Source organism: Sander lucioperca, chromosome 23 (genome assembly GCF_008315115.2).
Source record: "Sander lucioperca isolate FBNREF2018 chromosome 23, SLUC_FBN_1.2, whole genome shotgun sequence".
Lineage (NCBI taxonomy): Eukaryota > Metazoa > Chordata > Actinopteri > Perciformes > Percidae > Sander > Sander lucioperca.
Genome location: NC_050195.1, coordinates 8,226,819 through 8,370,997, shown reverse-complemented (window position 1 = coordinate 8,370,997; position 144,179 = coordinate 8,226,819). Strand labels below are relative to the sequence as shown.

General features: G+C 39.7%; 7 protein-coding genes and 2 long non-coding RNA genes across 16 annotated transcripts in view; 4 read left to right on the top strand and 5 right to left on the bottom strand.

Moving 5' to 3' along the window:
- Positions 1 to 3,335, bottom strand: part of mbtps2 (membrane-bound transcription factor peptidase, site 2) — a 20,645-nt gene extending 17,310 nt beyond the window's left edge. The window contains exon 1 of the mRNA XM_031297663.2: positions 3,030 to 3,335. Within this exon, the coding sequence (XP_031153523.1) occupies positions 3,030 to 3,104 (75 nt within the window). The 5' untranslated portion in view covers positions 3,105 to 3,335. The remainder of the gene's footprint in view (positions 1 to 3,029) is intronic.
- Positions 3,336 to 6,649: 3,314 nt separating this feature from the next.
- Positions 6,650 to 25,107, top strand: smpx (small muscle protein X-linked). Of its 4 annotated transcripts, XM_031297665.2 has the most exons (6): positions 7,547 to 7,673; positions 10,823 to 10,904; positions 11,607 to 11,666; positions 15,479 to 15,565; positions 16,793 to 16,945; positions 24,355 to 25,107. In XM_031297665.2, exons 2-5 carry the CDS (start codon positions 10,890 to 10,892, stop codon positions 16,940 to 16,942), a joined length of 312 nt encoding a protein of 103 aa, XP_031153525.1. In that variant the 5' UTR covers positions 7,547 to 7,673; positions 10,823 to 10,889; the 3' UTR covers positions 16,943 to 16,945; positions 24,355 to 25,107. The 4 variants fall into 4 exon arrangements, with proteins under 4 accessions (XP_031153527.1, XP_031153524.1, XP_031153526.1 ...); XM_031297667.2 differs by lacking the exons at positions 7,547 to 7,673; positions 10,823 to 10,904 and adding an exon at positions 6,650 to 6,737; XM_031297664.2 differs by lacking the exons at positions 7,547 to 7,673; positions 10,823 to 10,904 and adding an exon at positions 7,080 to 7,145.
- Positions 25,108 to 27,394: 2,287 nt separating this feature from the next.
- LOC116048540 (kelch-like protein 34) lies at positions 27,395 to 31,493 on the top strand. The gene has a single exon (XM_031297669.2). It carries the CDS (start codon positions 28,337 to 28,339, stop codon positions 30,134 to 30,136), a length of 1,800 nt encoding a protein of 599 aa, XP_031153529.1. The 5' UTR covers positions 27,395 to 28,336; the 3' UTR covers positions 30,137 to 31,493.
- Positions 31,494 to 37,246: 5,753 nt separating this feature from the next.
- cnksr2a (connector enhancer of kinase suppressor of Ras 2a) lies at positions 37,247 to 98,262 on the bottom strand. 2 transcript variants are annotated; one of them, XM_031297670.2, is made up of 24 exons: positions 97,715 to 98,262; positions 80,176 to 80,339; positions 78,256 to 78,458; positions 68,317 to 68,404; positions 67,864 to 67,905; positions 65,382 to 65,501; positions 63,563 to 63,622; positions 62,678 to 62,746; positions 60,936 to 61,082; positions 58,563 to 58,675; positions 58,305 to 58,459; positions 57,972 to 58,061; positions 54,551 to 54,765; positions 52,596 to 52,647; positions 49,408 to 49,583; positions 47,346 to 47,419; positions 46,589 to 46,660; positions 45,705 to 45,772; positions 45,301 to 45,398; positions 44,545 to 44,763; positions 43,584 to 43,725; positions 42,807 to 43,031; positions 40,976 to 41,163; positions 37,247 to 38,376 (listed from the first exon to the last, which is right to left on the bottom strand). In XM_031297670.2, the coding sequence occupies exons 1-24, from the start codon at positions 97,776 to 97,778 to the stop codon at positions 38,179 to 38,181; spliced, it is 3,042 nt and encodes a 1,013-aa protein (XP_031153530.1). In that variant the 5' UTR covers positions 97,779 to 98,262; the 3' UTR covers positions 37,247 to 38,178. The 2 variants fall into 2 exon arrangements, with proteins under 2 accessions (XP_031153530.1, XP_031153531.1); XM_031297671.2 differs by lacking the exon at positions 57,972 to 58,061.
- LOC116048543 lies at positions 63,292 to 80,805 on the top strand. Its single transcript, XR_004104677.2, has 4 exons — positions 63,292 to 63,429; positions 74,807 to 74,814; positions 75,305 to 75,307; positions 80,796 to 80,805. It is a non-coding gene; the product is annotated as an uncharacterized LOC116048543 (long non-coding RNA).
- Positions 98,263 to 102,600: 4,338 nt separating the features above from the next.
- Positions 102,601 to 103,331, bottom strand: LOC116048544. Its single transcript, XR_004104678.1, has 3 exons — positions 103,313 to 103,331; positions 103,007 to 103,075; positions 102,601 to 102,639 (listed from the first exon to the last, which is right to left on the bottom strand). It is a non-coding gene; the product is annotated as an uncharacterized LOC116048544 (long non-coding RNA).
- A 3,038-nt stretch (positions 103,332 to 106,369) lies between these two features.
- Positions 106,370 to 111,751, top strand: LOC116048542 (toll-like receptor 13). 2 transcript variants are annotated; one of them, XM_035998265.1, is made up of 4 exons: positions 106,370 to 106,603; positions 106,797 to 109,378; positions 110,143 to 110,260; positions 111,322 to 111,751. In XM_035998265.1, the coding sequence occupies exons 2-4, from the start codon at positions 106,849 to 106,851 to the stop codon at positions 111,554 to 111,556; spliced, it is 2,883 nt and encodes a 960-aa protein (XP_035854158.1). In that variant the 5' UTR covers positions 106,370 to 106,603; positions 106,797 to 106,848; the 3' UTR covers positions 111,557 to 111,751. The 2 variants fall into 2 exon arrangements, with proteins under 2 accessions (XP_035854158.1, XP_031153532.1); XM_031297672.2 differs by having other exon boundaries at positions 106,769 to 109,378.
- Positions 111,752 to 113,708: 1,957 nt separating this feature from the next.
- On the bottom strand, positions 113,709 to 116,148 carry ccl20b (chemokine (C-C motif) ligand 20b). The gene is made up of 4 exons (XM_031297673.2): positions 115,893 to 116,148; positions 115,461 to 115,563; positions 114,338 to 114,412; positions 113,709 to 114,219 (listed from the first exon to the last, which is right to left on the bottom strand). The coding sequence occupies exons 1-4, from the start codon at positions 115,963 to 115,965 to the stop codon at positions 114,156 to 114,158; spliced, it is 315 nt and encodes a 104-aa protein (XP_031153533.1). The 5' UTR covers positions 115,966 to 116,148; the 3' UTR covers positions 113,709 to 114,155.
- A 19,204-nt stretch (positions 116,149 to 135,352) lies between these two features.
- The window catches only part of map3k15 (mitogen-activated protein kinase kinase kinase 15), a 26,682-nt gene continuing 17,855 nt past the window's right edge, over positions 135,353 to 144,179 (bottom strand). For all 3 annotated transcript variants that reach the window (XM_031297675.2, XM_031297676.2, XM_031297674.2), the window contains 7 exons: positions 143,714 to 143,899; positions 143,142 to 143,247; positions 142,756 to 142,996; positions 138,551 to 138,663; positions 138,348 to 138,454; positions 138,161 to 138,237; positions 135,353 to 137,378 (listed from right to left, as the gene is read on the bottom strand). In XM_031297675.2, the coding sequence (XP_031153535.1) occupies positions 137,285 to 137,378; positions 138,161 to 138,237; positions 138,348 to 138,454; positions 138,551 to 138,663; positions 142,756 to 142,996; positions 143,142 to 143,247; positions 143,714 to 143,899 (924 nt within the window). In that variant the 3' untranslated portion in view covers positions 135,353 to 137,284. The remainder of the gene's footprint in view (positions 137,379 to 138,160; positions 138,238 to 138,347; positions 138,455 to 138,550; positions 138,664 to 142,755; positions 142,997 to 143,141; positions 143,248 to 143,713; positions 143,900 to 144,179) is intronic.

Below are 144,179 nucleotides of genomic sequence, written 5' to 3'. Positions count from 1 at the left end.
CAGGAGTCGATGGAAAAAGTTATCTAGAGTGCAATACCCAACTCAATGCATTCCTGGAATTGACAGTGTGTTAAGTTGTGTCGAGAGCCTGACTGATTTTTGACACCAATACCAATATTGATATTTGAGAGTGTAAAATATATGTTCATGATATACATTGGTCAATATACATTTTTTAATATAGACACACATTGTTGTTGAGGATGCCTTTAATTTGATTGTTAACAAATTGTGACCAAGATGTATACTGAATGGGACAACGTCAAAGCTGAAATTTTACAGTTCAAAAAATAAAATTGTTAGGTGTTTGTTTCACCACCAATACATCCAAAAACACAGATTTTCCGATTTGTTCCCCTGCCATGTCCTTTTAAAAAAAAAAAAAAAAAAAGATCTTGATAAATGGTCTTTGGTCTCCAAGCTATAGACCAGACCGGAATGCCGGCATTCTTTTGTGGAAAAGAATTGCACGGTCACATTATGCAGAGAAACAGGAAAATGCCGAAAACTGTTGCGTAGCGGATTAATCAAGACTTTCACACTGAGATTTGAGGCTCATGAGAAACGGGAATATTCAAAATCAGTGTGGTAAATCGCTAAATGATGCCGGTGACAGTTACTGATGGATTGCTAATGTTAGTTTAAGTAGGAGGCTGCTACATATACAGCATAACAGCATCAGACTGTCGTCTCCAACTAAATCTCAGCCTATAGATCAAACACTTGGCTTTTAATAAAAGGCTGACTATTTACAGACAATGCTTAGCCTAACGATAGTGATTCAATCAAATGTGTATGTCCAAATAAGCAATATCCAGCCACTATGTCGGGTCACTGATCCGCTTAGTCGGGGGAAGACAGAGAGGACATGACAGCGATCAACCTTGATTTATTAAGGTATGGCTAGTCTCGCATTGCCAGACCCTCCTCCACAGCGCTGCGGAGGAGGGTCTGGCTAGTCCACACAGCATTCCGGGATGGGAGAAAAGCATGCTATGTTTTATTGGCATTTCTTTAAACCAATCACAATTGTCTTGGGCAGCGCTATAGCGCCGGACGGAGCAACGGTGCCTCTGCAAAATGGCCTCAGGAAGGAACTTGTTTTGGTGGAACATGTGTACGTCGTGCAACAGAAAACTCAGATTGGACAGATAAGTCTAGCTAGCTGTCTGGATTTACCCTGCAGAGACGACACAAAGAAAGCGGAAGGTGACAGACATCCAGCCGAAAATTAGGGACATCCGGCGGGATTTCTGGCGGCGCCTGAACAATCCCAGAAATGACACGTCTTTGATGTAGACTAAAGCTGCTTACACACCAACCAGATGGCCAGCCGTCGGCAGAAAAGGCAGTTGGACTGATCAGTCTCCCCGAGTTGGTAAAAAAAAACGCCGTCCCCATAACAGCAGGCGGCGCTAATCTGTATTGTCGCCCCAAAAATGAAAACCGGCAGCTGATTGGACGAACGCGTCACGTGGGTCTGGTTTCTCCGGAAATTCAAAGACAGACTGTCATGGCGGCTTGTTCAGAATACGATCTCATATTGTACTAAAATAGTTCACCGAAACGTGTTTCTGAAAACATTTTAAGCAAGAAATAGGCCGTGCAGTTGCTGAATCTGTCTTCATTTCAGATCAACAAAGGTCAGTTTAAAAGATTTTCGGCAGATTTTGAGAGACTCTAGGCACGCTCATTCCGCTCCCCGTTTCCGGGTTATCACTCTACCAATCAGATGGGTCATTTGAGTCTGACTGCCGGCAGTGCCCACCCCGCCGATTATACATGTCAAATCGGCCAAAATGAAGGACGACGGCCCCTCGGACGGACGACGGCACGGAACACACCGAACAGACTCGAGTCACCGACCTCGCCAGACTGTCCAACGGCCGATTATCGGCTCTGTGTGTCCGGGCCTTAAGGTGTGGCCAAAGCTCAGGTTCAGGCAAGGTCACAAAATAAATTGTAGACTTGTCTATAAAACAAACTTTTGTTGAACAAGAAATAAACACATACACATTCTTTAAATGTTCCAAACATGTCAATTTGCATTGACATCTAATGGATCTTATGTTTTCTATCCCCTCAAAGGGGGCGCAGCCTTGACGTTTTGCGAAATGGTGGAACTTCATCACTCAGTGACAGAGGGACAGCATTTCGACGTTCTAGGGCTGCACCCTCTGGTCCAGCCAAAAAGTGGGAGTCACAGCCCTACATCAAAACGCAACATGTCATGGTGAGGCTGTAAACAACAGTACTGCTGGCTACTGAAACGACCTAATATCTTTGAATGAATGAAACCTTTATTGCTCCGAGGGGAATTTATTTTGCACTCAAGGGAGCCACACTTCAGTTAAGCACAGACAACAGTAAATAACAGTAACAGTAAAAACCACACCAAACATCCAACAACATTGAAGACGTAGAGGATACAGAAAACAGAACATAAACAACAACAACAAAGCAATGGTGGGGACATGCAATCATCAGTTCAATAGCTAAGATGAATCAATAAATAATTAAATAAATAATCAATAGTGTGTAATGCAATGGCACTAGGGCTGGGCGATATGGAGAAAATCAAATATCCTGATATTTTTGACCAAATACCTCGATATCGATACCGCAATGATATTGTAGTGTTTACTATTGGTGCTTTCACAAAATATTTACACAATGAGATTTTTTATAAATAATCATCAGTAATGTGGATATAATGACTAAGTGGGTAAAGGCAAATAATAGAACAGTCTGGTAAGTTCAGAAAATGACATAACTTTACTGCAACCAGGAAAGGACAACACTTATGCCATATTACGATATTACGATATCCAAAATCTAAGACGATATCTAGTCTCATATCACGATATTGATATAATATCGATATATTGCCCAGCTCTAAATGGCACGTTTGGTTTTTGTTAGCTGGGCATTCGAAATCTACGTCCAGAGGGGAGGGGGGGGGACTCTGAACTCTTTATATATGTTAGCTGACTGTTTATTTAACAGCAAAAACAAGAGAATATACTCACCCTGAGCAGTGTGTCGGCGAGATAGACAGCACACCAGACTCCCATCACACACACCAGCAGAGGCACAGGGATCATGGTGCATCAGAGGACTCTCCGCGGACACAGTGAAGCTTCACTCCATCACTCCGTCCGCCTGCTCTTTACCACGTAGTCACACATGTTTAACACTACATACACACGTTAACATTCCATATCAAGTATGAAGGAAAGAAGGGTTTGTTATGAGAGATGAAAAGCACCGTCAACAACATCAGCACGGTGCGACAAACTTCCGGGTGGCGCTTCTTCTTCTTTTTTTTAAAGATCAACCAAACGGAGCACTACCGCCACCACGTGTTAAACTAAAGAACTTCCCTTCTGGGAAAAAGGAACCTATTTTTTTAAGAATGACGTTTACTAGGATGATTTAATTATTATTTATTAATTTTCTTAAGGAGTTAGATAAAGTAAATACACGCTGTTACTCCACGCTCTCCATACATGCCGTGCATCACAGTTTGCATTTATGTTTTCCCATTTTATAAATACAAATATAAGTGTGTCGCAGTTTTATATTAAGTATGCTGCCTTCAATGCAGTGGGAAATGTAAACATTATGACTTGAATATATTAAATCGGCAGAATCGTATCATTTGGAAATTCTGAAATGGGAAAAGTTCTTTCTGTATTTTGTATTCTTCTGCATTATTCCCTCCATGATGAATTTGATGCAAAATATAATTGTCAAAGTGCATTTCCTAAATGAAAGAGGCTACAAGAAAGCTCAGTTGATTTAGCCGATATGTTTTTGTGGAGAGAGGAATCTTCTTTGGCTGTGCATTTAAAATTGCAAGTTTGCAAGTACATTTTATTGTATTTTATCATCATTTAATCTCATGTTAGGGTTTGCAATGTGTTTTATTTGACAGTTTTGTACGTCATACTCTCTGTTCATGTTTCTTTTGAATGCATTATTGATTTTTGTGGGTCACAAATGCCGATTTTCTACTTTTCATCCTCCTGCTGTCATGCTGTATTTTTTTTCTAAAATAAAAAAGCCCACACAAAAGATGACTTTGGCATTGATTTAAAAGAAAGAAAGAAGAGGATTAAACCTAAAGGCAGCACTAGCCCTTAACATGGAGCACAGAATAATTGATCAGAGTTTGCAGAGCTACTTTGGCTGAGGCAGAGCAAGAAAAAAAATTGGATTTCATCCTACCAAAAGGCGAGAAGGGTAAAAGGACACCAATGAATTGTGATGGTCTGACTCAGATTTGAAAAAAGGAAACAAGCTCCCAGTCTGACTCATTAAGCCATAAATGTGAGCAACGGAACATAAACCGCTTGTGGATAAGGCCAAAGCCTTGCGTGTTGATACATTTCACATCGATATTGCCACAATTCAGTGTGACACAGAGCCTCCAGCTTGTCAGTATTCATGTTTTATTCACACTACAAATGTTTAGAAGTCACTTTTTTTCTGATGCCATGTGGGGTTAAAGGTTAACTCTGCACACTAACAGTTTTGTTCCTCATATATGCTACAAAAGTGTTGACCAGTCATTTTTTGTCATCATCAGTAACTTAGGCAAATGCTCACCATGAGAGGGAATATTTGTGGCTTTTCACCGTGGTTGTGTAACAACATGAGCAGCTGGCACAGGCGAATAGGACAGATGCCCTCGTGTGCATATGGTCTCCAACTTCCTGTATACTGCCAACTAAACAGCTGCCTGCGGGCAAGAGGGACAAACTGTAGGCAGTGACAGACTATTATCTGATCGCTCATGAAAATAATCACACATCAGACAGTTGACTCTTCATTCAGATGGCTGCATTTATTCATTTAGCCTTGAGTATCATCACTGCATGCCTCGTTTTAAATTCTAATCTCGATTCTAGCTGCAAACCTCCAGCTCATCCACCCCTACATGAGCTGTCTCAAACTTACACTGAGTCGCAAATCAGCTCATTAAAGAAGTGACGGCGTCCTCCCTGCACTCCCTGAGGTCAAGTCTAACCTTAAAGCTGACTCTTACAAAAATACAAGAACACTCACATGTAGCAGATACTGGGAATACATCCAACTTGTATTATCTTCATCAGAATCCAAACTGTTGAAATGAATTATATGTTCTTTACGTGGATAAAAGCTTAATGTGCCTTATACATAAAAAAAAAGGAAAAGGAGAAACAGACGAGTCAAATACAATGAGTCAGTCTACACTGTACCTGTTGTTGTAGTAGGTATAAAATGTAAAAATAATAACACTGAATGTATGAAAATAAAGACAAACGAAAAAAAGGTACAAAGTAAAATAACAAACAAAGAAACCAAAGAAATGTTTGGATAATCTTGGGAGTATTCAATAAATCAAAGTATTGTTCTCGTTGGCATTTCTTCCAGGCATAATTGCATTAACCAGCTGTGGGGCCATAGGGCAAAAACAAGCTGTCCCCTCCCCTCACTGAACAGGTGGAGCACACTAAATAGCAAGTTTATTTTTCCTTAAGGCTTTCTGTTAAACAACACTTTGGTAAAAAATTCTATAATATTACATTGTAGTTTTTTTTTTTTTTTTTCGTTGAGTTGATCTGCATTATTTATTTTGGTTCTGTTATTAATATCTCTCTCTCTCTCTCTCTCTCTCTCTCTCTCTCTCTCTCTCTCTCTCTCTCTCTCTCTGTAAGGTCCACCTCCAGAATGGCAGACTCATCTCTCAATCAACATTATTGGACTGTACCAACTTGAACTGAGGAGAGGGGTGATCTAGTGTAGGTTTCAATACATTTTGCTGTTGCTTTCTGTTGTAAGTTCACTTGTAAATATATTGTAGATAAGTTTCACAGCTATTTTTGTAAGTAGAATGGTTGGACATTATATAAGAGTTGAGGGAATTGTTTTGTTGTTTTTGTTGTTGTTGTTGTTGTTGTTGTTGTTGTTGTTGTTGTGAACATGGAGCTCTTCATTTCACCAGCCTTTACACTTCAGTGCTGTTGGTCACCATCCTTTGTATCCAATACTTACTGACCCCTGACCCCCTGGCCCTGTTTGTCTATAGGCCCAAATATGTAAAAACACTGTCCACATCTGTACATTCAGAGAAAATGCACTAAAAAACATCAATTTTATATAATGCTACAGCCCACACACCCACCTGCAGAGCAGCTTCAGACCACAGCAAAGTTGTTAAATACAATAAACAGTGATGATAGTGTTTATCTCTAATAGGTGAGAGAGAGAGAGTTATCCTTGCCAACAGGTAGGACCAGTGTGTGTGTGTGTGTGTGTGTGTGTGTGTGTGTGTGTGTGTGTGTGGGGGTTGTATTTGCATAGTCTGAAATATATACAAAACAAGCCTACAGTTTGAGTGTGTTCATTTTACTACCTGGGCACACAATGGATTAATTTAATAGGATCACTGAGGTGTGATGCCATGAAGGTGGACAACTCCATTTGAGGAAAAGTTGAGAATAATCCTGAGAGAAAGACTTGACTAATGTAGAAACAGATGAGAAAACACATCTATATACAGAAACACACATACACAAACACACACACACATAGGCTAAAAACTCATTCTACTTTTATGATGGGTCAGATTCCTCTCAGGGAGGAGTTTCTTGCCTCTCTGAGCCAATCAGGACAAGCGGAAACAGGTCAGGTAGGCGAAGAGGACCTCAGAGAGAGCGCAGGCAGGGCAGAGCAGCCACGCACACCAGGAGGTAAGAGAGCACACACACATTCACACACTAACACACACACACACACACACACACCTTTAACTCTGTGTGATGACAGTTCCCCTCTAAGGATGTACATCAGTGTATACATGTAGATATACCAGCATACCACTTCTGTGTGTGTATGAGTGTGTGCGTGTGTGTTTAAGTGAGTGTCAGAGCAGAAATAGGGCAGTGCCATTTTAGTCACTAACATTAGGAGGAGTGTTTTGAGGACTCAAGTGACTCTGTTTGATGCAGCACAAAATGACTTATACGTATACATGCCACTATAAACAGTGTGGATATATAAGCAGTTTTGTTTTTGAGTACTTTATGCTTAAATGTTGCATTTTTTGAATGAAGTTTGGTCTAGCAGTTAAATTATTTCCCTCACTGGAACATCTTACTGTAATTTTAGCTTGAAAACCTTACAAAGGTGTTCAAATCAGGAATTATATTCATCATTTGTGAATATCATATACGCTTTGGTCTTGCAAGATAAACTATTTTAGTCATCGGAACGTTTAACTGTAACTCTAGTGTAAAAACCTTAAAAAGATGTTAAAAGTAAAGAGATTTCAGGCGCTCGGTGCTACTTTTTGACAATGTTTTGGTCCGTCACTCTGCGTGTCCATGTGTGTCTAAGAGTGTGTGTGGATAGAAAGCAGGTCCCTTCTGTGTATCACTCTTCTATTTATAGTTAGAACAAATCCCAGATATGAGAGGAATCCTTCCACCACTTACGAGGCAGGGAGAGAGAGAAAGAGGGAGGGGGGCGGAGAGAAGAAGAAAGGAGAAAGTAAAAGAGAGCGAGATGGAGAGCAGAGAGGAAACAAGTGTGTGAGAGATGGATAGAAAGTGTTATTGAACAAGTGAGAGAAGTCCTAGCGTGTTTAAAATCAAGCATTAGACCATAACGTTTTGTGTCACCAACAGGTAAGGTTGGCTTTGTTTATGTGTGTATGTGTGTGTGTGTGTGTGTGTGTGTGTGTGTGTGTGTGTGTTTGAATGTGGGTAGATTTCGGCCATTACTGTAATATCATTCATTCATTTTGTAGTTTTAAAAAGGAACAGTCTGTGTTTGGCAATTTAGAAATAGATTTGAACTCATATTTGGGTTTGTTTTGAACAAAGCATTGAGTTAGTCAAATTTGTGCAAAAAGTAACTTTTTTTCTTTTTCTGAAAGGCTAATGCTGGCAATATTCTATATTTTTCTTATTGTCATCAAATCCAATAAAAAGATTAAAACCAACATTGAATTAGTCCCTCTTTCAATATTTTCCAACATTGCCTTCCAGACCCAATTCCCATTAGTTCCAACTGAAGTGTGAATCTTCAAAGTAGTTTACCTTTTTGGGAAAGATGCTCATAGAATGACACCACTCTAATGTCGGTGCAATAAACAGGAAGCTAGAGCCAGGAGATGATCGGCTTAGTTTAGCCAACACTGACTATGCTTGGCTAGCTGTTTCCCCCTGCTTCCAGTCTGTATGCTAAGCTAAGCTAATCGCCTGCTGAAGCTGTACTTTGGCGCATGCAGAGTGAGAGATGCTGACTTTGGGGTGTTAACTTCAGGATGCTAAAAAGCTAACAATGGAAATGCTAACATGCTAATGTTAAAACAGATTATCTTTGGGCTCACCATCTTAGTTTAGCCTGCTAGCATGCTAATATTTGCAAATTAGCTAAGAGCTTTCACTCTGAACCAAAAATGTTAACCTCATGGTGGCTACTGTAAAAACAATATTGCCAGCCTTATCATTATTAATAAATCACAAACAAAATAAATCATATTTCTCTAGTCATTCATTTCATGCCACTGTGTGTGCAGCTGCAGCTTTCTAAACATGCCCTCTTGTTGATATTCTAGGAATATATTCATAAAGTCAGACATGCACACACACTCACAGACACACACAGTGTCCCTCAAAGAGCCTTTTTGTTAGGCGTCTGCACAGAGGTTTTAATGTTTGAAGATTTAAATACCTTAAAATATAAGGAATTATTACTGTACCTGTGATTATGAGTGTGTGCGTGTGTGTGTGTGTGTGTGTGTGTGAGTGAGAGAGAGAGAGAGAGAGAGAGAGAGAGAGAGAGAGAGAGAGAGAGAGAGAGAGAGAGAGAGAGAGAGAGATAGTGTGTGCACTTACACTATGTGTAAAAGTGAAAGGGTTTGTGAGGCTTTGCATTGTGTCGTCAGGGGGGAGCTGCTAATCATACTGTAAATATCATCCCGTTGTATAAGTGTGTAGGCTATGTCTGTGTCTGTGGTTGTGTATTTTGGGGTGCCCAGGCTTTTGCTCTCATGTCAAGGACTGTATGTTGTTGCACAAACAGCACCCTAGTAACAGTATCTAAGAGCTGCCTTCGAACAACGCAGCAGCAGCAGCAGGAGCAGCCAGAGGGCCTGGGACTTACTCTGTTTCTTTGGTGCTCTGCTCTGCTCTAAACCACTCGTAGATAACATAAACAGGCCATGGAAACTTCTACAATTAGGAAGTACTTGGGTTAGTGTTGATCTGTGGGACAGCAAAAAGAGAGGGAGCAAGTAGAAACTAACAGAAAACAAGCTGAGGTGAAATGAGGAAGAAAGGGACACAGTGTAGAACCATTTTGTTTATTTCTAATAGCTAGTTCTAGAAGATACTTTGTGCAGGATTGTTATATTTTATAATTTTGAAGATAATCTAGATTGTATTTGTCAGAGAGGAGTAACCTCAGCAGAATCCAGAATTTAGACCATTAGGGGACATCGAAAACATCATAGGTACTGTGTCGCCTGTCAAGCTTGTGTTTTTGCCCGGCACATACAGTATATACTTTACATGATGGCTGATTGAGATTGCACTTGAAATTCTTAGCAATTCTTGAAACAACAGGTCCTTGAATCCAGGCTGGCAGACAAGATCAGGCTTCTCATTTCTAGCTGGGAACCTACGGTGGCCGACAGGGGCAAACGCACTGCAACTTAATGAAACACACGCAAATAGACAAAACACAAGCAAATTAAGAAAATATCTTCATAAATTTGACAACACATGCGCAGCATTTAGCAAACGCGCTGCAAATACATGCAACACAACCAAATACACAAATGCGCTGCAAATACAGAAACGATGCAAAAAGAAAAGCACACAACCTAAAAAAAACAGAAACGATGCAAAAGAAAAGCACACAATCCCCGATAAACAAATGCAACAAAATAAAAAACACTGCATATTACACAACGGAAGTTCTCCAGGCCTCTAGGGGGAGCGCTAAGTGGAACAGCTTGATTTTCGACCCCCACGGGGAGAGAGCGCTCTGCCTTTTTATTACCACGAGTTTACAGACACGTCTCTGCTGATTGGGTATCACCTGTGACCTGAGCCAATAAACTAGAGACACACCCACCAAACGAGAGAAAACATATCTCAAACATAGACTTAAGTCTATGATCTCAAAGCAGTTGCACACCGCTCTGAGATTGAACGTGCCCCGGTCTCTCTCTCTCTCTCTCTCTCTCAGTGGGGTCGAAAATCAAGCTGTTCCACTTAGCGCTCCCTCTAGAGGTCTGGAGAACTTCTGTTGTGTAATCTGGATGCAGCGTTGTTTTTGTTGCATTTGTTTTCGGGGATTGTGTGCTTTTCTTTTTGCATCGTTTCTGTATTTGCAGCAAGTTTCTGTATTTGGTTGTGTTACGTGTATTTGCAGCGCGTGTGCTAAATGCTGCGCATGTGTTGTCAAATTAATGAAGGTGTTTTCTTAATTTGCTTGTGTTTTGTCTATTTGCGTGTGTTTCATTAAGTTGCAGTGCGTTTGCCCCTGTCTGCCACCGTAGGGAACCCTTGATTTTGCTGAAATGACAACTATTGCTGGCAATGTTAGCTCCATGAGTTGTCATTTTAACTTGCAGAACACCGGAGTTGCTGGTCTACCGCTGCCTCGATCAGTTAGTTAGTTTGTTGTGTGACTTTGGTGTTTTAATGGGTTAGTTCGGATTCCCCAAATGTCCCGCAATAACACAGACATACTAACCAATCGAGGCAGCGGCAGACCAGCAACTCCTGTGTTCTGAGAGGTAAAATTACTGTTTTTGTCAAAGGAGTCTAGCGGGTTTGAAGAGAGCATAGATGGATGGATAACGGCTTCAGTTCCCCAACGTAAAGGCGATGTTTGACGGCAAGGTAAAACAGTGATTTTTTTTCTGTTTCTCCAAACTGGGGGCCTGCCAGCCACCTTCTACTGTAGCTTATACACTTGCTAAGTGGAATAAGTACCTCATACAGCTCACTTCAAAATATCTTAACTATCCCTTTAAGCTAATATGCAGTAAACTTTAACAATATGTTATCCCAGAATTAGAGAGTTTGTGGTTTGTTGAAATTTAAATCAAAGCCAGTGTGATTAATAACCCCATTTAGAACCTGGCTGTCACTGTTGTTCCTGCTACGTAAAAGAAGGTGAAATCCATATAGACTGCCTACTTATCCTAACCATACATCACTATAATGAAAGTAATACATAGTAAATAATTACTAAATAAATACTAAAAAAGGTTCTTTCTCACACACTTGCTGAAATTGAGGCACTGTTGCACTTTTATTTTGATGTTTCCCACTGGCTCTCTCTCATGAATGATTCAGAGAACAGTTCCTCTACCTGCTTCTCTCTGTAAGAGTCGCTAAGCAACTGAAATGCTATCCCAGCCCTTTAAAACCACAGAAACAGTGTCCCATTGCCCCCGACATGCACACACACACACACACACACACGCACACGCACACACACACACACACACACACACACACACACACACACACACACACACACACACACACACACTGAAATACACACAGCTGAATGTCTGTGATCTGTGCTTCCTCCAGGTCAGTGGACTTACTGAGGAGATTATGTCCAAACCTTCGTCCAACGTTAAGGCCCTTCAGGTAAATGATTTTCATCTGTGTGCACAATAAGGTTTGGATGTGTATAAAACTTTATTTTCCTATTTTAAAAAAACATCATACATTTAGTTTACAACGAGAAAACAACACGAGCGAGGTATTGCAAGAATACAATTAGATAAAAGCTTCAACCGAATGGCATAATAACTTTTCATCCTGTTAAAAATAAAGATGACAGGAGTTTCCACATTAAAGTATTTATTGGTAAAGGCAAATACAGAGTTCAGACTGCATATACAGTATCAAGGCTTTGTTAGCGCAGACTTGTAGCGAGGCAAAGGATGAGGAGTTGACTGTATCACTGCGTGTTTGTAAATGTGTCTGTATTTGGGTTGTAATGGCTTTGTGCGTGCATGTCAGAGAGGGTTTCTTCCATCGTCTCTCTCTCTCTCGTTTCTCGTTGTGCTCATTTTCATGTCTAACCATGGGATAGGCATCTGGACAGGGGACGTTTTAAACACCAGTACAGTACAAACATGAGGTTTCCTCGTCTCAGCTTAAGTTCATCACAAACAAGAACAGCAGAACACATTTACATTATAAATAAGCAACGTTTCCATCTAAAAAACACTTTCTTAAAAGTTCCCATGTCTTATAGTTTTTATCTAATTTGTCTTTCAACATTTTCAAAAGTTTACCATATCTTCCTTACATACATTTTTAGACAGCTATTTGCTCCCATTTAATCAATACAGTATGAAAATCAATTATTATTGTTTTAGGTAATGCAGCTGCAAGCGGGAACTGGTTTTAAAACTCTCCCTGTTTGTTTAAGATATAATATTGAGATAGACTTTATTGTCCTAAATGGATGTCCTGGATATTGTTTAATGTGGCTGCCAAATATAAGATTAAAAGCCTTTCAAACACAAACATTATAAAGATTTTACATGATCCCATTTACGATGTCAATGTCTGCCACTTGTTTGCATTGTGGGTTGTATTTTCCGTTAATGTAGGTAGCACATGAAAAAAGCAACAAAACTAAAAGTATATATCTGCAATATGCTTTTCTTATTGTAAAAAAAAGGAATGGAAAACCAGCTGTCTGGAAGGCAGGAAATCAATTAAAACGCTAATCTTTTTTGTAAATTATTTTTTGGCTAAACTTAGGCACAAAAACCAGTATGGTCCTTTAACAAATGGCCTGTGCAGAACAATTTAACTTGGCTGATGGCTCTTATAGATCCCCCTTAAACTGGGCACTGTGTTTTATACCCAACAACTGTAAAAACAATAAAACAATCAACAGTGTTGGGTCGCTGCCATAACGGCTGTTAAGAGTCGACAAATGTACCCCACTAAACAGTTAAAGCAAAGTCTGTCTGAATTTTATTTTGCGCTGAATAAGAACTGATAGTAATAGATCGCTCTGATCAATGATGGCAAATTATCAGCTTGCTTTCATGTCTTGATCAAGGACACTGCAGCAGAGGGCTGTTTTTAAACGTAGAGGAGGTTTTGGTCTTCCATCCTTACTTATATAGACGTTGCCAATCCTCAGGAGGCTTCAAAATGAATAATCATTTAGTCAAACCCATGTCATTCAAAACTCCCGTAAAGTTTGTCGGATTGATCGTCACACAGCCAGTAACACTCTGTAGTAGGTCTGCAAAATGAATCGCAGGCAAGGCAAAATATGTGTCAAACCATTCTGAATTAAGTATTGTGGTGCCGCAGACACGTCCCAGCCTACAAATCCTATCCTACAGACTAAAGAAAACACTTTTTTTTTTTTTTTTCTTTTACATTTTTCAATGAAAATGAGAATAAGGACACAAACATTATCATTTCCTCCTATATCGTGAATCAGTCAAAATAATCGCAATAAGATATTTTCCTCATATCGTGCAGCCCTACTCTGTAGTTCCATCTCAGCCTCCTCCCAGATTAATAGCCACCGCCATCTTTTTATAGCTCCAAAAAGCAAGAGCAATAAAAGGTCCATTACATTTCCTCCAAACAGTCGTGCAGCACAAGTGAAGCATTTTGTGCCCAAATGTTTCCAGTGTAGATTCCAAAGTCCAGTATTTACTTCTCTGATACCTATCCTTCACTAACATTGCTCTGGCTGGATACTGTAGGCACCTTAAGTAGGGAGTTCAATCATTAGTGTGTGTAAACAGCATAAAAATGATAATTAAGAAGTGGTGGGAGTCCATTAACTGAAGTACTGTACTTATTTACTATTGCCACTTCATACTTTATACTCCATTACATTGATTTGACACTTATGGTTACTAGTTACTTTTCAGGTACAAAACACGTGATCAGCTTCTAAAATGTTTCATTGTTTTAAATGAAGTTACAGCATTAACAGAAAGTGTTAATCCATTGATCAATTATTTGAGCAGCTTGGACTCGAGATTTTCATCATCGTCATTTTATAGACTAAATGTTTAATCAGTTATTGTTTTTTTCGACAATGGAAACGATCATTTGTTGCAGCTGTACATTAAACTGCCAAATATTATATATAAAATACTTAAAATTAGCTCCATCACTTGCAATATGAGAATGTGTTGAACAGTAAACACTAATTTTGGAGTACTTTTACTTTTGATACTGTAATTGTGCTGCAGAGGCTGTTTGGAGAAGAAGGGGAGTAATCACATTTACTTTACATAACAGACATTTGAATGTATATTTTCTACTGATCCAGCCAGACATCCATTGGTTTACCATTCATGTCAGACTCTCGCGGGTTGCTAAAGTATGTTATTCATTACAGTGACCAACATCAAGTCTGCATACATTTTGACAAACTTCCATTATCGTTATGACTTTTCTTAACTTCTCAACTCTATGCTATCTAGTTTGCATTATGCAAATTGTAGGATCAAGTGTTTTTGGAGCTAAATAGAAACTAAAAGCATATCAGCATATCTCTGCCTCTGCTCCATCGATTTTGGACCATTCTTTCTTTAGATCCGTGTCCCCCAACTTTATGGTGCAATGCTGTATTGCTTGAGTGCCCCCTTTAAATAACTGAAACAAACACTGGTATGGCCCGTTAGTAATGCAGGGAGGTGTAGGTGGAATTACAGCACAGGGGCTGTTGTTTGAACAGAGTTAAAGGAAGAGTTCAAACTTTTAGGAATCCCCTTTCATGTTGAGGGTGACATAAAAAGATTGTCTTTCTCATCTCACTCTCAGCAAATAAGCATCTTTCCTAAAAGGTCAAACTATATTTCAAATATTCCTTTAATCTTTGGTTGAAATGTCAGAAAATGATTGCCGACAGCACGCTAAGCATAAGACAGTAAACGACCCCAGCCAAAGCAACATTACAGGGATACAAATCTGAGCAAACATGCTTCGAATGAGGCGATTTCTTCCAGAACTTTAAACCTTAATCTCTGAAAAAAATAAAACCCAGCGTCCTCTGTGACACACACCACACTCCCTCTCTGTACAGCTGTACAATATGATTATATATATATACATTACAGTACACTACAGTACAACGCAAAACTACACTACACATCAAATCCAAGTGACAGGACGTCGGGGGCAGGTAGCAGTTGGACATCAAGTTAGCAGACAGATCACTGAGCTGCATGTGTGTGTGTGTGTGTGTGTGTGTGTGTGTGTGTGTGTCCCAATTTCCATAAAGACACAACACCATTTTTAGGGACATGATGATAACAAGGAAATAGTGGTCATAATCAAAACAAGGGGTTTTGAGGAAACTGGTGTACATACACACATACACACACATGCAAAGACACAGAGACAGGAAATTTGTTGAATGTGTTGAAAGTATCTCATTGACTGTTCTTGCTGTCCATCAGGCTAATTTGAACATCCCGATGGGAGCTCTGCGTCCAGGGGCGGGACATCCTGTCAAGAGGAGAGAGGAGACAGTAGACACAGAAGAGGTAAGACAACACAGGAGACACAGACACACACACACACACACACACACACATACACACACAAACACAAAGAAAGTGAAAAAGTGAAAGCAAACATTTACCAGCAGGTTTCTGTAGCTTTATCAAATATAACAATGTCTTCGTGTGCAAACCAGAAGCACATTTCCATAACTTTAAGGTCTTTACTGTATATTCAAATTGTATTATGTTTTCCCTTCATATCACACATACAGTATGTGAAATAATATATATGTAATATAAGTAAGTGGAATATGTTAGGCTTGCAATGACCCACAAAACACACTTATGTGTACCGCCACACACTACTTTATTTCCATCACCATCCCCACCTTTACTCATAGCACTTCTGTGGTTCTACTGACCCCCGAGAGGGACAACACTGCCCTACAAACAGAGATAGCAGTAACTAAAAGAAAGGATGAATTTGACAAAAAAGGGTTTAAAGTTTCTTAAGGCTCAAAACCAGGTAGAAAAACTGTACATTTGATGCCCTTTTAGACACAAAAACCTGTAAACCTTCAGGTGGTCAGGGCCGAAAATTGTGGTTACAGCCATTCTGCTAAGCTAGGTTCATAATATTATCAACATGGTCCAACTGGAAAGGAAACTAGTTTGAAAGAGTTGATAAATGTAGCTTTAGCTTAGGCTAGCTGCAGCCATCTCACCAGCTAGCTTTAACTTAGCGGTTAGCGTTTTGTCTCTGCTGTCATGTTGCAAACTTTACATCATATTTTTTACTCAAATTGAATACTTCTATGGCATGATGAATATTTTTCAGGTAAACAACTGTCAAAAGGTCAGATTCTACTATCATAATAATGTATAGTTACTGCATTTTGGCTTTGCAGTGCAGAATAGCGCTGTGCTAACGCTTGCAGGTACTGTAGTTGTACAGGTAGGGAGAAGGGACATAAGACATTTGGAACATCTTGGTGGTAATGTAATACTAAGTGAACCTTAAAACGACAGTTTTGATGAAGTAACTGTAACTGAATAGATTTTTCAAATATTCAAAGAAGAATCACTGCAAACAAACACACATTAAATATAATATGGTATTTGATGTACAGAAAATGGTACAAGATTAGTGGATTTAAAGAACCATTAAACTATTTTCTACTTTTTCTACAATTATTTCCCACCTACCAAAATAATAATAATAATAATAATAATAATAATAATACTTCTGTTTGAATTGTTTTTCATCAGGCTCATTCACCAGACCAGCCCAGCGCTTCTGCCCAGACACCAGAGGAGAAGAAGGCGTTGCCGGGCGCGGTGAAACTGCCCGGTCCTGCTGTTAACCTATCAGAGCTGCAGAACGTCAAGAGTGAACTACGATGGGTCACTAAGGATTAACATGTAGGTGGTCATAGTCTTATGAACACCCCTGAATGTCCTCTTCCTCACGGTTTTATGTGTAAAAACGAAGAATAATTGGAAAATCAACCATTTTATTCTACACTTTCCTTATAACCTTTATTAAAAACAGGTATGATGTTATTTCATGGAATAAGAAAATATTTTTTCATTTTATATTGATTTGGTTTCAATACCTTCCACTTTCTTTGTGTTGGAATTCTAAACTCCGAAGTGTAAAATTTTGTGTTGTGGGAGCGCCAGATGTCACTTTTTTCGGATGTCCGTCACCTTCCACTTCCTTTGTGTAGGCATTCTAAACTCCGGTAAATCCAGACAGCTAGCCATCTATCTGCTATCTGTCCAATCTGAGTTTTCTGTCGCACGACTAAAACAACTTTTGAACGTACACATGTTCCACCAAAACAAGTTCCTTCCCGAGGCTATTTTGCAGAGGTACCGTTGCTCTGTCCGGCGCTTAGCACCGCCCAAGACGATTGTGATTGGTTTAAAGAAATGCCAATAAACCAGAGCACATTTTTCTCCCATCCCGGAATGCTGAGTAGACTAGCCAGACCAGCCTCGGCAGCGCTGTGGAGGAGGGTCTGGCAATGAGAGACTAGGGTCAGAGAGGTTAAAGAACTCCAATAACAAAAATCTAATTCTATATCTAATTAATAATAAATAGGCTACAACACATTAAAAAATAATTTACAATTTCCATTGTAATTTTTTGTAAATATACCATACTTTTAAAATAGATTGTAATATAAATCATTACCCCATTGTTCCTGCCTTGTTAATAAAAATACTACTGTATGCAATTATTAAATAGGTATTCAGTTAAAAAAATTTTTTTATTTAAAATGTATTAAGTCCCTCTTAAAAACAAAGTTATTACCCCCTTTTTCCAGAGTATTCTTACCTCGAGCTTTCATTAAAGTACCCGATGAGTATGACCCCAAACAAAAGTAATGTGTAGTGTTTTAATCATATTTTAAAGCAATGCTCATAAAATTATGAAAATGTATTAAGTATTAAAGTGATCAAACAATGTTAAGTATGTTTCTGAGCTGTTTAAGAGTATCTAGGACCCCAAACTGAACATTAGGGTTCAAATATGAAGACTTTTAGTCCAAAATAGGAATAAAGTATGCATTTTAATGATCCTTTGCTTCTTTTTAAAGGTTGAAAGTGTCAAAAACCTGAACATTTGTATACCTTGACAAAAGTAGGATTTTTTGAGAGGCTGTTGTATTTCATTAGATTTTACAGGTATATCTAACAGCTAATTTTTGTATCTGTTGTAATTATTTGGATACACCAAAATTCCCACTGATCTCTTGTGATGACCGCTTACTTGGAAATTTTTGATGTAGCTCTTTTGAGAGTTTTGCCGTGCTCACATGGCCGACTTTAAAGGGTCCAAAGAGAAAAATGCAAATCTGAACCAAACGACAGCAAGGGGTGAGAAAGAAAGCACAAAGATGAGTTCACAAACATAGTCACCGGTTCTTTGTGAATGATGCAAATCCAGAGTGTGAAAACAGAAAATAACTCTCATATGACAGATGACTGAATATATTTGGGGTTTGGACTGTTGGTGTAATGAAACAAGCTATGAAAATAGATCACCTTCTGCTGTGGGAAACAGGTGTTTGTAACTGTTCTTCTGACATTTTACAGACAAAACGACTGATTGATTTATAGAGAAAATTAATAATGAAAATAATCATTAGGGTTCATCAATAAGGGTTGCCCGATGGCACGGGGCAAGCAAAACGCCACGTCGGGCAAGTAAATATAACAACCCCCTTGCCCGTTCGGACATCATCGTATCGTAATCGTTTGATTTGAATGCTTTTTCAACATTTTTTGTCACATTTCTGATGTTTTTTCACAGGATTTTTTTTTCCCGTAGTTTGACAGTTTATTCTATTTTTTTAATGTTTTTTTCCCCCAACGCTTTTTTTGACGGCTTTTTAATGTTTTTTTTTTTTTTTTCCGACTTTTTTCCTCAAGAAAAAAAAAATTGTATAGGGGCCAGTACAAATTGACTTTGGGCAAGTAGAATTTTTTTTTTTTACTTGCCCGACCGGACAAGTGAAAAAAACCTTAGCGTTGAACCCTGATTAGTTACATACCTATAGATTAATCTGCTGATTGTTTCCTTGATTCATCCATCAATTGTTTGGTATGAGTAACGTCAGAAAGTAGAGAGAAATACTGTCAAAGTTAACCAAAGCCCATAATTCACTATTACTGTCATTTAAGACAAAGAAAAGCTGCAAATCCTGACATTTAGAGAAGCTGAAACCAGGAAACAATGATGAAAATGACTGAAAACTACTCATTCTGATTGTTTATTTCGACCGATTTAAAAATAATTAAAAAGAATAACAAAAAGGACGAAAATAAAGAAGAATAAAAAGAAATTCAACATAGCACACACTAGACCCATTCGAAAAGGGATAGGAAGGGGCCTGCAGGCTTGTCAAGTCCTACTAAGACAATGAATCATTATCAAAAGATAGTAGATTAATTTTCTGATTATGAACTACTGAACTAATCAATTAATCGACTATTCGTTTCAGCTGTAACTTCATACAAGGCTGGGTAGTTTTATCCTTTATAATCCTTCATATTCTAAAAGCTCTTCATCTGTTTTGTATGTTAAAATCTTCATTTGTAAAGTAACCGGAAAGTAAAGCTGTCATATTAATGTAGTGGAGTAACATAATCCCTCTGAAATGTAGTAGAAGTATAAAGTAGGAGAAAATGTAAATACTGAAGTAAAGTGCAAGTATTTAAAATATCTCCAACAGACACACACAATGTAAACACTAGATTACCAGTCTGCACGTCTACAATTTGATACAGTCACCTAAAACAGGCGACAGAGTTTTAAACTTACCTAACCTGCATGTTATTGTAATACTGGAGGAAACGACTTAGACACCGGGAGGATATGCAAACTGGATAATCCCTGGCTGGCCAGGTAGGGTTACACTTAGGATATATTTGCTGTAAAAGTGACAAAACTAACCTAGCCAGAGTCAGATTAAATCCTTCTTTGCATTTATATGTAAAACATTTTGCCTTAAATTTGCAGGAATATACTATACAGTATTACAGTATTATTTGAATTTACAGTAATATACTGGCTGCAGTGTAGTTCCCACCTTTTCCTTTTTTTCCCCCAAGATGCATTGGTATTAACAGTAAATAATGTACTTGTAATCTGTAACATTCACAGAGAGTAATGTAATATTATTATTTTCTCCCAGAATGCATTGCCATTTACAGTATGATCCTCTATAACAATAAAATAGTAAGGTACTGTGAGATTTTAGGTGTAAATTTACATCAAAGATATATCAAATATATATATATATATATATATATATATATATATATATATATATATATATATATATATATATAATATACACACACACACACACACACACACACTCTCTACTGGTCAAAAGTTTGGGGTCACTTAGAAATTTCCATTCCACTCCATTATAGACAGAATACCAGCTGAGATCAGTTGCATTGTTTTTTTTAATCAGGGCAGCAGTTTTCAGATTACATTATGTGCTTACATAATTGCAAAAGGGTTTTCGACTGTTGTAGAAAGAAGTGGCTGATCTTTAATGCAATATCTACATTCCCATTATCAGCAACCATTCATCCAATGTTCCAAAGGCATATTCTGTTTACTAATCTGATATCATTTTAAAAGGCTAACTGAGAAAACATTGGAGAACCCTATATATATATATATATATATATATATATATATAAAAGACATAATAACATAATGTCTAATAGTTTAGTGTCTCGCTATGTAAGTATGTAAAAAAATGAACTGCTAACAGTTTCTGTTTTGAATAACTTTAATGTGCTTAGGTTTGTAGAGATACCTATAAAGTCTCTCTACAAACGTAGTAACTGTGCAAAAAAAATCATTTTCTGTTCTATTCTAAATTCTATTAGACATTATGGTATTATGTCTTTGTGACAGAAAGATAAATGCTAAAATTCAGATCCTGGATGGTATCAATGAGACTCGTCTCCACAATAATGACTTGCAGTGGTCGGAGCTCGCCACAGGGGGTCACTGTGGGCTGTGCAGACTGTTTGGGTGAAACTGCGTGTGTGTGTGTGTTGATGCCACTGTGTGTGGGCAGGAGGGGTTGAGTCAGGCTCTATATTTATATTTTATAGAAGTGTGTGTTTGAAAAAAAAATGTGTGTGAGCACTGAGGGGTAGTCTTTGCTGTGACTTTCTCAGCAGGACACAGAAACCACAATATCCAAACACTGTGGCTGTTCTGCCCTGCCCAAACCATGTGGGTGTGCTGTGCAGAAGTCTTACTTACAAACCCGTTTCTCTGAGGCAGAAAAAATAATACTACATGCTTTTTATAAACAGGTTCACAGTGTGCATTTACACTGGGAAAATGATAAAATTACTTCAAAAGTCAGCAGTAGCAGCATACTTATTTCTGAGTGTGCTTTGGATAGACGCTATTTGTCCCACAATGCAATGCACAAAAAAAACTAGAGGAGCTACTCACAGCTTCAAAACAAAAAAATAAAGTGTTACATATCTAAGAAAACCATTTTGCTTACTCTTCAGAAAGTTTGACTGTTATTTCAAGGTTGCAGTTTGATTGATTTGTGTATTGTATACTACATGGTCAAAAGTATGTGGACACCTTAAAGTTTCACCCACTTTGTAGTCTATATCTACGACGTTCCACTTCCCAGATTGCTCCGGTGCCGCCGGATGTCCGTTACCTTCCGCTTTCTTTGTGTTGTAATTTTAAACCATGTGGATTTAGGATGACTATGGTTAACTCAGATCTCTGCAGGGTAAATCCAGACAGCTAGCTAGACTAATCTGAGTTTTTTTAATCAGGGCAGCAGTTTTCAGATTACATTATGTGCTTACATAATTGCAAAAGGGTTTTCGACTGTTGTAGAAAGAAGTGGCTGATCTTTAATGCAATATCTACATTCCCATTATCAGCAACCATTCATCCAATGTTCCAAAGGCATATTCTGTTTACTAATCTGATATCATTTTAAAAGGCTAACTGAGAAAACATTGGAGAACCCTATATATATATATATATATATATATATATATATATATATATATATATATATATATATATATATATATATATATATATATATATATATATATATAAAAGACATAATAACATAATGTCTAATAGTTTAGTGTCTCGCTATGTAAGGATGTAAAAAAATGAACTGCTAACAGTTTCTGTTTTGAATAACTTTAATGTGCTTAGGTTTGTAGAGATACCTATAAAGTCTCTCTACAAACGTAGTAACTGTGCAAAAAAAATCATTTTCTGTTCTATTCTAAATTCTATTAGACATTATGGTATTATGTCTTTGTGACAGAAAGATAAATGCTAAAATTCAGATCCTGGATGGTATCAATGAGACTCGTCTCCACAATAATGACTTGCAGTGGTCGGAGCTCGCCACAGGGGGTCACCTTAAAGTTTCACCCACTTTGTAGTCTATATCTACGACGTTCCACTTCCCAGATTGCTCCGGTGCCGCCGGATGTCCGTTACCTTCCGCTTTCTTTGTGTTGTAATTTTAAACCATGTGGATTTAGGATGACTATGGTTAACTCAGATCTCTGCAGGGTAAATCCAGACAGCTAGCTAGACTAATCTAATCTGAGTTTTTTTAATCAGGGCAGCAGTTTTCAGATTACATTATGTGCTTACATAATTGCAAAAGGGTTTTCGAAGGGTTTCCTAAATCCACAGAGTTTTCTGTTGCACGACTGAAACAACCTTTGAACGTACACGTTCCAACAAAACAAGTTCCTTCCCGAAGTTATTTAGCTGTGGCACCATGGCCCCGTCTGGCACTTAGCGCCGCCCAAGACGATTGTGATTGGTTTAAAGAAATGCCAATAAACCAGAGCACGTTTTTCCTTCCATCCCAGAATGCTGTGTTGACTAGCCAGACCCTTGTCTGCAGCGCTGTGGAGGAAGGTCTAGCAAAGCGAGACTACCCACTTTGTGACTTATCCCAAAACCTTGAGGGCATAAATGTGCTGCTACAACATTCTCCACTCTTCTAGTTTCAGGCTTTCTACCAGATTTTGGACCCTGGCTGTAGATGTACTCCCATTCAGCCACAAGAGCATTAGTGAGGTCCAACTTGTTGGACAGAGGTCTGGCTGAAGGTCTATGTCTGACTTACAGACAGTGGATGTTCCAGTTTAACCCAAAGGTGTAGGATGAGGTTGAGGGCAGGGCTCCCTGCAGGCCAGTCAAGTTCTTTATGGATCCGGCCTTGTGCACGGGGGCATTGCCATGTTGAAACAGGAAAGGGCCAAACACAAACTGTGGCCACAAAGTTGGAAGCCCACTATCGCCTCAAATACCTTAATGCTTCAATATCATTAAGATTTTTCCTTCATTGGAACGAGGGACTGTGAACTGGGCTGTCCACTTACTTTTGGCCACCTAATATATATATATATATATATATATATATATATATATATATACACTTTATGTGAGTATAAAATGAAAAAGTACAGTGTATCGATTTCTTGTACTGCAACTGCAATAACAGTGTGTGTATATATATATATATATATATATATATATATATATATATATATATACATACCTTACAATACAAGTACAATACAAGTACATACCTTTTACTGTCTTTTACAACCAAATTTTGAGCTAAAAATCTGATTTGGGAACCCACGTTGGGAAACTAAAAATAAAACAAAAACGTATAAAAGAGCAAGTATTTCCTTGTTTATTAATTCAAGAGTATAGAATGTCTTTCTAACATAGATGCAGGCTAGCCCATTTCAACTTTAAGGGTCAGTGAAGTTAACTAACACATAATGTAATATGGGACAGCATCATTTTGAATCTAGCAAAGGATTTATATTATTAGCTTCCCTCTCAATCCGTTGTACTTTTCACTGAGCTTTAGTGTAACATTACTTAACCAGCAGAACAGTTGCTCCTTGGTTCCATCCACTGATGTTTAACTTGAAGCCTGAAGACCTGCACTACCTTCTGAGAAGTGTTTGTATGACTAAAACTTGAGTGTTTGAGATGGAAATGAACAGAAAATGTGTCAGACAGTGAGGGGAGATCACGCCATAGAGAAACAGAAATGGAAAAAGGTCAAGAGTGAGATAAGTACAGAGAAAAACCAGGTGATAGATCAACCAGATCTTATATATAAGGCTGCCTCAGTGAATACAGTGACCTGGCCTTCTTCCTGCTGTCTCTCAAGGGGTGAGCCGCTCTGAGACCCGCTGATACCAGACAGTGAAAATCCCTCACAGCGTCTTTATCTTTCTCTTTCCTCCAGGATCCCCAGCCAGGCGGAGAGGAAGGCGAATAATCTTCATAGACACAGACTTCAGTCCACTGCCACCGAAGACTAAGCAAACCACAAACTAATCCTAACATGTTTGGAAACAATAACAGCTTTCTGTGAAGCCAACGTCTGCAGAAAATGTTCAGCACTTAACCAAAACCACCAAGAAGCAGGCATCCATAAACTCTCTCTTTCTATCAGTACGCTAATAGGTCAAAGCACCACGAAAAATCCGTGGAGATTGTTTTATCACTAAATCTAAATTATGATTAGTACAAAAAGTGAAGTACTGTTTAGATATTCTGGCTTGTTTCTGCTGCAGATAAGACTCCACTTTACTTTTTTAGTTTTAGAAGTAAGTGAGTTGTGTTGCAATAACGGCATATTCTTTGCTTTTTTTTTTAGTTATTTGGAGTATTATTAAGTCTGAAGTAGCTGGTTTAGAAGGATATTTGTTGACAATTGACATACATTTCACAACAAAACTGTGATGCCCCTTCTGATTCTGTGAAGACGCGTCTTTTTCCATACTGTCCAAACTGTTCAGCACTGATTTATACTAATACTTTCTATTAAATGATTAAATCACAACAATTTGCAATGTTGCGATGGCATCTAAGTTCAACTGTTTTACTTTTTTTGGTTTGGGGATTATAATGTTTTACGTGTTTTAATGTTAGGATTCCCAGAAACTGGTAGCTTCAGGAAAATGTTGCAATAAATCAAGATGGTTCTAAAAAAATCGCACACTGTTCTACTCATTACTGGCTACACGTGCTATTATGGAATAGTATTTAAATGTTATATATGTTTTATTTTTATTTTTAGCCATTCTAGCAGCATGGCACTATGGCCTGGCATAGCCAGACTAATTTCGCAAATGCTTATTTGTCAGAGCAAATGAAACACAAGCTTGCAGATTTGTCTGGTTTCCAGGCCAGCGTGGCGCCATGGAGGGACACGTTGGTCCACCACTTTGGTCCAGAATGGAATATCTCAACAACTGTTGGATGTATTGCCATGGAATTTAGGACAGATATTGAAGGTTACCAAAGGATGAATTGTACCAACTTTGGTGATTCCCTGACTTTTCCTCTAGCACCACCAACAGGTCAAATTATTCACTTAGGCTATCTAGTGAAGATTTTCACTTGAAATCTCTACTCTAACTTTTCCTGCAGCGCCACCATCGTTTTAATTTGTCCTACACATTTTAATTTGTCCTATACTTTGGTTTAATGACCTTTGTTTTTGGTGCTACTGAGCAAGTTTTAGCATGCAAACATGCTAAACTAACTTGGTGAATACTGTAAACATTCTACCTGCTGTTAGCATTGTCATTGTGAGCATGCTAGCATGCTGACGTTAGCATTTACGGCTAAGTCCAGAGCCGCTATTGTGGCTGTAGGCTCTTAAACGTGGGGTATACTAGCCACAGCCGACCTGTCGAGCGTCAGTGTGACGTCATGGGAGCGCTGTAACTGTTTATACTGGTGGTGGTCGCGACACTATAGTTGCAGTCTTCTCCTGAACAGAGGTGGCGCTAATGAGGAAAGGCTACCGGCTTTGCTATTTCTACGGACTAGAAGATGAAGAAAAAGGTAAACAACGGCAGAACCGGCAGCAGCATTGCCGTCAATGCTTCGAATTGATTCGATGACCTACTTCGTCGGATCAAGCCTTTCATTCACCATAAAATAACTCATCTTAACCCAATAAGTTTACAAGAGAGACTTGCAGTCACTCTGAGAGTCCTGGCATCCGGTTACCCTCGAGCTCTTTAAGGCTTCCTAGTGGTGCACGACCGCCGGTCACACACTCAAAATCCTGGCACGCCAGCGAGATCTACGTCATTTTGACGTCACATTGGCGCGTGCAAGCTTGGATGCTACTGTAAAAAGGCCATTAGTCTTATTTCCTTGTCATTTTCAAAGAACATGACAGCGGTATCAGCAAACAAAGACACCCCAAATAAGGTGACAGGACGTGTCAGTAAAGTTTTAAGGTGACATGTTTATGGTGGAAACGGCCTTTTTTCCTGTGGGTGTCAGGAGATTGACAGTAAACAGATTGTGACATAATGCATGCACTGATTAAAAAAAAAAAAAAAAAAAAATGAAAAAAATACATTCAGGAAAAATTAAATACCCTAAAAACCTGACAAAAACAAATTAAAACTTCATCTTTACTGTGATGGAAGATGTGGCCTGGAGAGTCTTTCAGAGTAAGTTTTCACATTTAAAAAAAATGAGCCCTGATTTTACAACTGTAATATTTTTATATTGTGTGCATATGTAATGGGTATTACTGGGTTTTAGTTGGGAGTCAGGGGCGTCTTTGTGCATGGAGTCACTTTGATCCTCCAAATCCAACTGTTTCAAGAAGGAATGTTACATTAATAGAGGACACACATGCCATCAAACACACCACCAGCCCCCAATACAGCAGATATCCATCCTCACATCACATGTCCACACAGAGCAGCTGTAGCTAAGTTTAGCCTCCATCAGGTCACAGAGGAGACACACACACTGTTGGTGTTTTAACAACCATACGAGAAGATCTGACATTGTGTGGGAAAGATTAAAAAACATTCTGCAGTTTCAAAAGGCGCGAGTCTGTTTTTTTTTCCCTCTGCGAATAGCCTGTGTTGAATTTTGAACTGGTGTAACATTTCCATAAAACAAACGCACAAATGCACACCGTGAGTGTAAGCCAGCATCTACTCAGAGATCATAACTCACGACGAAATGCACGATGCAGATAAGGCTTGGAAGTGTGCATTAAAGCGATGTTGTTTGCATGTATCAGACAGACAGGTGGCTTGACATCAATCACACAATCGTAAACATGCTGGACAACTTGTAGTCTGATATTGAAAACAAATCATTATCACTCTCACTACCACCACCGCGTCGGATCTCTGCATAAAAATAATAGCATGACATCAACCTGTGATTTTAAAGCTGCACAGGTCACCATAAGGTTGAATGCCTCCCAGAAGGGCACAGCTTATTCTAATACCAGAAGCTAAGCGCTCCTTTGGACACTTGTAAAATCTTTTGACGGCTTGGCAAAATTTCCCCGGGTTTTGATATGGACCTCCGCCGAGCTGTGTCTGTGTTTCTATTCCTGTCGCCATGGCGATGAAGGCACAGATAGGTGTCGTGGCAACCGTGCCCCTGGAATCTTGGTCTGCAGACTAGCAGCTGTATTTACCCATGAGTTCATCTGCCGGGATAGACACTAAAACCCGGCCAGGCTCCCTCTGTGTATGTGTGTGTTCGGCGTGTTTATCCATGCATCTGCTCGCTTGCCCGGTTGGTGTGTATGCTGGATGCATGTATTTGGGTGATACTCCCTCCCGGACACAGAGGAAAGGGCAGCGGACAGACACAAAGCCAACAGAGCTGGGACATCACAAAAAGAGACAGGAGGCTTTGGGACGGACTAAGTTTAAGGGCCAAAAGAGTGGAGGGGAGGGGAGGGGGGGGGGGGGGGGGGAGACAGGATTGTGTTTGTGGTTGTAGGGGGCAGTTGTTAGCCTTCCTATCATGGTGTGACATGCGACAGAGCAGAACAACAAACACAGATGGAGGGATTTTGACTAAGGACACGCACTTTCCTCTCTCCTGTCTTTTCCCATCATTTCCTGCTCTTTGCTTTCAACAACTTATTATCCATTTCTCCTACTAATGTCTGATTCTCTTTCTGTCAAATGTTCTTTAGTGCAGCTTGTCGGCTACATCTTTTTTGACAAGACTCACTGCTGCTTTGCCTGTGCTTTCTGCTTTTAATGTTTCTTCCTCTTAACTTCCCTCTCACTTCTGTTTCATCGCACCTTCCTAACTAAGCTTTTTCTTAGCAACTAGTCCTCTTTTTGACTGTTTCTCAGTAGGTTTCTTTCTCTCTCTCTCTCTCTCTCTCTCTCTCTCTCTCTCAATCTCTTATCCTCTCACCTACTCTCTTTTGGATGGATAGCTACTCCCTCCTCTACAGTTCCTCCCACAGAACCAGGCTTCTCTCCGGCTTCCAGCGTCTGCGCTCTCAGAGAAACATGTGTGATGTCGTCCTAGAGGCTGGCGGTGTATCTTTTCCTTGTCATCGCGCCCTTTTGGCCAGCTCCAGCGAGTATTTTTGGGCTCTGTTTGGAGAGACTACCGTGGAGAGATTAGCTGGATCCATTAGCCTCCCTGCGCTAACACCTGAGGGTTTAAACGTCATTCTGGACTTCCTGTATTCCGGCTGGCTCAAGGTATCACCGCCTACACTTCCTGTTGTCTTGGAGGCAGCCAGGTACTTGCAGGTGGAGACGGCTGTGTCAATATGCGAGCGCTTTCTGACTGATGGTTTAAACGCTGAGAATTGCTGTTGCTATGCTAACCTGGCTGAGCATCACACCCTCTTAGATGCACTTAAAGCTGCCAATCAAACCATCGCTATGGAGATGGGGACATTGTTGCAAGAAAGCAGGGATGACCTTCTTGGGCTGAATATCGAATCAATGATGGCGGTGCTCGATGCTGACGAAATACCTGGTGTCAAAGAGGTGGAGCTTATAAAGCTGGCTCTGGATTGGCTTGATGAGAATGGACCCCTCCCTCTGCTGAAATCAAATCTTCTGCTGAGTCGTCTGCGCTTCGGATTGGTCGCCTCCTCTGACCTGACCAATATAAACCACGCCCACAGAGCCATGGCCACACCTCTCATCAGAAGTCAGCTTACCCGGGCGTTGGAGTACCACAGGCTGGGTTCTGCTCAGCCAATCAGACAGAGCAAACAGTCTACACTCAGAGCGTCGCCGAATCGCGTGCTACTTGTGGGTGGAGGATCCAGCCCTGATTGGCCAGAACAGCAGATTTTGGTGTTTGATCCTACAAGTAGGAAGTTTTCATCTCTGAGCTCCAGCATCCCGCTGCGACTGAGAAATCACTGTGTGTGCTCAGTGGGTGGTTTCCTCTTCGTGGTCGGAGGAGAAGAAGTGAAAGAGGGAGACGAGGATGGGAAAAAGTCAGTCTCCGTGGCGACATCCAACCAGGTGTGGCGCTACGATCCTCGCTTCGTCTGCTGGGAGACGGTGGAGTCAATGCTGGAGAGGCGGGCGCAGTTCACCTGCTGCATCGTGGAGGATGCCATTTACGCCATCGGGGGACGACGCACAGGACCAGACGGCAACACACACACCTCTGTAGCTTCTGTTGAGTTTTACGACATGGCCACTGGAGCGTGGAGGAGAGGAGCAACGATGCCTCGCCCCCTTTATGGCCATGCTTCTGCTGTGCTTGACAACAGCATCTACGTGTCAGGTGGTGTCCCGGGCAACCAGGGCGGCAGTAACCCTGTTGATAACCAGGATGACCACAGAGCGAGTAGCAGAGAAGTCTTGTTCTGGGACCTCAAAGGCAGAGTCTGGGAGAAGCGAGCGTCCATGTCCATCGCCAGGTTCAGCCATCGCCTGGCAACCGCCCACGGCCACATCTACGCCCTGTTGGGAATGTACGAGCCTTTCTGCGATATCGAACAATACGATACGCAGTCAGACCACTGGACCCGCCTTCGACCGCTTCTCATTGGCTCCTTCAACTACGGGATGGTGTCAACGCCGTCTGGGAATCTGCTGGTGTTTGGAGGGAGGAGATGGAGCGACGGACAGGAGGTGATAGTGAAGAGTGTGTTGGAGTACGATACAAAGAAAGATCGCTGGAGAGAGATCTGCCAGCTCCCCAGACCTCTCACTGGGACTGAGTGCACACTGCTGCCTCTACCAGACTGAAGTTCACTTAGTGTGAGAAAACGTTAACATGAAAGTGAGTGATGCAACATAGTCTCAGAATAATGACAACAGAGCACACATGAATAACATTTTAGGGAACTGAAACTATTACCGTAATTTCCCATTTTGGGATCAATAAAAAAAAAGAATCTATCTATCTATCTATCGAGTTTCGGGCATGAAACTGTTCCATCTCATTTGAGAAGAACAGATGTGCATTATTCCAAAAAAAAAAAAAATATTTTAAACAAGTAGACTTAAAGAATACTTAAAGAATTAGATGAAAAGATTGATACCACATGAAGCTAATACCAGGAGCTGGTAGATTAAAATCATTAGCTTGGAATCATTTTTACACTTTGGTTTTTGTATGGATTACACAAATCACATATAAGCTTTACAGATGCTTGTAGACAGATTTGTTGCCTCTGGTCAGAGCTAGCTAGGCCAGCTGTTCCCCGCTTCATACCTGTCCTTATGCTAAGCTACTCTTCTACTTCTTATAGGAGTAGTTAGACATTTTGGGAAATATACTTCTTTGCATTTTTGCCGAGTGTTTGATGATAAGATTGATATCATTGTCATATCTGTTAAATATAAAGCAACAACCAGGAGATAGTTAGCTTACTTTAACACAAAGCACAACCTTATGTAAGATATTTCGATTAAACAAACAAGATTGAATTCATTTGTGAGTTTTTGAGTTGTTTGTAGGCTGATTTTGTTACCTTTGGACAGAGCTAGGCTAGCTGTTTCTCCCTGCTTAAAGTCGATATGCTAAGCTACTCTACTACTACTTGTAGAAGTATATTGACATTTAGGTATGTACACTTATTCTCTTTTTTTGTTGAGAGTTAGATGAGAAGATTGATACCAGTGTCTTGTTTGTGCGCTAAATACGAAGCTTAAGCCAGGAGGAGGTTAGCGCTTAGCAGGAAGCACAAGACCTCCCGCAACTTATCATTTTTACAATTCAGTTTTTGTACAGATTTAATAAACAAGATATACCATGTTAATATGTGAGGTTAAGAGGTCTTTCTAAGCCTTTTTCCCCCTCCAGACAAAGCCAAGCTAGCTGTTTCCCCTGTTTCCAGTCTTTATGCTAAGCTAAGCGAAACGTCTTTTGGAAAAACATGTCATGAAAATGACACAGGATAAAAAGTCTACTCAATGATCTGACAGATTGTTGGAAAGTACTGACAGAGGAAAATATGCAATTAAACTCTTTAGTTATGTGTTTGTATCATCTATAGGCATACTTTTAAGTAACCTTTATTTATACTCGAGAAGTCATTGAGGGATGGCCCTCATTTACAATGACATCAAGACAAATTACAAAGACAAAAACAAAACAACAACACAGAAAAGATGTGACACCATCATGAGAAAAATAGAAAGACACTTAAACTTTCTGAATTGGAAAAATTATTTGATAAATAAAGGATGCAAAAGAAAGTACAATTATGTAAAGCAATTACAGTACAAGTAGAAGTTTGCAAGTTTAAAACCAGATTTCTAAATAGTCAAAAAGGTACAAGTGAGTTGATTTTAAGGAAGTGCTGTAATTTGTTCCAGGAGTCTAGATTCTCTTGAGTCTAGTCAGAATTACAAGCAACCACTAGTGATAAGTGATATACATGGTGTTTTGTCAACGATACTCCTGTGACCGAATGTGACAATGTTCTAAGAGGAGAAATAAAACGAGCTAAGGAGGGATATAAAAGGGGATTTTGACAACAAGCAGATGAGGAAGTGGGACGAAGGTAATTCCTGAACAAATGAGTTTTCAAGAGGAGGTTGAGCCAGGCTGCGGAGGATGCTATCACCACGTAAGATGGAATAGAGAAGAAGTCAAAACAGGAGATAAGGGGATGAAGGTGGAGGAGGACATCTTCGAAATAAAAACAACAGCAAAGCTAAGCTGAATGTTATTGAAGATAAAAGTCCGATGCATGTGACATTCCTGTTTATTTACTAGTGATGAATAATTTAGGTTTTCTATTAGATAGATATAGAAATAGAAACAAACCAAGGATATCAAGTGAACTTTTTTCTGTCTTGTTTTCTATCTGCACTGACAACCTAATGGACGAAGTAGGTTTAAGCTGCAGATTTAAAAAAAACATTAGCGGGAAATCATATGCATGATTTGTGGATAATAGCTTGGTAACTTGCTGGAGTTTATTATGGACGTTTGTGCTTACTTCCATTTAATCCTGAATACTGTCTGCATACATGTTAGAACCTGTCAATACTGTCTCTGTTAATATTTAAACTGTTTGCATAGAATGCCATATTATAATGATTGCTCTCACAAGATAACATGGAACCATTGGCTATCTTGTCTGAGCACAGTATGATGCTGAGGAAAGAACATGCACTCCCTGACCAGATAAGGGAGACGTCATCGACTCTGACCAGATAACAACTGACAACATCAACTCTGTGTTATGATTGTATTTCACTTATAAATAAGTCGATGTAGAGGGCGTCCAGTTAGTCATTTCTGTACTTTGATGAGTGCTGAGAATGGCTCCTTGCTATGTTCGCAAGTAAAAATGAATTTTGATATAACTTCAGTGGTTCTGTCTGTCCTTTGATAATGAAATTATTCTAACAATACACATTATTTATTTAACATGTTTTATTATTAGTGAAGGTAAAACTGGATTAAAAATTAATGTGGTGTCTCATTATATCCCATAGTGATGATTTTCAAGGAAAATATGCATAAAATAATCTTTTTTGCATGGGTACGTACTTCAAAACTTATACAGGCAACTTCAAATATTTTCTATACAAATCATAGTGTGTGGACTTTTCAGTTGCCTGTTATTGTCAAAACCTTGTTGAATTTAATGTAGATGTTGCAGTATCGTACAATTAAACATTGCAATTGGTCATTATAATTTAAAATAATGATTATGTATTATGAACTCTGATCTCCAAAAAAAATCATGAACCACTAAATAAATCTGAAAACAATCATACATATATTCAATTAGCATCAAAAACCAATAAAACTTAGTTATAGTTAGGTCCAGTGTGTTTGTTTACTTTATCTCCATTTGAATCCTGAGTCCTGATTTGAGGTCTTAGTCTCTAGAACAAAGTAGCATCTCCAGCTAAAACAAAATCTGATCTTTGACAACCTGGTTTATCATAGAAAACCAGTTGTAGGGCCTGGCTCACAGTCTGCATTCAAGTTTCTTCCCAATGGTGTTGGATGTAAACTAATTTACAACTGAAATGCAAGAAATAGGAGGAAGGTTACAGTCTCCTCATCGCTCCACACAGATGTGATGCTTTCTCTTCAGCGGATGTTTAAGTCAGATTCTTTATGTACGTCATGATTTATCCACTAAGACACTTTGTCCCATTTAGTTTTTGATCAAAATATCAACTATTCCACCTCAAACAAGCTTTTTCAAATGGGATGGGAGAAAAATGTACTCTGGTTTATTGGCATTTCTTTAAACAATCGATCACAATCATCTTGGGCGGTGCTAAGCCCCGGACACAATGACGGTGCCTCTACAAAATAGCCTCGGGAAGGAACTTGTTTTGGTGGAACATGTACGTTCAAAAGTTGTTTTAGTCGTGCAACAGAAAACTCAGATTGGACAGATAATCTGGCTAGCTGTCTGGATTTACCCTGCAGAGATCTGAGGAGCAGTTAACCACAGTCTGATTTAAATCGACCATAGTTTAGAATGCCAACACAAAGAAAGCGGAAGGTGACGGATATCCGGCCAAAAAAGAGGGATAGCCGGCGGAATTTCTTGCAGCACCAGAGCAATCCCGAAAATGAAATGTTGTCAATATAGACTAGTTAAACTGTAACTGTTCTACAACTGTCAGTAGTGGTTGCTATAGCAATAGAATGTCCAACTGTAACCAACAGCTGGTTTCTAAATCGTAGCAGTCGTACTGCAGGAGAGCATTGGATTTCTCGCTCAGCTGTGATAGAGTAGCATTGAGGGATATGTGGCAAGGATTAGGATTGGTCAATTGGGAGAAGGAGCACATTTGAGTTTCTAAACCTTAAAGCGTAACTCTCGCCAAAATGCAACCTAGGGTGTTTTTGTGAATGTACCTGAGTCAAACTTTAGTTTAAAAGCATAATTAGGATGGAAACGCCACTTTAAAGATTTACCGTATTCTCGTTTTTCGGTCAAATGGCCTTTTGAATGGGAGTGCTAGGGGCACTTTTATGATAGCATCAAAATCAACATTTTTAAAACACTAAGAAGGCTCGACACAACATGAAACTTTGCTCTAAGTATCACCAGAGGCTCTACACATGAACTCGAGCATTGAGAACATTGTTTGTGTACACAGAGTTTACTAAAAAGAAAGGTTTTGAACAACTTACTTTAGCAGTTGTTGTTTCCGGGCGCTACCATCTCCGAATGCAACGTAACAGGGAGGAGAGTAAAGATGGAAAGCTCCTAAAGCTTAGTTCCATATAAATGCACAGATAATTTGTTGTTTTGTCGTTAGTGACAATATTGTCCTTGTAGTTGAAAAAGGAGCCTCATATAAGAATTATATTTCCTCCTATGCATTCGCATTTGGAGATCGACACTTTTTAACTGGCGAGATGGTAGCACCCGGAAACAACAACTGCTAAAGTAAGTTGTTCAAAACCTTTCTTTTTAGTAAACTCTGTGTACACAAACAATGTTCTCAATGCTGGAGTTCATGTGTAGAGCCTCTGGTGATACTTAAAGCAAAGTTTCATGTTGTGTCGAGCCTTCTTAGTGTTTTAAAAATGTTGATTGTTGATGCTATCATAGTAGTGCCCCTAGCACTCCCATTCAAAAGGCCATTTGACCGAAAAACGAAGATACGGTAAATCTTAAAAGTGGCGCTTCCGTCCTAATTATGCTTTTAAACGAAAGTTTGACTCGGGTACATTCACAAAAAGACCCTAGGTTGCATTTTGGCGAGAGTTACGCTTTAAGGATCTTTGTTGGTTTATCATGCACTCTCTCTCTTTTACTCCCTTGTTGACAGTGACGGTGCAGCAGCTGTTATCAGTGCTCATCATCCTGTCAGCCTCCTCTCCTTCTCACCACCCACCGAAGCGATAACAAACCACAAATACACCTTCATCCAAATGACCACACTTTATTGATCCACTCTTCTTCTTCCGACAGAACACATAGAATGATAAATAAATACTGTTATTTTACCATAATTTATAGATTGAACATTAAACAATCTTTACTCAACTGTCCAAAAAAACCTGATAGAATTAGAGAACATTATCCAAGACACTTAGTTTGCACTCTATAAAGAGAGATCTACTGTATCTACAGATTTTCAAACACAAAAACAGAAGAGGAATATTGTGTTTATCTACAACAAAGACATGCTACTACAACCAACCACGGGCAGCAGCATAGAAAGAGCATTCAAACTGTGTTGTGTAATGTGTGTTTATTGGCTTGTGTGCATGTCTTTGTGTATTTGTGTGTACGATTGCTTTCATAGTTTTGTGCAGTGTCTCTGAGTATTAAGTCATTTGGCGGCAGCGTACAAATAAAGTAATATATTTTTATTAGATCCATATTTCATTTCTTACGCAAATATTTCCTCATATTCTCTATGTGGCATGCAGGATACAGAGAGCCAAATGCTCTCTGAGGAAAAATCCACCCTGAGAAACTTTTACACCGTGATATAATATATAATAAAACCGGGACGTTCGGAAAGTTTCAGGGGTTATTTTGTGATTTTCCTTTGTTTTTGAGATTTTTCTCCCCTGTTTTTTAGGATGCTTTTCTATGGCGACCTAAAGAAACCTTCCACTTGTTGAATCATTTACTTGTAGTTGTCATGGTAACTGTATTTTCAAGTATTAAAGTGTCTGTTAAAGCCACAGAGAATCAAAGGAAAAATGAAAACAGGCCAATAGCCAATAGCAAGAATCTTTTTCTCTTTGAAGGTATTTCTTATGTCTGCACTCCAGAAGTTATAATAAACTGCCTTTCAAAATCAAATAACTTAATTCTTATGACAATCAAAGGCGGGGGGAGGGGGGGTCCTGAATTCTTAGAGTTGCATTATGCAATATAAGGCTTCTGCACTCTAAGTTAAGCCAAATATGTTGTTTTTTATAACCAAAGTTGCAGTCTGTTTAGTTCAAAATCACATTTTTGCATTTTAGTATTTTGACTGTGGATTGTGTTCTTATCTTACACTGAAATTACTTTAAGAAAGGATCTCTTTGCGGCCATTATGGACTTGACTTTCAATGTCCATGTGGGCACATACAGTATATCACTATTGGTATAAGAAATTTTTTTTTGACCCTATCTTTTATGTGATATCATGGGATTGGGGAATGTAATCAAAGATATTACAGGATCTTTATGCATTTATTACAATATTATATGTATTAAGAGGCACTACAGAGGCCTTGTTTGAACATGAGCTGTTTTTCATGGGAATGTAAACAATAATAAAAAATATGATGAAGTGGCATGCATTATAATATCTAACTGAAGATCATCATGTTTCTGTCAATGGGATGTGATTTAAAGAAAATATTTAGGCCAAGAAATGAATTAATGAGCTCTACACGAGGCAGCTGATGTCAAATTAAATGAAGGGTATCAAAGATTATATTTTAAGACAAGACTCGCTGGAGGTAAAATCACACTGAAAGTGAAAATAAAGTGACAGCATGACAGGGAAACTTGTATCACATCAGTTTTGTGCAAGAATTAAAGTGCTCCTGTTATGCTCATTTTCAGGTTCATAATTGTATTTAGAGGTTATATCAGAATAGGTTTATGTGGTTTAATTTTCAAAAAACACCATATTTTTGTCATACTGTACATTGCTGCAGCTCCTCTTTTCACCCTGTGTGTTGAGCTCTCTGTTTTAGCTACAGAGTGAGGCATCTCACTTCTGTTCCATCTTTGTTGGGAGTCGCACATGCGCAGTACCTAGGTAAGGAATACTAGCCAGTCAGAAGCAGAGTATGAGGGCGTGCCATGCTAGCAGCTAGGCGAGCATTATAACTTGTGTTACAAAGTGACGCACATTCGCTGGACTACAGTAGAGCTGTTTGGAGCAGTTTGTGAACAGTGTTTTCTGTTGGAGATGGTAAGTCCCTTTGGGGTGGACTTTGGGCTTTTTCACTTTGTAAACCTATAACGTGCACAAAAAAAGATATATAACACAATAAAGGGAAGGGAAAAAGCCAAAAAGCATAATATGAGCACTTTAAACAAAATACCCCAACATGGGCTCCTAAATGCAAAATACAGTAGCAGTCTGAAAACAGTGTTAAAAGTGTTTTTAGGGTGGACTTTTCCTTTAAATGGGTCTTATTCCAGGAAGCTTCTGAGTGTGCATGCTTCAGGTCCAGCCCAGCACAGTACAGTACGTAATTCTACCAAACCAGCACAAACAAAAGTCTCTAAAACTAGAAACTGAGACTAGTTGATTTAAAAAAGACCTGTGCTTATTGTTCTCTGCTGTTAACATTCACTGTACAGAAAAATATCATCATATACGTCAAGTGTAAGGCTTGATATAATACAATGTATGGCATTCAATGGCTATTAGATGGTCTATGAGACACTGTGCAGGCGGTATAAACATGGCACAACAAGCAGGATGAAATACTGTTACTCATGAAGAAACTATTCTGAGGCCTCGGTCCATGTCAGAAGGAACAAACTGATGAAAGTCGTCCAACGTAAGTATTTATAGAGCACAAAAGCTAACATGTAATACTTAAGAATCAGTTTATCATCCGCCCCCGAGCCAGCTGGAGTGGCATAACCAATCAGCTCGTAGATTGATGTGACATGAGGGCCACACAGGCATCTCCTCAGAAAAAGTGTCATGCTGCACTTGTACACTGCGGCTGTCAAGTTGTTCCTACTCTCCCCTCTTGACAACGTCCATCACTGATCGCAACCCTGATGCATCAAAACGTCCGCTGCTGCTTGTTCAACTCTTTTTTTTCCAGAATCAGGAGAAACTCAAACATGTGTGAGTGTGTGAGTGTGTTTCACTCGTCAGACGTGGGTTTCGATGTAGGAGTGTGTGTGAGAGAGCGAGGGCGTGAGGGGCGGGCCAGGGTCTGATTCAGCGGTCGAGTCTGGCTCCTGAGAGAACAGCTCCTGATAGGCTCTTTTCCACTCCTGGAACTCTGCCGACGACAGCTGGGGATTGGCCAACAGCCTGTCAATCAGCGCTAGCTCCCCCTCCCTGTCCTAGGGGGTGGGGGTGCAAAAACAAAGGAGGGGGGGAAGGGAGGGGGGATCACTTTTTTTTAAATTTTATAATTTTAAACCACTAAACTTAAAAACGCAGACACACGTGAAGCAAGACACACATTTAGCGGGATACAGTTAGTTTTGGGGAGAATTCTCATTTGTTACACTAAGACCACTCATTTATTCTTTTGTTCTGGAGAGTTTGGCTACTGCAACTACTCTAATGCTACACTGTAAGCAAGGAAGCCTTCATAAGGGGTTAACAGGGTGCAACAAATTATATTAATATAGATATCATTTATCAATGCTTTTTTTTATAGATATAAACTATTAATAAGAACAATATTTGGGTTTGGGATTATCAAAATAGTTGCCAGTTAATTTTCTGTCAATCGACTAACTTAAGTAATTATTTTAGCTGTACTTAAACATGCTGTTGGGTAATTTATCATTTGTTATAAAGGGACAGTTCGTATATCTTGAAGTGGGGTTGTATAGGGTACTTATCCATAGTCAGTGTATTAGCCACAGTAGATGGCGGTTGGCAGGCCCCCAGTTTGGAGAAGCAGGCACGAATACTGACACAGAAGCTAGTCAATGTACTGCTGTGGATGGGGGCAGCAGCTAAACGTTGTTTTTTTTTTTTAAAGGACCACCTCAAAAAGTGTCAGTTTAAGCTATATTAAGAATATTTTCACTACTTTACCTTGCCGTCAGACAGCCCTTTACTGACGGGGAACTGAAGCTGTTATATCCATCGATGCTCTCTTCAAAGCCACCAGACCTCTTTTACAAAAACATTTCATTCATTCATTTCATTCATTTCATTCATTTCAGTCATTTTACCTCGCAGAACACGGGGGTTGCTGGTCTACCTCAGCCTCAATCGGTTATCGTGATATTTTGGTTTAAAAAAAGGGTTAATAACTAACAAAACTAACAAACTAACTAACTGATCGAGGCAGCAGTAGACTAGCATATCCCGTATTCTGCACCGTAGAATTCACTGTTTTCGTCAAAGCAGTCTGGTGGCTTTGAAGCAACCATAGATACAGTATATACAACGGCTTCAGTTCAAAGGGATGTCTGACGGCAAGGTGAAGCGGTGAAAATATTCTAAATATAACGTACACTTAAAACTGATATTGATGTTTTTAGGTGGTCAAAATATATATTTGCTGTGTGGCCCCGTCCACAGCAGTACATTGCTTAGCTTCCGTGTTGGTACTCCTGTCTGCTTCTCCAAACTGGGAGAGCGTCGACGGACATCTACTGTAGGTAGGCAATACACTGACGAAGGATAAGCACTTCATACCCTCCCACATTCAAACTATTTCTTTAAGTAAAGCTGTAAATGTAGTGAATCAAAAAGTACAATATGTCCTTCTGAAATGTAGTGAAGCAGAAGTAAAAACAAAGTCCAAGTATCCCAAATCTGTACTTGACTACAGTACTTGAGTAAATTCAGTTAAACCACTAGATTGTAGCTGGTTGATTTGGTTTTGACACATGAAAGATATAGAAGAAAAAAAAATGCCTTTGTTGTTTCCACAGCAGCCACTGCGGATAAGTCGCTGCTGCCTGAGCACAACCTGATGCCTCGTAAACAGCAGTTAATGATCTTCGTTTTAATCCAAACTCCCCCGACAAAACTTGGTGTATTCCTTTAAGGGACGCCAGGCAGGGAACAAACATGTAAGCTCCTCCACCCAACCTGCACCAGCAGACATGTGCAGCCAAAGCCACAGACCCTCGCAAAAAGCTACTGTAGCGACTAAGACCCCCACGCCCTTGTCAACCATCCCCTCCCACGTACACGGAGGAAGCAACAAAGATACACACAGTCTATAGAGACAAAAAGAAGGGAAAAAAAACAGCCACAACAAAAGAGCCATTCACAGGCACCCAGCCCAGACACATAACCACTGCTCATATAGCATAAAGCCACAGATGGCTGCTTGACAAAGCTCTCAAACCAAACCGAGGAGACAGACAACAGATGACGGCACTGAAGCTAACAAGACAGAGACAGTGTGTATATAGATGGGTGCATATGTGTACATCAGGGTCAGATCATGGTGTATAACAGCTAAAAATGTATGTGAAAGTATCCCTCTACAAAATAAAAGGAGTAGCGTTTCATCCATTTCACCCAGCTCACATGTAATGTTGTTAAGTGGATTTGTTTGTGAATGTGGGCCAAGAATCAGTTCACACTGGAAAAAAAGCAACTACTAAACTAAACTAAAGCATTGTTAAAAAAAAAAAAAATTGCCTCATCTTCTTTTGCAAGAATTGCAACAGAACATGGGATATCAGATATGAGTGAGATATGAGGTATACTGCAAATTAAAGGTAGAATTGTCGCCTAATTAACCACATGGAAATCTTAAGTATTCTAACTTTAATACAAAACAAATCTTACTAGAATTTATTTTTTATTTGCAATAAAAGAAATTCAATAAAGTCGTCTCAAGAAAGGACTGAAATGTCATTTAATTCTTTCCTTGGTGTGTGCAAGATATCCATGTATATGTGCTTATGTGTATTTGCACATGTATGCCTCCTGCACATGTGTCTGTGTGTGTTAACCAACCTTCAGCGTGGAGGTGAGTATACGGAGGCGGTGCAGACGGTCGTTGAGCTGAGGGTCGGCGGCCCGTCGCAGGAAGGACTGCCTGCAATCTGATTGGCCTTTGCCGTCTGATCCGCGACCCAGAGGACACACGCCGCCCTGCTCGCACGCACGAAACAGGTCGCCCAGGGATGCACCCTCGCTGCCACCTTCACACAGTCAGAGAGAAAGACAGCGTCACACACTTTATCAATCAAACTTTATTTAAAGTGTAAAAATCACCCTTCAACATGGTCTCAGTGCGCTTGACAATTAAAGGAACTTACAAATAACAGACAGCAACAAAACAATTGAACACCATTAAAGCAGTAATAATACACAACACAAAACCAGCAACATAAGAGAATGAGTGAAAAAGCTTTGTTGTGAAGGACGCAGAAAGGATGGTGTGTTATGGTTGGCTATGGTAAAGTTTATATCCACGACGTTCCACTTCCGGGATTGCTCCATTGCCATTGGAAATTTGGTCTTTTTTCGGTTGGAAATCCGTTACCTTCCGCTTTCTTTGTGTTGTAATTCTAAACTCTGGTGGATTTATGAGGACTATGGTTAATTGCTCCTCTCTGCAGGGTAAATCCAGACAGCTAGCTAGACTATCTGTCCAATCTGAGTTTTCTGTTGCACGACTAAAACAACTTTTGAACGTACACGTTCCACCAAAACAAGTTCCTTCCCGAGGCTATTTTGCAGCGGCACCGTGGCTCTGTCCGGCGCTTAGCAACCCCAAGACAATTGGGATTGGTTTAAAGAAATGCCAATAAACCAGAGCATGTTTTTCTCCCATCCCGGAATGCTGTGTGGACTAGCCAGATCCTCCTCAGCAGCGCTGTGGAGGAAGGTCTGGTAAAGCGAGACTAGCTATAGTATAATGAGTAGAGGTGGCTTTTCAATCTAGATTTAAAAATGTCAACTGAGTGAGCTTCTTTATCATGTAGTGGGAGGCCATTCCAAAGACGAGGGGCACGGTAGGAGAATGCTCTATATAACCAACTGATTTTTTTCTTTACTAGGGGAATGACCAGGAGACCAGCATCAAGGGAGCGGAGAGTGCGTGCCGGTGTATATGGTGTAATAAGCTCAGATAAATAAGTCCATATGTTAAAAGAAGAACCTTAAAATCAGCTCTAGCTTGCTCTGGGAGCCAGTGAAGAGAGGCCATGATGATGATTTAAACCTTCCTTCGCCTTTCCATTATGGTGTCAAATGATTCGAAGCTAAAGGCTAAAGAGCTGTCATAATCTGATTAGATTGAGTTATGTCTCAGAGCAACCACTGGAGGACAGCCGCACACTGACTTGCGTTAATGATAATAAAGTCCTGTTCTCTCTTTCCCTTCAGCCTCAGGGATGTCCTCTCCATTTTGGCGGTTTTATTCCCTCTGCTTGGCTGATTAAATTGGAATGCACATGGTTATTATATTTCATTGTTTACTATTTTAGTTTGGCACTTTTCTTTCCGTACGCCGCTGGGCTCACCTTGGCAACCAGTGCACCATTGTCTCATTAGCCTCATTAGATGTGAGTGTGTGTTACCATACTCGATACTGATGACGACTTAAATGGAAATATGTCTGCCTGAGAGCGATTTTATTTCTGGCACATGTACTGACGTCAAGTCTTCACCTCAAAAAAATGTCTCTGGTGGCTGTCATTCAATGTGAGACACAATTTTCCTTTTCTGCTCTTACCTGACACCCACCCACCCACACAATACAAGGCTACAATTATTTTCTTTCTCCTCTGGTATGATTCCATGTGTTTCACAATACATGCATGTCCCTGACTAAACTCACCATTGTGCGTTTTCTGTTCTTCTTTCGCTGGGGGCGTGAGGAGTGTGTGTAGGTTGCTGTCTCGTGGCAGTGTGAAGCTGCGGGGTTTCCCTCCCTGGGTTGCCATAGGAATCAGCCTCTGCCTCGCCATGGGCAACGGGACATTCCTCTGTGCCGGAAGAGTGTAAACGGCTCCGGCCATCATAGTCCCGCCGCTCGGACTGGGCTCAGCAAAGACGGCGTCCTCTGTAACGTCGAGAATAACAAGGAATAAGGCAGAGCAGTTTGCATTTTCTGTGTTCTGTTCAATCAAAATAAGCAACTATTGACCGCATCACACATTTTTCAGTATTGTACACAAAAGATGTATGCACAAATACAATTCACCAAACATGTATTAAAGAATATAACAATAAAAAAGTAAAGAAACAACTAAAAATATTCGAAATCCAACAAACACCTCTCCAGCAACTATTGTATTGATACATTTGGTGCACCATTTAATAATATCTTGTGTCAGCTAAATTCTCTATGGAGCAATGCCCTACTTGGAGGAAGACCACCAATCACACAAACTGTAAAAGTACTGCAGCAAGCATGACAACAAACCCACACAATGCATTTTTCAGTGTCAAATATGTGGATCAGATGCTTGACTCTGACCTGAATATAATGGTAACACATTAGAGGCTAAAACTCCCTATAAATAGTATCATTTAAAGCATTTTATCTAAAAAAAAAGTAAGATAGTCATCAGCTGGTTGGATCCATAAAGCATGTGGTGTATGAGTGTGTTACCTAGTGGTCCAGTTTGTAGGTAGTGCAGTCCAGCCTCAGTCAACGGTGTCTCAATCAGGTCCTGCCAGGAACGTCTCTGAGACGAGGAAGAGCGGCCCGGAGAGCCCGTCTCACTGCTGCCCCCTGCCGGACTGGAACGGTACTACAGGAACCAAATAGACAACTAGAACGTAGAAGTATTTTTCAGCAATATTACTCTTAACGTTACATGTGCAATATGTTTTTTTTCGGAGAGTTTTCTGACCAGAGGTGAGACTTTAAGAAGAAAAATCATCCATGTGTCCCCAGTGGATCATAGTAACTTTATTTTGATGTATATGCAAACATTGTTGCCTATGTCTTTTATTTGAATATGGATGCCAGGAAAAGTAACTACTGGGGATCCAAATAAACAACAAACAATCCAGAGGAAGAGGGCTCATTTCTCATTCATAACAGCACTATAGCAACAATAGTATTAGTCTTCGAAACTTGTGGATTTGGTAAATTTAAAGAATCATGAATAAATGAATAAATAAGACCCTCCAGTGGCTCCTCAAGTTTGAAATATTAATTATACCCAACACTACTGAAGGGTTGCAGGAACAAACATACTGAGACTTTACCTTCAGAGCCTTGCTCGCAATGGGGCTAAAAATGTACATTTTGTCTGGAACAAAAGCCATTTTAATAATTTCTAAGGTAATTAAAATCAAGAGTCCCTACGGGTAGGATGGATGTAATCAGCTAATTGTGTGCCACTTACATTACGACGTGACACTGTATGCTAATTTGTCATTTTAGCCTGAAACTCACAGAAATAAAGAAATCAAAATAAAGAGTGTTCATTCTCTGAATGTGGCAATAAGCAGCTGAATTGAATTGAAAAGGCAGTCATTCAAAAAACAAGTGTTAATTGGCATGAATATTCACAGCAAAATGAATGCAAATCAGGCCTAAGTTGTTAATATATAACGCGCACCTCTACAGCATCACATCTGTACTGCACGTCGCTGCTGCTGCTGCCCCCTGGTTTCCTCCCGCTGTGTGTGGTGCTTCCCCCTAGAGGACCAGGGTGGTACTGCGGCTCTGCAGCCACCGCGGGAGGCTCGCCGCAGAGAAAGTCCTCCTGGGAAGAGCGAGAACGAGATGTCTCGGTGGAAGACAGTCGAGTGGTCCGGCCTTCCAAAAAGGCACTCATCTAACATACAGAGAGGGAAGATGGAAAATGTGGCAGCCTTCAATTGACCGCCTAGTCTCATTCAATTGTATATATTACACTTAAAAAAAGAATTTCATCCGGCGAGAAGGCAGGGTGATGATTATATTAGTGTATGAGGGAGAAAGTAAGACACAGGAAGAGTAAGAATAAGTAATGAGTGTTTGTAGAATAGGCAAACTATTTATTACAAGCATTTTCAGATCATAATTCCTGTGTGTTTCTGATTATTTAAAATAAAACAGTGCTGTAATAGCAGTTGTTTTAGCTTTTCATTTTATCTTAGGCTAAAAAAATACAAGACATTTAATGTGGAGCAAAGCAGCGTGAAGGCCAATTATAGCATCAATTATACCAAATTTAGCCGCACCACTCCCTGCAGGCTAAATTAGCAAAAACTTTAACCGTTAAAATGAATTGCGGCGGAGCACTGAGCGTGATTGTTGCCTTCAAGTACAGCATGTACTTTATATGAGTGTGTAATATAGCTGTGTGTGTGTGTGTGTGTATGTGACTCACTGATGGAGGCCGTGGGTAGGTATCATATGGAGGTGGGGGACTGTCCTGTTTGGGGCTGGAGGTGGTGTCCTCCTCATGTTCACTCTCACTCCAGTAATCTGCAGGAAACCCACACAAAGACAGTCAGAAACACCATCCATTCACCCATCCATCCACCCATCCATGAATACTATATAAGTATAAGTGCAATAGGAATAGCAGTATTAGAGCCTAATGTTCAATCAGAATTACAACACAGCTATCAATGTGCAGCGTATTGAAGTTAAACATAACATACGGATCCATCCATCCATCCATGAATACTATAAGTGCAATAGGAATTGCAGTTTGGTACATAAAGACAATATCCTTGGCAACCATCAGCTGAAGTGCCCGTCAGCAAGTCACTGAATGAACCCCCTCACCCTGCTCCTGGCGTATCCTCTCTCGCTCGGCGTAGCCCACAGCGGCCATGTTGAGACGACTCAGCCATCTAACAGAAAGGAGGAACACCCAGCAACAGAGAATCACGATTATATTACAGTATCTCAAAAACAATCACTTTCAAATAGTTTGGATTTCGCTTATTTGCTTTCTTGCCGAGAGTTAACTGAGAAGACTAATACCACTCATATCTGTCAAGCCTGGAGCCAGTTAGCTTAGCATAGCTTAGCATAAAGACTGGAAACAGGGCGATACAGCTAGCCTGGTATTGTCCAACTACTGTATAACAAATCTGTCTACCAATGATGAACATGTTATATCTTGTTTGTTTAAATCTGTATAAAAACCAAACTACAAATTGGGGTTTTAAAGCCAGGCTAGTTGTTGCCCCTGCTTCCAGTCTATATGCTCTGATAATCGGCTGTTGCTTCTTCTCATCTAACTACTTTCTAAATGTCTAATAGACTTATTTCTCTTTAAAAAAAAAAACAGTAAAAACATTCTTATTGTTTCCGCTGTGATTCAACCTATTAGAGGAATTTTGTAAAATACCCAATTGAAACGCAATGAAAACATCTATTTCTGATGTTTTAACAAAATCCTTTGTGCAGTAACAAAATGATTATGTAAATGACAGCACAGTTTGGGAGAGCCTATGCACAGGTCAAAGTTTGAGCCTCTATGGAAATATATCTTGCAAATTATGTTTTTCATACACATCACTGCCCGAATAAAAACAGGCCTTTATTTTTTATCATCAAATAAAACACAGTTGCTTTGTGCTTTGGGGATCGTAAACAGGAAGCTGCACTCCTGCCACCCAGCAGGGAGTTTGCTCTTCTGCGTAACCTTCCTCCGTGTTTACCTGTTCATGTCATCCACTCCATCTGCTGCAAAGTAGAAACTCTTGACCTTGGGGTGGCATGCTTTGAAAGCACTAGAGAGAAATGGGGGGAATAGTGGGAGTTATTTTTGCAGAAAAAAAGCATTTATACATCATTGCATATAAACTGCACATGGAATAAACATTAAACACAGAAATATGCACTAAACAGCAAAGTAAAGTTTTTAAAGGTCCCATGACAGGCTGCTTTTTGGATGCTTTTATATAGGCCTTAGTGGTCCCCTAATACTGTATCTGAAGTCTCTTTCCTGAAATTCAGCTTTGGTGCAGAATTACAGCCACTAGAGCCAGTCCCACAATGAGCTTTCCTTAGGATGTGCCATTTCTGTGTCTGTAGCTTTAAATGCTATTGAGGAGGAGAGAGGGGGGCAAGGTGGAGGGTGGGGGTGTAGCCTTGACCAACTGCCACTTTGCTTGTTTGCAAGCCATGATGTCTCTCTCTTTCTCATGGGCGGGCCAAATTCTCTGGGCGGGCAAAGCAGAGAAAGGGGAGGTAACCTTGCTCTTTATGACCTCATAAGGAGGAGATTCCAGATTGGCCCATCTGAGCTTTCATTTTCTCAAAGGCAGAGCAGGATAACAAGGGCTCGGTTTACACCTATCACAATTTCTAGCCACTGGGGGACTGGCTGGGGGAACTCATATTAATGTTAAAAAACCTCATAGTACTGTGAGTAAGTGAAATTTTCATGCCATGGGACCTTTAACGTGCACTTACTACTTCTTGCGACATTCACTAGCCCGGTCGATCTTAAACTCTGGAAGACTGACGAAACCCTCTGCCTTCTCATCCTGAAAGAAAAATTAAAGATATCAAGAGAAATACTAAGTTAATGGGACGTGTGAATTAAGGAAAATTCCAGTTTATTTCAATGTGATTTATTTCCCATACATGTGACTATTGTGACTCTATGGGTCATGCCACCTTTGCACTCGTAGTGGAGAATCAGGGAAACGAGGACTCGATCAGAACAATGTACTCATACCGCTGTCCAAACAAACATGATTTTTAGATGAATAATTTCACTTGTCTCAGAGCTTGATCGAAAAGTCACCGCCTGGAACGGCCATGATGACTTACTACAGATCGGGGTACATCCGGGTCAGTTTGTTTACATGTGTGAAGCAGTAGTTAATAGAAAGCATTTATTATGTAACCTAAAACCATGCTAGCCGAGTCTCTGGACTGGACTGGAATCTAACAACTCCAGTATGTATTTTCGGAGCAATGAGCCTTCGGAACAGTGGGATTTTGTTTTCGGGATGACGGGTCGTCGGACTAATGGGCTTTCGGTCCAGTGGGACATTTTTCGGACTATTGGGGTTTCGGAATAATTGGCCGTCGGACCAGTGTGAAGTCCCCCTTAGTTTAGTGTTAGCATGCTAACATTTGCTAATTGGCACTAAACACAAAGTACAGCTGAGTCATTCGTTTTTCAGGTATTTGGTTATAAATTGAAGTACTGAAAAGAAGTGAAAATTTTGACCTAAAGTCACTATTTTGAAGAAACAACTCACACATCCAAAAATTCTTCTGTGCAGGTGCGTTGGAAGATAACAAACTTGGAAACAAAGGAACAAATCCTGCACTCTGCTCTTGCTATAGCGCCATCGTTTATTTACAAAAAAAAACGTTTCAGTCCCTCCATACCTTCATCACTCTTGATGAAGGTCCGGAGAGACCGATACGTTAGTTTTTTGTAAATAAACGTTGATGCTATAGCAAGAGCAGAGTGCGGGATTTGTTCCTTTGTTTCCAAGTTGTGTTTGACCTAAACTCACAAAAAATCACAAATGTCAACCTCATGGTGGCGATAGCTAAAAGGTCAGGGGACAGCCACATTTACTAGGATTCATCCTCTAGGATCTGTGGATTTTTGTAACAGATTTCATGCCAATTCATTTAATAGTTTCTGAGATATTTCAGTCTGGACCAAAGTGATCCTAGACCCTAAACCCTGGCCGCTAGCATCGCTAAAGACCATGAGGTTTGACTTTGAAACATTTTAAAGACTTGAGAGAACTTAAACTTGACACAAATCTAAGCTAAAGTCAGGCTGAAATCTCCTTTGCCTACTTCTACTCCAGTCAAAGTCTTCCTGTAGCAGTAATATTCTAGCGTTAAAGGTGCTCTAAGTGATGTCATGCGTTTTTTAGGCTACAACATTTTTTGTCACATACAGCAAACATCTCCTTGCTATCCACGAGCTGCCTGTCCCCTGAACACACTGTAAAAAAAGTGGTCTCTGTAGACAGTCCAGGCTCCACAAACAGCAACAAAACAAACTGTGCCAACCTGCACCACCAAACATAACAAAAAGTATTTCAGCATTCCAGCCAATAACCGACAAGATGGATTTGGGGGTGGGGGTTGAGGGGGTTAGTGCACGGAAGCACGGAATGGAGGGGGAGGGGACGGGATGAGGAGGAGGGAGGGGCGAGCTAGCCTTGTTTTGTTTGAATACTTCGAACGTCAACAAGAAGTGATGTCACCCAACATCGCTTAGAGCACCTTTAAGCTCGACTTCAGGGTAACTTGACACATTGTCTTTTTTACAGAACCAACATAACTATCACAAAAACTTGCTCCTTAAGTGCTTGCTTAAATTACAGCAAGTACAGATTATGACAAATGTCATCATTGGCTCTTTGTCCCAGATACTGTTTTAAACACAATGAAATATGTTAAACTTTTTGGGATGCTGAAATATTTTTTTAGTGACAATAAAGATTCAGATAAGAGGCTGAAAAAGGCGTAAAAAAGGCGTACAAAAACGCACCTCCTCATTGATGTACCAGTACAGGCAGTTGTCCTTCAGAACAAACCAGTACTTCTTCCATTTCTGAGAAAAGTAACCCTTTGCATCTCTCTTTCTCCACAGCCAGCCCTCGCAGTCTCCTCTGCCCAGCGCCTTGCAGGAAACACGCCTCCGACTCAGGGAGGCCAAACTTCGTCCTGGAACAACACGGAGGAAACGTGACAGACAGTGAGTTATAAAATCAGAAAACTGAAAGAAAGCATGAGTTGAAAGCAAGAAACATTGTCATTCAAAAGGTGCTTGTAAGTGCACGCTCACAAAATGCCACATCCTAATGTTGCAATAAATCTTGACAGCAGTTCATTCCCTGGATTTGACAGAACGCTGCTGCACTGCGGTAAGGTAAGAGGTGTTTAAAGAAAATTGGCTGTTCCTTCTGGCATAAAAGCCCTGTAATATTTTTTTTCACAACGGGCTTCTCATTAGAGATTACCGGGGAAACTTGGCTCCCAGTCGAGGGCCGCCAAGAAACTTTTATTATGCTGTATCAAAAGTCTTACGACTTTAAAGGGGGTGCAATTCAATATTCCATTTATTTCTGCAGCAATGGAAAGTGCAGCGTACAGTATATCTCTAAAGGAAACAACTCTATACTCTCTACACAAGGAAACTTGTCTAAAGAGAATCTGCAGACCATTTACAAGTTATATTCTCTGATATAGAGAAAACGTTACATCCTGAAAATGTACAAAAGTGCTTTTCTATTTTCACTTCATTCTCTGTGCAGCAGCTGCAAACTGATGCCTGATGATACCATCACCAATTTAATTTCTGCTTTTAGGAGAGAAAATGGCGATAGCCTCAGCCATGGACCAAAAGGAGTAACTAATATTTCATTACTTGTTTGATAAGGGCGCTACTAAAACGATCATTAAATCATCATCATTACATTCATTTTCAAACTTTGGTTTAACTGCTGTAAACAAACAAAGCTGTCGCCCGAAAAAAGTGCAGATGGAGCTAAAGCTTTCGGAGCTTCATGCGATGGCAGATGGTGAAATAAGTAAAAGAAAATCCATTCCAACATGTTGATCCTCGTTAGTGTGGTGAAAGAAAGAAAGGAAAAAGCTTTGGTCAAAGAGGCAAAGACACTGATGCCAGGGAGTTGGAGAAAAGACAAATAGGAAGTGAAATCACCTCAACAAGAAGAAGCAGAAGCATTTAATGGATTTGACATTATAATAAACACTTTCTCTGATTAAAATGAGAGAAAAAATACCAATCGTCTGAACTATGGTCTCATTTGTTTAAAGAAATAAAACAAAACGTCTAGGTATGCATGTGTTAACAAATACTGCATATTACAATTGTAATGCTCTACAAAGGAAATGTGACCAACACATAGTAGTTTTCATCTTTCCAGTAACACAAAGCGATGCTATATGACCGGATTTTCATCCGTACAGTATAGAGTGAACAGAAGGAGCCAGGACAGAGGAAAGCTGCTTCGCCTGCAGTCCTGTCTGGACTCGTGAAAATCGGAGAAATTAGCATGATGTGTTAAAATGCAAATACAGCGGCCTCTGCACCAAAATGTGTGAAAAATGTCATTTTTTTCCCCCCGACACTGAAATGATTCTGTTGCAGAGACTTAGTAAGTAAGAAGTTAATAACCTGACAAGTCCAGAAGTAAAAAAAAAAATCCCTACTCGTGGGATATAGAGCGCTGCGGTCAGTGAAGATAGTTTTTATTCATATCTCACCACAGTCATTAAACACAACATTGTGACTGATTAGGTTACCAACCTGCATCTTTTCACCTGTGCATAAACCTTAAAAATGACCAAAACAAAATGCGCTAAAGGCACTAATATGACTGAAACACTGCTGTGCTGAAACGATCAGTCAATTAAACAATTAGTCATTATAAGGAAAATAAATCAATAACAATTTTGATACATAACTAAACATTTACAGCGTTTATTAAGCGAAACTTTCAACTATTAGCAAATTCCAGCATTCAAATGGGAAGATTCACTATGTTCCTCTGTTTTACATCAATGTAAATTGATTTGTTTGTTTTTTTAGGTTTCAGGCAGTTGGTTGATCATCGAGTTTTGGGAAATTGTCAGGGCCATTTGTCACTTTGGCGGGCCTTTTGATAGATTAAAAAAAATGACTACTGATCAACACAAATAATAGATAATAGTCATTAGTTGCAGGCCTAGTCCAGAAAACACATCTCTAACTAAATACAAAACACAAATAATAAGTCATTATTGTCTATTGTCAGCCCTATGTACCATGTTATTGACTGATACTGAATAAAGGGTTGTATAATAGGACCGTGTGTAATGAAAGAATCATGATGGTCAACCAAAAATTAAATATTAGCAAAATACGAACCTGCACTGACAGAAAACCCATCTCTGTCTAGAAGAATAGTCACTAGTTTTCTAAAGAAAAGGCAATATTATTTAACTGTGAATTCAAAGGGATATTCCTGGAAGGAAATATGTATTTTGGTGCTTAATATGAGGGAAAATGCAGAAGCTGTGTTCAATGGAGCATTTCTAAATGTTAATGTTTAATAAGTTGCTACCATGAGAGTCTTTTAGTAAATGCACAGCAGGTCTAGCTGCACATGCAAAATATTACAGTTGTTAAAAATTGACTTTTCATTGAAGTAGGAGACTTCTTGCATTCTGCATTGATAAAATGAGCAATATTTGCATATAATATTTGCATATTATTCTAGACTAAGCGTATCTGGCTCAAATTAATATGCAAAGCAGAATATTGTAATGTCTTAAAATCGTGTCTGGATGGGAAATGTGTCTACGGGCAAGAACACAATGAAGAATTAAGTTTCCAATAATAAAAGAATAATGAATGGATTTATTTGGGTTAATATGGAGCCTGTTAGTTAATGGAAATTCTTCTGGTTCTGCCTATGAACACAAAATAACCAATTCAAAGTCTATAATTTGTACCGAAAAACATGTTTTTTTCCTTGAAACTTTCTAGCAAATTACAGACCCATAAAATGAAGTGCTACTGAGATAATTGGTTCAACTGAAGCAGCAGCTGCTCTCGCATTTTTTGTACAATGTCCATTAGCACAGCGTAACTGAGAGAAGTGTGTTGGACTGTAACGGCAACTCGTAAAAAAAGAAAAAGGAAACCAAACAGGTGGCTTCTCTGCTTACCTTTATTCTTCTTCCTGTTCTTTGACTGCAGAGAGGAGGCCTGCTGGTATGTCTGAGAGCGGGTTGGAAAGAAGAGAAGAAGAGGGAGGGTGAGATGAGGACAGAGCAAGCTGTCAGGATGAATCAGTGGCCTTTGTTTTGCTGCAAAGAATCTTGGGATATAAAAGATGACAGAGGAGAGGAGGCAGAAGACACTTGAATACAAAGGGAAACACTCTTTCCCTCATTATCTCTTTCGTACACAGACGTGCACTTATGCTGGGGTGGAAACATGGACCTCATGGAGGACTTTGGTGACTGTCACACCTCTAAACATAGAATAAAGGGACAGGAAGGGAGGGGTGGCACAACAGGGCATCCAGGTGATGGAGGAAAAGAGAGAAAATAGAACGAGCTCAGGGGCCTCAGGGATTAAAACAGAACATTTCAGTGAGCAAAATGTGAAGGACAAACATCTAAAAGAGGGGTTTTTAAGATCTGTATGGGCTACAACTTGAGCCTCATTTTTTGTTTACATTTTGGTAAACTGGCACCATTAATGCCATACATAATGCATTGAAAGTAATTAGCCTCAGGAGTGCCTGTTTGCAGTGCACCCATGGATGTACAGACAAGTATCACTGGATTACTTTGATACTGAAGAAAACTTAAAAATGTGATGTTTCTCAGGCAAGTTCTGGAGTCTTTTTTTCTATGATTTTATGGACATTTATTTGTGACGGACATTGGAGATAACGTAAATGCCATTTGAGATGTGACCTCTCTCGACAGGTCATATGGGGCACCAGATCAGCTCTGATGTCACGATATGACACGCCAGAGCCTGGAGCTCGGCTATTCACAGCCCCACGCTCAGCCAAGACAGATGACATGGGCCCGCCCACACCCACTGATACGCCATCTGCCATCGCAGCACCCGTGCACACTGTAAACACTCACGCACATGGAAACACATTTAATTTCCAAAGAGATGCTGTCAAAATGTATAAGGTCACTGTCTGGACCTGAGAGCTCAGACGGACAGGCAGGGCAGACAGATGTCATGGAAGTTACAGGGGGTAATAACGAGTCAGCATTCGCTCGGATTACACTTCACTACTTTTTCATCATGGCTAAAAGCTCAAATGTTGTTGCTCAAATGAGTCCTGGTTGCATCAGAACAAATCAGAGAGGAAGCAGAGTGTTACCTCATTTAACTAGTGGAAGTTGACGGGGAAGTCAGAGGGGTTTCGTAACCTTGATTGATCCACATTTTGCAGCTATAGAATGCAATCTATCTGCAACTTAAGGAAGAATGAGCTGTATTTTTCACCCTTCAAGTGCTGGTAGTACCTTTCTTTATCAAGAGAAGATCAATGCCACTCTTACGTCTGTACATTAAATATGTAGCTGCAGCTAGTTAGCTTAGCTTAGCATAAAGACTGGAAACAGGGGGAAACAGCTAGTCTGGCTCTGTCCAGGGGTAACAAAATCTGCCTACGAGCACCTCTAAAGTAACCTGACGAGCCAGATGGTTTGTTACTTAGAACCCTCTAAGAAGCCGTCATTGGAAACTGTTTGGAAAAGGGCAGGCACTTTCAAAAAAATACCTGGCAGGTGACTGGATGAACCACCTGTCTATCACATCCACCATTGTTGTTTAGAACGAACAGTTGTGACCATCACGCACACCTAAACCACGCCCGTAGCTGCTTACTGGACGCTGATTGATTCGGTTGCTGCTGTTCGGACACACATTTTTAGCCTAACAGGTGGATTTTTCGCGTGATGTGTGATCCGGCGATTATCACACGATCTCGTGATAAGAGGTGAGAATCCATCTGCCGTGCGAGGAAACCTCTGAAGCTCACTAATAAATATGCTAAATATTGTTTGTTTGATCCGTACAAAAAGTTCTTGGCCTAGCTGATGTAAATAAAACATATGTTGAGGAAGAGACAAAATGAGTGACTTACGTGATAAATGGAGGCCGGGTCTCTCGGTGGAGAATTTCTTTGATTTGTCTGGAGGACGTAGTGGGAGGGGCTTTGGCTGTGGTGGCTCCGCCTTTTGGCACGTTTGGCCGTGTCATTGGTCCGTTTGCCCGGGCGAGCTGTGTGGGAGGAGTAGTCATCAGAGCCGGTCCTCTCGTCCACGCCGGACAGTCCCACGTAACGCATCAGTGACGCTTCTGTGAAATCATCCAATCAAATACATACAAACATCAAGGGTGAGTTAAAACCTTTACCTGTAGCTTAAGTGCCCACATTAGACTTATAATAATTGTGTCTACAGTATCTTGTGGTATTGATCTTCTCTGTTATATGTTCTGCATCAGCTAGTCTATCAGGAGTCTTAGTGGGTTAATTAGAGACTACATTAAAGACTAAGACTAAATAAAAACAAAGTGCTAAAAGATCACATCGCTCAAAGATTCATTAATATTAAATCATAGTGTTAAAGAGAAAAAAAAAAAGACTTTGACCTTTAATCACGGAATCATTATTGAGCTAATCAGTTATTCTTAAAATAACAGTACGAATATCTGTAAAGCCTTCGGATGTGATCAACTGGAAAATGCACAATGGTAATTACAGTTGTTTCATGCCCTTTAGTTTTAGCACCAATATCAGGCTGATTATGGAAAATGTGCAAAAAGTCTGCCCATTGTTTCTATCTGAACAACAACTGGCTTCCAAAACAACGTGTATGCAACATCAAATGAGCATTCTTTCATCTGCCTCCTCTATGGTGTTTTGGTTTGGGTTAAGGTAACCAAAAGATCACGGTCATGCACCCCCCCACCCCCCACCTCGGACAAGTAGACACAAATGTCCTTCTTGGCAATTGACGGACTTTATTAAAAAGGTACCTAGTGGAGTTTTTGACAACTAGCGAGCACTATGCAGCAATGCTTTTTACTGTTTGTATTACACACGAGTTTCACGCTATTCCACTTATTATTTTTTTATTTAACTGTTCTGGGACCGTAAACCATGAGTACTCTGTGTAAAAGAAAGAAATTCGGATATGTTACATGGGAGCCTGCCTATAATCCCCTTTATATATGAAGATATAAAGGTGAGTGAGCCGGCGATTTGACAGAGAGGGCAAATTCACCGTGGAGTAAAGTGTACAGTGATGAGTGAGGGGTCTGCAATTTGAAGTAAACCTTAAAGCTCCATGATACACAGCATCCAAAATCTGAAGACACTTTGATGGGGCATTCATATACAACAGATCACCATAATCAATAATAGAGAGAAATGTGGCATCGACTAGCCTTTTTCTGGCAGACACTAGGTTCTGTATATGAAGCTTAAAAGAAAGGTGATCATCAATTAAAAATCCTAAATATTTATAAGATGAAACGACCTCATTGTTTTACCCTGATCAGTAACAATATTCAGGTCTAACTCATTCTTCCTTGAATTTGAAAAGACCATTACTTTGGTTTGTAAGCATTCATATGCCTTCCTAATGGTAGCTGCACAACAATAAATATTATACAGTGTGTGTATATATATATATATATATATATATATATTTAATTATTGCCAGTTGCTGGTGGTATCAGGGCAACAAACGTAGCAATGTGCCAACAAAGGCATTGAAGAAGAAGAAGAAGATTGCAAGCAAGCAAACATCGATGTAAACAATGCACAATTTAAAATATTTAAAAAAAATTTGTTTGATGGAGGAAGGAAATGCACACATTTGTCTGGCCTCAGGATTCCACATGCTTAAATTCCGCAGCCTTCTTTTTTTTACTCTCCCAAGTTGCAACACTGAAAGCTAACCGTTTTTTGGAACATATCCAGTTAATTATCCGAATGTATAGTAATAAATGAAAGGCACAAACTGGGACTAGTTGATAGCTATCTTACAGCTAATGTCTGTATAGTTGGTACACTGGCTCTTTGGGGGGTTAATAAACATGTGTGGGACGTCACCCATTGGATTGATTGGATGTTTTATTCATAAAATAGTGATGCCGTGGCGGCAAGAAAAATGAGGATGATAGCAGCTAGCAGCTGACCTGATGACAGCAAGGGCCACAGGTTAAGAGGTCCCAGAGGTTTGGCCTACTAAGTAGCCTGCCTACAATTTTAAGCGAGAACAAAAATACAGTTTTTATACAGACTTTTGTATACATTATATATTCTAGTGTATTATCATAATTTGTTTAACATGTGCAAATATTTTTTTTTTTTACCTCAACCTCAAACCAGATAAAGACTTCTGCACCCCCTGTGATCTTTGCCGCCCCCCTGAGGGGTCCCCGGACCCCAGGTTGGGAACCACTGCCCTAAAGCATACCCTGCTATATCGTCTAGTTTACTCTAAATGGGAATATAATTTACAAAACGAACAACAGTCTGTATTGAATAAGACTTGAAAATAGGGATTGAGACCATAAAGTTATTAGGAAAATGTTTACGGAGGTAATAAATCAAGTGAGAAGTAGGGTCATTTTCTCATACACCTCTATACAATCGGACTTCTCTTTTGTAACTTCACTTTTCAGGTTGCCGCTTGTGCTTCCCAGAAAATCATTGGTTGCTTGGAACAACCAGTGTAAACATGTAGTATTGTACCAAGTTTTATCAAAATGAAAACATTATTTTTTGAGATATGTTTGGTGGACTGATGGATCCCCAGCATGTGTTGTCATGTCAGGGACAATAATTATGCTGTGAGAGAACATGTCCAAGCATGTGTGTGTGAGTAAATCTGTATGACTTGAGTGTTTATTACATTTGTTCTGGTTCACTGTTTTTAAGTCTCTTCCATTTTATTTATTTTTTATTTTTATTTTTTATTATTATTTTCTTCCTCTTCATCGCTCCCCCGGGTGGAGGAAACTCAGGTTTCACCAGCTTTCTCTCCTCACAGTTCCCACCCTGTCCTCCCCTGGTTGCTAGGCAGCGGCCAGAGGAAAGTGAGACACTGAGAAGAGCTGCTGTCAGCGTCGCCATGGCAACTGCGTGAGTGATTCAGGTGCAGGTCAGGGAGAATAGTCTTTTTTTTCCTGTTTCTGCCTCCTCTCATACCTCATTTTCTCCCTCCTCCTCCTCCTCCCATCTCTCTCTCTTTTATTCTTTCTCCCTTCATGCCTGCCTTTCATTTTCTCTCCCTTTGTACTAACTGTCTACCTTACCCTTTTTCCTCTCCTTCTCTTCTCATCCCCTCTTATTTCATTTCTCTGTGATGCTAATCACAGGGAGAATTAGAGGAAAGGGATGGAGGCGCATTGACACACACACACACACACACACACACACACACACACACTGATCTCTTCGTAATACAGAGAGACGGGGAACATTTAACTGAATCTAACAGGCTCTTCGGGAGGTGCACACACACATACGCACTCCACACGCCAGCACTCACCTCTGCGGCTTTCTCTGTTAAGCTTGGCTGGATCTTCATAGTCGCCCACCCAGTTACACTCCACAGGCATGGAGATGGGCCTCAGCCTGCCTACAAGTACACACAATTACAAAACCTAATATTCTCCCTAGAGTTTTTATATTCTGATATGTAGGATTCTTGCAAAGTTTTTATTTATTTGATCCCCGTTGTAAAGAGCTGTATCGCTTTCTGAAACTTTTTATTGACCGCCTCGGGCTGGCAGGTGGATTCCCAGCCTCATGATTGTTTTTTGAAGTGGTTCAACACAGCAGAATGAGATTGAAGTCTCTTTCTCTCATCACAAGAGCGTACCATATGTAGGCGTGGTGCAGTACACGGGCTCCTCCTCTTCTCGCCGGCGAGACTCTTGATCCAGGAAGGAGTTTGGTGACTCAGAGCGCTTAGCAACGCTGACGCCAACGTGGTTACGAGATGCCTCATCTCCAGGCAAGGCTCCTGTCTCATCTCTATGGCAACAGCAGAGGCAGATGGTACAATTGTACATCAAAGTCGAAGCACCTCTTCGCTGTCACCAGTTTCTACTTTCTGAGAAAAAAGAAAAGACTGTACCTGGGCATGTATGGCTCAGCGGGGGGAGGGGGGATGTAAAGGTCCTGGATGGCGGAGCTCTTGGTGGGTGTGCCTGAGGGTGTGGCCGAACTGCTGCCTGGGCTTCTAGTTGGCTGCAGAAAGCAAAAGAGGATATATGGTTAAGGCAATTAATCTTTTCTTTATTTATTTTTTTTTACAGTTTTTTTGAGATCTTTAATGACTTGAATGGATTAGTTATTTTTATGGTTGATTTGGATATTTATTGTCCCATGAGGGAGATTTGTTTTCACAGTCTGTTTCATGCGCATGGCAATATACACGGACAAATACATCAACAGATAACATAAAGACAGGTATACAGACACATTAAAACAACCACATTTACAATGACACCGGATCTATACAAAGTCAGCAAGATAGTTTGTTCAGCAGTGCTATGGCAGAAGCGGCAAAACTTGTCATTGACAATGGTGAGGGCAAGGCGTGGGATGGCTCATTTGTTCAAAGGTAAAATCTTATTTTATGATCGCTTACAATAACTGTTTTCATTTTGTGGTGAAGTCTGGGCAGTTGCCTCCAGACCATGGGGCAACAGAATGTTTAGGTGGTCCATAAATAAGGTGGTGGATCTCATTAATATATTTAGGGCCCTATCTTGCACCCGGCGCAGCGTGGCGCAAAGCCCGACTCAAGTGTCTTTGCTAGTCGCCGATGCAGTTGTCAGTTTCCCGTCCAGCACCCACGTTGTTTAAATAGCAAATGCACCTGTGCCCATCTTTGCGCCCATGGGCGTGCTGGTCTTACAGATGTGTTCAGGTGAATTCTTGCCGTATTGCTATCTTGAGGCGGCGGAAAGGGATCGCGCCATTGACCAACAAAAACCTGGTCTAAAGTCAATAACGCAGCATTTCATTGTTTTTTTTAACAGCAAATTAGTAAAATGCGACTGGGCTCGTGCAGAGCGCGCGCACACTATGCTTGTTACACACACACACACACACACACACACACACAGGGAAGCACAGCAGCACACAAACATGCAAAAGATAACATATACAAATATTACGGTGCAAATTTGTCATCATAATAGCAATGTGCCAAGGTACAAACACGCCTGGCTTTTAAAGGGAATGGGAGATGACACTCTGATTGGTTTACTGCATCTTACGCTCAAAATACACCTATGAATGAAAATGAAGACACTAAGTACAACCCTTTTGAACCATGCGCCCGGCGCACGGACCCTTTTTTGCGCCGTCAAACTAGCAAAAGTGGATTTTGCTAAACGCACTTGCGCCAGGCACTTAACGCTGTGCACTTAGATCGTTAAATAAACTGTTTGTATGCAAGATAAAGATAACAATACGATATACAATATAACTACAAGTCATTTGCTTCAATGTCACGTAAATAACAAACTCTAGCCGTTAATTTACCATAGTGGCAGTTGGCGTGTTGTGAGTGTTTACTGCAAATTAGCTACAGCAATTATATTGCTAGGATTGTGGCAACATCATTAAAAAGAAAGGCTAAAAAGATGGAGGTAAGAAACACCAGCAGTCAGACAGTCATACAGGTTTTAAACTAATCCCCTGAGTTAGCTGAAATGGATTACACACATTGTCCCTTGTAAACATTCGTCACAGTTTGGTGAGTACAACAAGAAGCAACCCAGTCTCCCAAAAGTTACCTTTATATACAAATTTGCAACAGCAAGATGAAAGATACATATCAACATACCAAAACTTTTGAAACCAAGTCGTAAAAATATCTGTAAAATGTTGATTCACGACGTGTTTCATTTGTTTTCCCTACATTATCTGCTACATTAACATCTTTATTGTGATGTTAAGGCGGAGACAGGATGCGTTTACAGTGAGTGTTTTTGTTGTCAGGATCTTGCACATGCGTCCTAATGAAAATCTGTGCGTTACAAGAAAGTGACGGAAAAACATATTTGCAGGCAGGTTTTCAAAGTGCATTAAAATCAAATGGTAAAATCAAAAAGTATGGACCTAATTCTAAGAAGACAGGGTTAACAAAAAAGTTGTAATAAGCAAAACATTATCTTTGGTCACACATAACAAAACTGTGATGGAGGGCACGAAAAACTGTTTTCCTCCTGATTGTGTAGATAGTCAGTGTTAATTAGGGAGATACATTTCATAATTGGGGGGTGCACTGGGAATGTGGTTGGAGAGTGCCATCAATTTTCCCTTCACATCCATTCCAGTGTGTTTCAGCTGGCAAACAACACCACGCTGAGCCACAGAATCCTGACCTAATTACATGCTGTGGCTGCAGTCGTACAGGGAGTGTGAATGCTGTGGGGAGTTATGTGGGCCAGCGCAGTGCTTTAATAAAGTCTATAAAAGGTAAAGCCGGTCCCACCTGCAGAGCGAGGGGTTTCCAGCGCATGTTCTTCAGCAGAGCAGGGGCCGAGCTGAGCGTGCTCTGTGGACGCTTCTTCAGGGTCAGGGACACCACGCCTTTATCGGCCCTCAGCGAGCCGACCAGGTTACGTAACTGCCAGCCCACCTGTGGACGGGAGAGAATCGAAGCATCCAGTTATCATCATCTGGATAATGAACAACACAATCGCAGCATTATATTTATATTCAGCCTGTAGTTTGAATTCTGTCCACGTCGTGATTGGATCTCGCTTGTTGAGCCTTCTGTGCAAGGCAAGTGGGTGTGGAGGTGGTAAGTCTATCTATAGAGCTTTTATGTGATGTAACCTGCCCTCAATTTGAAAACAAATGTATCTTATCATATATATATATATATATATATATATATATATATGCTTTTTTAGCCATAGTTTTCACAGAACCATGCCAACACAAAAAAAATAAAAATGGCTACCATAAAGGTCACCAGAACTTTATTTTTCTTGTTGTTCATGGCTCTCACTTTGACCTTTTAGTCATTTGTGCTTTGTGAACAGAGGAACTTTTTAATTAAGGCAAACACACTAGCTTAATTGCATTTACTGGATTGACCTGAGATCTGATCATAATGCAAGAGGAGGTGCAGAGGAGGATCTGATTACAATTATTGTGATGCATGCTGCGTGCATTTTCACCTTGTAAAAGTAAGGGCACAATCTGCAGTATAGATAGTATAGATGTAAACAGACGGGTCGCCCTACCACAACAAGGCCTAGATCAGAGATCTTCAACAGGGGGCCGGGACCCTCAAAGTTACTGCAGGGGGGCCCCAAGTTATTGTTTAAAAAGTTAATAAATCTGAAAATATACATAAACATGAGTCCAACATATTATTAGCAAAGATAAATCTGCCTATTTGTGATTTGTTTTTAAATTTACACAACACTGATGACAGGCATATCGGCGTGGGTAAGGTAGCCATTAAGGTAGCCATCCAGAGATACTGTTACTGTAAGCTTAAGGATTCACTGTGCTACATGTATGTTTACCAATAAAACATTATGCATAATATATGAATGTCAATAATTATTTTAATAGCTTAGTATTGTATGCACCACAAAAAGTTATGTGTAAAGGCTTTAGGCCACCCTACATGTTATTGTAGGCCCAGGTTAATATGCAACTCAATTTCATACAATATGTAGTGGGTGGGTCCCTGCTCTGTCTCTCTTTCAGATAAGGGGTCCTGGGCCTAGCAACTAAATCTCACTGTTAAAAGCTACTGTTTAAATTAATCTATTCTGACGATAAACTTGCAATAACTTTTTTTTCAGCAGAAACAAGCTGTGAACACACCACCGTCATATTATCCTTTTTCCCTCAAGTTGATGTGTCGAACTTGTTAGCCACCTAACGAATTTAAGTCCAATATTTACTCTCTTTTAGCTCCACCAACTCCTGAGGGAAATATCTGGCTCTTTAGCCACTAAATGTTCCACTATGTTTACCAGATAGTCCAAGTCTTTGTCTGCTGTTGTGCTGAGCAGGTAGTTGGTGTTTAGCTGAAAACGGCTTTAAAAAATGTTGCTAAAGTATGAGAGCATTGAGAGTGAACCAGCACAGTAGAGTTGCAGGCCAGAAAAACCAAAACAATGAGCTGAAAGACACTAAAAGGCTGAGTGGAACTTTGGATTCGTCATTATGACATACAGTATACACAGACATTGACATTAAGAAACCCACCACAGTCTGATGATTGACTTGAATGACTTCATCTCCAGCATGGATCTTCTTACAGCGGTCAGCTGGAGACTACAGAAGGCAGACGGAAGAGAAACAGACGACTATGAATTGATCCGAGTTTATTGATCGCCACATACCAGTGCAGGCGGGCAAGTTGTCCCACAAACTGTACTTCAACACGGTGTAATATAACAGAAGGTATGCCTTGCAGAGTCATCCCTATGGAATCTGATGCGCTGTTATGGATCCAAACGTTGTAGGTATTCTGGGTAAGAATCGGTTTTCTATACACTTCAACCCCATGGGCGTTGGGGAAATCCACCTTATTAGTGTTTGTGGGAAATAGTTTGTTTATATCACAGATCAAACTAACTGCTTGGCTGAAGTTTAGTATGTGAATTAGGGCTGGGCGATATGAAGAAAATCAGATATCACGATATTCTTGACCAAATACATCGATATCGATATTGCGACATTATTGTAGGGTTGACAGTTGGTACTTTCACAAAACATTTTTCACAGTGAGATTTTAGATAAATAATCATCAATAATGTGGTAAACCGTTTCAAGTGAAATTATAGAGAAAAAATAAATATTTGATTTGCAGCTATATACTGACTATGTTTACATGCATGCACAAAAATAGTGCAATGTTAAAAAAAATCTGCAATTCTTCAAATGATATTCCCTCAAAATGTTTCACAACAGATTTTCTGAGAAAATTGAGTTAGTATGTGCTTGTTCTTATCAACGTAATTGTATATCACGATATCTCGATATATGATTTCATCACGATATGATTCCATTGAAAGACGATAAATTATCATATTGAATTATTGCCCAGCCCTAATGTAAATGTATGAAAATAGGAGTGTAGCCTCTTACCCCTTCAGTAGTTCCTGTGATTACATGGAGGCCGTCGTAGGTTGACTTGATGTACATTCCCTGTTGGCCAGAGGGAAGAAGGAGGCTTTTGTTTAGCTCAGTAGGTAAAGTACTTAGCTTATAATTATGACTAGGGATGGGGTTCAATAGCATTTACTCAAATTCAAATCCAGTATCGAATCCACTTATCAAATCTGAGTCCTTTCAAATCCCTTACTGAATCTTATTAGCTTTGCCTTTCGACAATAGCAAGAAACTGAAGGCTAAAGTAGCTACAACTCAAATGTGTCTTGTCACCTTTTGCTGGCCGAGAAGCCAGATACACTTCAGGTTTTTAGTGGCAGGCTAATTAATGTTCCCCCAGTTTCATTTCCATTTCAACCTGAAAATGAGATGAGCAGCAGGATATACTGAAATTGTTAATTAAGTGTATGTGACACATTCATTTAACAGCTATCTGAACTTGAAATACTTTAAATACTTCAGCGACTAGTTACTCAGTTACAAATGTTCATATGAGTTAAAATGAACTTTGGCTGAATCCATGCAGCAGCTGCAGAGAGCACATTAACCAGAGAGCAGGCAAACTTTACTGAATTAGCCACTGGTGATGTTTGTCATTTTAACCTGCCACAGTTGACTAAAAATAAGAAGCTGCTACCTAGATGTTTCCCAGTGCTTTTTGCTAATAAAAAGAGTGAGGAGACATAAAGGTTTGATATGAGATTTGTTAGCAGCAGAGCTTAACCAATCTACATATTTTGCCAACTGGGAACTGGATCTAATTTGGAACCGGATATATGACACTGAATCTGTGTTGGAAATTGTTAGTTTATGCAACGCGCTAAAATTCAGTCCACACCCATACAAATTTGTTTTTTTATTAACTATATATTACAAATACAAAACTCTTGTTAGTTTTTTTGTTTTGTTTGTTGATTCTTTGTTAACAAAAGGATATGTTGTCCACCCTGTTTTTTTGTTCATTTAGTATTTAATCACTTGGAGATGAGATTCTGTCATAACTGCATAACAGATTTGTATTTGTTTCCTGTATTTCAGAGCCAAGTACACAGGGTTTGACCTCCGTATTACTTTTGGAAAAGGGAGAGTCATCTTATTATCTGGCTAATGTGGTTTTTCATTCCCTGCTAATAATGTAATCACATTTTCAACATGTCTGCAGAAAAAGGCTGGAGAGAGTAGGAAAGGGTTGCGGCATTGAACTCCTAAGAAGAATTCATTTCTAAAGTTATAGGTTCCTTATCATACAATAAGCACACAAAATCATGCCATTTTACACATTGACAAATAAACCTGAAATACCCCCATGCACACAAACAAAAGGGAGGATGACAGTTTATAAGATACTAGTCTCGCTTTGACAAACCCTCCTCCAAAGCGCGCTGAAGGAGGATCTGGCAACTCCACATAGCATTCGGGGATGGGACGAAAACGTGCTCCGGTTTAATGGCATTTCTTTAAACCAATCACAATCGTCATGGGCAGTGCTAAGCTCCGCACTGAGCTGCTGCAAAATAGTTGTGCGAGAGAAAACTCAGATTGGACAGATAATCTAGCTAGCTGTCTGGATTTACCCTGCAGAGATCTGAGGAGCAGTCAACAAAAGTCCTCATACCGAATTTAAAATTCCAACATAAAGAAAGCGGAAGGAAACGGAAAATTCATGCATTCAGCGAAATTTCCTGCAGCACCGGAGCAATCCCTGAAGTGGAACACTAAGAATATAGACTAATAAGATACTAAAGCCCAGTACACACACATACAGAACACAAACACACACACACAGAGTCATTACCAGGCCTTCAGAGGATTTGATGTTGGTGAGGTGAACCAGCTCGAGGTGGGCTGACTGAGAGACCAGCGGGTCGGATGACACACACACAATGTGTTCACACACCTCCGACAGAGTCTTGCACTGGAGAGAAGAAGAAGAAAATGGTTCAGCAGCGGTGCTTTATTAAGAAAACAGAGCTGGAAACAAAAGAATAACATGAACAACCTGTATCTTGTATTTGCCAAAATTAGACCACATAGACTACAGCTTTTGTTTCTTTGTTAGAGGATATGTTAGAAGAAACAACTTTTCTCTCCTAATCTAAATACAATGGCTCAGAATTAGAGGGCGCCACTATTAACACAGCTATAGTTTATTACTAGTGCTTCCTGCAGCACTTCAAAGGGTCAGTTCACCTTAATTACCAAAAAGCCTCAAGTTGTATTTAGCTATGCAGATAGTTTTGGTTTTACTTGTCCAGTGTTTTCAGATATCTGACTCTAAAATGTCTGCGCCCACACCAATATAATGCAGGTGAATTTTATGTGTGGAGTCCACAGCACTGAAATTCAAACAAGCCGAAAGTAGAATCCACACAACATGCTGTCGACAGTTTCAGGCACCATCCCCGGTAGAAAGCATTGAGTATAAAAAAACAGCTGACAGCGTATTTTCAGCAGTGGCTCCCAAACTTTTTAAAGAAACAACATTTACAAAAGATAATGGCAGTGAACTCAATACTTTTCATGACATTTTGCTGAATATATTTGACCTAACCTGAACCTGGACAGCCTTTCTAGAACACAGAACATTCTGGCTTCTGCCATTTCCAGAGGAATTAGAGCCATAGACCTTTTTCACAGCAGACATTTTGACTTGCCGTAGCAGGAGAAGCACAGCTACGACTAAAACATTAAGTATGAGCTCCATTCTAGCAAGTACTGCAATGCAGTAATTAGTGATTGTATTAGTAACACCTGTGTTTGACGAGTCAAAATGACTGCTGTGAACAGGGGCGGTTTTAGGATCAGAGCTTTAGGGGTGCCTGGCACCCTTTTAACGTCATTCTTTTTTAAACGTTATTCTACTGTGCATTTTAACATCATTTTGGACCATCATGGTAATGGAAACACTGAATTATGTAACTAGAAAGACACCAACAATTCGGAGACATTAATGCAGAGCCACAGGGCCATTACTACAAAGGGGAGGTGGTATTACAAATGAAATTGGATATTTATTTATGGAAAAGCAGATATTTCCAAAATGCAAAATGCATCAATAACTTTTGAGAATTAGAGATGCATGTGACTTTGACTAATAGCTGTCAAGCACTATTTTCTGAAAATGGCTCAGAGATTTTTTCTGAATGATCTAGGCGTCTAGATTCTGGGTTTAGTTTCACGATGTTGTGATATTCCCAGAGCAGAACTCCTTAGCTCACGATAGATTAACACTAACACTTTAATTTTTTTTATAGCAATGATTTTTTGGGGGTGCCGGGATCAAGTTTAGGGATGCTTCAGCACCCTTAAAAAAAGGGCTAAAATCGACCCTGGCTGTGAAAATAGTCAATTCAACTTGAGATGCTCCACATTTTGGGAAATGTGCTAATTCGCAGTTCAATGAGAAGTTCGATACCACTCTCATGTCTGTCCCTTATACATCAATTATAATGTTTAAACCATAATTATGAGCAACCAACTACGCATTTATTTTTTATTTAGTATTTGACAGCGACAATGTGACCTAAAGGAAGTGTCAACAAACTGTTGGCAAAGTGGCCACAAAGCCACCATTGCTGGTACTGTAGTTACATCGAAATACAATCAGCACTAATACATTCGATTCAGCTAATTTAAATGTACACTAAAACGTAAATTAACAATGGAAGCTAATGTAGGCTATTTTAATTGGGTGACTACAGTGCTAGCAGTGTGTTAATATTCCCAAGTCGGAATAACTGGATTTGGCTTTTCTTCCCATTCTGCCAATATCGTGTGAATGCAGCACTAAGTATGGAGCTTGAGCCAGGAGGTGGTTGGCCTAGCTTAGCATAAGGACTTGAAGCAGGGGGAAACAGCTAACGTAGCACTTTCCAAAGTTCAAAAATATGACCATGAGCAGCTCTAAAGCTTACAAATGAACACATATTTTGTTTTCTTTAATAAGTACACAAACGAAAAAGTAAAAACAATAGTTTTTGTTTTTAGGAGCGTCCTCAACGATTGACTAGCAAGCTTTGGTTGGCGACAAGACGCCAGGAAGTGACTGTGTCTTGCTGTTATCGTCATGTTTTCTTTTTTTAACTTTTGGTTTTTTTTCTTTAAAAAACTTCAAGATGTGCCTTTGAGATTTACTAAAATACTAGATCCAGCTGGAGCTTCTGTGTTTGTGGAGTATTGTATGAGTGAGGGAATGTGAGATTTTAAAGATAAAAACTGGACACTACCCATCAACACGAAACAAATAAGCAACAGCTGGCTGACGAAGCAGGACTTACCACATGAAGGATTTTGTTCTCTGTCTCAAACACCGTACAGTCCTGGAGGAAAAGCAGAATTTAATGTAGCGCGAGAAGAACATCCTGTCTTGCTCAAAAACACACACACCATCTAACCGCTCTGTATACTGTCTGGGCCTCATGTTACTGAACCCTACACTTGCACACTCTATACCCTCTCAGATACAAAAAAACACGCCCACGCAAACAGACACATTTATCTTTTATTTACACACACATCAGTCACAGAGAAGACAGACTGTAAGGACATAAATAGCAAAGAATTGAGTCTCGCTCGAGGATGCAGAGTCTGAGGTTGCTGCATCATACCCACACACACCGTTCTTAGGGTGATATGACAACCATGGCAGAATAAAAGCTATCAGTCTTTACACACACACACACACACACACACACACACACACACACATAAACACAAACAATTACACACACCTGCTGTACAATGGTGGTGAGCTCCAGGCAGAGCTGAATGACATTATTTCGGGTTACTGAGTAGTCTGCCACTGTAGCAAAGGGAGACCTGGAAGGAACAGATAACACAGCAGCATGTCTTATAATGTTCCTACTGCATTCAATAATGTACAGAGATGGGACAGGAGCATTGTTAGAGAGACAGACACTGTGCGCACACATACACAGGCACACAAATCTATAGAAAGTGTTTTACGACTCGTACATGAGCGAATCTGCGACGTCACGTGTGTTATAAATTAGGGAAGTGGCATTTGTAGGATAACAAACGAAAACGTGGAGTAAAGTGACAGAAAGAAAGTTATGTTTGTGTCATTTCACTTTAAATGTCTGTCTGTTTGCATTGTTTTTGCTATAACCTTTAATACAATATAAGAGGTTATCATAAGCAGACGTTATGTAAATGATCAGAACTCATTTCCTATCAATATTTTTATGTTTGATAAAAAGTTTGATGTTGTGGTTCTCCTTTGACATACTTTACTGTTATACAGGGCTGCAATTTATGATTATCTGTATTTTCATTATCAATTAATCGACCAATTAGTAGGGGAGGGAATCACCAGAGGCCTCACGATACGATATCATCACGATCCTTATGTCACAATACCATATTATTGCAATTTTAAACATATTGCAATATTCTGCGATATATTGCAATTTATAACCGTATTTCCAACTTCACATTTTTCCCAATTTCAAATTATGTCCCCAAAAGAAAACTTTGTCAACATCTGTTTTATCTAAAAATATTCTTGTCTCTGTTTGTTCATCTCACTTCAATTTAATTGCTGCAAAATGGGATTGTCAAGCAGACAAACTGACCAACATAATAATAGATTGATACTTGGAGCCAGATGTACGTACATTTGCGAATGTAGCGTTATCAGCTCCATGGCAACCCGCAGAAAGTGCACGCTGTGATACTTCAGCTCACGTCGTATTTACTAAACCTGCAGTTCAGCGGGTAATCAGCGCCTTTCTCCGCCCACTATAACGTAAATTGCGCACATCTTTCTATCATGGCTCAGCCACCAAGTCAGTCAAAACAGCGAAAACAAAGATTTAGCGATAACAAAGTTGATCTGCTTGTTCATGAGGTAACAGCTTGATGCGTGTTATTTCAGCATTAGTGGTGGGGAAATGTATGTATTGACTAGTGCGCTGTAGCAAAGCGTTAAGTACTTGTGCTATGATACAGCTGAGTGCAGACTGCGATATTCCCACTGCTGATGCTATGACTGTTTGAAATGATCATGATGCCAATATTTGTAATGTAACGAGGAGTTTGACAACTGGAATGGAATGTCAATTGTCACTCAACTGAAAAAGTGTGATTCTTGTGGCAAAAATCTTTTTAGCTCATCTCCTTGGCATATGACTTCGCCTTGCTCGGATTACTGCTGCCATTTCACCAGGAGGCATATGCGAGGAAACCCGTTTACAACTGTTTTTAAGAGGCAAAGAATTTTCACCGCAAAATAGAGACGCGCTTTCACAGGCGGTTTTTGTACATACCGCGGAATACATAATTAGGCGCACTTTACGCTTCTCCTCCCATCTCTTTATGGGAAACTCCCACTTTCCCCTTCACCCTCCCATGAATGCATATGCATGACACTTACATAATTCACTTACACACCCCCTCACGGTCTCTAAGGTCTGTCAATCAAAATTTGCTATCCACGCCACGCACTCGTCTGAAGGCATGTGGGGATAGAGCCTTTGAGGCTATGGCACCCAGACTCTGGAATGCTCTGCCAACCAGCATTAGGTTTGCTGAGAATGTGGACTGTTTTAAGGGACAAGTGAAGACTCACTTGTTCAGGCTAGCTTTTGGGTAGCCTGTGTCTTTTATTTATTCATGTTGTATCTGTTGTATTTGTATTTTATTCTATTTGACTATTTTTACCATGTTTTTATTGTCTATGCATGTTGTAAAGCACTTTGTGACCTTGTCTGTGAAAAGCGCTGTATAAATAAAATGTACTTATTTACTTACACAGAAAAGCGCAATTTGCCATTTTCAGTCCCCGCGACAGGCAGTCTGCGCTTTTACTTCAGTGCGGCCTGTTTGTACATACCTCGCCATGCTTTTACGTGCACGTTGCGAAACAAATACGCCCGAAGTAGGCGCAAAAGCGTTAGCACATCTGGTCCTTGGTGTCTGTGTATCGATACAGTATTGCCACGGAAAATATCGCAATACTATGCTGTATCAATTTTTTCCCCCACCCCTACCAGTTATACTCTTGTAGCGTGTTGAAATTGCTCATTTGTGTCCGAACTAACCATTGTCACGGTCAAAGGTTATCATTTAGCATTGATTGTTTTATAAACGTCAAGTAGGCGGGTCTTATCTAAAGTATTTTGGTTAAGTTTCCATCTATTTGTTTAAATACATCAACTGAAACCAATGCTGATCCTCTTGTGTTGTTGGCAACCAAGGCACTCAGGATTTGTTGTGACTTTAACTAGAAGGTGGTCATTAAAGACCCAACACCTACTAATTTTACCAGTACTACCAGTACTGTGCTGTGAAACTAAAATGTTTAGATTACAATAATGTTAAACAGATAAAAGCAGCAAATCATCACATTTAAGAAGCTGGAAGGGAGAGTTGTATGTCATTTTTGCTTGAAAAATCACTCACTTGAATGATTAACTGATCAAAATTGTCAGTGATGGATTTTCTGTGGATCAACTAATCGATAATATCGATCAACTAGGTCTAATTGTTGTAATAGAAAAGAATATAAACACCTCTCAAATCAAGTCATGAATGCAACATGTACTTAACTTTAAAGCTATAGTGCGTAGTTTCTGTCTCCCCCATGAGGAATTCTAAGTAATGACAACAAAACTGTCGGCGTGTCCACATGATACAAGCCTTCCGTGATCGTCCACCACCCCCACCCCTCCCCAACGCAGTTGCTTGTAGCCAAGGAGACACGGAGGATTAAAAAAACATGATGGACTCTTCAGAAGAGGTAATTATCTTCACTTTATTTTCTGTGCACGAAAGTCACCAGACGACACCAATCTTCTGAACACACCATACTGAGAAATACAGAGAGAGTTGTGTGGAGCTGATAGTCTTAATAAGCTCTGTATCAACTCATTTGGCAATGGCTTGAATGTAACGGACGTTCATTAATATAAAAATGTACGCACTAAAGCCAAGTCTAAGCTAGAGTCAAGATGATGGACTTCAGATGGATCTTTAGTGACGCTGCCAGTGGAACCATAACAGGAGGGGCTTCAACAAAAAATGGGTGATGCTGTCAAAATCGACAACCATGAGAAAGAATGGGCCTCTGCAACCTCATTCAGAAGACTGGGATTGATGCCACACTTAGATGAAGAAAAGAGTTCACACTCAATCAAAATGCTCATCTACATGCTGAAAGTGTTGCACACATGCACAGGCCCTGATATGCAACCCCATTAACTGCAACAATTACTCTGATATGATTAATGAAATGTCCATTGTGGCCCTTTAATAATATGCAAAAATGTGAAACGTCAAGCTACTAATGCAAAATGTTAAACATTACAGTTTAATGCTGGTCTGATAGCTCTATTGTGACCAATTACAAAAGACATCCAACTTCAAGAATAAGCTTACATGCTCAAAAAAGGCTTCTTTACAGTGGAGATTCAACTCCCACAGAGGAAAGGGGACACCGCATTTGGAGGGATGAATAAAGCTGCATTAGAGAACCAGGTAGGCCATTCTGTTCTGAGTGCACCAATTTACACACCTCATACTACTTTTATTTTAATCCAGGTTTTGGAAACAACAAACCAAAAAGGCATAGTTTGGCTGTTGACTGAAATAAACAGTGTGAGGAGGGTTATTAGACCACTGGGGATTTATCACACTTTGCCATTGGCACCATCAATTCCCAAAGTCGCCCACATGTTTGTATGTGTGTGCTCATTTTTTTCATGAGTGTGCTCATTTTTTTCATGAGAGAAGAAGGTCTTTAAAGCCCTTTTTGTTTTTGTGCCAATACAATGTTTATAAATGAGGCGCGTATGGTAACATAATAGGCTTTTCAGGTGTGAAGGTGTTAACGACAAGGAACACTCTGCGGCTAATGCGGTGCTTATGACTGCATACAGACACAAAGAGACATCAACACTAATGCATACAGTATGACTGGAAGTCATTATCATTCAGGCTTCATGACATACATGTATGTTTTCAACCAGTGGAGGAGGAAGTATTCAGATCAGAGCCTTTACTTAGCCTATGTAAAAAATATGTATACCACACTGTAAAAATATTTTTTAATTATATGTACTTAAAGTATTAAAACTAAAAGTACTCAATGCAGAGGAATGTTGGTTTGTAAAAATTCTGAAAATAGTGAGAAATGCTGTTACACTTACCCAGAGCCCAAAAGGACACCTTCACAGTAGTTAAAACATTATTTAAAGGTCCTATGACATGGTGCTCTTTGGATGCTTTTATATAGACCTTAGTGGTCCGCTAATACTCTATCTGAAGTTTCTTTCCCGAAATTCAGCCTTGGTGCAGAATTACAGCCACTAGAGCCAGTCCCACAATGAGCTTTCCTCAGTACGTGCCATTTCTGTGTCTGTAGCTATTGAGGAGGAGAGAGGGGGGGCAAGGTGGAGGGTGGGGGTGTGGCCTTGACCAACTGCTACTTTGCTCGTTTGAAAGCCATGATGTCTCTCTCTCTCTCATGGGTGGGCCAAATTCTCTGGGCGGGCAAAGCAGAGAAAGGGGAGGTAGCCTTCCTCCTTATGACCTCATAAGGAGCAAGATTCCATATTGGCCCATCTGAGCTTTCATTTTCTCAAAGGCAGAGCAGGATACCCAGGGCTCGGTTTACATCTATCACTATTTCTAGCCACTGGGGGACCATAGGCAGGCTGGGGGAACGCATATTAATGTTAAAAAACCTCATAAAGTGAAATTTTCATGCCATGGGACCTTTAAAATAATTAAAAAGGAAAAGCAGCAAATCCTCACATTTGACCCATGAAATGTTACTGCATGAAAAATGACTAATCAAAATAGTTGCAGATTAATTTTCCTGTCCATCGACTAACCGATTAATCATCAGCTGTACTTGTACATACTGTTGGGTAGTTTTTAATGTATAATACAGCATCACATTTTATAAGATCTGCAAATAATTTCAGATCAGATAATTGTAGTGGAGTAAAAAGTGCAATTTTCTTTAATGAAATGTAATGCAGCAAAGAAGTAGGAAGTAAAATGAAATGAAAAGTACAAGTAGGCTACCTCAACTTTGTACTTAGGTAAGTAGGCCTACAGTACTTGAGTAAATTGACTTCCACCACTGGTTGCACCAGAGTGATGAAATGAACAACAAAAGCACAAATATACCCCAAAACACACACACACACACACACACACACACACACACACACCATTATTTTACTTAATTGTTCTAAAGACCCAGATTAAAATTCGACCACAGTCTCAAGTGTATGCTGTATCTGTGTTGTGTGTGTGTGTGTGTGTGTGTGTGTGTGTGTGTGTGTGTGTGTGTGTGTGTGTGTGATATTTGGGTCATCAGTATTGAGGCTGTGTTCTATATATATATATATATATATATGCAGGACCTAAGGCTACACAGACTGTTTGCTAACCGTCAGGCTCCAACACTCAAACAACCCTCAGAAAACAGATGATGCTAATTGCATGAGGTGAAAGGCAAGTAAGGAACGAAATAGACAGACATGATACACATACTTTAAGAATCAGTGTGACTTACACTATCCATGCATTTCATTATATCCAATGTCCATAGCGTATAAATGTCCATAAATGCTAGAAATCATAAAAAAAAAAGACATCCTCCTTACTCCCGAACTTGCCTTAGAATCATCAAGTCTTTCAGTTTTCTTCAGTATAAAAGTAATTCAGTGATAGTTGTCTGCACTTCCATGGGTCCATTGCAAACAGGAACTGTTAATAGCTCGTTCGGCATACTTTTAATGTTGTTAATTTGCCAAAATTTAAACAAATATAAGCTTTAAAAAACGGGGCTCTAGTTGTAGGTCATAGTATAGCTAGCTAACTAACTGACTCCATGGCAACATTATACTTCCTGTTTACATCTCCCAAAACAATATGGGAACGGTAGTTCCGAATATTAGAGCTTGATTATCTATCAAATTTAAGTACAAAGTAAGACAAAAATAATAATAATAATGATAATAATAAGAGTAAGTGACAAAACCCATAAATATGATCTTCAGGAACCACTGGTTAAATCTTTAACGATACTTTGTATTTCATGTGTTTTATGTATTCTGAAAATTAACTAGCTGTTAAATAAATTCAATGGAATAGAAACTCAAGTAAAGTAGATGTACCTCAAAATTGTACTTTAAAGGAACACACCGACTTATTGGGACTTCAGCTTATTCACTGTAACCCCCAGAGTTAGATAAGTCCATACATACCTTTCTCATCTCCGTGCGTGTTGTAACTCTGTCAGACGGCTCCACCGGTAGCTTAGCCTAGCACAGATCCTGAAGGTAATTGGTTCCAACTAGCCTACTGCTCCGAATAAGTGACAAAATAACGCCAACATGTTCCTATTTACATGTTGTGAACTGCCTAAGCACTGCTTTGCCTTTCTGAGAATATAGTTCCCAGTTTGTATACGGTTAGAAGACGGCTGTGTCTCATGTGACCTTGTTATTTGTACACGCTGTGACTATACAAATCACAACATGTAAAAAACATGTTGGCGTTATTTTGTCACTTATTCAGAGTAGTAGGCTAGATAGAGCCGATTACTTTCAGGATCCGTGCTAGGCTAAGCTACCGGTGGAGCCGTCTGACAGAGTTACAACACGCACGGAGATGAGAAGGGTATGTATGTAATTATCTAACTCTGGGGGTTACGGTGAATAAGCTGAAGTCCCAATAAGTCAGCGTGTTCCTTTAAAGGGATAGGTCTTATACTGTATTTTCAAGCATAGAAAACGGCTTCAGTTCCCGGTCGGAAAGGGCTGTCTGACAGCAAGGTAAAGCAGTGAAAATATTCTAAAAATAGTGTACACTTAAACCAATATAGATTTTTTATTTAGGTGGCTAAATTAGGTTTAGCTGCTGCCCCCGTCCACAGCAATACATTGCTTAGCTTCCATGTCGAGACTTCTGTTTGCTTCTCCAAACTGGGGGAGTGCTGACCACCATCTACAGTAGGTATAATACGGTGACTATGGATTCAACCTCAATTCCAAACATCCAAACTATCCCTTTAAGTACAGTAATTGAGTAAATGTACATATATAAATATCATCACATAATCCATCGCTGGGTAGTTTTGATTTAAAATCTGCTTCACTACATTGGTTAAAAACACAGAAAAAAAAAGAACCAATTTTTACACTACCAGCAAAATACATCACACATAATATCTAGTTGTATGTGGCCATGTTATTAATTTATATGTAGGCGCTTTCAAATGTGCATATAAAGAGGAAATGAAGAGTTCAAAGAAACAAGAAATGCGGCAAATTTCAGTCATTGTGCATTCCTGATAACATCACTTTTCTCCCTGACAGATTTAAAGCATTTTGCAGTGTATCATTTGATGTCAGCACGGAGATGAAAATGGTGTTTGTCACCCAGAGACGGAGAAAAGTAGATATATAAGGACACATCAGGGTATCAGAGGCAGGGAAAAGGTGCTCTTTGCTGTACCCACGCTGTTATTTCATACATGAAAAGGTTGCTTAAATGTCTTCTCAAGTCATTAGAGAAAAACTACATTATGCTGCCTGAGCGCTGAACTGATGTCTGACTTTTCCATTATCCCTGAGAGGTCTAATAACTAACAATCAGGGGGGAGATGAAAGTTCAGTTTTAACATGCCTTATGCTAATTTGCTGCTGGTGTAAACCTTCTAGGAAAGAGTCATCTGCGTATTAATACAAGACAGTTTGTAGCCCAACATCCTCGGAAATCATACCCTTTTTCCACATCTTCAGGGTACATTAGTGAATTCAACATATTATCCACCATGCAGCTTAAATTCAGCTTGTTTTACTCGCTCATTTGCTATTCCTAGGCAGTAGAAATCAATTTTAGAAGATGAGATTTCATTGAAATGAAAGCCCTGGTGGGATCATATGCATGTTAAATTTACACAGCTGGAAAATGCTCTTTTCTTCCTGGTTGGCATGTGTAATAGGCAGGATAAAACCTTAAAAAAAGTCGTATTTGACACTGTCCGAATACAGATACTGTATGTCTCAGAATGAAGAATAGAGAGCATGAAGTGTCGGCTCTGCTGAGTCTATCACTTTCTCAATGTCGCTTTGCCATTTACAGTTGCATCACCGTGTGTGGGCGAACGCGTGTGCGCTTGCATAAGTGTGTGTCAGTGCGTGCAGATGTGGGCGTGTGTCTGCAAATGTGTGTGTTTTGTACAAAGTGTGTGGGTGTTTCGATGGGTCTGAGTGTGCTTGTGGCTCTCCTTTGTGTGTCTAGATGGCCTAAGGACAGATGCGGGTGCACGGCATTTCAAGAAGCCGATGTCAAAGACCTTTAGTTCTGTATCTGACGTGTGTGTCGTGTGCAGGAGATCGTGTCGAGTCATGGATAAATGAAGTGACAGAGAGGAGAAGAGAGCAGAGGGAGAGACAGAGAAACATGGTTGGAAAAAACACTGACATTATTCCTTTGGGAAAAAAACATATTTCTGTCAACAGCCAACAGCTGCAGGAGAGTTTGTGTTCAGATTGAAAAAAACTGAAAACTTTTGCATGCGCTAGATCAACAGACTTCAACAGAGGGGAGCTTCATAACTCTAGTTGCCATTTGAAATCTTAAATACATTAGTGTTATTAATAATAGTGTCATTTTAATGATAATCGTATCTAATAGTTTGATTAATGATTGATTTAGACTATGAAATGTTAGAATGCGTTTTGTTCAACCAACTCAATTTACTAGAAGACTAAAAAAATTGAAAAATATTCACATTTAAGAACCTGGAACAAGTTAATTTAGCCTTGTTTGCACAAAAAAATGACTTACTTACTAACGTATTGCACTTTTAGTTTAAGTGCATCATTGTGCACTGTTTGCTTGTAATTTTTAGTTTAATTGGATCTTGTTTAGTTTCTATTTATATTCTTATTTTATTTTATATAATTTGTACTTCTACTTTTTAGTTTTTTACCTTTCTCTATTTATCTGTACTAATTGCTGCCTTTGTGCTGCTGCAACGCCTGATTTCCCCTTTTGAAGATAAATAAAGGCTTTTCTTAACATATAGCAAATGATAAGTCAATAATAACAATAGTTGCCTAAGATAATTGTTTCAGCTCTAATATCTATTTTTTTGGTTTATAATTATTCTAAAGCTAAACTTAAAACATAAAAAATACGCACCTACCTCGCTACCAAAATAAACTAGAACTGCGTAATTCTACCTTTAATCCAAAGTCAGACACATCAGGAATTTCTGACAGTGAAAATTTCTCCCACTTCAGTGAAATGAACCACAGGTTACAACAAACTGCAGTCACATCTACAAAAAATCCAATATTAACACTAATACAGTGAATTCAGCTCATTTCAAAGGAGCTACGCTGTTTGTTTGTATCTTCACTTAATGAACTCAATGAACCACTACAACTGAAAACACCTGTGTGGGTGTGTAGGGCCTTTTTCTTGGAAGACATACTGACATGTCACAGCAGGGAAACCACATCCAATTGTCATTGTTAATTGTTATTCCTTCTATGAAAAGTAGCTATCCTGCTGACATAGGAAAAGTAAAATAATAAAAATGGCAACTCATCACATCTGTGTAGAAGAGAAACAGAGTATATATCTCTGAAACAGCGACAGAGAGCCTGTAAACACATTACCTGTCCAGCCAGGCCAGCAGGCTCTTGGCGGCGGTGATGAGGTCGACAACAGAGGTCAGCAGATCATTGGGGAGACGGCGTGAGGACCTGCTCTCTGATTGGCTGCTGCGGCGGCGGCCGGAAATGAAGTTCTGCAGGTTTTTGGCCGAGGCGCCGAGCTTGTGAGCCAGAGTCCTGACGCTCTCCGTCTCCAGACCTGAGTTCTACACACACACACACACACATACATAAACAAAGATTAGCTGAACCTCCAGACACTGAACCACCATGAATACTGATTAGGATCGGATTTGTCAACATGTTTACAAGCTTTGGTGCATATTAATGACTTATATTACATATCTAAGTCAGTGAGAGGTCGTCACACTGACTGACTGACGTTATTTTAAAACACCTTAACTCTTTGTTAGTTATTCATGTTTCCATCACCTTGTATCCAGGGATTTTCAGAATTTTGTCAGATTATTGAGCAACACAACATAAAGACTTAACAATGGAACACAGGAGGAAGACACTGCAATGAAATCACTTGTTTACATGTCACTTTTGGCTTGTCTGAGTGTAATAAACACTATACTATTCTTTATTTGTTTAAAATAGTCCTTAGGGAAGTATTATTTTCTATTTGTCAAGTTGCATTCTTACATTCAAACACAATATGATACTTATTTTTACCTATCCATGCCTCTTTATCTTTCAGCTAGGGATTCTGGTGTTGATAATTCAAATGATGACACACTGGAGCTTGTTAAATGACTTTTGAACAAATGCATCTTTCAACCTACTAAATGTTTTTGTGTGAGCCAGAAGGAAAGGAAACCAAAATGAACACATACATGATTGACTTGTAGAAGCCATAATCACACTTAAATTCAGAAATATGAAAAATGAAACTCGTTATGACACGTTTGTTTATTATGTGATACCCACCCTCAGTAGCCAACCATTCTCTTCCAATCTCTCTGTAGACCATATTATTATTACAGGTTGTCATTTGAACTTATAAGTTGTACTAAACAGTGATGGAAAGCAACTAAGTATATTTACTCAAGTGCTTAAGTACAATTATGAGGTACTTGTCAACCTGTAAACTTGTCTACTTTAGTATTTCCATTTTCTGTTCCTTTATACTTCCACTCCGCTATATCTCAGAGGGAAATATTGCACTTAATTGTTTAATACAAAATGTAATCAACAAAAAAAGTCTTGTATATTATTATATGTTGAGATAAGATTTTATTGAACCTCGGGGGTAAACGTACAAGCTACCAATCAGTATATAAAATAATTAAAATAACTCCACCTTTACCAGCTGAAACATTAAAGTGATGTACACAATAATGCATCAATTATTATAATACACCTATATATTATATATTCTGAAATGGGCCATTATGTATAATGAATACTTTTACTTTTGGCACTTTAATATTTTGATGCTAATACATTTGTACTTTTAGTAGTAAGATTTCAAATGCAGGATTTTTACTTGTAAGACAGTATTTCTACACTGTGGTAGCCTATTACTACTTTAATTTAAGTGTAAGATCTGAGTACTTCTTCCACCACTGGTACTCAAGAATTTTCAGTTGTATCTTTTATAATACTTCTATTTTGGCAAACCCCAACACCTTACATGTCTTACAATGTAGTTTGAAGAAGCTTTCAAGTGCCATTTCAAAACTTTTTTCTTAGTTTGTGATTGTGACAATTGGGAAATGCAAGAATTTGATGCAGCACAACTGAGTTTACTTTGTGCAATCTATCACATTGTGCATTCAAGCAGAACAAGAATTCTTTCTTACAGCTGTGGCTGTAAAGAGGGCTAATGAGAGTTAAGCAGTGCATTGAAACTACAAAACACACACACACACACACACACACACACACACACACATACACACACACACACACACTCACCAAAGCACACAGCAAGTCGACAGCCTCCAGAATGAGCTCCTGGTGTCCGATGCGAGAAACTCCCAGGTCCTCCAGTTCGGCGTGGCTAATCCTCAGCAGCCTCTCCCCGCACACACCTCCGCGCTCAAACACACACACATACTGCTGCAAGCAGTCGTCCAGACCTGAAGAAAACACACACATATTATTAGAGGCACTCACAATAAATACACTCAGATTTGTTCCCAAATAAGATCACGACCGCAACAAAGATTAACACATCTTTTTCTTCTTAGGACTGAGAACAAAACATGGTGTTTGTTGTTTGTTGTAGATAGTACACAGTTAACCTGAAATATCCGGGGTTGACACCACATTTTCTTCATATCGCCAAGATGATTTATGCTATATTAAATCTACACTGCAAAAGAAAACATTTAACAAGTCATTCTGTCTATAATTTACCCCTAAAATCCTTAACAGTTGAAAAAATAAACAATGCTTTCAAAAGACAATTAACCTGTCTCAAGAAATTTCGAGGAATATATAGGAAAAAGTCAGGCTGCTGTTTTAGAATCAAGAAAATGCTTGAAACAAGCTTTTTTGCATTGGTAAAGACTTAACATAATCTTAACAGGCAGAATTGTGCATGTGTTTTAAGAAAATAAGACTTTAAACCTGCATGAACATGTTTTTGGCCTATCTGGGGGCAGGATTATATAGGATTTGTTGGGCTTTTTTATTTATTTTCATTATATAATGAAGATAGACAGGAAAGGAGAGAGAGAGTGATTGACACACAGCAAAGGGCCACGCGTCGAATTCAACCCCGGGCCGCTGCCAAGGACTCAGCACTAACATGTTAGCAAGCAGTTGCTTATTCCCACATCCAGGAAAGACTGAGCAACATTATCATTATTTGGAGTAATGATTCTGGCATATTATTATTTGTCATTCAAATTATTCATTATATGTCACACAATGTACACAAGTCAAATTGGTAGTTTAATCCCTTTTTGTACACACAGCACACACACATGCATTTTAAGGGAGTAGCGCAGGTCCGTACCAATGACGAAGTCCAATATTCACTCTCTGTTAAAGGTGCAGTAGGTAAGACTTATAAAACTAACTTTCTGTCATATTTGCTGAAACTGACCCTATGTTCGAGTAGAAGCAGATAATTTAAAAAAAATCAGGCTCCTCTGGCATCACCTACAGCCTGTAGTGCGATTTGCAAAAATCCACAGCTCCCTATTCAGATGCACCAATCAGGGCCAGGGGGGGTGTCTAACTGCGTGTCAATCACTGGTCATGCTCACGCATTCATTCTCCCTTGTGGGGGGAGGGGCTTAGGAGAACTTTTTGGGCTATAGCAGAAAAGGGGGGAGGGACTGAGAAGTTGTCGATGTTCAAATTTTTTGGCTAAGTCCTGGATCTTCCCAATCCTACCTACAGCACCTTTAACTCTAATGGAAATATGTGACTCTTTAGCTGCAAAATACTCCACTGAAGTCTCCACCAGCTAGTCTCCAAAAGTTGCCTGCTGTTTGGTGCTGGTCAGGTAGTGTACAATGGGTTTATCAGAGTGATAAGACTGAACCAATAAGTAAACGTTCAGTAGTTATAGAACTTAAACAATGAGCTAAAATATGCTGAAAAGCTCCATAGAGCTGGGCTGTACTGCAGACTAGTAATAATAGAGACTAGTATAATTCTCTGTGTGTTCATCACTACAAGCAACCCCTTTTACATTACACGTATAGTCAATTGAGCCATTGCTAATTAAAAAATGTAAACAGAGAATCAAATTGTGCAGTAAAACGGGAATTGGCAGCAAAGAGGAAGAGTTGACAAGCAAGTCAGGTCAAATAAGGTTGATAACTTTATTTTGAAAGTATCTTTTATGGACTAGTCTTCTGAGAAACTATTATACTGTTACATCGTGGCGGCACTGTTGGTTGAAGGTGTTTATATCTACTATACTGCCTGTAATCATATTTGTGTTTATGGCATTTATGAGAATACACATAAGGTAGATAGAAAGTATGGGTCCTAAGCACAGGAGGGGAATAATCCCAACAACATCGTCACTCTTCATGACCCATCCACAGCTGAGACTTTCTTCAACACTCTCTGATCGATAATCAAACACATGCCTACTTTTAAATTATAGATTTCGGGCTGCACTCCAGAATAATCAGCTTTTGTTGCCATACTTTTTACCTGCGGTTTCCCTCTTCAAAGTCAGCCTATAGGGAGGACAGATTTCTTCTACTCAGGAAAATGCCAGACATTTTTTCTGCTGTTCTGTTTGTTTCAGATAACACAACAGCTGCTGTGTCGTGTTTTTGAGACATTTCAGCTTGTTTGCAGTTTTGTAGATTTCAGCCCAACCCTGTTTCAAACCACAATAGGATTAGATAAAAAAAATAAAAAGCATTTGGTTTTTGAGAGACACCTGAGGGCCACAAAAGGCATTTAGGTCTTCTTTTGTTTTTCTTTTTTATGTAAGGCAGAAAACGTGTGACTTTGAGACCTGTTTCACAATGTAATGGGGGGATAGAGGGGAAGATAGAGAGAGAGAAGGAAGAGACAGAAGCTGAAGGGACTGATAAAGATGATCAACAATAATTGTACTTGTATCATCGCCAAACAGCTTTTACAACCCATAATATGACAAAGCTATCAACATCCCTTTAGAGGACCATGCTAGTGAGTTTGTCATGTTTTTGCTGACCATTTTTAAATGGATGGTGAACAGATTTAGATTGGACAGTAGATTTGCAGACATCAATTGGTATTAATTAAATTATCTACACCATGAAAATCCACTTGTTGACTCTTGAAACTAGCTTGAGTTGTGTAATCCATCACAGTGAACATCTAGTCTGTATTAAAGGTTGTCAATCTTACATTGTCATTGCATGGTAATTGAAAACTGTCCTCATTAAAACAATGTAACAAAAACAAACTTGATGTACGGCACACTGTGATGGATTACATAACTTTAGCAAGCTTCAAGAGTCTGCTATTTAATTTCCATCCTTAATGGCAACCAATGAATGCAACAAGTTCTCCAAACTAATGTAAACAACTCAACTTGTTGTTTGTCAGATAAGTTAAAAATGATCCATGTTAGCATTTTCTGATCTGGTTCCCAAGGACAACATTGGAAGGACAACATTGTTTGACAGTTTGACATGGCTGGTATCTGATCTGCCACCGTCTGAGCAACTGAAGTTAGCAGCTGAATCTTTAATCTGGTGATGAAGTGACGGTCACATCACATTCGTTTGTCCATGCAGAAAAAGATGCTGTATGGAAGCTTGGGGAAATACTACTCACAGGACTAGTTGGCGAACCGCTGTAGTTGGCGAGCTAACTGCTAACTTCCTAGCTGGCTCGGTTAGGTTAGCAATAGCTCCTGGAGCTCCCGTGACATTTTGTTCACCGCTGCAAACTATTTTGTTCAATAAAAAGTTATTCAAGAGGGAGTTATTCAAGAGGGAAAATAAAGGGCTCTGAGCTAACAAGCTTGCTAACAGTTAGTTAATCTAAGTTGGCAAACTCATTAGCTTGTTAACTTATCTTGGTTGCTAACAGGACAATAACTTCACATAGCTTGTACCATTGACTCTTGTCTCAAGCCATTTCCTTTTTTTGTGGAACAGTTATTAATACTCTGACAGAGGAGGGTTAAATAAAAGTGAAGGGTGCAACACAGCTAATAAGCTACCATAGCTTCCTCCATTTTGGGGTCTCTGTCCCCTCAGAGGTCAGCACTGTCAACACGGCTTGCTATTGGTCAACGGAAACAAAGTTCAACACAAATTTACTCTCCAAAGGACCTAAAAGAAACTCTGTACCTGAAACAAGAGTCAAGAGCCTGGAACAAAAGAGGTAATAGATGGGCAATCAGGCAGTCACCCAGGTAAGATTTTACTCTCTGTAGGATTGTGTAACTCTGTCTCTGTTGTGAGTGGGACGGTCTCTCTAGATCTGCAAGTGTGTGAGCGTGTTAGTGGGTGGGTGCGTGCTTTGTTATTGTGCGCCTGAGTGTGTGTGTGTGTGTGTGTGTGTGTGTGTGTGTGTGTGTGTGTGTGTGTGTGTGTGTGTGTGTGTGTGTGTGTGTTCGACTGGCCTGACAGGGTTTGCTGAGTCAAAGGAAAGCAGATCAAGACAGAGCAGCTCAGCTGCAGCCCCTGGCTCCCAAAACAATGAATGTATCCAGCTTCTAACCTCTTAACAAACAGCCAACTGGCAAACACACTCCAAATACACACACACACACACACACACGCACACCTCTGAGGAATGAGCATTGATTTCCCCCGCTTCAAGTCCCCGCTTTATAATACACTCATCTATCATAACCACACTAACAAAGATGGGAGAGGAAAAAAACAGGATGGGAAGAGGAGAGAAAAAAGGAAGACGGAAAAGAAAAGAAAAAAAACTCATAAGCCAGCTGCTAAATTGCACGCAAACTATTTCTCACGCACATGTACACACACACACACATTCCATCTCTCATCAGTGACGAGCAAACACCATTTGTCGCTTTCTGCACCCTCCACAGCCACTACATTTGAAGTCTAAATGAAGCGTTCTGTTTCAAAATGCCACATATCGAGTTAGGAAAAAAGACGTTGGAGCCTGATATTCATCAAAATTAAAAAAAAAACTGGATATTTTACCTTTTTTAAACATAAATAAACAAAGCTTTTGTGGTCTACTAGCAATCGATTTTGAATACAATGCATAGTCTTTTCACCATTATCTCATTTTGGAAGGAAACTAGACATTGATTCCACTATCTGGCCCCCCAAAACACTTCAAGTCGATGAGCGATATCTCGGCTCCCAGCTCCCACTGAGAAGCATGAAAAGATTTGCTAATCATTGATTTGATCATGTTAAGTGAAGGTCGCTTGAGATAACTTTAGGTTTGGAGAAGAACTAAGGTTAAAGTGCCCATATTATGAAAAAAATCACTTTTTCTGGGATTTGGGGTGTTATTTTGTGTCTCTGGTGCTTCCACACGCATACAAACTTTGAAAAAAATAACATCCATGCTGTTTTGAGTGAGATACAGGTTTCTGAATGTGTCCTGCCTTCAGTCTCCGGGTGAGCTGTTCAAAATCTGCACGGCTTTCTACGTCACTAGCCGAAAAGATGGTCCTAGGGGGCTAACCGTTAGCATGCTAGCGCTAGCATGCTAGCTCATTCTCAATGGCAAAACACTGCTACAACACACACTAGTTCACCATAATCTACAAAAGAACTACTGACATGTGCCTATTCTGCAGGTATTCCACGCAAAGTTGGAAGTGCGCCCTCGTTTAGAAGAAGTCTCCCGGCTAATCCTGCCTTGTACAGGCCGAAGTTGGAGAAACAGCTAGCTAGCTCACGTAATCCTTACCTAGCTACTGTGCATGTGCGACTGACAACATAGATCTTACAGAAGTTGAGAGGTCTCATTCTGTAGCTAAAACAGAGACCTGACACAGGGTGAAAAGAGGAGCTGCAGCAATGTGCAGTACAACAAATATATGGTGTTTTTTGAAAATTAAACCATGTAAACCTAATCTGATACAACCTCTAAATACAATTATGAACCTGAAAATGAGCATGATATGGCCACTTTAAATCTTTAACGAGAGGATAGTCTACCTACCTTGTAAGATATGTACAGTAGCCTGTCTATTTTATGTCTACTTTTACACTTCTACTCACAACGTTTCAGAGTAAAATATTGCACTGTAATTCATTTATTTTACAGCTATACATCCAAAACATACAATAATTTATAAGATTGACACCACTCTCATTTCTGTGCATTAAGTATTTAGCTAAAGGCAGGAGGTGAATAGCGTAGCTTAGCTTAGAAACTGAAAGTAGGTGGAAACAACTAGCCCGCCGCTGTCTAAAGTTCAGAAATCCGCCAACCAGCATCTTTAAAACTTACTTATTACCAAGCTGTATCTCATTAGTGTATTAAGTATATATTAGTAAGTTCGCCATATCAACATTGGCCCAGATGTGCACCACTATAAGCACAATGTAAGCCTCACACTTTTTGCAAAACAATACACAGTGATTTGCAAAACACTAAACACACTTGTATACATTAGACACAGAAGTATATCATGATGTCACTTCCTTGCAATTCCAAAGCACTGACTGTCAAATTACCACACCTATGAGCCAATCTGTGGAACACAACCATCAGGTGCGCAAACACATGATTGCTTAATTGTAGACACAATCACTATAAATATGCAGCAGGTAAGTCTAGTATTTTCTGTATTGTATTTTCTTTGTTTGTTGTTTATTATTACTGTAATTGTAACCTGTTGGATACAGTATTTTATGTTGGTCTGTTGTTTGCTGAGCTAACAGTGTTATGCACACTACTGTAGTACTGTAGCATGAAAACTGAGACGTTTTGTTGTGATTCTCCATGTTGACATGTTGACTGATTTGGGTATATGGAGAGAAATAAATGATATTTTCCTCAGTCTGCAGCATTGGTCTTGTGTAGTGTTTGGTGAACTTATTGTATATTTGCACTTTCTCTGTGTACTTCATTTACAGTACTCTAATCACTGAGAAGTAGAATTGCTAAAAGTGTTTTAGGTTAGCCACAGCAGTGTGTATCTGGTCCAAACAGAATGAAGTCATATGAAACGTGTGTGTTTCATATGGTAACAAAATATGTTTTTTATAAGTTAGTGTATAGTTTATAGTATAGTTTTCATTTTGCAAAGGGTCTGAGGTGTTCTGCTGATTGGGTGTGTGGTTGTGCTAATTGTGTGTAGTGTTTTGAAAAACCGGTCCCTGTTTTCAAAATAGTGCTTAAGCAATCGAAAAAAAACTGCAAACCAATCACAATCATCTTGGACGGTGCTAAGCACCGGAGAAAAGTTGCGGTGCTGCTGCAAAATAGGCTCGGAAAGAACTTGTTTTGGTGGAACGTGTACGTTTAAAAGTAGTTTTAGTCGTGCAACAGAAAACTCAGATTGGACAGATAGTCTAGCTAGCTGTCTGCATTTACCCTGCAGAGATCTGAGAAAAGGTTAACCATAGTCCTCATAAATCCACTGGAGTTTAGAATGCCAACACAAAGGAAGCCCAAGGCAACGGATATCCGGCCTAAATGAGCGAGCAATCCCAGAAGTTGAATGTCAAGAATATAGACTACAGTTTTAATTACCTAAAAGTATATTAAAGGAACACGCCAACTTATTGGGACTTTAGCTTATTCACTGTAACCCCCAGAGTTAGATAAGTCCATACATACCCTTCTCATCTCCGTGCGTGTTGTAACTCTGTCAGACGGCTCCACCGGTAGCTTAGCCTAGCACAGATCCTGAAGGTAATTGGTTCCAACTAGCCTACTGCTCCGAATAAGTGACAAAATAACGCCAACATGTTCCTACTTACATGTTGTGATTTGTATAGTCACAGTGTGTACAAATAACAACGTCACATGAGACGCAGCCATCTTCTAACCGTATATAAACTGGGAACTATATTCAAACATACAAATCACAACATGTTTATAGGAACATGTTGGCATTATTTTGTCACTTATTCGAAGCAGTAGGCTAGTTGGAACCTGTTACCTCCAGGAGAGACAACACGCACGGAGATGAGAAGGGTACGTATGGACTTATCTAACTCTGAGGGTTACGGTGAATAAGCTAAAGTCCCAATAAGTCGGCGTGTTCCTTTAAATATCCATTTACCCAGCTCCAGTATTGAAATTCTGCTTACATGTTAATGAATCATTACAAATAATAAATAATTCAATAACATAATATAACACTCTAAAAGGTCAACCCCAACCAGTCGAGGCAGATGGGCGCCCACCAAGAGCCAGGTTCTGTCCGAGGTTCCTGTCTGTTAAAAGGGGCGTTTTTCCTCGCTGCTGTTGCACCAAATGCATGCTCTTGGGGGAATTGTTGGGCCTCGGTCTCGGTGGTCTAGACCTACTCTATCTGTAAAGTGTCCTGAGATAACATCTGTTATGACTTGACACTATAAATAAAATTGAATTGAATTGAAAGGGGCTATTCTGTATAAGTATTATCTTGCTGCTCATACCGCCATAGTTGTACATCGGCTAATTCAGACTGCAATTTATATTTGTGCTATTTGTACTTAAGTAAGGCGCCTGAGCACTTTTTTTTTTCACAGCGTGTGTGTTAATGACTGTTAATGGCGCCTGGTACTAATAGACGTGAAGCTGATTAAAACAATGTTGGCTCTCACAGGCAAAGTGCTACTATAGCTGAGAGAGGCAGAGAAGCAGAAGGGGGGAATGAACACTGTGTAGCAAAAGTTCACTGATAATCAGCATCGCTTATCACTGGCAGTGAGGGAGAGCGTGAATGCCCTGAATACTGATGAGTCAAATTGTGAGCGACATCAGTGAGCGCACACACATCCACGCAAACAGAGACAGAAACTAAAATTGCGCGTTACCGTTATTAATATATACATGCGGCATAATGTCTGCTCCACAAGATTCACTCTCTTACTGCAGTGGTTCCCCACCCTTTTTTTGTCAAATAAACCCCCACAGCCCTGCCAGATGAACTCAATACTCACACGTCATCAACACTTCCATTTATTTTACCATTTATCCATTACTTTCAGCCTTTTATCAAATCTGTTTAGTTAACACTGTCAACTGTTTATTGATCACTTGAAGCTAACATTTATCAATAACTCTTAGCTAACTATTTTCATTTTTCTATTAATGTTAACTTTTTTAACCGTTTATCTTTTAGCTAACTACCATTTATCGATACTTTAAGCTAACTATTTCCCATTTCAATTACTTTTATGCTGGCATAACACTAGAGGATAATCGGGCAGATTTTGGATTCGCCCCTCACGACATTGCGGGGGGCGTTCCCAGATTCGATGCTGGTCTGAACCGATCATCTGCCCAAATGATCACCTAATATAAGGGGGTTTAGAGACATAATCTTAATGTAAGGCCAGCTGCACACTGGCTGCGTGGCGTGAGCGTGTCAGCTGCGTGACGTGTCCATTTTTATTTCAGCTCCCATGTTAACAGGTTAGAGCTTGCACACTGCCTGCGTGACACGCACGTCTCAGGCGCGGCTCGAGCCACACCAAAAACACGTGCATGCTAGAAATAGAACCGACGCCTATTTTTCACGCGACACGCAAGCGTGAAAGAAGCGCTCCCAGGCAAAGAAAAGATGTTTATATGTCATTTTGACACGAATACATATTAATAAATGACATTTTGATGTTTGAAAGTCTCTAGGTTTTGACATAAATGCAGATATAAATGTAATTTTAAAAAAATAAATAAAAATAATTATCAATTTTCAAATATTGCACCTGTCAATCCAGAACGAAATATTCTGTAGCCTATTTTGCCGTCAATACTGCCGACGTTGTCTTTGCTGTAATCAAATCAGTATATAGGGTTGAAGAACACGCTATTATTTCATTTTATCAATGGGAAACATACAGTACATGTGTACAGACAAAGCTAGCAGCAGCGCCGCGTCAGACACGTTTCTGGTGTGCAAAGACAAAACGGCACGTAACAGAAACGCCACGCTCACGCCACGCAGCCAGTGTGCAGCCGGCCTTACAGACTGGATCGGACTCTCCCCGATTCCAAATCCTGTAGTTTGAAAGGAACAGCGATGGATCATTGAGCAGAAACCTGCAATAGCCAATGAGAGCGAGCTGACAGGGGTCACTTGTGTGACGCATTTTGCAGCGCAAATGTACGTATAAGCCATGCCAATTTCATTGTCTCAGCTATGAGTTCATCCACAGTTTTCTGTCTTTTTCTGTTTTTCAGTGCAAAACATACAAGCGCAACCAGCTGGCGATGACAGTCCGCCGCCGTCTTTTTTCTGAAGTCACAAGTTTCGGTGAGATCCCATGTCCCTGGAATCGCCACTCTGAAATTGTTTAGGAGAACACCAAGTGTGTGGTCCTGCATCTTGACTGAATGGTCTGGTGTGTGCGTTCTTAGGATTAAAATATAAAAAATCTGTCAAAATCATTATGTCTGTGGTCTCTCACGTTTTTTTAAATCAGTTAAGATTTGAGAATTCTCGAGTGTGCACCAGGCATTAGCAAACAATTTCAACTGTTTATCCATTAATTTCAGATAACTATTTCAAATGTTAATATTTTAGCTAACTACCGTTTATCATTTTAGTTAGCTATTTTTAAAAACTGTCTATCCATTACTTTTAGCTAACTTTTCAACTTCTCTCCTCGCTTTCTGACGCTTGTTAAGGTGTTACAGCTGACTCAATATGTTGTTTTTATTTTCTTATCATAATTGTTTTGTTTTTTTATTACTGCAGAAGTACCACCTGGGGAACAAGGTTGGGGATCACTCTTCTACTGTATATTCAGTAGAAATGCCAAAAAGTACCCGCTCCCGTTTTTTCTATAAATTGACAATCACAAGCTCAGTGTAAATGTCTGTGTGGGTTTGTTGTGTAATGGTGTAATCTATACAATCATGCACTCACATCTGTGTATGTACAGTATATGTGCGCTTGTGTTTGACTGGTACAGAAAAGGTGTGATTCATAGCTGACTCACACACTCAACTCCTACAGAGGCACACTTTTCACAACAGCAGGCGAGCCAAACTCCCACAAACACCCTCTCTCTCTCTTTCTGTCACACACACACACACACACACACACACGTCTAATAAAACTAGATTTTCCAGTGACTTGGGATGTTCAAGAGTCCTCTAAAGGATCTGGCCCTGCCTGTCAGGTTATGTGTCATCTGTTCCAGGCACTCTGAAGCTTCGATAACAATAAAAAGGTAGATGAGCATTCAGTGTGTTCCTGGGATTTGTAAATGTACGATGTTAGAAGAACAGAGGCTATCAGAAGTAAGTTTATGGCCGGAGGGTTGTCAGTTTAAATCCCAGTGTTGTTTGAGGTGATTTTGCATGGGGGAAATAAACCAAACAAATTCTAACAGTTTTTTGTGCTTTTCTCTGTATTTTCTTGCTGAGTGTAAATGCTGTTGTTTATTGTAAGTGTTGCTCTCCTTACTTTGCTTGTTGACCTCAACTACAAGGCCATCTGTCACGTCTTATTCCAATATAATTAGGCAAGCTAAAAACAAAAAAGCACAGGCCTCATGCATGATAAGTCAGCAGGAGGGAATCAAGGCAAAAATAATGCTCCAGGCAATGCTAAATCAAAAATAGTGTTCTCTTAGACTTAGATTTTCTCCTTGGAAATTTGCATCAGTTGATAAACGGAACACCAATATGTGTCAAGCAGGATTATGGTGCCTGTAAATGTCTGTTCCCATCTGTTATTTGCAACTGGAAAAATGTCCATTAAATTTCAACCAACGCCATGAGCACAAAAAGCTTGTAATGGGACAAAATTATTAAAATGCAGATTACTTCTTTGACGTAAGCTGCTAAAGAGCCAGATATTTCTCTCAGTAGTTAGTGGACACCAACACAGAGCGAAAAGGAGAGTGAATATTGCACCTTTTGGTTTTAGACAGAGGTAAACAAGAGCAAGCTAATTCCTTTCTAGTTAGCAACCATCAATTTGACCAGCTGCCACTGTAAATAGAGCTAATTAAGCTAACATTAGTTCCATGAGTTGGATGAAAACGCTTTTTCCGGCTGACTTTGAATGTTTTAAGCTAATTTGTTTTAAAACAAAACCCTGTAAAAAGTAATAGTATAGCTCCATACATGCTATCACGCTAAAAAGGTGGAGGCTAAAGCTAACAGGTAAAACATCCTAACCAGCTCATGATCCATGTAGATGAAATGGAAATAAAGAAACAACATTTAACGGTATAATTGCATAGATTTGTCTCCAATATGAAAGGCTTTTCTCAACCTCTTACATTTATATGATGGATGGATGATCCAGAAGGATCTCAACAGCCTGCGACAGAGTGGGGATGGGTTCAAAAGTTTGATGGCCTCGGGTAGGAATGATTTCCAAACCCAGAGATCTGAGTGACCAAAGTTTAAACAAAATTCCCCCTACGCACCATTTGTTTGCCCAGTACACACAAATTAATCACACTCATATGACTTTTCTAATGCAAACTGGCAAATATTTTAGGTAATGTAAGGGTAATCTAAATCCTCATGAGTCTCAGCATTTCTCACCTTGAAAAGAAAAAGTCTAAAAAGATCAAGCCCACATGGCTTAACACTACTGATCCTGAGGCTGTGACTATCACTCTGGCAGCTTTCTCTTGTCATCAAATGCGCTCACATGCTGTCACGGCAATTTCCTTCTAATTTTCGAGTCTGCCGATCAAATTCATGCATTCGCCGGGTTCCACAGGAGGTATGGCAAAAATCCTTTGGCATTCTTAGCAAATTCTCATATTACTGTTGAAGTGCACCACTCCCATATTGTTTTAGCCCTTAGACGTGCACTGTCGCCAAATCAACAATGTGCAGACCTTTTGGCCCCAAACGCCTGTGTTACTGTACACACACATGCAGAAATATAGTATATCATGTTTCCTTCTGTCGCCACAGACACACCCAAGAGAGCCAGCATGAACCGAATACCAAACTACTCTAAAGCATGCCACGTGTGTGTGTGTGTGTGTGTGTGTGTGTGTGTGTGTGTGTGTGTGTGTGTGTGTGTGTGTGAGCGCAAATGTCCGAGGACCCGGGTGGAGCCTTCTGTTCAGAGAGAGTGGGTGTGTGTGTGTGTGTGTGTGTGTGTCAGCTGTTCTTCACAGACGGTCTGAGACGAACAACTCACCATCCACCCACTCCCTGACTGCACACACACACACACACACACACACACACACACACACACACACACACACACACACACACACAGGGGCACACCAAAACACATGCCATATGCACATGACCAACCGATAACCCATCTAATGATGAGGCTCTGAGAAACTGACACAGAACATCATGTAAATAAATCTTCAAAATGTATTGGAGCATGAGTAAATAAAATCCCTGACCTGCTTTTTATGCAATAAACAGACATGATGAATAACAATTATTTCTAATATTAGTTGTTATTAGTCATTTTTCTCAGTTCATGTGGAGTGTGGGACTTTGGATCAGGCTGTGTTTTGTGATGATACATTTTGGCGCTCCGTTCCGATATGTGAAAAACGTCACTGATTGACCTGATTAGAGCGCTGTTAAAGATCAAAGGGGCAAATTTAAAAGGTAAAAAAAATGTGTCATACGGTAGGCAACGTGTTGGACTTCACTGGTCCAGTTCTTTTTATCAACTTCTGTGGGAAGATTTATTCTGGTGCAGTGTTTACAAAATTACACTGACTGGCCTAATGGGGCGCTATAGTTAAGGTTTAAAATTTCAAAGTTTAAAATGTCACGGCTGGCTGAGTGCTAAGGCAGGAATCGGATTTCTGGACCAAATATGCAAGACACAACGACAAGGAGGTTCAGGTGTATCATTTAATTAAACAGAAAATCTAGTCTTACGTGTGGATGACGAGCAAAGACACCAAACGAGAGTGGAAATCCAAATAGAGAAAAGATAAATCCAAAGCAACTAGAAGAGTCCCAACAATTCAACATGTGAAGAAGTAAACATGGGTACAAGCTAAAACACTCAACAACAGACGATAACATGACAAGGACTGCACAGAACAGAGGACATTAAATACAGGGGCAAACGAGCAGGGAGGGAGCGAACAGGTGAAACGAATTACAAATCCGACTCAAACAGGAAACAAAGCTAATCCAAGACACATGAATCCAAACACTACAAAATAATACAGGAAGTAAACCAAGTGAAACATACAAGATGAGTACAGGAAAAAACATAGACAGTATAAGAAATGGATACAGCGATGCCATATACTTCGACAACGACCAGTGAAGTCACTTTTCCGGTGATGGCTGAGCATTACTGCGCCACCTCAAACTGAGCTTGAAGACGTAGATGTGACGTGAGCAACCTATCTGAAAGTTGTAAGTCTTCTGGTAGCTGTGCCAAGAGAAATCTCAATCATTCTGAATCTTGCAGAGACGGAGCGCGTAGGTATATGTAAGGAGATAACATAGGCACAGGCTAATTATTGCTAACTAAAATGCTAGTTAACATTAGTAATTCAACTTAAACAGCTAATGTAAGTCAAAACTGCCTGCGAGCTTCTGACTATACGGTAATTTGTCTACTGTGTGACAGAAAGTCGTGTGGTTATGACACAATCGTTAGCGTATTTTTACAAAAATGGTTGCTACAGGGCCATAACGTAAGATACAAGGTAATGGAGCCTTTTATACATTGTTGTGTTTCTTTAGAAATAAACAATGGGCAAATAGAGTCTTTAAACTCTTCAGATGTAAAGTAATTCGCTGTCAAAGTGACGCCAAAATGAATGGGAGTCAATGGAATGCTAACGACAGGTCATGGCTTGTTAGCCTAGAATTTCCTTATAGGAGGTACGCATTCCGGATGCTCACTTACCCCCTTGGGAAAAACAGAACAAATAACAAGGAAACAGGAATCAATAAAAAGTCAGGGCAATAGTTAACAAAATAAAACAGGAAACATGACAACAGAAACCCTCAACCCAAACATTAAATGTCTTTGCTGCTAAAACAAATTGTTAATCAGAGGTATTAGTACATCTACTATCAGTGTAGTGTGTACAAGTAGTAAGAAAAGCAGTTCTAAATTAAAAGTTCTCTATTTCTATAGTATTTTGATACTTGTAAATTCCCAGTAAATTACAATTTAGTGTAAACTCAAAATGTCACAGAAATTATTAACAGACAAATTAAAAGAGTGGGAATTTGGGTTCCATAATCTTATTGTTTATGGTGACGCCAGTATTATTTTGAATGTGATCAAAATTCATCATTGTGTATAGTGATATCAACGATATGCTTTTATGACATATTTACCAAAGAGGAAAACGGTTTGATGAGAAACAATAAAAACATAATAACAGCATTTAAAATTGTCCGTATCAGTATCTTATCACATATATGAATATGTTATTTTTAAGAAAGTATTGACAATTCTGTGTTAATAAAGAACATTTCTCTGAACTTGTCATCTTTGAAATTCTTTGACAACCACTAGTTAGTTAACTTATTAGTAAATACGTACCCTCATTCCTGGTTTGTTAATTACAAGTTTATGAACTTGTCACCATTGAAGTCCATTGTAACTGCTCTAAATCCTCCAATCTACAAAAACTACTAACTTTTTATAACCACCTTTTTGGCAGTGGTTGGATCCTTGAAATTGTGATTTTGGGTGGAGTATAACTTTAATGATACAGTCCCTAATTTTTTTTAGCACCTTATAACGCCCCCAGATCCCATTCATTTCCTTCAAACTCAAGTGTTAACTGCTCTAAGTTTCAAAAATACCAACAGCTGGAAACTGGAGGAGGGGAAAAAGTTATGCATAACCTTCACAAAGTTCCTTTTTTGCCAAACTGGACATATATTACTTTTTTAATGGAACTTTTACTTACAGTGTTGGCATCACAGCTAAAACTAAATTAGGTTAGATAATAAATCTGATTATTGGATTGTTCTTTACTGTGGCAGGTCTCCTTTTGGCAGACGGTTTTTGGGGAGGCCTGAGTGATATTGGCACAGCATGCTGACCCAAAATGAGTTGTTACCAACATGTTACAAATATGTTGGCAACAACTTGTGTGTTAGAGATAAATGAAAAGATGAACAAGCTATGATTGGTGTAAAAACCAAGCCTGAAACTTGTTTTTGAAGAAAAAAATGTCATCTTTGTCCTTGATTATTTAGAAAATGTTATCAAACTCCAGTGTGCCATTGTCTACATTGGCCCATTATTCATAGGAATAACAAAGGTGCACTACAGTGAGGACCCTGGAAAGCACAATGTATCAGCAATAAGCCATTTCTTTTTAATGCATTTAAAGAGTTTTTCAATGTTCACACAGGCCCCTGGCAACAAACCCAATTAGCCTGCCTCTTGAATTATGAATGCCTGTAATCTCTACTCTGATCACTGCAAGGTATCACAAGTACTCTTGTAAACAAAACTCAATTACATTTTCAGATAAATACTCATTTAGATTTTTTCTGTCTTCAATTGAGGTGTTTTTCTTCTTCTTTTCCTTCTTATTCCCCCATCTCAGTTTGACAGCACTTAAGATGACATGAATTTAAATCGTTAAGACTATTGTCTTGTTGTAAAAGGATGAGAGAATCAAGCTCAATCCTGCTTTGTTAGTCCTTGCATGTTAAAAATCTGGCTGGCCAGAGGGGTGGTGCCCTGGTGGCCTCGAACCAGAGTAAGAAGGTGGTAGTTAGCTGGCTTGTTAGTATCAAAACCTCTGAGGTGACTGTTCACATTTCTTGTTGTAAAGTCAATCAAACAACTACAAAGAGATGCATAATGGGCACAAAGAAATGTGTGTGAAATGACCACAAAGTGTTGTAAAACAATTATAAAGAGACAAAAGTCAAAGAGACAGCAAACAACCACAAACACACACTAAAGATCATCTTGTGGTGGGATCTCACCAGCTGCAATGCCAAACCGGGCCAGGGGTCTATGGTAGCCTTGCTCGGACCACACTTCTTTCCCACCTCAGCCTTTATTTTTATCTCACCTACACACCTTTAAGGTTTTGTGACTGCATCTTGCACGGTTGCGACTATATCGTGGTTACAAAATCTGACATATCAACATGTAAACACCTGGCAAAAGCAGCTTAGTGGTAGTTCCTGCTATAGTGTTTACAGGACCACATTTTGCCATGACGACACACACACACACAGGGGCACACCAAAACACATGCCATATGCACATGACCAACCGATAACCCATCTAATGATGAGGCTCACAAGGTGAAATTACAGTAATTCCAGCGTCGCTGTCACAGCAACAAAAGACTTATGTTGCAGCCAAATCACAAAGAGACATATAAAATGACCACAAAACAACCAGAAAGAGATGCAAAATTACTTTATAGAGACATAAAATGACTACTGTGTTTTGTGTCTCTTTCATTTTGGGGGTATTTCTCCTACATAGGAGGGGTGGGGGGTTTTATGTGCCTGTGTCCAGGGGCTGTCTCATGTCCATTATTACAAATAGCAGCTATTAATTGAGATGATTTCATATAAGAATATTTAACATTATTTATTTGGCATTCATTTATTACACTGAATAAACCATGTAACTATTTATAATGCCAGCCTACAGTTTATGATTGCTATGGACCCCATCACCCCTCCCCCCCTTCTTTGAGTCTAGCCCCCCCCCCCCCCCATTCAAAAGTTCTTAAACCCGCCCCTCAAACATTACATCATCACCCACTGATCATCAGGTGCCAGGATGATGTATGGGCACACACACACACACACACACACACACACACACACACACCTCCCATGCAGCATCTTGCCAGCCTCTTTCTCCCCTGCATTATTGTTCATCAGTCATGATTACTCAGATTGTGTGTGTGTGTGTGTGTGTGTGTGTGTGTGTGTGTGTGTGTGTGTTTCTATAGTCTACCTTTCATCCAGTCCACCACCTGGCTCGTGCTCCATTTGCTAACCGGCTCCATCACCAGCGCCATCGAGGAAACTTTGCGCCGACTCTCCGTTGCGCGCAAGAGGTGTTGTTAACCCAAAACAAAGCTCTGTCAGCAGGGCACAGCTCCCCTCCAGCACTCCTCCCTTGCTCCCCTCCCTCCGCAGCCAGGTGACTTATTTTTCACACTATCCCGGTTCGGTCCTCCCGCCCCTCGCTCAGCCCTATGTCGTGTCCCGTTAACGCAGCGCAGCCCTTAGTGCGGGACAGCCCGGACGTGTGTGCAGCGGAATCCGGTACATTCCTCTGCTCGATCTGGTCTGACATATGTCCCTTTCCCTCTCTTCCCTCCTGTCTTTCCAGTGCGCCAGTCCGGTCCTCCTGGTGTGTGTGTGAGTGAGTATGTGTGTGTGACAAAGATAGAGAGGAGTGTAGGTTTGTGCGCAGCCGGTCCGCTACCGACAGCAGCAGAGTAGGATAGATAAGTCACACCGGACACAACACCCGACAGCATCTCTCTCTCTCTCTCTCTCTCTCTCTCTCTCTCTCTCTCTCTCTCTCTCTCTCTCTCTCTCTCTCTCTCTCTCTCTCGATATGATTAAACCGTGCACGCGCCTCGTAGGTGGCTCCGCGCGCACGTATCAGTGTATTTCCCTCTGGAGCGATGGAATCATGCAGATATGATGGAAAAAGATTCTCAGAAGATTTTTAATCAGGCCGTATAAGTGTGTGTGTGTGTGTGTGTGTGTGTGTGTGTGTGTGTGTGTGTGTGTGTGTGTGTGTGTGTGTGTGTGTGTGTGTGTGTGTTCTTGTTTAACTATATTCGTGGGGTCCAAAAATCGGGAGTCCAGTGTACTTGTGGGGTCCCGACAGCTTTGTGGGGTCCAAAATGCTGGACCCCACGACTTTAAAGGGCTGTTTGAGGGTTAAGACTTGGTTTTAGGATTAGGGTTAGAACTAGGTTATGGTTAGGGTGAGGGTAAGGGTTAAGGTTAGGCATTTAGTTGTGATGGTTAAGGTTAGGGTAAGGGGCTAGGGAATGCATTATGTCAATGACGGGTCCCCACAAAGATAGTGAGACGCACTGTGTGTGTGTGTGTGTGTGTGTGTGTGTGAGTGAGTGAGTTTGTGTGTGGGGGGGGCAACCTCTCCATCGCCACAGATCATTTCTTTGTACCCTCAAACCATTTCTTTCTTTCTTTCTTTCTTATAGATATATGCAGAGAGTTTTTTTATGTCAATGACGGGTCCCCACAAAGATAGTGAGACGCACTGTGTGTGTGTGTGTGTGTGTGTGTGTGTGTGTGTGTGTGTGTGTGTGTGTGTGTGTGTGTGTGAGTGAGTGAGTTTGTGTGTGGGGGGGGCAACCTCTCCATCGCCACAGATCATTTCTTTGTACCCTCAAACCATTTCTTTCTTTCTTTCTTTCTTATAGATATATGCAGAGAGTTTGCCTGTTTTCACATAATTCAACCTTCTCCTTAAAACTTGCAATAATAAAATAGGATTTTTTTTTGGCCAGTTGGGGGCAATGCTGTACCTTGAAAGGAGTCCAGACATCAGTGGTCCCCAGACGGTGAAGCAGGCCTACTAACTTTGGTGGTCTAGTACTTTAAAAGTTGACCACTGAAATTGACAGCCTCACAAAGCAACTAGTGTGGTTGTAGACTCTTAGATTATGTTGAGAACATTTTGTCTTTACTTGAAAGAGTAGGCCTGAGCAAACAACGTGGGTAGCATGCATAAAATAAGTCTCCAGCTGGATTTGTACTGGAGACGTCGCAGTTATGGCATGTATTGAGACCTCTAGTCCACCAAGATGCCATCATTTGCATTTTTTACATGTTTTTTTTTATATTTTTGCCGTCAGTAGCCTACACTGCAGCTGTTCAGGTGTAATATTGTGTTTTTTTCTTCTTTCGGCACATTTTGTTCCAATGAATAAACTGGGAGACTTTCCCCTATGAGCCATAGAAGTGCTCCAACTGTGAGTCACGTAACATTGTCTGCAGAGAAAATATCTCTCTCTCATCTCTCTTGTGTCTCATGACAAGTTTCATAAAAAAATCTGACGGTCGATTGCAACATACAATCAATGCAACAGGCCTTTTTGACAGCCGACATTTTGACTTGTCATAATAGAAAAAGTGCAGGTGTTCCCGATAAGCCATGACAGCGTGACCATGATATTTCCTGTGACATTACAATGTCCTGCATGAAAAAAGCCTATACAGAAGGGTATGTGTACATTTTGATAGTTTGTTTTTTCGTTTGAACCACGAAATAAACAAACGGAAATAGCACGTTTTTTTCAGTTTTCGTTTCAAATCAAAAACGAATAAACGGAGCCGTATTTCCGTTTTTGTACACACAGTACATTGTTAATGGGTCGGTTCACCTAATTCCACCTGTGAGATTTTTCCTCCACCATTCAACAAGCTTTTCAGCATCAACACCTCTTTCCAGAAACAGTGTCATTGTTGTATCAAGGTTCCAGCAAAAAGCTTAAGTCAGAGAATATTGTTTTTGTAATTTCGTTGAATAAACCCATCTTTTCACTGACTAAACACTCAAAATCTTATACTGTTTACGCCATCAGTTTAATCCTACAAAATCACTGCACTGTCAACTCTGGGAATTTAGGAGGATTCTCCCTTAAACGAAGATGTTGTTTCCTTTTTCTGTGTATCCTGTGTATTTTTTAACTCCAGCACTGCACACTGTAATGTTTCCTGTATGATTAATGAATAAAGCTGTTTCTATAGCCACACTAAATTAATTATTATACATATTAATGTTTACCGGGGGATAAGTTAACATTGTAATTTCAGCCAGTGTGATCATATAATGAAAGTATGTTAGAACATTATTCAATTTAATCAAATCATTAAAGATTCATTGCCTGCACTGTAGTGTGTGTGTGTGTGTGTGTGTGTGTGTGTGTGTGTGTGTGTGTGTGTGTGTGTGTGTGTTAAAGTAGAACCTATTCTCCCTTTACATTTCAGTGTATTGCACACACAGTTCAGTAATAACAAAGGGAAAAGATACAAGTACTGAAGATCAAATCAGATCTTTCCATTTGATTCAGTGCAGCGTGATCTCTATACAGTATCTCTAGACAGTATAAAGCCTGTAAAGCAGTGACGGCTACAGTTTTGTGTCCCAATAGAGACCTCTGCTGGTGACTAGTGTTGTTGATGTTGGTCACATGGTGAGAAACAGTTCTCTCGCTGCAAAAATAGAACATAAAATTCCTACAACCCTTTTTTTCTTGTGTTCTGACTGGACCAATTTGGGGATTTTTAAGTTCCTCTGGCCGCAGTTCCTGTAACTCTTTCAGCTCCTACTTCAGGGCAGGGTCTTTTCGCGGTTCCCTTTTCAGCATAGGAACCTAGTTCAACGAGGGTCGGGTTACCGGTACAGACAGACCAACAACGGGACAATTTTAACAATTTTCGCCATCTTATTCATCACTAAATTCACTTCTGACAACATCTTAGGCGAGAAATGAACTGTTTAGATTTCGAATATAGGCAGTCTTGTGAAAATTAATGCCGAATTGACAATTTGCTTCAAAGTTTTTGGAGTTGAGAAGCTCCAGCGGGGGAGAGAGAGATACCAGTTTCTCTTCGGGAGACTTGTTTAAATTATGACAAATATGCTATATACATTAGATTTAGTTTTTAGTTCATACTTTTTTGGTGTATTTGTTTTCTGATTTTAACTCTATAGAATGTTGCCGTGCTTGCATCACTCCCTTACCCCTCCTATAGTCCCTATGGCCACTTGGAAAAACGGTTTTGGGGGAGAGTAGTTAGTAGATCTGTTTAGAAGTGGACTTTTCCTATAACTAAGTTCCTGTAATTACTTGGTCGGAAAATGGCTTTTGACACACTGGGAGCTATTGCAGAGACCTGAGAACTGGTGTAATGAAGCGTATTCTTTTTTTTTATTATTATTATTGGGACTCAAGTATCTGATGTTACTTGAGAATATTTTTTGAAGTGGGGTTAAACTTGCTGGAAATAAAAGCAATAGTTTTCCTAAGTCATGGCTGGACTTTGATCCTCTGATTTTTGCTATGTTTTCTCCTGGCCGAGGTGAAGATGAAACCTACTGACTTTGGTGATCCCCTGACTTTTCCTCTAGCATCACCCTGATTGATTTATTTTATTTTTTAGTAAAAAGTCTCAATAACAATTGGATAGATTGCCATGAAAGCTGGTACAGATATTTTCCTGAACTTTCATCTATTGCCAACTGCAGGTCAAAATAATTCCCTCAGCTGTATGTTGGCTTCATTGCTAATTAATTATCAAATGTTAGCAGGCAAACCCAGCAAACTAAGAAACTTTATACTGTTCCTAAATTTTAAATGGAACTCAAGCTAATGGTTATGAACGTTGTACTTGGTGTTGAAGTAGTTAAGTCCTAAGAACACCGCTGCTAGGCAACGGCAAAGAAGTTAGCTATTAGCTAACAATTTAGCAAACTACTAAAACTACAGGGGAGCATGCCCATGGACCCCCCCCCTAGGGGGGGCTTGTGCCCCAGTGCAGCTCTAGGTCTAGTGACGCCCCGGGGGCAGTGTCCCCGTTTTAAGTTTACAAAGATAAAAACGTTACCTGTTTTGGAGGTATTTATGCTTCTGAGCTGAAAATGTCCCGGGATTTTGTCTCAGAAATCTGGTCACCTTAATGAGCGAACAAGGTAAACTCGACCCCATTTCAATGCAGCGCTGTTGTCACTGTGAGCATGTTAGCGCGCTAAAGTTAGCGTTTTAGCGCAAATAACAGCACAGCGAGTACAGAACAGCAAGCACGGCTGTAGGCTCTAGTCTTGTTCAAATGAGTATGTTACGGTCCTTTACGCGTCAGTCTCACTGTGTTGTGTATGTGGAGCTGCATCTGCACATGAGGAAACCAAGCTGAATCAGGATAAGCATGTCGACATCACGGACAGAGACGTAAACAGCCCACAGCAGTTATCAGGAGTTCTGCTCTTTTTTATTAAACTTGTTCAACTGTGATCGTATAGTGGAATGGTTATTTTTAACAAAAGTATAGTGTTACATGTTTTACAATACTTTGTCTATTTCACAGTAGAATGTAAAATAAAACAAATTAAATCCTCAACTTCTAAGGCATTTCTGCTGTATAAAAATACAATATATGAATCAGTACAGTGTCTTCAACACCGGAAAATAGCTCTTATAGTTTAACATTATACATTTTTCACATAATAAAAGTCAATATCAAATTCAATAACAGTTACCTGCACATGAGGAAACCAAGCTGAATCAGGATAAGCATGTCGACATCACGGACAGAGACGTAAACAGCCCTACACAACGCACAGTGAGTCAGACGGAGGAATAGCATTAGAAACCATGCAAACTAAGCTAGGCTACATTTAGCATTCAGCTCTGAGCCTAAAACTAATGACTCACTCGACGCCAAACAAACGGCATTCATCTCTAAATTACATCACAACAAGAATACAGTAAAATAAAACATTGTGTGGTGGGCTTTAAAGCATTTTGGCTAATATTGTCTCTGCGGCATTTAACATGCGACTTACCACAGCAGTTATCAGGAGTTCTGCTGTGGATTACCCATAATTCGTTACTTTTAGCGCCGCGGCGCAATGTGAAAGTGACGCCGGCAGACGGCGCTGTCCCCATTTATGCAGCAATTTAACAGAACACATATACAACCCGTTACAAGTACAACAAGAGTAAGTGCTTAGACTTACTTAGCTTTAATAACTTAGCGCAATTGTTCAACTTTTTTGGAAATATCCTTATTCATTTTCTTCCGGGAGTTGGATGAGAAGATCGATACCACTCTCATGTTTGTACGCTAAATGTGAAGCTAGAACCAGCAGCCAGTTAGCTTTAGCATAAAGAACAGACTGAAGAGCCAAATGCAGAAATCAAGTCTTACCAAACATCACACCCTCACTGGACTTGTGAATATACAAATCAGTGAACTGGAATGCAAGCAAGGTACAGTTCCCCTTTGAAGTAGTGTTAAGTATTGTGTTTCAAGAGGATTAGTCCCTTTCTGTGGGCTGCTTGCATTGTATTGCACTGTTCACAATCTTTAACCACTTTACAGGAATGGACATAATAAACTGTTGATGAGGAAGTGAAAAGGGGATTAGAGAATATAATAATTCATAAAACATAATTTTCCACACTGATGATCAACAAAATGACACTTTATTTTTTTATGTACTGCTGGCTTGTCTTATTCTCTGCATACAAAATGACCAAATATTACAACACATGTACATGTAGTTAATTGTTTTTAGATTTAATTAAAAACATTTGGCTAATTGTGCAAAAGCATATGTTTCGCAAACATTAAGAAAGTTAAATTAAGTTATGTTCTGACGCAAGATGACTCACTGTTGTGTGACATCAATCAGCCATAGAGAAGCAAAATGTCCCTCCAATGACACAACTAGTATTTTTGAAATACTGTTAAATCAAAATGGAATTTTATTTTAGCTATTGCACCAACAGGCTAGCCTGGAAACCAGATGAATCTGCAAGCTTGTGTTTTATTTGATCTGGCAGATACGCATTTGTGAATTAGTCCAGCGATGCCAGGCAACCACTTTGACTGTATATCTACATTTTAAAGGGTTACACTTTACTTGAAGCTATCTACATAAGAGTGACATGACACTGTCATGAACGTGTCATAAACATTATAAACAAGTCATAAACGTTTATGACATAACGCTTCTTTTAGTAAGTGTCATTTGGTTTTTGTCATGACAAGTTGTGGTTAGGGTTATGGTTATGGTTAGGGTTATGGTTAAGATTACTGATACAAAATAAATTCAACTCATACATTATTATTACAAATATATAATCTATGTTATTCTGAAATAGACCATTCTGCTCCATAATGAGTACTTCTTTGTATTTTAAGTATATTTTGATGCTTGTACTTTTGTACTTTTACTTCTGCTTTTAAATGCAGAACTTGGACTGTGGCATTACTACATTTATTTGAGTAAATTATTTCAATACTTCCGGTTATCACAACTGAAATGTTTACTTTGAAAGCTGATAATATTATAATCCTTGTCTGAAATCAGTCGGCTTTGAACCCACCTTGAGCATCACACAAAAACGAATTACCGTCAATGTAATTACTCAAGCTCACACCTACTAAGGCCTGTACTACGAAGCAAGATTTGGCGTTAACGAGGTAACTTCAGGTTCAACCCAGGGTTTTGTGTATCACAACGGTGGATCACTTGTTACCGGGTTAAATCGCCGTGCTAATTTACGCTGAACACCTAACCTGGTCGGGAGCAGGTTAAGTTGGAGATTAGAGATCAACCGGTGTTAAAGCACCGCCAACTGACCAATCAATACTCGATTGATAACGGCGTCACCGTTCTTAGAAGCGGAGAGAGAGAGAGAGAGAGAGAGAGAGAGAGAGGTGCGCTCATAAAAGTTAAAACATTTAGAGACCGACAACCCCGTTAACATTCATTGATGGGTATTGTTATGAAAGATATAGATTTTCAGCGTAGGGAATTACGTATCTTTGTTAGCTTCTTGAGCCGTGCGTTGCCAATGCGACACATCGGTTTGAATTAAGTTTTTATATGTTTTATTTGCTCTCACGATGGCTTACCACTGCCAGGGTTGCCCTGAAATAACAGGCTGAAGCAGCGACAGTTTATGGAAAGCACAAGTGTAACTGTGGTCAGATCTTGTGCCTGACTGATGGGGAAGTGATAAGCGTGGTGATTTACGCACCTTGACCTTGCCAGCTTTCCTTCCTGTTTTAGGAAGCAGCGACTGTATTGCATTTTGCCTGTTAAACCGTGTCTGTGTTCTTCATATTTATGTAGAATTATAGTTTGCTCTTCTTATGTAAAATATGCAGCTCTGGTAGATGTTTGCGATTGGTCATGCTGCGCAAACACCACCCCTTTTATGTGAACATGCGCGCCGCTGGATTGGGAAACCCTGGGTTGATTGAACTAGTTGTTAACGAGCGTCGTGACACAGCTTATGCAGGACCGCGGTTGTTAGGTTAGGTGAAGCCTGTTGATCTTGATTTGTAGTACAGGCCTTAGTCTCCACCACCCCCCCCCCGCCCCCACACACACACACCTGTTTACTAATGCACCACGACGCTACCTCATGTTGCTTTAATGAATTTGAGCAATACAAATGTCTCAACCTTTCTCTGGCTGATGGAGATATTTATCTACCAGACAGCAGAGAAGAGGAAGTGTTGGTTATTTTGTGATCACTTTCACACTGGATTTACATCAGTCATTAGTTTAGGTTTCTTTTTAGAAGAAGTGACTAAAACAGCAACTCCCTGTTTGAGGCATTAAAAAGAAGTAAAAGAGGAAATAGAGTTTGGCTTAGTAATTTTCAGAAAAGGTATTAACATTAAAATCTTAGACGTAAATTTCTTCTAAATTTCTCTCAGGAATGTATTAATGGATGTTTACATACAATATCAAAATCTACACGGTAGATGATGGTGAATTCAGCATCCTGAGAAAACTAATTAATAAAAGCTGAAAGGCTTCAATATACAGTACATCTAAGAAAGTCTGTTTCTGGTGATAACAAGCCTGCCCTGCCTTCTACTCTCACTTCCTCACTCGAGCACGAAAGAGGACGGAGACGACAGGCAGAGGGAAGATGTTTAGGCTCGAGGCCAACATGTTTCTCACGTACACTGTATATTTCATGGTAAGATATATCATTTGCACCCTTTTGATCTGAGAGGAACATTTTATTCGAACAAAGGAAGATAATTAAACTACAGCATTCCACGGATACGACATCAGTGATTAATCAGCTCTTCTTCGTGTGACACAGTGAGTATCAGAAACCATTACTGAGTCTTGATCATTTATAATGAGGTAAGACAAACTGTCTGAGCTTAGATACTGCACCTACATGTGGTGATCATATATGATATCATTCGGAGTGTTTGTTGTTTGTTACTGTCCTTGACGGTCTTTGTTTTTTTGGATTTTCAGAATCACCTTCTGCAGTTTGATTTATCAGGTGGACTATATGTTGAGAAACTGCATTTCCTTGTTCTGAAGAAGATTTTAAAATGGGTCGTGGAGTGAAAGAGGACAAAACGATGACAAAAGGAGGCTCCGGATGTTTTAAACTAAGTGTTATTTTTCTCTTGCTAAATATCAGCAGTTTTGTTGTTCCGGTCACAGCATTTTCACTGAAGTATTGCCGAATCAGTTACAATGTCGCCATATGTTCCGGGAGTAAACTCAAATCGGTTCCACAAGATATTCCCTCAACGGTGAACGGTTTAGACTTGTCTGTGAACAAGATTCAAATAATACAAGCATCAGATTTCAAAACTCTATCAGTTTTGACGCAGTTAGACCTGAAACGCAATTTAATTGACCAGATACACCCAGGCACCTTTGCCAATCTGATTTCCCTCAAGAAGTTAAATCTAAATAATAATAGACTTGTTCAACTTGCAGATGATCTTTTTGATGGTTTGAGCAACCTCACAGAGCTCAGATTGTACAGAAATCACATCGGAGCAGTGTCATCCACCTCTTTTAAGTCCTTGACAAGCTTGACATTTTTGGACATCTCCAAAAACAAACTGCACCACATAACACAAGTTCATACTATACTACAGCATCTGCCAAATCTACAGGAGCTGGTAGTCAAAAAAAACAATTTCACCACTTTTCAGTCGTGGGAACTGACAAACAGCTCACTAAAACTTGCTTCCCTTGATTTGTCTCAAAATCCGATTGCAGTCTTTAGGATCACTGCAGATGTTTTTCCAAATCTCGCCTGGTTAAACATTGGCGGCTCTTCTAAAAAGCTACGGATGAAATGGGACGTGCACAACAAGACTTTTCTTAGTCGAGTGTCTACTCTTGATATTAGCGGGCTTCAAATAACTTCTGATGACATGAAAACATTACGAGACACCTTCAACTCCTCACTGACTTCTCTGAGGATGAATGCAATGACACCTACAAATCTTTCAGCGCTAATCAACATTTCCTGCACCATCCCAACGTTGTCCGCACTCCAACTTCAACGGAACAGACTCTTTTATGTCCGTTCAAATTTCTTCCAGTTGTGTATTAACGTAAAAGAAATAGATTTATCAGACAATTTAATACGACGTATTGAAGACCAGGCCTTCACATCTCTTCACGGTTTAAGGATCTTGAGTCTGAATCACAACAAACTCACATCTGTTCCACCTGCTTTGAGGAATCTAACAACTCTTGAAGAGCTGAATCTCAGCAAGAATAACATCAGCACACTTCAATGTAATGATTTCGCCAATCTGACAAAGCTCAGACAGCTCAGCCTTCATCAGAATGTAATCTCAGCTCTACAAGAGTGTGTTTTCAAGAATTTAATACGATTGCAAGTTTTAAAGCTACAGAACAACACCATCTCCAAATTAAACGGTGCTTTCAAAAAGTACTTGCCCAATCTTAAACAACTGCGTTTGAATGGAAATAAACTGACCGCCATTAAACGTAGGGAATTTATGGGCTTGCAATCCCTCCAGAACTTGTCATTACATGAAAATCAAATAGGTGAAGTTGAAAATGGGTCTTTTATTGGATTGACAAATCTGACCGATATTCAGCTGCAATCAAATGATATTAAAAAAGCTGCACTAGACAAAGGGGGTTTCAATCATCTGATAAATTTAATAAGATTAGATTTGAGGGACAATCACATTAAATACTCCGACAGCTCACCTTTGCCTGATCCACCATTTTCTCAGCTGTCCCGTCTGGAGACATTGGCTATTCCTGGACAGCACAGCAGGGGGAAGTCCAAACTGCCTAGCAACTTCCTGCAAGGTTTGACTAATCTTTTGGATTTCAGTGCCAGGAACATTCAACTTCTATCCCTGGCCAATGACACGTTTAATTACACGCCTCGACTGCAAACGCTCGACATTAGCTCAAATGACCTTAAGGAGCTTTCTCCGGAATTGTTTTCCCCAATTCAAAGCCTTAAAAGCCTCTACGTATCAAGAACAAGTCTTTGGTCTCTAGATTTCCTTATGGATGCCAAACTAACTAAGCTGGAGTTCTTGCAGGCAAGAAAGAATGAATATTCAATTTTAACGGAGGAATTATTCAATTCCACACCAGCTCTTGTTTACTTGGATCTTCAAGGCAACAGCTTCACCTGTGCCTGCGATAATGCCTCGTTCAAAAAGTGGGCATTAAAAAACACACAAACACAAGTTTTTGATGCCTACAACTTTATGTGCAACTATCCTCCAGACCTCAAAAATACAAAACTGTTGGACCTAGACATCCGGTCATGCACAGTGGACACTGGATTTATCTACTATATCTCCACCACATTTACAATCCTCCTGTTCATGGTGGTGTCCTTCACCTACCATTTCCTGAGGTGGCAGCTGGCCTATGCCTACTACCTCTTCTTGGCTTTGCTCTTTGAGACAAAGCATAAAAACAAGCAAGCTTATGATCAGTATGATGCCTTCATCTCCTACAACACCCATGATGAGCCATGGGTCATCAGAGAGCTGTTGCCAAAACTGGAAGGGGAGCAGGGCTGGAGATTGTGTCTGCACCATCGAGACTTCGAGCCAGGTGAGACTGCCCTTTGCACCTGGTGTTAAACAAATGTTTTAGCCATGCTAGTCAGTGGTGGAATGTAACAAAGTACAAATACTTTGTTACTGTACTTAAGTACATGTTTCATGTATTTGTACTTTACTTAAGTAGAATCAATAGTGCATACTTTTGACTTTTACTTCGTTACATTTTGCAGCAATTATCTATACTTTCTACTCCACTACATTTCTACAATGTTCCATTACATTTTCGTTACATTTTCTGATCAGTTTTTTTGTGGGAATAAGGTGACCAATGAGGAAAGTCTGAGGGCATCTGGTGGACATTTGGATAATGGCAATAATAGAGATATCGGGGCAGGGGCGTGAGGAACAGAGAGGCAGATAGGGTAAAAACAAACTCAACTGAGGAAGTCATCTAGACAGAAATATCTCAGCAACTGTTTCCTTCATGGTAATAGATTAAATAGTTGTTGATCTCGGTAATTTGATGCACGCATGAGATCCCTTAACGTTTCATGTAGTCTAAGTTTTAATTTGTCCAATTCTTTGATGTATGGCCAAATACCAATACCACCAATACCAATAGTCTTACACCAGACAAAGGTGCATGTTACTTTCATGTGCATAAGCCTTAACAGTTGTTTTGTACTTTCATCTATACACCAGAGGGTGTCACCATAGTACTTGTTGTACAGCACCATCAGAGGAACTAATGAGGAAAATACAGATTATATTTACTGACCCTTTTCTTCTCCTTTTTCCTTTTCTCTTCCTCAGGTAAACTCATCATAGACAACATCACGGATGCCATCTATGGAAGCAGGAAGACCATCTGTGTGATCAGTCGCAGATACCTTGAGAGTGAGTGGTGCTCCAGAGAGATCCAGGTGGCCAGGTAACATGACTTTAAACTTCCCTGAGTTGACACATGGCAATACAACAACCTCATTTACTCTGTATGAAGCGAGTTTGTGTGATATGACTGATACTGGATATGCTTATAATGCATAATAGTGAGGTCTTTATAGTTATGCCATTTACATGAATTGTTGTATTTAGTCTACTGTTTAGAGTTTCAATACAAAGCCATTGGGGGAAAAATGAACAGGTCTAGTTTATCCCACAGTCATTTCTAACACAGTCAATGGAAACTATGTTTTACTGAGTACTGCTCTCTCCTATTTGTTTGTTCATACATGACAATGTCTTAAATCAAGTTTCCATCCAAATGTAGCGCACATTTTAGCCAAATTGCCAGTGAGTAAATGCAAATGAATGTGCATTCACTACTATTTTGTGAATAGGTTCATCGAAATGAACAGATAAATAATTCCATTGTACTTTGCCGTTTCATGTTGATCTGAAACTTTTATACCTCAGACCAAGGTAACCAAGTAATCCTAATATATATTGGAGGGCACACATCCCCCCCAATATTTAAATATGCTCAAAATGTCCCCCCAATATATTGATAGGCTAATATATTGCTATTCCACGATAGGCAACTATGCAAATTTGGTTAAAAAAGTTTGCAATATGTCTGGGTAATTTGAAATTTTGAAAATTCTGTTTTATTTACTGAAGCGGAAGTGAATGGAAACACACTTTGACTTTTTGTAGCTACTGAACCAAAATTAAAGGTAGAGTTTTATGCTCTCTAAAACCATGTTGTCACTGTCATAATGAACACCGTAACCATAATGTTAAACCTAAAACTAGTCTGAAACTTTTGAGGAAGGAGCAAACATTATTTCTTATAACTAACTTAAATTTTGTTCTCATTTGTTCCGTTTGATCATTCAATCGTCAATCGAAAACCTTGGGGTTGCGAATACACATTGGGATCTAGGAACTTGTGGTCTGCAAACATATAGTTGATAAATAAAGATAAAGACATAGAATATGATGAGTGGTGTTGTCCTCTTCCTCATCCATCCATCTTTTTCCTCGGAGAAGCTTCCGTCTGTTCGATGAGCAGAAGGACGTGCTGATCCTGGTGTTTCTGGAGGAGATTCCGACCACTCATCTGTCTCCTTACTACCGCATGAGGAAGCTGCTGAAGAAGAAAACCTACCTGAGCTGGCCTCAAGCAGAGGAGCACCCTGAACTGTTCTGGGAGAAACTGCGCCAGGCTCTGAACACCAGAGAAGATCTCGGAGACAACAGGTTCCTCCTGGTGGACAGACCGTGATGGAAAGGAAGTACAATCCTCTCTGAGGAGGTTTAGAGCCACAGTCCATTGCTTTGAGTCTTCTTGTTGGTTGGTATTACCGCTAGTCTATATCCACGACGTTCCACTTCCAGGATTGCTCCGGTGCTGCCGGAAATTCCGCCGGATGTCACTCTTTTCGGCCAGATGTCCGTTACCTTCCGCTTTCTTTGTGTTGAAATTTTAAACTCTGGTGGATTTATGAGGACTATGGTTAACTGCTCCTCAGATCTCTGCAGGGTAAATCCAGACAGCTAGCTAGACTATCTGTCCAATCTGAGTTTTCTGTTACACGACTAAATCAACTTTTGAACGTACACGTTCCACCAAAACAAGTTCCTTCCCAAGGCTGTTTTGCAGAGGCACCGTTGCTCCGACCGGGGCTTAGCGCCGCCCGAGACGATTGTGATTGGTTTAAAGAAATGCCAAAAAAACAGAACACGTTTTCTCCCATCCCAGAATGCTGTGAGGACTTCCTCTACAGCACTGTGGAGAAAAGTCTGGCAATGCGAGACTATATTACTACAAGATTTCCAAAAGTATATCTGAAGGAACACTGGTGTAGTGGAGGGTATATGGTATACAGTACAGATATACCGGGTATACACACCTGTTTTTTCTGGCGGTTTACAGTAAACCCACCTATCAGCAAAAAAGCCATTGGAATATATAGGAGAGTATACCCACTTTCTCCTCAGTAACCTACCCATTTATCTAGTAGTACACCCATGCACCTCATCAACTATCATTACACCACTGTGCAGGAGGATGTTGGCATTACATGACATTACTAGGACAGCTTATCTTTCTGGCCTAACTGACATGGAAAAAGACCACGTTATGACTAAGTAGTCTCTTCATGAGTGTGTGAGCTCTGCCTTTTACTTCTTTAATGGGGTAGTGTAGATAATAAAAGGGTGACAGAAAATATTAGAAATATCATAGAATAGAATAGAGTAAGACACTGTGATCTAACAAAAAGATTGGCCTCATCAAAAATACTTTAGACAAATAAAACATCAGTGTCTAGGTCGCTCTATTAACAGTTTGGGCTTGATAAAAGTAATCACTTTCAGATTCATTTTTTCAAACAGTCAAGTGTAAAATGATGCTACCAATTTTTTAACCTGCCACTGTTTGTCATACAGTTTGATTTGACTCCTATAGACAGGTTTCCCCATTTGCAATCGTGGATGTGCGTGCAGCAGGAGGGTAGAAAACATGTTTCCACAATGTCATGATAGCTTATACTGTATATATGGACATTTTCAACTAGTAAATTTACTTCAACTAGTAAATGGCATCGCTTGGAAACCCAACTATAGGACTTTATAAGAACTTATTTTCTGAAACGCTTTCTGAAACGTCTTTGTTGTTAGGCGACCACTTGATTTACTTTTTTTTATATATATATATATATATATATATATATATATAAAAATGTTATACTTGGTATTTGTTCAACCTCATTACAAACTCATGCTGTGCAGCCAACCCCACAGGACTCATTTTAATTTAATTTAAATTCTAGTGGAGATCCCAAAGTTTCCAAAGATACTAAATCTGCCAATTACATTTTTGGGGAAATGTGTATTAAATAATGCCCAAGACATCTAGAATATTTTTGATTCGCTGTAATGGTGCAGCCATAAAAACGTGTCTTGTAGCTTGAACAATGTGACACATTGTGTATGATACATCAGTGTAGAATAAGATGATTTTAACAATCATGTAGATATTTATAATGAAACAATGTATGTTAAAGGGCTTACAATGTAAACTTGTCTAATCTGACATGCATTTCTGAATCTGCTATTTCAAATTATTATCCATTTTTAATTGCAACTGTATAACATTATTGAGAAAGGCTAGAAACGTTTTTTTTTTAATTTATATCCTATTGTCTTGCTATTATATTATGACATCTGCATATTTCACAGTGCTGATCTTGATTTTATGCACTCTAGTTGAAATTCTGAGCTTTTATTGACTGACTTATCACTGTAAAGTAAGATGATATTTGCAATGTATAGCAGCTTCATAATTGTGTGACATTTAAAAAAATATATGAATATTACTTGTTCTATATTATTAAAATTAAATTGTCAAATATTCATTTGAAGTTGTTTTTTTAAATATAACTGAAAAGGTGTATGTATTGATGTATTGAAGGTATAAAATGTGTGTATATGGTTAATGCAGTGAAACCCACATAGACAGACTTGTGTATTATTAACATCTCTGTTTTAATAAATTCTTTGACAATAAATTACAATGAAAACCTCACACTTTCATACTGCTTTTCTCTGGCCTTCAGAGCTTATTTACACAAACTTTGCAAAAGTATATACATTCTTCTCGAAAACACTGTTTTCATTACATCTGGTTGATGCTCTGCCTCTACAGCGTACAGTTTACTATGTATTAAGAATACTACACTCCCCTGTTCATAAAACAGAATAAATATTATCAGATATAATAGAATAATTTAACAGGAATTACTTCATAGTCCCCATCAGGGTTCTTGGGTGTGGGAATACATTAAAATTAGAGTCATGGGCTGCAGATATTAACTGCTGTATTAAGATGTGGTGTTGCCTTGGGCTCTGCTTGCGAGGATCTGACTGTTCTTCCTCCTCCTTTGACTACAAAGAAAAATGGAAACATAACATTAATATGGTTTAGTGTTTGGTTAGAGTGCCAAATGTAAATAATATACAGAAAATGGCATTAAACACACGAGAGACATAGGAGTGTACTCACTCCAAACACTTAATCCCTCTCTGAGTCCAGTCGGTTGAAGGGTCGGCACACACAAACCTCCCCGGAATGTGGAATCTGTGGGAAACAGGGAAGAAATGATCAAACACGAGACACATCACATGAATGCACTTTATTACACATTACAGTTCTCCCCTGTGGTCTCATTCCAGTTTGTTTATTATTAACCTCAAAGTGTCTTCTAGTAGGCTACATATGTACAACAGTAACAGAGAGAGAGCTTCTCAGATAGTCCTGCAGCACTTGTAGGGAATTATGTCCAAGATAAGGCCCTAAGGCCTGTCAAATCTGACTCCAATTTATTAATTCCCACGCCTTCTTTCACTTCATGATTGATTTTCGGTCACACTTTAATGGCCAGGGAAACACAAGCAAGGGAGTGCAGTGCAATTTAGAAACACAAGCTAACCAGCTCATGCTTTTTTAAGTCATATCTAGTGCCTGCTTTCTAACATGTGAACTCAAAGAATAAGGATTTATTTGCTTTCACTTCAGTCAAAGCATGACCAAATTGAAATGCCTTTACACACACACACACACACACACACACACACACACACACACACACACACACACACGCACGCAGTATCTTTGTTTATATCTTTGCGATATAAGGAATTGATAAAGAAAGCAGAATCAATGATTATGTATAACCTCTTGTTATGGCCTATTTTTGTTCAGCCGCCCAAACTTTTAGTAACTTGAGTGCACTGCCACATTTCTACTTCAGGTACATTTAGTGGGTAGTTAAGATGTAAGTCTGCAACGGCACAATAACACAATCATGAAGTACATTTTTATTTTTTTTAAGACATTTAATAACGCCACCTTGTGCTCAATCGCAAAAATAGTCAGCAGATTAATCGATTATGACAATTAATTGTTTATTGAAGCCACAATTCTAAGTATTACCGCACATTTTATGTAATGCTCAACTGGCCTACATTGTCTATAAAGTAATATGTAATTGTAATATGTGTGTGAGACCACAATTCAGATTTCGGACTGCTTTGTTTCTACCTCTTTATGACCTGCACCCTGTGCTGCTGTTACTTTCGAATTTGCATAATTTGTAGTCTGACATGACATCAAATCGTTTACTCACATAACGGCGTTGATGTCGCAGGAGTTCTTGATGGTCTGGTGGCTGTAGCCCAGCAGTCGTTGGCATGGCAAATGACGTCTGGCGTACCTCAGGCAACAGCTTGCTGTAAAGACACACACAAATTGTTAACACAAATACAGCATGCACACCCTTTTGGATGCTGGAAAAACAACATTTAAACAAAATAGTTGTTGTCATGCAACTGCTGAATTAGGGTACTGGCAACTTTTTGGTCCATGCAATACAGGCATGAAATATAGGCCTAGATTCTACTTATGGACTGTTTGTTAGAGCTATCTGATTTGCAGACACTTCATGTACTACAATAACGCAAAGCAAAAGGCAATTTCATTTCCTAAATGCATCCAAATGTGTCAGAGATGACAGAAAGGACACTGCGCATGTAATATCAGTAGTAGCTGAAAGACTCACCTGACTGTGTGCTGCCGATGAAGGTGGTGAGGATGACGAGGGAGCACAGGAGAAACACTTTGCTGCTTGCCATGGTTTCTTATAGCTGGAGTGCTGGCTCGGCCGCTCTCAGTGTGTTGCTGTAGTAGCTTAGTAGTAGGTGCTGTAAAGTGCCTGAAGGTATGTGTGACAGAGACAGTGCTTGTCTGTCCTTAAGTAGGGCGGCTCTGGGATTTTCCCGTATTCGGCAGGATTACGCAATGCCATGTGCCATTGTTTGAATTTGGAAAAGAGCCAGAACAATGGTACGCCTGCTTCCTCTAACTTGTCCACGTGGCCTATTAGAAAATGTACATTTGCAGCCTGTGTATACAAGTGAATATCAGTTATAAATATACAACCACCTTACTCAGTGTAGCCTCACTAGAATTAGCCAAACCAGAACAGAGGACACAACTTAGACTATTAATGCAAACAACGGACAAAATAAGTGCATAAGTATTATTAAACTACAGAAATTGAAAATTCTCTTAAAATAAATAAACCTCTTTAACAGCAGAATAAAACATCACCAAGGCAGCCACACACATACTTCATTACAATTAAAGTGACAGATTATTTAAAAACAAAAATGTTTTTAAAAATATACAAAAATAACCTTGGTACAGTAACCATAGCTTAAAGGACAGTAAATATTGGACTACTGCAAATGCTTGCTGCATGTCTGCTGGATGTGGTAGCAACAATTAATGCAGCTTTTAAGTTTCACATTTTTAAAACACTGTGGCAAGGATCTGAATATGATGTAAATTGTCAGACATGAAAACATATTAACTTTCACTTGGGTCAATAATGATTCAGCAGCAATTAAAAAAGCAGCCATGAAGTTAAGCTGCAGGAGTACATTTTTTCCTCCTTACTTCCCCTGATAAGTTATTGAATAACTGCCTGCCTTGCAGCAACGCAAAAGGCATTTCCCTTTTTGTGTGTGGGGGTTTGGATTAGTTTCTCTTTCCCAGTTAAATGGTGACTCAAAAAGAGACACAATGATACCTAAGGTTTAGATAATCCCAACATGCACTGTTGGGGTTATCTAAACCAACATACACGGTAGTGTAGATGACTCCTGTGTGAAAAATGTGGGGCACATGTGAATGGGAAGTGATAAGATTGTTTAAAAAGTGAGGAAGTGTGATAGATGGCAACATCTTTGTAGAGTTTGGAAAGACAAACAGAGGCATTTTGTTGAGTAGAAAGTCCCTCGACTCCTCGTCAGATCGACACACTGTTTGGCTGATGTGGGAAGTGGCTCTCCAGTTTGCCATTTTGGGAATTTGTGCATTTTTAAAGTGAAAATCTACTTCCTAAATTGAGTTGCCCACTCTGAAATCACAGTTGGTGCCACTGTGTGAAATAATAAATCATCATCCTACAGTAAGTGATGTATTTTAGAGTGACACTGAGAACCAAAGTGGCTGCAATTATCAGTGGTATGCCACTTTGACTAGTTTCTAACATCTTGATTATCTAGAAGTTGAGAACTGGTATTCCTCCTCTCGCCATTAAAGTCCCCTTCCAAATAGGGCTGGGTGATATGGAGAAAATCAAATATCACGATATTTTTGACCAAATACCTCGATATCAATACCGCAACGATATTGTAGTGTTGACTATTGGTGCTTTCACAAAATATTTACACAATCAGATTTTTTATAAATAATCATCAGTAATGTAGCTATAATGACTAAGTGGGTAAAGGCAAATAATAGAACAGTTACAACAGTCTGGTAAGTTCAGAAAATGACATCACTTTACTGTAATGCAGCCTTTAAAACCAGGAAAAGACAACACTTATGCCATATTACGATATAACGATATCCAAAATCTAAGAGGATATCTAGTCTCATATCACGATATCGATATAACATCGATATATTGCCCAGCTCTATTTCCAAACACATTTTTAAGTATGTAAAAACTACTGTTGTGATTAATATTAGGTTTAACATGGTTTCCCACATAAAAACTAAAAAGAAAACCATACTGAAATCTACTCTTTCTCCCTCATTGAGCAATTCTGGATCAGGCCCCGCCCCACCCACCATCGCTGTTCAGCGTGGGTTGACGCTCGTTTTCTGACTGCAATCTAGCATCTAACTTAGACTGACCGGTAAAAGAGCAGCACACATTAAGGCTCGAAACATCTGAGAGATTCAGCCATATGCCTACATGTTTGAGCCTCACTCCGGGTCCAGACACAATCGTCGCCCAACCTAAACTATGTGGTTATTATTGTTAAATTTAAGTAGAAATTTGATCCCAAACTACTAGAACAATACATATTTGAACCCAAACCATGTTCCTTTGCCCATCAACCCTCCACTAAACTCCTGTATGTGACCCATTAGGTTGGTGACAAGACAACTGGAAATATCCAGAACAGTCATCTGGGTTACTTAAACCCATTGTCAGAACAGCATTTAAAGAACTAGCCTATATTGTCATGAAGAGTGGAGCAGGAGACTGCAGGCAACAGGACATTGAAGAAAACTCTTTTTTTAAGGTGACATTATGTCAGATTATTTAAAAAAAAAAAAAAGTTTTCAAAAGTATACAAAAATAACCTTGGTACAGTAACTAGAGCTTAAAGGACAGTAAATATTGGACTGCTGCAAATGCTTGCTGCATGTCTGCTGGATGTGGTAGCAACAATTAATGCAGCTTTTAAATTTCACATTTTTTAAACACTGAACACTGTGGCAAGGATCTGAATATGATGTAAATTGTCAGACATGAAAACATATTAACTTTCACTTGGTTCAATAATGATTCAGTAGCAATTAAAAAAGCAGCCATGAAGTTAAGCTGCAGGAGTACATTTTTTCCTCCTTACTTCCCCTGATAAGTTATTGAATAACTGCCTGTCTTGCAGCAACGCAAAAGGCATTTCACTTTTGTGTGTGTGGGGGTTTGGATTAGTTTCTCTTTCCCAGTTTCCCAATCATTAAGAACAATGTAAATGCATCTCGATATACATGTGTACATGAATTAAATTGCACATATGCACATTATGTACTATGTACTACCGGTATATGCATACAAAACAGTCTATACATGAAGTACAGTACTGTCTTGCCCTATGAAAAGACCTTCTATGATACGAGTTTATCATTTCCTTTACTGTGCTGTATGTCAAAAAGTGTGGTTGATGCTCTTTGAGATTGTACATTATGTAACCACATGTTGGGGTAAGATCTACAGTATTCCTACTTTTTCTCTGGCCCTAGACATAACTTTGTGTGGCCCAACCTCTGTATTTTCATAGAATTTCACAGTTGTATCAAGGAAATTTCTTCTCAAAAATCCCCAGTTAATCATCAACTCCTTATAGGAAATCATCTTTTATTCCCGCTCCAGAGAACCTTATGACTTGCTTTTCTCATGTGCGCTCTTCTTGCACAAGTTACCTAGAGTTTGCAATCTATTTTTATACCACAGCCTTTGAAGAGCTAAAAATAGTGCTAACACATGTGCTTAAGATAGCAAACATTATGAAAGTGGGACTGTCCAGGAATGTGAACTTTTGTTTGCAATGCCGACATCTGAGCCGCTATTACCTTGTTTCGTCATATAGATAACAAAGCTGTAGCGCAACAGGTGTAAAACACACCCTCAGTTCACCTCATGGGTCCAAGGTTTCAATGGGTTTAAAGGTGCACTATGAGTTCCTGCATGGTTTCAGCGCAATTTCATTTTTGTCTCAAATTGTAGGCATCTCTCCTTGATCCGTTAGCTGCCTGCCCCCTGAACACACTGTGAAAAAGCCCGGTCTCGGGAGACAACACAGGGGTCGTAAACGTCAAACAAACACTAGAGGCGCAGGTTGTGCACCAAAATACAACAAACCACATTCCAGCCAATCACTGACAAGATGGTTGGGGGAGGGGGTGGGGGTTAGTCAGTTAGTCATGACAGTTACAGAAACATGTGGGGAGGGGCGAGCTCGCTCTGTTTTGTCTTAAATTGACTTCAAACATCAACAGAAGTGACCATGCAGGAACTCATAGTGCACCTTTAAAGTGCCCATATTATGAAAAAAATCACTTTTCTGGTATTTGGGGTGTTATTTTGTGTCTCTGGTGCTTCCACACGCATACAGACTTGGAAAAAAATAACATCCATGCTGTTTTGAGTGAGATATGGGTTTATGAATGTGTCCTGCCTTCAGTCTCCGGGTGAGCTGTTCAAAAATCGGCAGGGCTTTCTACGTCACTAGCCGAAACAAGGTGGCTAACCGTAGCATGCTAGCTCATTCTGAATGGCAAAACACTGCTACAACACACACTAGTTCACCATAATCTACAAAAGAACTACTTACATGTCCCTGTTCTGCAGGTATTCCACGCAAAGTTGAAAGTGTGCCCTCGCTTAGAAGAAGTCTCCCGGCTAATACTGCCTTGTATTACTGAAGTTGTAGAAACAAACAGGTAGCTAGATGATGTGATCCTTACCTAGCTACTGCGCATGCGCGACTGCCAACAAAGATGTTACAGCAGTGAGAGGTCTCACTCTGTAGCTAAAACAGAGACCTGAACACAGGGTGAAAAGAGGAGCTGCAGCAATGTGCAGTACAACAAAAATATGGTGTTTTTTAAAAAATTAAACCATGTAAACCTATTCTGGTACAACCTCAAAATACAATTATGAACCTGAAAATGAGCATAATATGGCCACTTTAAGTCATCTGGGTTACTTAAACCCATTGTCAGAACAGCAGTGAAAGAACTATATTGTAATTAAGAGTGGAGCAGGAGACTGCAGGCAACAGGACATTGAAGAAGTCTTTATTTAAGGTGATGTGCAGGCCTGGAAAAACTGGTCTCACCAGAACAAAACCAAAAAATCCAACAAAGGCTGAAATGAAAACTAATCTGACGAGGCGATGAAGTGCAGCTGGAGAGAAGGGCAGAGCAGTTCAGATGAGGTGAATGAGGTGAGTAGGCAGGAGAACAAGCAGGGAGCTGATTGGTTGGGGAAAACTTTGGGATCAGGGAAGGATTAATGAGGATGATTCAGAGCAGGTGTGTAGATAGGCCAAAAGAAAAAAAAAAAGGCAGCACAGGAACACAGGAAGAAAACACAGGAAACAGAAAACCAAAAATCCAGAAAACACAATCCTCTTAATAATAAACGGACAAATCATCAAACCTTCTAAGAATGTACATGAATATAAACTCAGGTACACTATAACCTGCATACATCTTTTATCCGTAGCAACAGAAAACCAAAAAACCCAGACAACGAAATAATCTTAATCTCTCGTCACAAAAGTCTGAGGGTGAAATATAGACATGCATTGAAGTGAAATCTGTAACTTAGATCTAGGTCTAAAAAGATGTTCACTTTTCAGGCACAAATTGTGCAGTTTTGGCATGCAAATCCTTAAATCATTGCCTATGCGAGGGCTTAAAGAGACAGGGGCTAAAACAGAGCGTTTCAGACAGAGTGAATACAGGTATATTCAGACAGACGGTATTTTTTTTTAAATTAAAGCGTATACATGTTCTAGTGGAAACCCAAAATACAAGTAAGAACCTGAAAATGAGCATGACATGGGACCTTTAACATTGTTTGCACCACAAAAGGTTCAAAGTGTGTTGAAATACTAAATGTAATAGCACGATTGTTTTACTGCAGGAAGACGGCCTTTGACTAGTTTGCATCCTGAAATGACAGATGAGGGACTTTATTGATGATGGCTGAGGAGATAACCTTAAGAGTCACGTCCTTTGTGGACTTTCATCTGGAATTCCTCTGAAACGTTGATATTATAACTCATGCCTGTTTGTTTTACAGTCTGTGCTTATACTGCAGTTTAAGAGTTGACCAGGAAGGCAATATGTGAAATGTATCAACACTATTGCCGATAAAATACCTGAGTTTTGACACCAAAACAATACTTTTTTTTTTGTTATTTTACCTTGACGAATATAGACTTGTCTAAAGAGAAGTCTGTAGCCTTAAGCAGAGATGAGGTGTGGGCTACAGATGTCTGGTAAACTTCTTTGTAACTCCACACCCACATTGTTATTTTTTTCAATTTCAAACCTGTAGTCTTTAGCCACAACTGACGTTGCCTCAAGTGACATCACTTGAGGCAGTAAGTCAGATTTTGCTAAGCACCCTCTGGAGCCTCAAGGGCCATTCACATTGTACGCGCAAACGGCAGCGCTGCGCTATGAAACCCATTATTGTCAAGGGCATGCGCGCAAAAGAACTGGTCTGCCGCTGCGCTGAGCAAAGCGCAGCGCAAGCGGCATTTTGCGGCTGGCCGCTCTTGCGCGTGCCGCGGTCAAAGTTCAACATGGTTCAACTTTGACCGCGGCATGCGCAAGAGCGGCCGCGGTGCGCTGTGACGTGTCTGAATAAAAAGTAAACACCGAACACACGTGGATCCACAAACGGAACATGGACGAGAGGTTGATTTTGGCCGCCAGCGATCTCCCAGAGCTGTATAGGCTACGACACAACTTTGAGCTCGTACAGAGACCTCGGACGCAAAACTATGCTGTGGAAGCATATTTCACAATAATAAGCATCCCAGCTGTGTAGGTTATTGTAGCCTCTTAATTTAAATCATTCAGGTTGGTTTTAGCTATGTGAAATCAACATATATGTCTCCACTGAAATACAATCCTATGTTACATTTTTTCTCAGTTACTTTGGTGCATTTGTCAAATCATAATTGCATTTGCACAACAGTGAGTGCATTTCTTAAAACAATTGGTGTAAACTGCACCGCATTGTGACTGACCTGAAAAATCGTGTATCTTGCTGGAAATCTTTTGTTTATGTCCAAAGCAAGTAACAATGAATCAAACTGACTGTCTGCTTTGTGTTGTTGTCCATATTTAACAGTTCACTCTGTAAGTATAGTCTAATGAACAACGCACAGGAAAGGGAGCACTATTCCCTATGTGACAATGTTACACATTATTGTCATCTCTGATCTGAGAAATACGCCAAAGCAACTGCGAAGAACTGTAGCCTACTGTTGTGAGCTGCGAAAACCAAATACCAAGTTGATTATACAGCTCCATACAGGTATTTGTAGGATATATTTGTATTTTTTATAAAAAAAATTATAATTTATACTCTTTATTGATCCCCAATGGGGAAATTACAATTTATACTCAGTTGTTATTACACAATAATAATATTGTATTTGTATGTTTATATGATGTAAAATATGTTTGGACTGATTGACACAAGTCATGTTCATTTTCATTGAAGTTCACATATGTAGATATATAGGTAGGTATATGGCCTTTACACAGAATAACTACCCATTTCCAAGTGTGTAAGCTCCAGTTTTGGAGGAATTGCACATGTGCATTAAACAAAGTGTTTTCCAGAGAATGAATGATGCATGTATGAATATGTACAGTACTGTTTTGCCCTATGAAAAGACCTTCTATGATACGAGTTTATCATTTCCTTTACTGTGCTGTATGTCAGAAAGTGTGGTTGATGCGCTTTGAGATTGTTCGTTATGTAACCACATGTTGGGGTAAGATCTACAGTATTCCTACTTTTTCTCTGGCCCTAGACATAACTTTGTGTGGCCCAACCTCTGTATTTTCATATAATTTCACAGTTGTATCAAGGAAATTTCTTCTCAAAAATCCCCAGTTAATCATCAACTCCTTATAGAAAATCACCCCCCCCCCATAATTGAAGCATTTAAGGATAATAGCATCTTGTATTCCTGCTAAACCCAAAGTGAATAAGAACTAAAACTCTGTATGTACAAACTCCAGAGAACATTATGACCTGATTTTCTCATGTGAGCTCTTCTAGCACGTTACCTAGAGTTTGCAATCTATTTTTATACCACAGCCTTTTAAGAGCTAAAAATAGTGCTAACACATATGCTTAAAATAGCAAACATTATGAAAGTGGGGCTGTCCAGGAATTTGACCTTTGTTTGCAATGCTGACGTCTGAGCCGCTATTTCCTTGTTTCGTCATATAGATAAAGCTGTAGCGCAACAGGTGTAAAACACAGCCTCAGTTCACCTCATGGGTCCAAGGCTATAATCGTATCTTTTGTTTTGGTGTAATGGCATAATGAATGTCATTAGCCAAGCACGTTTGCACAATCAGTGTGACACTGGAGCTGCTTCCGTATTCTAGGTCAGATTACACACAAGACGACATAGACATAAAAAATAAAAAAACACTTGCTTAATTTACGTTAAAAGGAAAAGTAATCAATTTGAGCTGCACTTTTTATGTAAAGCACTTTGAACTCCCCAGTTGCTGAAATGTACGCTCTCATCAACTTTGTTTGCAGCAGCAGCAAAATAGTTCTCATAAACCAATGTACCATATCTGTCCACTACTATCTGTCCATTATGTATCTCAGCCTGTCTGACTGATATTTCTTCCTGGATGCCCACAGACCATCTGAAACTCAACCTACCCAGGACCTTACTATAACAACTGACAACTCTGTGGTAGTGCCCACCCAGACTGCTGTGAACCTGGGTGTGGGGTGTGACACTCTCACACTAGATCGCTACTCTGCTCCCTTCACTGGTTACCAGTTTCTGCCCGCATCCGCTTCAAGACACTAGTACTTGCACACAGGGCCAAGAACGGATCAATCCCAGCTTACATCCAGGACATGGTCAAATCTTACACCCCAGCCCATCCACTCTGCATCAGCCAACCTGCTTGCTGCCCCCTCACAGCGAGGGACAACTAATCACTCAACGAAATCCCGACTCCTGGCTCCTAAATGGTGGAATGAGCTCCCTATTGACATTAGGACGGCCGAAAGCCTACACGTCTTCCGCCTTAGGCTAAAAACACATCTCTTCCGACTGCACCTTGGATAACAAAAAAAAAGAAAGGATTTACAGTTGCACTTTAATGTGGCTCTTTGTAGTTTGGCTTATTTTAAGCTAATGTACTTGCAATTCTTGCTGTCCAGAGGGCAAGACAGTACTGTACTTCAAGGTTGAAAGCACTTAATTGGAAGTCGCTTTGGATAAAACCGTCAGTTAAATGACATGTAATGTAATGTAATGGCATTACCAAACTGTGTAGCACATAGCATTTAGCAGCTAAAGATCCAGACATTTTTCTCAGTTTGTGGAGCCAAAAAAGAGCTAAAATACAGACGAATATTGGCCTTATATTCTCCAGGTCACAAAAACACAACTCTAAATGTATGATAATAATGTTGTTTTGTGTCTGCCTTATGGGAAAATAAGTTAATTTTTTACTAATATAACTTTAGGAAGATATAGTTTGTAAATTATGTGATGTGTCAACGTATTCTCAATTCTCATCAACAAGTTTGTATGATAGCTTACGAAAATCAACTATTGACGCTCAAAAACAAATTTCAAACTTGTGTTTTGTTCAAATCCACAGAACTTTGTGTAGATCCCAAAGTTTCTGAAGATACCAAATATGTGAGGTTGAATTTTGGGTGAGAGTGTATAAAATGATTCTCAAGACACCTGAAATTAATTTGCAGAAATGTTGGTTATGACATTCCTTACTAAAAAGAAATTAAGTCAAGACTTAAAGCTTTTCAATTAGCCTACAAGACAGCATCCATGGCCATATTTGGTACTACAGACAGAAGATATTCTACAATAAGGAAAAGATATAAAAACATCATTGCTTTTACAACACTGCTTGCACGCAGAAGAATTTTATTACATTGGAAATCTAAAAATCCACCTAGTGTGTCTCTGTGGTTTAATGACCTAATGCAGTTCATACAGTTAGAGACAATAAAATACACTCTCAGGGGGTCCAGGGACAAATTCCTTTCTGTCTGGGATCCAGTGCTGAAATACTTGGGTAAACTTAAGACTGTGCCCACTTAGCAGCCTTCTATTATTCATCCATGAGAACTATAGTGTGTAGTACACAACTTCAACAATGGTGAGCCTATGTTTGTATGTGGGTTTTTTTATACATATATATTATTTTTTTTAATTATTACCTTTTTTTAGTATTATCACTATTGTTATTATTATTATTATTATTATCATCCTTTCTACTTTCTGGATAGGTGTCCTATGTGTTCTGGGAGGGGGGGGGGCAATAATTCATACAAAATAACGATGAGCATTGGTTCATGGTTCTTTTGTGAATGTTGTATCTATGTACATATGCTGTACTATCAGTGCTCAATAAAAAAATAAATAAATAAATAAATAAAAATAAAAAAGATAGTATCCATGGAAAAACAAACCTGGTTTGATCTCCACAGCTTCCTCTACAGTTTATCACCAGATAAATAAAAAGCTTTGAGGTATATGAGCTTTGATCTAAGGTTACATAGCTGGAAATCACATCAGATGACCAGGCTGGGAAAATAAACTTTGATCCTAATCACATTTGCTTGGCCAACAGATGAATGTTAGTTAACCATTAAGTGTTAAAATGCAGTCTGATATGAAATGTTTGTCTGAGTTTGTTTTTGTTTTTTTTGGCCATTTGAAATAATTATTACTGTGATTGCATCAAAAATAAAATGCATTCACTCTCATGAATCTTGTGAAGGAAATTTAACCTGCTCAATCCACACACAAACGGAAACTACCTGCTGTGTAACCAAATACACAAACAAACAGCAAAAAGTACTGTTCAGCCCTCCCTCTGAGATCTCTATTCCCGGCAATGAATCCCATGAGTATCCACAACAATACTCAACCGCCTGATCCTTACACCTATTCCCGTAATCATTCAGCAAGATCCACACCTCCTTGTCTCTGGTGAAATGAAGCTGCTCTCTATTCTAATGCTGACTCTTCTTTGGGTGGCCTTTTCAGGCAGCAGGTAATTACTTTTTTTTAGAATTAAAGTTATTTAAATTATTGCAGAATGATATGGATATGGCCCATATGTATGTGTTTCTGCACATTAAAGTACATATTCTTGCTGATTTATCAGATCTTCTTGATCTCTATGTGTTGGAGTAAATGCCTTGCCATATTGCATGCTGAAGCAGTTTTTTCTATTCTTGCACACATAGAGAGTCAGGTTTAAATGACTAACCTACTGTGTATGATAAATCTGCAGGAACGTTACAGACTGAGCTTATGAAATGGCGTATGTATGACACGCCAATTCGTATGCCATTACTAATTACACACGGATAGCTCAAAATGTGTACAGATAACACGCCACTTGGCTTAAGAAAGTGGGAGTGTATGTTTACGCGAAGTCATGATATCACGCTGAACGTTAATAGGGTCGTTGATCACTACAAAAACAAAAACACTGAGGAATTTGAAGACAATTTCTCGGTTGTTTAACCCAACTGCATGATTGGCTCAATTCCCATTTGCTTGTGATGTAAAATAAATGATTTACAGCTCCCTATCATGCAATGCCATCTTGACTGGATGAACAAATTTGTTGTGTATATCTCGGCAATATCTTCAGATAATGAGCTTCAGAGGTGTTTGTGGCCAAGTACAATAACTTCAGTTTTGTCTGATTTTAGCATCAGGAAGTTGTAGGTCATCCACCTTAAGTATTGAAGCTTTCCTTATTGTTTGTATATAACTGCTGACTCAATAAAACGTGATTTTAGTTGTATCTGTTTGTCTGTCTTTAATTTTGCAGTGTTACTGTGATATATATGTATGGCTATAATTATCATTTTAGGCTAATGTAATAGCCAATGTTAGCAGCAGGGTTACCCCTGAGTGTACCCCTATGGTTGGTTTATGACTTAAAATAATGGCCAGGATTTCCGGGAAAAGGTACGATATGCTTGTCTCCATTTCAAAACATCACTGCAGGTTGACTGTTTTTGGCAGCAGAGGTTGATTGTGGGCGAGAGGGCGACAACACTGTGGTGGTTAGCTCGCCGAAACTCTACTGCCGCTGTCTCGGCAACGTTAGCTAATGTCCGCTAGCATACAGGCTAACTATAGCCAGTTACAGTTTGTGTGTAACGTAATAAAAACCTACCCATCTCGTAGGAGCGAAGCTTAATATTTCATTCAATACAATTATAGTACAAAAGGAGCACTAACGAAACAGGTCTTATGTTGACAATGTGGACGCAGATATAAGAAACTCCGAAGGCAGTCGTAATATTTACCTAGCAGACTAGGCTAACGCTGTTGCGCTAACGTTAGCAAAACATCGGCGTAGCTTTAGCTAGCAGTCTAAACTTGTCGAGTCCGGACCTTTAACTATCTATGGTCCGGACTCGAGTACTACAGCCATGACAGGTAGATATCACTTAGCTTAACAACTGAACAAGCTGCAACTTTTCTGATTGATACAATGGGAGCCTGACTCTTGCATATGACCCCAATCTGCCATTCTTATGGTTTGAAGCCATAACCTCCGCCGGTATTTGGCAAAAGCATGCTTCCCCCTAGGTATGTTAAACATCAGGCACCCATCATTGGCTCGGTTTGTGCAATTAACCACGCAACAACTCCTTGACATTTTGACTTACGCTATGCTGCTACTACTACTAGCTACACGAAACACGTCTTCTTTCTGCCCCCCCCCCCCCGGTTGCATGCACAAGCAGTGATGAAATTGCCGAGAAATCCATGTATTGGATATTTTTAAGACTTGGATCTTGTTATGAAAATTTAGCTTACAAGATGTAGTCTGTCTTTATGACTGTAATAAAGCTTGCAGGCTGTCACACGGTATTTCATATCACATCACTCTCTTATTAGTATTTTGTTCATCCAAAACACAGCAAGGCCCTGACAACTTGCAACATTAACCACGAACTACCCCTCAAAAATACAAGCAAACAACCCTCAAGATGTTATCTAAAGAATTGGAAGGAGCCTGCCAAAATTGGTTTGATTAAAATATCATATGACTATTCTACCTGTGTGTGCCTGTTTGTGTTAAGGGCATCATGGTTGCTGTTCAGCTTTCTCCAATGTCAATGCTGTGAACTCCATTGTAAAAAGAAAAGAAGTGTTACATTGCCGGCAGCAGAGCATCACCCAAGGGTGCAGCATTATTGCAGTGTAAGATTATGTTTCTTTTTGTCCTTTCTCTTCTTGTTTATATGGTATAAATTCTGATTTCTTGAACATGGCTGTCCTTGTGGCTATATTTTATTTCCCTCCATGTCCTTCTTTCAGGATGGCCCACTTTGTAGTTTGTTTCAAATTTGCTATCATCACCTTCCATTTTTACCAGACTTTCTCATAATGATCCAAGTTTCCAAAGTGATATGACTGAGTTTGACTTACTTCCAAAAAGTGATGCATCTTTTCGTTGTTTCTGTCTCTCTTCCAAGTGTCATAAAGTGGAAACGTCGCCAAATGTGTGTGGACCTGACACCTCACAAGATGCTAAATCCTCATGCATCAAACTAGCTGTTCCTTAAAGCCCTCCCTCAAACATTGATTGTCAATCATAGCTTAGCAACCATAACTAGGCCAGAGACGGATCTTTGACTAGGCACAGCAGGCCTGTCAAGGTTTTTTAATTGTCGAAGCATTGTGCATGGGGCTGTATAAAAGCAAAACTCTGCATCTAAAGCGAGTTGCAGGGTGGTGCCTTTCCAAAACACAAGCGCAAAACTGTGCGTATGTGTTTATGTGCTCTAATGTAGATTGCAATCATTAGAACGTCTGGCTAACTAGCGTCCTACAGTATAGGAACCAATTATTCAAGGTTAAGGAGCACATCATGAACTTACTAGCTTCACTAGTTTGTGGGGTTACAAGCTACGTAAAAAAAGCCCTGTTCATCCACTACGTAGTAATTTACCACTGTGAAGAAACAGGTCCTTAATGCTATCAGAGTTTCGAGTAACGTTAGCAGCTCTGTCCTGCTTGGATTTTGGGTGAGTTTACACTCCAACCAACCAGCGTTATCTGAGATAGCATTACGTTTGCCACACAACACATCGTTAGTCCTTATCCTTAAAGCCTTATCATGCTAACTAGCTCTACAAAAGAAGAACAATGCTTTGCATTTATGTACATCTTCTAAATCAACCACTCTTAGTTATGCTATTATAACTCTAGACTGCTGTGGGAAGCTCCTTCCAAGGACACAATGAGCCGCTCCCTCTTCTCTCTTTTCACTTGTCTCCTTTTGTGTGCATCTTAGTCCCAGAAATGCCTGTTACTAACCTAGCTCTGGGGAGTTTTCTCCCCGGAGTCCCTTTGCTTCTTCTTCACCCAGAACATCGCCTTGGAATTGGGTGGCACCTACACCGGGGTCCTGGGTGCAGCTGTCGCTATGGACTTACTACACCCTGCTACGCTCTGCGATTCCCCGCAGTGTCCGACTGCGTCCTGCCGCGTCCAACCGCGTCCACCCAGGCTGCTGTGCCACACTACACCCCGTAACGCCCTGCTGTGCCCTACTATGACATGAACTACTACGACTACCATTGTGATCACTGTTTCACTATCTTTATTATGACTATTATTGCCACCATTCACCACTCCCCCAACTGGTGCCGTCAGACACCGCCTACCAAGAGTCTGGGTCTGTCCGAGGTTTCTTCCTAACAAAAAAGAGAGTTTTTCCTTGCCACTGTCGCAATAGCTACTGCTAATGCTTGCTCTTGAGGCAACCACTGTAATAGTTGGGGCTTCGTAAACTACAGAGTTTGGTCTAGACCTACTCTATCTGTAAAGTGTCTTGAGATAACTCTTGTTATGATTTGATACTATAAATAAAATTGAATTGAAATTGAATTGAATTGAATTAGTAAGGATGCTGACTTTTTGCCTGGGATTTGTTAGCTTTAGCTCCAGAGTTCAAGCACAATATCATGTATGTTTACAAGATCAAGTCAACTAGAAGCATTTAAAAGTCAGCCAGAGACAGTGGGCCTCATTCACCAACCGTTCTAACGAAGAAATGTGTTCTTAAACCTCACTTACGCACTTTTTACGAAGATGCTGACATTCACTAATGTTTCCTTATCTTGGATTTGTTCTTAGCTAAGAACAAAATCTACGAACACTCAAGAGCACTCTTAAGCACATTTGAGTGATGACAGTTTGCTCCAAATAGTTGGTTACTGCATTTTATTTAATTCTTCAGTCATTTACAATGATTGTATTGTAATGTAATGTATTTCTGATCATTTGTTGAAAAAAAAAAAACATATTATGCAAAGAAACACTAACACTGCAATTTACATCAGCAACTAAACTGATTAAATCCTGCGTTATTTGGTGATTGATCGCGCTATTAATAGGGCCAAAATGCAGTGGTGGAATGTAACAAAGTACAAATTCTATGTTACTGTACTTAAGTACATTTTTCACGTATCTGTACTTTACTTAAGTAGAATCAATAGTGCATACTTTTGACTTTTACTTCGTTACATTTTGCAGCAATTATCTATACTTTCTACTCCACTACGTTAAATTTTCTGATCAGTTTTTCCCCCTGCCAAAACGTCTTCCTGACCGTCACACGTTTGTCTCACCAGTGAAGTTTGGTTGTCGCTAACCCTCGGTAATACAGCCTCTGGTAAAAGTGAAAATGAAAATGTTTGTTTTTTTATTATTCCCGTTTTTAAATCATAGTTGCCATCTATTTCTCTGCACAGGGTCGTTTACTCCTCCGCCAGGCAGCGTAAGACACAATACATCCAGGAAAAAAACCAACCGCATTCCGATTCTAACAACATATTTCCGTTTTATACTGGTTAGGAAAGGAACTTCTTTTAAAAGACAGGCCTTGTTTGTGGTAGTGGACATCTTCTACTTTTACTAAAGTAAATTGACAGTTGCCAGCTAGAAAGGAGAAGATTTCTTTGTCTGTCTCTGTCTACAACCAGGACCAATTGTATCAATAATTATTGTAAACTGCATATGTGCCATATGTGAACAGAAAGCTAGACTGGAATAGCCACAGTAACTAAGGGGTCACGGAGATAACGGTCAATTACAGTCTGGTTTGGGTGGGTAATATACATAAATACATAAAAATAAAAATAATAAAACTAAATTAAATGGAAATACTACAGTTTGAGTGATGTTTTCCTTTAAACAGTTGGTTTACATACTGTATCTGCGGGAAAGTTCGGGAACCTTAAAATTAAAGCAGTTCTGACAATTAGAAAAGCCAAGTGTGGTTATCTGCGTGCAAATGTATTAGCACGCACACAATAGCAAAGATATTAAAAAATGTCAGCAAGCTTACAAAAACAAAGCATGTTTTCATTGTCTATTTTTTTTTTTCAACCTGACACCTTCCTGTAACCACACACACAAAAATCTATGAAACCATAAACTACACAATGTACCTGTCACTGTAATGCAGGCTGACCCGTTTTGTGTGATCCAGCAGCAATAAGGGAGTGAGAAACCGCAGATACCAACAGAGGGCCAAAATCTGAAGATCCAGACCACAAACTTGACAACCAGTCTCTGTCACTATTTGTCTTCTGTTACAAACCGAGTCTTACTCACGAAAGGTATCTGCTCATCGGTAATTCAAGTTGCTCTGGAAAAAAAAAAACTTCTCATGTGTAAAATACAGTGGTGGAAGAAGTAGGCCTACTCAGATCATGCATTCAACATTTTACTTTAGTAAAAGTAAAGTATGCTATCAAAATATACTTAAAGTACCAAAAGTAAATGTACTAATTTTAGAGAATGGAGTACTGAAGAACAATGGAGGCCTATATTAATTACTTATATTAATTACAAATTCACCTGTTTTGTTTTTTAGTTTTACATTATGCTATAACACTAATTTAAAAGGGCTCATTGAAAAGGGACTTCTGTGTACATATGTTTGGCCTATAGAAGAAGCTCAAATGGTCACAAACAGGATATTTTATCCTTTAAAATAGAATAAGAAGCTGTCATACTACTGTCTTATGACCTTTTAGCTGACAGTACATTATACTTCTGTCGTCATCCAGGCAAACACTGGCACTGTCACAAGTCATCTCAACTTACTTACCCCATAGTGACTGAATATATGGACGTTTGACGCACAAACCTAATTGCATGCAGATGTGGGAACAAAACAACTCAAGAGCAATGAGATAAAGACATTAATTAAAATGATTAATGATTAAAACAGCTTTCAATAGATGACCAAATTTCCCATGTCTCAACACGGTTGACTCCCTCTATTGTGACAATTCTAACTCCTGACTTTTTATTTTTTTTTTTTATAGCTCTGAAACATGCAGTATACCTGTAATTACTTCTACTGTTGTTACTCATGCAGCCGAACATTCACTGTCACATTCAAAGTAACTTCAATTACCAACTGCAATTATTCCATATTGACTGGATATACTAAGTACCGACGTTTGATGCAAAAACCTAATTACACATAGACATGGACACAAGTGCTGTGATAAAGACAATTGAAACAGCTTTCAATAAGCACATGTCTTCAGGCAGTATGAAATGATGTAGAAGAGTATTGAATGTCTTTGGTGCAAGGAAGGAAAATGCGTCCTGTGTTAATGGCACTGTTTTTAATAAAGTGGTTTCCACATTGGTTGTATCATGTTCTGCCATCACACACACACACACACACACACACACACACACACACACACACACACACACACACACACACACACACACACACACGCCACAGGTGTGGTGATGAGGAAATACATCTGCCATCTGAGGAGAGTACTGCTGACTATTAAGCAGCAAAAGGTAGCAAAATCAAGACAATAAGAAAGAGGAAAACTCGAAGGCGATGTGTGATGCTGATTTTTTGCCTGTGCAAATGCATTATAGACGACACATTTGACGTGTCCCTTTGACCAGATAAATAAACAGCTCGACAAATAGAAAATGTGTCATTTTTACACTTCTGTTTGTGTACAGATTAAACAAATGACATATAATGTGTTAGTTAGTGAGCTTTAGAGGGTTCTGGTAGGCAAATACCTTTGGACAGAGCCAGGCCAGCTTTTTCCCTTGGTTTCCACTTGTTAGCTAAGCTAAGCTAAGCTAAGCTAATGGGCTGATAGCTAGCCTTATATCGACAGATATGAAAGTGGTAATTCAAACTTTCCCGGCGGCTTTAACAGCTAGCAACTGTTGCTCTGTAGCATGGAGCCCTGTAGCCGATGTCACGTGACCAGTCGGAGGTCTACCAGTTTTCGTATATATCATACGTTTTCGTGTGCATAACTTTTCGTACAATATCATACAAACCTGTCCATGAGAATGCGTTGTTTAAAGCTTCAAGCTTTGAGTTATGCGTTTCAAATCTGTGTATTTTTGTATTGCTTATATTCAAGTAAAATGTCTTCATTTAAAAGTTTAAGTTTCCTTGAATGTGAATGTTGATTAAAGTAGGCTATTGTTTAACTTGTTTTTTTCTCAATTTCGCTCCTTGAGGTGTTTCTACCTGGTTCTAATAACTACGCACTAGTAGAGCAAACACATGCACACAAACAACAAAGAAAACTCTTGGATAGTTCAGCCAAATGAAAACTGAGACTGCACACAGACTGAGACTGCTGACATACTGTAGGCTAGTTAATGCTAAATATTACTGTTATGAATGAATAACTATGTTAAGCTGCAGGAAAGACGAACATGATGTTCGTTATAGCCAATGCTTTCACTTCAGTCTGAAAATCTCTCTACAACATGATGTATTAAAATGTAAAACTGTTCTCTACAGAACAGAAAAATCAAAACCACTGACTGGCTTTTCATCCCTTTCCAAGTTTCTTTGGTATGAAAGTAAACCTGTTGGGTTGGTAAAAGTGAGCATGCTGATTGATGTCACTTAATGGCTTAAGGTTAATCTCTTGCCAACTACACCCACTGGTGTCATAGTTTCCAGGTGGAACAATAAAACACATTTGTAGGAACATTAGAGAAATAGCTTCCACAAGATAACACTGGAGTCGTTTAGGCTTGACCGGTAATTCAAATACAGCCTGACAGTTTGAACACCTGGCAGACAGCCAGATGAAATGAGGCAATACAGTTCCGAAGAGTTGAGAGAGAATGAGGAGGCAAACATGTTCCAAGCAGGTATAAGGTCAACGGATAAGTATAGGCAATGTAAACAATCTAACAAAGAACAGCAGTGAATTGAGGTTTGTGTAAACTACCAAAACTAAATCTCACATAGCTTAAGGTTACTTTGTCTCTTCAGTATGTGAGACAATTAAAGGCCTCTGCATTGTCCTAAAGAGGTTTTTTTAAAGGCCAAAAAATGAAAATGTCATAAAAGTATCTATTTAGGTCTAAATTGACAAAGTGGGCAACAATTTCATTATTTCCAGGTTTATTGCAGTTTTAAAGCAATCGATGAAACAGACAAGCACTTATAACAGTTGGAATTTAAAAAAACAAAAACATTTAAATACAGGAACACAGAGAAGAGAAAATAATAGTTCATTAAGAATATAAAGAAAATCTTAATTTGTGTGCAAATGTAAAGGTAGTGATGTGTTGGCAGTTATGAGGTGTACATTATTTTGTAGTTTTACCTCTAACAGAGATTCCTGTCACCGGTGGAAAAATAGATAGTATGTGCATAAGCTTGTGTATTCCATTGTTTTATACATTTTTGGAATAATTATCCTGTAAATTATGAAAATACTCGACCTGAAACTACGGTTTAAGGCCTTTTTCTTGTTTTACAATGAATTTAAAATTTGGCTAAAAAACAAGGGGCTGCCAGATAGATTAGAATAAAAGTCTTTTTTGTGGGCTGAATGGAATTGGCAAACAATGTATATGAATAAGTATGTTACATTACAGATAGAGAGTTGGAGATAGACTTTGCTTCTTTACAGAGATTAGTGTCTGTGCTTGGATGATTTGATATCAAAAAGTTTACAGAAACTTGTCAATCCACTCCTGCAGCATAATCAACATTCTGCTGTTCATCTGTATGCTCAGTATGAGGAAGGATAGAGCAGTTCAGACTGATGGACAAACAAGACAAGGAAAGCAATGCACATACAAGTTAAACAGGGTCATGTGTGAGGGGTAAGACGGAAGCAATGCAACCACATCTTGTCAAAATAATGTCTTTCATTGAACATCACTGAACAGATTATGCTTCAGGAGCAGTTTGCAAGGTTTTTATGGAAGTTTTGATACCACCTACTAGGGCTGGACTGGGGTAAAGAAATCAGCCCTGGACTTTTGAGACCCAGACCAGCCCACCACAATTGACAGGACACCAACAGTCCTTGCACTCCCTCTTCAACACATGTACATACAAGCAAGGTTCAACAATAGCACCATTTACCAGCATTTGATTTGGCAGTTAAATGGTGCTAATGTTAAACCCCAAGTGGCTGGTAGATTTGCTTGACTCACCCACCAAAAAAAAAAAAAAAGTAAAATTTTAACATTCACTAGCCATTTGGCTGGTGGACAAAAAGTGAATTTTGAACCCTGCATACCAGCCCCTAATACTCTCACTTAGCTGAGTGGTAAATAAGAGAGTATGATAGTGTACTCACTGAGTCAGAAAGGCTGCCTGGCTCCTGATGGCAAGATGGCTAAAGTTTGAGGGTAGAGCATGGGTGTCATCAAGATACCTCGTATAGTAAACAAGTGACAAGTCTGTAAATTAAGCTAAAGCTGGATTTTGTACACAGTAGCTAGCTAACGTTTAGCAACTTGTGTTATTGTGGAATGTGGATAAATCAGAAAGCTATAGTATTATATTTGCAAGTGCCTTGGCTTTCATACACATAACTAACATAAGCTTACTAATAGCTAACTTGTCCTCTCTGGTAGACAAAGGGTGCTAAAATAATCGTTTGACATGCTTAAATCTTGTGTTTCTAGCTAGCTATCGTCAACCGGCACTTTGTGGAGTTATTTTCGCCGCCGGTGGGGGCGGGACTTAAATGTGCTCCCACCCTATGGTAGGATGGAAGTGGGCCATAGGGGGATGTGATTGGCCAGTGTTCAGATGAGAGACAAACCAGTGGGCCAATCATGTGATCTCTCTCCTCTCCGTGGGCCGGTCAGTCAAAGACCAAGGATGTGAATGGCCAATTTTCATATGAAGGACACACAAGTGGGCCAATGATGTGATCTCTCTTCTTGTTACGGGTCGATCAAAAAAAAAAAAGAAAAAAAAAAAAGTGCAGCCCATTCCGTCCACACAAATTGACCGCTGGTTTGCTGGGATGCATTTTTCTCTGAAGATTTTCAAGCTCAACACATTGTGGCACAAATACACATTTAATTACACATTTGGTCTGGTCAAGTCTGACACTGTGAAGATGTACAGTCAAACAAAGATTCAGTACTGTGACACACAGATTACAACATGAAAAGGCACCGTGGAGAGAGACAGAAAGAAGCGCCATACAAGGCTGGCAGTGTGCAGATGTGTGCGTGTTTTCTGGCAAACAGAGTCCTCCAGAGTTGTAGTCCATGAATCCCATCATGCATCCTCTTTCGAGCATTCGTCACCCCTCAGCCTCTCTCGCTCTCGGTGCCGCTGGATGGCCCGCCAGATGCGGCAGATTACTCCGCCCCTGAGGGGAAGAAGATAGATTGATGTATGATGCGCATCAAAATTCATCTTTCAGAGAGGAAGACCTACTTAAGCTACTCTTGAAAGCTGATTATTTACCTTTATTTCACACTTAATTTTATTCTTTCATTTTTATTTCATTGGTTTTTTGACTAAAAGACTTCATTAGGTTTGTGAAAAAGGCAATCAGGCTAAATCCCAAATACTCAATTATCATCAGACAGTAAAGTCTTTTGATTAACGGACTAAAAACACATGTGGAACTTGTATGCAAAACATTTCTGATGGCACAACAATTTAACTTAAATTTACCTGCCATGCTTGTTGAGTTAGCATGTTGTGGTTTCCTCTCTTGACACTGTGAATCAAACCTACAAACCTCCAACAGGTCTGCAGCCGTGCTAAAAATCTGCGCCTGCATTTGCAGTGAGATGGCTGTTAAGCCTTGTAGACTTGAGAAGAGTGTGCCTCAAAATCCATGAGACCAAACACAATGCATCTTAAAACCTACAACTTTAATTTGTGACTGTCCTTTTGTATCTGTCCTTTTAATTGTGTTGTACATTTTTTTAAATGGACCTTAAGTCTAACAATAAAAACTATCTATCTATCTATCTATCTATCTATCTATCTATCTATCGACAGATTCTGTACACACAGAATTGCATTCAAGTGCTACTCCTTTTTTGATAACATCTGTCAGTCGCAATTAGAAGTAGCTTGATTTTATGTTTCTTTCTGTCAAAATATGATGCGACAGGATTCACATATATGAGTAGATACCGTAGACGTAGACACTGGAGGTCATCTTTGGTGATGTCATTGAGAATGTCGGTCAGCGTGTATTCCTCCAGCACGAACTAGAAGAAAACACATGAGCCATCAGTCTAAAACCACACTGAACATAAAATGTGCTGTGGTGCTGCTTATACACAGATGTTCAAAAAGCCGACAGATACTCCTAGATAACCTTATCTATGGTGTCAGTGTCTGCCCCCTGCTCTTTCAGCCAATCAGTGAGCTTCTTGTCCGGCTCGTGATCTGCTGGGATGTGAAAGATGGAGGGAGGTGAAATGTCTGTAAAATAAAAACTGAGAGTTAGAGAGGAAGAGAAACACAAACAGAAGAATAATCAATCAATCAATCAATCAGTCAGTCAGTCAGTGTGTTTACCTGGTTGTCTGTGTCTGAGTCTGACCAGCTCCAGGTCGTGTGCTCTCTGCTGCAGTGTGGCCTTCAGGACCTGCTGGTACTCTTTCTCCTTTTGCAGCAGCTCCTCCAGCAGTCTGCAGCCAACAGTGACATCCGTTATACGTAGTTAGCGCCCTGCTATGCCCTGCTACGCCGTGCAGTGCCCTGCTACGTCCTGCTACGTCATGCTATGTCCTGCTACGCCCTGCAGTGCCCTGCTACGTCCTGCTACGTCATGCTATGTCCTGCTACGCCCTGCAGTGCCCTGCTACGTCCAGCTACGCCTTGCAGTGCCCTGCTACGTCATGCTATGTCCTGCTACGCCCTGCAGTGCCCTGCTACGCCATACTACTACAACAACTACTATTTTTAGTCATAGTTCCATTATCTTTATTGTGACTATAATTGCCACTGTTCATCACACCCCCAACCGGCACCGGCAGACAACCCTCACCACTCAAGGATTTTTCCTAAAAGGGAGTTTTTCCTCGCCACTGATGATTGCCACAAATGCTTGCTCTTGTGGGAATTACTGGAATTGTTGGGTCTTTGTAAATTGTAGAGTGTGGTCTAGACCTACTCTATCTGTAAAGTGTCACGAGATAACTCTTGTTATGATTTGATACTATAAATAAAATTGAATTGAATTGAATTAAATCTCACAGGCATATAGCACGGAGGGCTGGGATAGATGGCGAGATGAATAGTTGTATGGTCTAACAAGCAGTCAAATAGATAGAAACGTACGCAGCAATTATACAGTTATGGGTAACTATAGGACTTAAGCCGCCTAGACATGATAGGCAGCAAAACTGCTCTGCGCTGACCTTTTCCATTGATTTCCTATGGGGAGAGCGGTGCCGCCCAACTAGGCGCTGCACTACCCCTGGCGTTGCGCACCAGGTAATAAAAACGGAATGTTTCACACAGGTTAGAAACCATGAGGTATACAAACACAAAATAACAATGGGAAAACAGCATATATTTTTGAAGCAGGAAAATCTTTCTTGAGACCCACAAACAAGAAAGGAAGATCCAGGGCGCTCTTGAGTCCTGAGCATAATCAAAAGTGTTTAATAATACATGGCTGACACCATTGCATTTCAACTAAAAGCCTTCATCAGGGTACTGAGGTAAAAAACTAAACAAATCACAGACACTTTAATGGCAAACGACATGACACATATGAGCTACAGGTGTGTGAATGTAAGCCAAGACCAGGGATGTCATTAGGTCTATTTTAGGGGTGCTGAAGCTACCCTAAAATGTTTCTAAGCCCCTCTAAATAATAATAAGAACAACAATAATAATTCAATTTTTTTTACAGTGCACTCTGCATCACTAACAACGGTGAATCAATCTTCCTTCACCATTCATCTGTGTGTCGGTGTGTGGCGTGTCTGTTTTAATTCTATTTTACAACTGTCAGCTGGTCGAAATGGCAGAGTTAGAGGCTCAACGAGTGCCCACGTGCACGGTAACGGTCTGTGGACGAGCGAGGCAGAGAGTTACTACTGAAGAGAGCCAAGCGGCATTAAAACAAAGCAGAGAATCAAAGATTCTGCAACTGTATCAAGCATCTCATTATCACTAACCGTATCCCCATTCATATTTATCAAATGATATATATCCAGCTACAAAATAGCCGAAAAGTCGGAAGTTAGACAGAAGTACAAAGAGTCGTTGTGCTATCAAGATGATGCACCGTCTCGTTGCATTGGTGTGAACTGGCAGCTTTCAGAGCGTTGCAGACCGGAGAGTTGCAAGTAACTGGAGGATTCATCTCGTCTCGTCGCTACTCTTTGGTCTGCACGCACACACACACACACACACACACACACACACACACGCAGATGAATGGTGAAGGAAGATTGATTACCGAGTGAAATTGTAAGTTGTTTTTAATGACCTGCTTACCTTTAGCTACGTTTTCTTGAGGTAAAAGAAAGGGGATATTTTGGTTTGCTATGGAAAACAATAGTCTAGCTAGAGTGAACGAGCAAAATACAAGAAATAGTTAACCTAGCAAGCTATCCACAGCTCTTTATTCATTGCCAATAATATAGCCTATCTCTATAGTATTCTAAAACAATATCAGTCCCCGTAGAATGTTGTTGTCACTAAAAACTAAATGTCATAGGGTCCCTGTTAATGCTATTGTATCCTTCAATTCAATTGAGCAGATGGATATTCAAAGATATTTTAGCAGAGAGAAAGAGAAGCAGGAGATTGGCAGGGCAGTTGATTCTGAGGGAGCCGGTGTGATTGAGGTCAGTAGTGGTCTTTAGGTCTAAAGAAATGTGGGGTGTTTTGTTTTCTTCTAACAAAAGGCATTTGTTGGCAGGTCTAGGCACTAAGGCATAGCCTAAACTAAATTATTTCATTCAATTTATTATATATGCTAGCTATATTCTGACCAACTTAACTTTCTGCATTCATTGGCTGTGATAAATTAAATAAATATGTAGATGTTGCCTAAATGTAGTCCTTAAAATTCTGGTTCTTGGGTTGTACTGTATGCAAGCCAAACTACACAGCGAAATGACACTCAGACAAGCAGTTACAGTAATTAGTGTAATTAAATAGCATTCTTTAGACAACTTATCTAATAGAGAGAGGAATTAGATATAGTACTGTATGCTATTACTTTATCACACATGTACATGAGCAGACAGATAACATTTAAGTCATTGCCTACAGAAGAACTCATCAGGAACAAAGTCTGGCCTAAGAAACTACCCCCATGCAGCTTCGATGTGTCTAAAAGCTAACATTACAGTAACTTTTGTTGAATAGAGTAGAAATGGAAGAAGAGGATATGTCTGTCACTTTTTACTTGTTAAGATCTTGGTTTCTTGACTGGTTGTTGAAATAAGATATAGCTCTAATACGGTAACAAAAGATGTGAGTGCAAAGATTTTGCAAACGCCAATTAATATTTTTTATTTAAAATACCCTGGGGGCTAAGCACCTCCTGTCTTTAAATCCTAGTGACATCCCTGGCCAAGACCATGCAGGGCTACGAATGCTTTTGAATTCAAAAGACAATGATAGGCTCCAACCTACAGAAAGCAATGTTCTAAAAATGACAGTACCTCCAACAATACAACTGTAATGAACATTGTGCAAAGGCCCTACTCTAGTCTGGCTATATTCCACCAGAAATAATGTTGTATACTTGAATTACTCATCGTACAGTAGAGACATTGTGCTGCGAGCTCAGGCAAGCGAAGAGTGAGAGAGCGGAATAGATCTGTGACAGGCAGAAATAGAAAGTATTTTCTGATCTAAAGCACATCAAACACGTAATAGATGATTTTGTGAAGATAGACGATCGTTCTCCTCCTCTGCACTTTAATTATTGCAGGTACAGCAGTAAACAAGGAAGTAGGCTACTCTGTTATCGATACTGGCAGTGGTGGAATGTAAATAACATTTACTAAGTATTAAGTATTAAGTACTGTACTTAAGTACAAATTTGAAGTACTTGTACTTTGCTTGAGTTTTTTCTTTTCATGCCACTTTCTACTTCTACTCCGCTACATTTCAGAGGGAAATACTTTACTTTTTACTCCACTACATTTCTCTGACATCTTAAGTTACTTGTTACTTTAAGAATTAAGAGTTTTACACACAAAACCCATGTAGTTTAGTAAATATGTTTTATTATAAATTAAAGTAGCCAACAGTTTACAGGCTTGCAAGTCCAGCTGAAATGATTAGCCGATGAAACACTTAGTTGATTGCCAGAACTGTTTTGAACGTTTCCAGTTTCTAAAATGTAAGGACTTTTCTGCATTGAGTACTTTTACTTTTAATACTTTAAGTACATTTTCCTGATGATACTTGTCATCATTACCCTGTGGGATCTAGTGACAAACACCAATCACACAAAGCCCCACAGCTACTGTAATCATGACATGCATGAATGTGACATGCGTGAATGTGTTTGCAAGTTGTGGGTGTGTGTGCTTGCATGTTTACATTCTCTTCATCTTTTCCACTTCCTTGGTCACAAAGGATACGAGTGGAATTTCATCATCATGATTCCTACTCACACAATGTGTCTGCAGCAGGTGTTGTGCAGTATGTGTTGAAATCTTTGAATAGCAGATGACAATTGTTTTATTGAAAGATCTTTAACTGAATGTGTTGTTACGTCTGTGTGTGGGTGTTTTGGCGTGTACCGGTTGGTCTCCTGTTTGAGCCGCCCCAGCTGTGCACCCAGTGGATGATGCGAACGCTGATGCTCCTTGGAGTGGGTGGAGTTTAGCGTGCTGGCCGCAGAGTGGGTGGGGTCAGCGGTCGGCGCAGGGTCATCAGCTTGAGGAGCTAAAACAGGACCAAACTCTACTTCCTCTTCATCCACTTCGTCTTCCTTCTCTGCTCCCTCACACTCTGACGCCGGGCCGAAGTGGGTCTGCAGCTCTGTCAAAGACATGTGTAAACTAATTCCTTGTAGCATTATATGAATATTCATTATTATTGTTTAGTTGCAACCATGCAGTTGAAGGACATAAAGTCACACAGGTGTCAACTAGATTGCGGTAAAAGCTAAGGCCAGGCTTCTGACCTGGTATGAGGATGGTGATTGCAGCCTGCACAGCTCGGCGGATGATGTTATCCATAGCAAACATCCAGTGGGGTTTAATGTGATGGTTCCTCAGGACTTTGTTCACCTGAGAACATCACACACAAACAAACAAGGACAGACATTCAGACCTAAGATCATTCTCTAACAACTGACCTGAACATTACACATACTGTACACTCATATATGTGTGGTGTACACATGACTGTGTACACCAAGAAATGCACACACACAACAACCAACATCTCTTGTCCTGTAGTGTAGTAAACAACAACAATGTTTTTAATTACATATGCTCATAATAGTTTGCATGTGTCGTATAGGATCTTTTCCCGTGTATTTTTCTCATCTGTGACCATGGCAACCAGCTCTGAAAATGTTGCTTGATTAGTTATGTTCAATAACAACAAATTCTTTGCACTACATCTTTTATGGGGTCTGTTGCTGTTGTGTAATGTGCCAACACCAGTTAAAAAGGCCAGTCCTCTTACATAACAGCTTGCATATTCTGTATAAGCTTGCATTTCCAGCAGTGTGTGCATGTGTGAGCTGACCGAGTCCTGGAATCCAAAGAGTACCAGCTGTATCTGGTTAATGGAGGTGGAGTCGAAGTCCAGGTCTAGCTTGAGCTTGGAGATTGTGGCCGCCATGATACGCCGCTCTGGGGAATGGATGAAGTCTCGAAGGATGCAGATGATCTGCTTGATGTGTTCGACGGACAGCTGGAGCTCTTCACTGCCCTATACATACACATGCATATACATACACACACACACACACACACACACACACACACACACACACACACACACACACACACACACACACAATTACGTACAAAAATCCAATAGAATTTAGACAGGCGTGGATTTAAGCTTACTGAGCCTGTGAGTGTTATTGTCCCTATGTAGTGATGAAGATGTATGGAACTGAATGGGTTTACAAAGTAACAACAAAAAAGACACTGCACATGAAGCATAAATATTAACTTTCAGGTACAACTAATAATACAAGTTTGAA

Excerpts from the sequence above, each read along its gene's own strand:
- smpx (XM_031297664.2), top strand. The coding sequence starts at position 7,095 with ATGAAGTTTGGTCTAGCAGTTAAATTATTTCCCTCACTGGAACATCTT. Across the intron at positions 7,146-11,606 it reads CCTCACTGGAACATCTTACT|GTCAGTGGACTTACTGAGGA; the intron begins GTAATTTTAGCT and ends TGCTTCCTCCAG. Across the intron at positions 15,566-16,792 it reads AGACAGTAGACACAGAAGAG|GCTCATTCACCAGACCAGCC; the intron begins GTAAGACAACAC and ends GTTTTTCATCAG.
- LOC116048540 (XM_031297669.2), top strand. The coding sequence starts at position 28,337 with ATGGATAGCTACTCCCTCCTCTACAGTTCCTCCCACAGAACCAGGCTT.
- cnksr2a (XM_031297670.2), bottom strand. The coding sequence starts at position 97,778 with ATGGCGCTGGTGATGGAGCCGGTTAGCAAATGGAGCACGAGCCAGGTG. Across the intron at positions 58,460-58,562 it reads GCTGAGCCATACATGCCCAG|AGATGAGACAGGAGCCTTGC; the intron begins GTACAGTCTTTT and ends CTGTTGCCATAG. Across the intron at positions 41,164-42,806 it reads AGAACAGAAAACGCACAATG|GTGGCAGCGAGGGTGCATCC; the intron begins GTGAGTTTAGTC and ends GACTGTGTGAAG.
- LOC116048542 (XM_035998265.1), top strand. The coding sequence starts at position 106,849 with ATGGGTCGTGGAGTGAAAGAGGACAAAACGATGACAAAAGGAGGCTCC. Across the intron at positions 109,379-110,142 it reads CCATCGAGACTTCGAGCCAG|GTAAACTCATCATAGACAAC; the intron begins GTGAGACTGCCC and ends TCTCTTCCTCAG. Across the intron at positions 110,261-111,321 it reads AGAGAGATCCAGGTGGCCAG|CTTCCGTCTGTTCGATGAGC; the intron begins GTAACATGACTT and ends TCCTCGGAGAAG.
- ccl20b (XM_031297673.2), bottom strand. The coding sequence starts at position 115,965 with ATGGCAAGCAGCAAAGTGTTTCTCCTGTGCTCCCTCGTCATCCTCACC. Across the intron at positions 115,564-115,892 it reads CATCGGCAGCACACAGTCAG|CAAGCTGTTGCCTGAGGTAC; the intron begins GTGAGTCTTTCA and ends GTGTCTTTACAG. Across the intron at positions 114,220-114,337 it reads AGAGGGATTAAGTGTTTGGA|TCAAAGGAGGAGGAAGAACA; the intron begins GTGAGTACACTC and ends TTTTCTTTGTAG.